Here is a 144,179-nt window from a genome sequence, read left to right as displayed (position 1 = left end):
TACTAAAGTTGAAGATTGGCATACCCTAAAACCCAGCCATTTCATTCATAGGTATGTACCTTAGACTAAAGGACCTAGAGAAATTCATGGACATATACATAATGTTCTTAGCAAGAGTATTAATAATAGCATCAAATTGTAAATAATCCAAACATCCATTAGCAGTAGAGTGAATACATAATTAGTGGTATGTTCACAAAATAGCATCCTATACTGTAATTGCATGAATATAAAGAAAAAGCAACACATAAAAATTATATACAGCATAACTTAATTTATATGAATTTCCAAAACAGGCAAAACTAAACTGTATCATTTAAATATGCATAAATAGCTGAGAAAACTAAAGAAAACCAAGGAGAGGATTGTTATGAAAGTAAATTTTATGATTACTTCTGAGTGAAGAGGATAGGTTATGACTGGGAAGGGGTACAAGGGAAGGCTTGTGAGGGTCCAGAAATGAACTTTCTTCAATTGAGTTTGGTTGAACAGTTGTTAAATTTACATCTGCTTGTTAAACTGTGCATGTTTTATATATTTATATGTATCTCAATAATCACACCCACCACATTCCACACTACACACACACACACACACACACACATGCAGCATATGTTGATCTTGCCATAAAAATTTTAGCTGTTATCTTTGAATAATAATTCCTTTCCCCCATTTTTACACTTTACAAAATTTCATTGAAAAGCAAGTATTACTTTTAATAATGGGAGTAAATATCTTCTCCCAATAACATAATGAACCTGCAGAAAAATTCTGGCATCTTATGTTTAGTGAATTTCTTTTGTGCAACACAGTATATTATACTCTTCACACACCCAACTCATTTAAGATTAAAAACAACCCTACAATGTAGTTATTAACAGTCTCTTTACAGAGGCAGGTGTCAATGTGCACATAATTATTAATGTGAGAGCTAATCTTCCCAAGTCTGACTGGAACTTTCCCCACCATTCTATACAAATTCCAATAACGGAGAAAGTTTGTTAACTATCCATCTATTAACCTTCCCCTTATGATATTTTGTAAAATTTTCATCTGATATTTAATTCATTCATTTATTCAACAAATATTTACTTAGTACCTATTACATTCCAGTACAAGATATATGAAGGGGCAGGGAGGGGGAAGGAGCAGGGAATTTTGTTTTTAAAAGATACACAAGGGCACCTGGGTGGCTCAGTCAGTGAAGCATCCGACTTAGGCTCAGGTCATGATCTTGTGGTCTGTGAGTGCAAGCCCCCTGTCGAGCTCTGTGATGACAGCTCAGAGCCTGGAGCTTGTTTCAGATTCTGTGTCTCCCTCTCTCTCTGCCCCTCCCCCGCTTGTGCTCTGTCTCTCTTGCTCTCAAAAATAAATAAAACATAAAAAAATGAATGAAAATAAAAAATTTAAAAAGATACACAAAAATGAAAAGAAATGGCAAAGTCTAAGCTTACGTTTTAGTGGGGGAGACAGACAAATAATTTCAGATACTAATCAGTTCCATGAAGAAAAAGAAACAATTGGACAGTGATTGGGGATAGTAGAAACATTTGGGCTGAGTTTTGAATGCTAAATAAGCCATGCAAACTAATGGAAGGGGTTCCAGACAGTGGCAGTTATAAACATCAAAGCCCTGAAAGGGGAATGAGCCTTCATACATTCAATGAATAGAAGTAGAAGTAGAAGGCTATTCTATCTGTAGTACAGTGAGCAAAGAGGACAGAAGGTATATCTTGCAGAGCCAGGTCAGTCCAAGAAAAGAATTTAGAGGGGCGCCTGGGTGGCGCAGTCGGTTAAGCGTCCGACTTTAGCCAGGTCACGATCTTGCGGTCCGTGAGTTCGAGCCCCGCGTCAGGCTCTGGGCTGATGGCTCAGAGCCTGGAGCCTGTTTCCGATTCTGTGTCTCCCTCTCTCTCTGCCCCTCCCCGTTCATGCTCTGTCTCTCTCTGTCCCAAAAATAAATTAAAACGTTGAAAAAAAATTAAAAAAAAAAAGGATTTAGAGTTCATTTTCGATACAATGGGAAGTTACTGGAGGTTTTTAAGCAAGGGAATGTCACAGTACAGTTTATCTTAAAAACAAACAAACAAACAAACAAAAAAAACCGTAGGACCTATGTCAAGAAACGACTTTGAGGGAGAGAGGGTTGAGTTGAGAAACAGCAAAAGTAGAGGTGGGAAGACATTAGTTTTTAGTAAGAAATCTAGGGAGGAGATGAAGAAGCTTAAACTAGAGTGGTAGCAATCAAAATGGAGAGAAGGGTTCAGCTTCCTGGTATTTTCTGCGGATGGATAAGATCAACTGGGTGTATATTTCTTCATTAAACAACTCTTCATTGCATGCTGTAATACATCAGGCCCCATTCTAAGTGCTGGGGACATAGAACTGAACAGGATAGGTAGGATCCCTGAACTCAAGGAGCTTATTTATTACACATGGCAATGGGGGAAACAGACTTTACTAGGTAAATAAAAAATATCTTATAATGTCAGCTAATAAGTGTTATGAAAAATAAAGGCAAGAGTGATAGAAGTGGGGTAACATTTTAGATAAATCAAGGAAAGACTTTACATAGCATGTGACACTTAAGCAAAGACTTCAAGTGAAGCACAAGTCACACAAATTTTGGGAGTAAAGGACTCTAGGGGATGGAACAGAAAAAAAAAAAAGAACTTGAGGTGGGAATGTCAAAGAGGATTCTTGGGGTTTTGGCTCAAGGAACTGGAGAACTGAATGTAAAATTTACTGGGATGGAAGAAACTAGGGAGGAACAGGTTGGAAGACAGGGACCAAAAGTTAGTTTTTGAGAATTTATTGACTCAATTCTTAGGAGCCTGTATTGGTACAAATTTATTTCTCCTATGGGTATACTGCAGTAATACAATTTACCAGTATACACTAAGTGATAAACTCTAACCATAAAATTTCATATGTTCTTAGCTTCAGACCAAGATGATTAATTTTATAAATTACAAAGACAAAGGAATACAGGCCTCAACCTAATACATTAAAAAAATAAATTTTATCAGAAGAACAAAGTCTTAGTAAATCTGATAGCAAACGAACTAGGAATCAGATCCTTTTCTATCATGGTTTCTTACTTCTCCCTCTTTTATTCCCTACCACCTAGAAGCTTGGTCACCAGTAAGTCCACAGAGTTAGCTATTCATTTTTGAAATAGAATTTATTTGTGTAATAAAGAATTAAAATATGGCTGTGAACGTAGAAAATAATATAGAATAAAATTTAAAATGTGCAATAGTAATTTTAGAGTAAAGGTAGTTAAGCACAGTTAAGCACTAGAGTTTTATGCTCAACTTCTACTTAAAAGATCAATCGGTATTTTATATATTATTAACTATAATGGAAAAAAATGTACTTACTTGCAATTTTAATTAGCAGTTATAATTCAAAACAGTTTTATTTATATACTGTGTCAGGCCCTTGCAAAAACAAGTACAAATCTTAAAGATACATTTTTTGAAGTTGGCTTCACATAATAGACTGATATATCTACTTTCAAAAAGTCATAAAAATTGCTTTTCTTACTAATCTACCCATATAATTAAATCAACATGGAGGAAACATGTATTTTCTGTATGAAACCAAAATGATGGTTGATATTTTTTTCATTACATTTTTCATTACATCGGTATAAAAGCTGGTAAGCTCATGTATTCCCCAGAGCTTGGTTTCTATCACATGGGTCTTCAGATACCATACACAAAATGAAGAAACATCTAATGAATTCTATCCATCCCTCTCCAAAAGCTTTACTTACAATGAAGATATAGGTATTGTTTATTTATATGAAGAACATACAAAAAGAATTGGAAAATGTTTGGCTAGAAGGAAGACAACTCTTCAGAGACTACTGTTTGCAGTTTGCAGAACAAGATAATTTTCTCTAGGAAGAATAATGTCAATACAGCAGCACTATATTCACCAGAAATCCAATGGATCTCTCATGTGGCAGGAAACCTGGCCTTCTGGCTGCTCACAACATCATTCAGCTTCCCTTTACTCTTCAGGAAGTGTCTCTTAAATGCTAATCCATCACCCTTAGAAAGCTGAAAGTCAACCAAGAACTTCTCAACCATTTGTACCAAATTCACTTTGAAAATCAGTTTATTGTTTCTCCTATCAGTTGATACAGTAACCTGACTCATACAACTCTTTTTCTACTGATAGTCTAACTTCTCACAAATTTCTTTCAGGTATTGATAAGGTTTGGCTACATCCAGTTTGGTAAAAAATCATGTCATTCTTTTAACCAAGTGATTCCAAGGGGTCTGGGGGGATCCTGGGGTGCCAAGTAACTATTTAGAAGCATACGATCAGAACATGTGGATGGGGAAAAACTGATCTCTTGTACCAGTTTATCAATATTATGAAGGGCCAGTGTCCCATAAGAAAAGACCTGTCCATGATTCTTGCTGGGAGCTAGAGTACTTCATATTTTCTTCACTAGAAGCACTGCTTACCACAGAGAAGCCCAAACTGGATTGAATGTGTTTAGAAAATCCACTAGGAGACTTATGTACACCATCTGAAATGACTCAGGGCCTTTTTACCCATTTCTTGAGTGGTTTGTTGTACCATCTACCTTTTTTGATGTCTGGGGTAGTAATTCTTACTGATGGATTCTCAACTAGGACTTTATGCAGCCAAGCTGGATAAACAGAATCAATTTTTTCCAAGAGTTGAGGTATGTATTTTTCTTTCTTTCCAATCAGACTATTCCTGACAACCATCACTGGGCTGGTCCCATGGCAACATTGCCATAAGTACTATTCCATAGGACGAAACATCAATGAGTTCTGCATGAAATCCTTTTCTCTTTAGAAGTTCTGGAGCAATGTAAGGTAAACACATCTTGTTCAATAAACACTCATGATCATTGTGCCAAAACACTGTTGCCGAGCCAAAGTCAGAGATTTTGAGGTAATCCCTTTCATCCAAAAGGATATTTTCTGGCTTAATATCCCTGTGAGTTATCCCAATACCATGCAAATAAACCACCCTGCCATGATTTCATGGAAGAACCTCTGAGCATCTTCTTTAGGCATGCCGATGTCTGGCTCTATGCTGTCAAAAACTTATCCACCACTACAGTACTCCAATAATAGATACTGAATGTTGCCTTCTCTCCTGTGACAGTAGAATTTCACTACACTCTCATAATTTAACACGCTATTGATACAGATCGTTTTCTTAACATTTTCTAGACAGTCTATGACATGCTTCATGTCTACAATCCTGACTGCAACTACTCCTTTAATTCTTCTCCTCATAGCAAGTTGAACTTCTCCATAGACACCTTCTCCCAAGTCTGCACCAAGCCCCAGTATTCCACAAAGGGCACTTCCATTACTTCATGGTGGACCATACAGGCCATTCTTTGCCCGCCACCACAAGAATTCCAAATCTGGAACGTATATTCTAAGGTCAACAGAAAGGTAAAGTTAAGCTAAACTCCTCCACATTTTCAAAAGTTTCTACTAGAGATATTAATGGATTATACCCATAATATGCATCAATTTTTATAGGATTTGTTTAATATCTCCAAAAGTTAATAATCGGTAATGAGATCTCTTCGCCCTAGAGTTCAATCAGCACTATGGGGAAAAGCAGTCATGCTAGCAGCAATTTAAGGACTTGCTAGAAAAATAGAGGATATTTGCATAAGGAAAACCAAGAAAACCTGCCCAAGAAAAGCAGGAAGATGTAAAGGTTTGTAAACACACATGAAAACTGGATTTTGTTAAGAAGACATTTCAGATTGACCTATAAGTGGGGTGATATATGCCATCAGGATTTTTAATTTTGGGAGAAAATATCCTCAGGGCTTGATCTCATTACATGAAGGAAAACAGGAGAGACAAAAAGCCCTTGTGATTTAGCTCAATGCAACATACACCGCAAGTTGTCCTTACAGAAAGATGCCAATACAGAACAGCATATTTCATCTTTTGGTCTTCAATACCTAAGAGTTACAACTAATATCTATTACTACTCTGAACAATCAGAACCCATTTATCACTTTAATGACTGACGTTTATCAGTTATTTTATTGATCCAGGCAGCCTTTCACAGTAGGAGTTATTCCTGTTACACAGATGACTCATGCAAGAATTGACACTTTCATGTAATTTTCCAAATGAATGCATACCAACAAATTCAGGTCGCATAATTATAAAAAATTTCCAAAAATAAATCCTGCACTGGTGAAGTGGTTTTGACAGAGAAGGTCATGTTTCATTATGGAGGGAAGTTTAGAAAGTAAATTTGGGAATGGGACAAAGAAATACTGTGTGAGAATGAAGGAACAAAAGTGACAGGCATCCCCTGTGAGTCTCCTACACACTTTGGCTAGACTTTTCCCCTGTAAAAACAACTATTAACTTTGTCTCTAAAAATACAAACTCCTTGCTACGCACTGTTAACATCTTCCACAAATAAAACATGGAAAATTCAAGTGTTTCAAAGTGTAGGTTGGGGCGCCTGGGTGGCGCAGTCGGTTAAGCGTCCGACTTCAGCCAGGTCACGATCTCGCGGTCCATGAGTTCGAGCCCCGCGTCGGGCTCTGGGCTGATGGCTTGGAGCCTGGATCCTGTTTCCGATTCTGTGTCTCCCTCTCTCTCTGCCCCTCCCCCGTTCATGCTCTGTCTCTCTCTGTCCCAAAATAAATAAAAAACGTTGAAAAAAAAATTAAAAAAAAAAACCAAAAAAAAAAAACAAAGTGTAGGTTAATGAAGCATGATAATCTTGGAATGGATATCAATGGCTCGCTAAACCTCATCTAAGATGGACTGTTTTATAAGTCACTAAAAAGAAAACAAAACAAAAAGAAAACAACCATGAAATGCTATCAATGCCAGAACCATACTGGTTTAGAAATAGTTAAATGCTAAAAAAATAAAATGTGTCCAAATATTAAATACAATGAACTCTGTACTTTCTGACTCAAAGTTTCCATTTATTTATAGCAGCTATTTATATTTATAATATTTTATTTTCCTTAAAAGCAAATCAACCTAAGACAATGATAGTTCAGTCTTCACCCTGCACTGCTTCCGTCTCTTTCAACCACTCCAGAAATAGGAGTCAAGCTTTCTGTTCCATACTTTTCCAGTGCAATTTTTCTTTGAGTTCCAGTTGTAAATTCATTAGGCCTAAGTAAATAGACTGGATCCGCTTCTTGCTTCTGAAACTTACATTTAAAGAGCACCAACTATATATCTTTCTCATAAAAAGACAAACAACTATATTCAACTATGCAAGTCTTCCATATTTGCCCTTGGGATTTAAGTGTAGTTCTAGAAAATTACATAGCTGCACATACAAGTACTACTGTAAATTCTAAAATGTATTCCAAGCAATTTCAACTTAATTTTTTTTTTGACAATACTCTTTTTATGGTCTTGTTCTTCACCATGCAAATATAAATATTTAATGACTTCAGGAGAATTACTAGTAACCAAAATAAACAACATTAAGAAGTTGTTTTGTTTTTTGAATTTTGTAATTTTTCAAATAAACAATAAAATTGAAGAATTTCACAGAAAATGCCTGTATACACACCACCTAGATTTTATCATTGATATTTTACTACATGTTTTGTCATGTATCCATCCACTTAGCCATCCTTGTACCCATGCATTACTCCAAGTTACTTTTGATGAATTTCAAAGTATTTTGCAGATTTTTGAGGATTTTTACAAACATATATGTGTAACTCGAACAATTATTAACATATAGAAATGTATTATCATTCCAGAAATTTCCTCATGTCTCCACTAAGTCCCCCTACTTCTACCCCAGAAGTAGTCACTCTTCTAATTTTTTGTTCATTATAATTTTTCTCTTTTATTTCATATAAATGAAATCATGCAATATGCACTCATTTACAGAAGAATTCTTTTAACACCACAATGCTTTTTGAGTTAAAGTCGTATTATTGTATTAACGGAGTTTATAAATATTATTTCTCTAAGTAGCATTCCAACTTATGACTATACCTGGAATATTTCACATTTTTTGGCTACTATGAACAAAGCTGCTATGAACATTTCCATACACCCCTTTTTGTCATCATATATTTTCAGTTATCTTGGATAAATATCTAAAATTATAACTGATGGGTCACAGGATTGATGTAGGATTTTTATAAATATCTGCAGATCTTCTTTCAAAATGGTTGTATTCCACTAAGAATGTGAGAATCAGTTTCTCCACAATCTCACCAATGTTTGATGCTAATAATTTTTTTGATTTTACCATTATTGTATGTAATAGTTTCTTATTGTGGTTTTAATTTTCATTTTCTTGATGGTTATTGAAATTAAGCACTTTCTCATGTCCTGACCAGATACATATATTACACACACACATACACGCACGCGCGCGCACACACACACACACACACACACACACACATCTTATTTGGGAAATGTCTGTTCAAATTTTTGCCTGTTTTTAAAGTTGGGATGTTTGTCTTTTATTTTTAAATTTTAAATGTATTTTATGTATCTTGGATAACACTGTCATTAGATTCATGTTTTATGAGTGTGTTTCTCCCAGTGTATGCTTGCCTATTCATTTTCTTGATGGTGAGTTTGATTTAGAATGTTTCTATTTTTTCCAAATTTTTTATGGCAAAATACATATAATGTAAAATTTACCATCTGAATAATTTTTAAGTGTACAGTTCAAATGATATTAAAATACATCCATCATTGTTGTATGCCCTCCACCACCATCCATCTCCAGAACTCTTTTGTCTTGTAAAACTGAAACTCTGTACTCAGTAAACAATAACTCTCCATGCCTCCCTTCTTTCAGTCTTTGGCAACCACCATTCTACCCTCTGTCTTTCTGATTCTGACTACACTAAGCACCTCATATGAGTGAAACTATAAAATATTTGTCTTTTTATGACTCACTTTTTCACTTGGCAGAAAGTCCTCAAGTTTCATCCATGTTGTAGCTTGTGCAAGAATTTCCTTCCTTTTTATTCCATTATATGTATATAACACATTTTATTAATCCACTTATCTGTCAATGGACATTTAGGTTGCTTCTATATTTTATTTTTTTTAAATTTTTTTTAACGTTTATTCATTTTTGAGACAGAGAGAGACAGACCATGAACAGGGGAGGGGCAGAGAGAAAGGGAGACACAGAATCAGAAGCAGACTCCAGGCTCCTAGCCATCAGCCCAGAGCCCAGACGCAGGGCTTGAACTCACGGACCACAAGATCGTGACCTGAGTCGAAGTCAGATGCTTAACCGACTGAGCCACCCAGGCACCCCTATATTTTAGCTATTGTGAATAATGCTACTATGAAAATAGATGTACAAATATCTCTTTGAGATGCCACTTTCAATTATCTTGGATAAGTACCCAGAAGAGGAATTACTAGATCATATAGTAATTATATGTTTAATTTTTAGAGGAACCATCATACTATTTTCCACAGCAGGTGTGTCTTTTATATTCCCACCAACAGTGTGTAAAACTTCCACTGACTCTACATTGTTGCCAACACTTCTCCTTCCCAGCCTCTCTCTCTCTTTCTTTCCTCCCTCTGTCCCTTCCTTTCTCCCTCCATCCCCTTCTCTTCTTTTCTTCCTTCCTTCCTTCCTTCCTTCCTTCCTTCCTTCCTTCCTCCTTCCCTCTCTTTTTCTTTCTTTCTTTCTTTCTTTCTTTCTTTCTTTCTTTCTCTTTCTTTCCTTTCTTTTCTCTTTTCTTTTTTTTTTCTTTTCTCCATGAGGAGTAGCCCTCTTCATGGGCTCAGGTGCTATCTCACTTTAGTTTTGACTTAATTTTCCTAATGATTAATGATATTGAGCACCTTTTTAGGTGCTTATTAACAAAGTGGCTATTTAAGTCATTTGACTATTTTTATAAAGTTGTTTTTCTGTTGTTGAGTTTTAGGAGTTCTATGTATATTCTGGATACTTACCTCTTATTGGATACACAATTTGCGAATACTGTCTATTTTGTGGGTTGCCTCTTTACTATGTTACTGTGTGATGGTGTTTTTTGATGCAAAACTCCTTTAATTTTCATGAAGTCTACTTTATTTTTTTTCTTTTGTTGCCTATGACTTCAGTGTCCTATCCAAGGAATTATTGCCAATGTAATATCATGATGCTTTGCCCTATTTTTTTCCTGTTTTATGGTTTAAAATTTTACATTTAAATCTTTGACTCATTTTGAGGTATTTTTTGTATATGGTATTAGATAAGTGTATAACTTGATTCTCCTACAGGTGAATATTCAATTTTCCCAGTACCATTTGTTGAAAAGACTGTATTTTCCACATTTAATGGTCTTGATACTCTTGTTAAAAATGATTTGACCATATATGTGAGGATTTATTTCTGGGCTCTTTATTCTAGTCCATTGGCCAGTCTTTATTCTAGTCCATTGGCCAGTATGTGTGTTTTTATGCCAATTCCACAGTGTTTAGGCAACTATAGCTTTGTAGTAAATTTGAAAGGAAGTCCAATTCCTGAAGCATCATTCTTTTCCAAAATTGTTCTGGTTGTCTGGGGTCTCTTTCAATCCCATATGAATTTAAGGATAGTTTTTTCCTATTTTTACAAAAATATCATTGAGAACGTGATAGGGATTGCTTTGAATAAAATGTAGATAACTTTGGGTAGCATTGACATTTTAATGATACTAAGATTTGTAATCTAAGAACATATGATATGTTTCCATTTACATTATTTATGTTTCTTAAAATTTTTTTAATGTTTATTCTTTTTTGAGAGAGAGAGAGAGAGAGAGTTAGCAGGGGAGGGACAGAGAGAGAGAGGGAGACACAGAATCCGAAGCAGGCTCCAGGCTCCGAGCTGTCAGCACAGAGCCCAATGCGGGGCTCAAACCCATGAACCGTGAGATCATGACCTGAGCCGAAGTCAGACGCCCAACTGACTAAGCCACCCAGATGCCCCTATTTATGTCTTTTTAAATTTCTTTCAGTGATGTTTTTTAAAGGTTTATCTATTTTTGAGAGAGAGAGAGAGAGCATGAAAGTGGGGAAGGGCAGAGAGAGAGGGGGACAGAAGATCTGAAGTGGGCTCTGTGCTGACAGCAGCAAGTCTGATTCAGGACTTGAACTCAAGAACCACGAGATCATGACCTGAGCCAAAGTCAGACGCTCAACTGACTGAGCCACCTAGGTGCCCCTGATAGTTTTTATTGTACAAGTCTTTTACCTTCTTGGTTAATTCTCAAGTATTTCATTCTTGCTATTATAAATGCAGTTGTTTTGCAATTTCTTTTTCAGATTGTTTATTATTAATGTATGAAAGTGCAACAGATTTTTAAGTGTTGACTGTATCCTGCTACTTTTTCTGAATTCCTTTGTTCGTTCTAATAGATTTTTGGGTGGAGTAGTGTTTTCTACATACAAAATGACACCATCTGGGGGCACCTGGGTGGCTCAGTCAGTTGAGCATCTGGCTTTGACTCAGATCATGATCTCATGGCTCATGAGTTCAAGCCCCACGTCAGGCTCTGTGCTGACACCTCAGAGCCTGGAACCTGCTTCAGATTCTGTGTCTCCCTCTCTCTCTCTGCCTTCCCCCAACTCCCCCCCCCAAATACGAACATTTAAAAAAATCTGTAAACAGCGAGCATTATTCTTTGTCCTTTCCTATTTAGATAACTTTTATTTCTTTTTATTGCCTAAATTCTCTAGCTGGAACTTCCAGTGCTATAATAATCTTTGCCTTATTACTGATAATAGAGAGATGTTCCTGAGAAAAGAGAAAATATTCCTGATAATAGAGAGATGTTCTTGATAATAGAGAGATGTTCCTGATAATAGAGAAAAAGCAATCAGTCGTTCATTATGGAGTATGATGTTTGCCATGGATGTTTCACATATTGCTTTTATTATGTCAGGTAGTTCTCCTTCTATTCCTAGTTTGTTGACTGTTTTTATCATGAAAAGGTGATGTATTTTGTCAAATGTTTTTTCTGCATCAACTGAGATGATGTGTTTTCTTTTCCTTGATTCTGCTAATGTGGTGTATTACATTGATTAATATTCATATATTGAACCATTCTTGCATTCCAGGAATAAATCCCACTTGGCCATGCTGTGTAGTTCTTTTAATATGCTGCTTAATTCTGTTTGCTAGTAGTTGGTTGAGGAGTCTTGCTTCAATGTTCATAAGAGATGTTGATCATCAGGGGTTTTTTTGTTGTTTTTTTCTTAAGTTGCCTATGTCTGGTTTTGATATCAGAGTAATTCTGACACCACAGAATGAGCTAGGATGTTCTTCCTCCTCTTCATTTTTCTTAAAAACTTAAAGAATAATTGGTGTTTAGTTGCTTGTAAATGTTTGATAGAATTCATCTGTGAAGCCATCAGGTCTAGGGCTTTTCTTTGTAAAGAAATTTTTGATTATTGATTCTAGCAACTTACTAGTTATAAATCTATTCAGATCTTTTATTTCTTCATAATTCTGTCTTGGCAGTATATGTGTTTCTAGGAATTTGTCCATTTAACATAGCATATCTGATTTGTTGATAGGAAATTATTTATAGTACTTCCTTATAATCATTGTTCTTTCTGTAAAATCAATAGTAATGTCTACTCTCATTTCTGATTTTAGTAATTTGGATTTTTTTTCTTAGTCCATTTTTTTTAAGTTTATTCATTTATTTTGGGGGGAAAGGGAAGAGAAAGAGGGAGAGAGAGAATCCCAAGCAGGCTGCACACTGTCAGCACAATGCCTGACATAGGGCTTGAGCCCATGAACTGTGAGATCATGACCTGAGCTGAAATCAAGTCAGACACTTAACTGACTAGCCACCCAAATGCTCCCCCAGTTTTTATCAATTTTTTTTATTATTTTTCTATTCTCAACTTCATTTACCTCTGTCCTAATCTCTATTATTTCTTTTCTTCTGCAACATATGAGTTTGTTTTTTTTCTAGTTTCTTAAGTTGTAATCTTAGGTTGTTAATTTGAAATCTTATTATTTAACTTAAGCATTATAGCAAGAAAGTTCCACTTTAGAATTGCATTTTTTGTGTGTTCCATACATTTAATTATATTGTTTTTATTTTCATTCTTCTCTAAGCAATTTCTAATTTCTCTGTGATTTCTTCTTTTTTTAATTGGTTGTTCAAAAGTGTGTTAATGTCCACAAATTTATGAGTTTCCCAGTTTTTCTTTTGTTATTGATTTCTAACTTCATCTAGTTATGACCACAGAAGAACTTTATATATACTTTTTAAATCTATTCAGACTTAATTTGTGGCTTAATATGTGGTCTATCCTGGAAAATGTCCTACTGCACTTGAGAAGAATGTGTACATTCTTGTTGAGTAGGATGTTCTATGTATGTCTTTTAGATATAATTGGTTTATTGGATTGTTTTCTCTTTCCTTACTTATCTTCTATCTGGTTGTTCTATTCATTATTGAGAATGGGTTATTGAAATCTCTAGCTGTTGCTGGGGAACTGTCTATGTCTCCCTTTAATGATACCAGTTTTAGCTTCCTATATTTTGATGGTCTGTTCAATGTGCAATTGCTGATAATTTTTAGATCTTCTTGCTGTATTAAGCCTTTTTAAAAAGTTTTTTAATTTATTTTTACAGAGAAAGAGAGGGCACATGTATTCACATGCATGTGAATGGGAGAGGGGCAAAGAGAGAGAGTGAGAATCCCAAGCAGGCTCTGTGCTGTCAGCTTGGAGCCCAATGAACGCAGGGCTTGAACTCATGAACCATGAGATCATGACCTGAGCCAAAACTAAGAGTTGGAGCTTAACTGACTGAGCCACCCAGGTGCCCCTGTATTAAGCCCCTTTTATTAATATATATTGTCTTTGTTGTTTTAATCCTTTTGCATTTAAAGTCATTTTTCCCCTAATTTTAGTATAGCTACTCCTGTTCTTTTTTGGTTACTATTTGCACGGAATATCTTTTTCCATCCTTCCACTTTTGATCAATTTTGCCTTTGGATCTAAGCTGAGTCTTTTGTAGACTGCATACAGTTGGATCATATTTAAAATTTTTTAATGTTTATCCATTTTTGAAAGAGGACAGACAAAAGTATGAGCAATGCGGGACACAGAGAGAGGGAGACGCAGAAACCAAAGTAGGCTCCAGGTTCCAAGCTGTCAGCACAGGGACCGAAGTGGGGCTCAAACTCATAAACTGCAGGATCATGATCTGAGCCAAAGTCGGTCAGTCACTTAATCAACTACCCAGGTGCCCTTGGATCATATTTTTAAATTCATTCTGCCAATCTCTGTCTTTTAATTAGAGAGTTAAACCCATTTCAAGTTAAGTAAGTACTGATAAGGAGGGACTACTTCTGTCATTTGGCTGTTTTCTATATGCCTTATAACTTGTTTGCCCCTTATTTCCTGCATTACTGATTGTTTTTTTTTTCTTTTGTCTTTATTTAACTTTTGTAGTGAAATTTGGTTTTCATTTACTTTTGTGTATATTCTATAACTATTTTTGTTGGTAGTTAGCAACTGAAGTTATAACAGTCTAATTTAAAATTTATACCAGCGTAACATCAATAACATACAAAAACATTGCCATTTTATAGCTCTGTCTCTACTACTTTCAGTTATCACAAAACATAAACTATTAACTTTTTAAAGTGCACTAGTATCTTATATGATATAGAAAACAAAGTGTATAGAGTTATAAACCATAGTTACAGTAACAGTAGCTATGAGTTTAGTTATGGAACTTAATATAAGGCATTTGTCTTGGATTATCCATGCAAGCCCAACTTAATCAATGAGTTCTAGCCCACTGAATTTTTTTCTGGCTAAAAGTAGAAGAGACATGCAACATAAGTGAAAATCAGAGATTCCAAGAGTAAGAAAGAGAAACAAATTTATCAATGGAAGATTACATTTGTGTATGGTTCTTTTTGTCTTCAGCTTTATCAGTTAGAAACCTTTCTTCCAAAGTTACTTAAATGATCTTTTTTATCCCCAACATTTTTAATGGTATTTGTCATATATTGTAATAGTTTGGCTTATTTGTCAGTCTGCATTCCAACCTGAGATTTCTCAACATCCTGGTCCATTTTATTTTATTTACATTCACTAAAGTTCAGTCTCTATAATATATAATTCTATGGATTTTGACTTGTACTCAATACTGTAGTACTATATAGAAAAGTTTTATCATACTAAAAATCTCAACTAATAATAGTTGACCTCCTCCATCTTCCTTTAAGGACTGACAATTACTGATATGCTTTCTATCCCTTTGTTTCATCTTTTTTCAAATGTCATGTGAGTGGAATTTTACGAGGTCTACATACTTTTATGTCTGGCTTCTTTAGTTAGTAAAATACATTCAACTTGTATTCAGGATTTTGTGTAAGTAAATAGCATATTCCTTTTATTTGAGAATATTACATTGCATGGATATATCTACAGTTTTATAAATGTCACCAATTGAAAAGCACTCAGTTTTTAGCAATTATGAATGAAGTTGATCTAAACATTTGCATACACAAATTTGAAACAGTATAGGTTTTCTGTGTACTTGAACAAATACCTAGGAGAAGAATTGATGGCTTATGTAAGTATATGTTTATAAGAAACTGCCAAATTGTTTTCCAAAACAATGCTGTAGCATAACTCATTCTTCTTGGCAATAAATGAGTTTCTATTGCTATGCATCTTTGACAGCATGTATTATTGTCATAGTTTGGAATTTTAGCCATTGTAAGAGTATAATTTCATCATTGTAGCATATACCTAGGAGTGTAATTGCTGGGTTTTATGGTAACTCCATGTTTAACATTTTGAGGAAGTGTCAGACCTTTTTCCTAAAGTGGCTGCAGCATTTTGTATTCTTACCAGCAATATGTGAGGATTCCAATATCTCCAAATCCCTGTCAACACTTGTTATTGTCTGCCTTGTTTTAAATTATAGCCATCCTACTGGATTATGCCTCAAACATATTTTTGTCAATAATATATGCTACATTCAACTTATGGAAACTGCCATATCAACTAATTACAAAGCCAGTTTTTATTATTAAGCCAATCAGCCATATATTCTTTCCCCCCAAATTAAATCTCTTACTCATTTTCAATTCATATGGACATTTTCATCCTCATGAAAATCATTCCTCTTTTCAGCTCAATTTCTGATTCATACAGGTAATGAATCAAAGAGCCAAAAAAAAGAGGCCTTATCATAACTTTGTCGTCTGCAAGAAAAGTCACTATCAACTGCAGTGTTTAACTGTTACCTTCTTTGTCTCATGGGATTATCCTAAAGAAGCCACCAAGCATTCTCTCACAGTTGTTTGAGAACAGAATAAGCAAAGTAATAAAAACAAATCATTCCCGCTTACCCTAGAATATACCTAAAGCCAATGGCTAACAACAAGCTAGACTGTTAACGGAAATATGTATCAAGGAAAAACAGAAGCATAATATGTTGTCTTATAGACCCATCATTTCAACCCATCTCTTTATTTGGTACTGCAGTTTTTATATCTCAATATAATTAAGATTTGACATGGTCGAGGGTTTTTCGTTGTTGTTTTGTTTTGTTTTTAAAAGTAAGAGCAAGAGTCAAAAAAGAGATATGGAAAAAGAACCTGCAAGAGCCTTAGCAGGACTATTCTTATTCTAAGGTTTCTTCACTTCCCCAGCTCTCACTGCAAGCCGGCTACCAGTCACTGCTCGGGGTTGGTGTTCAGCACTGGCACCTTACCACAACACATTCCAAATCAAGATTGACAGGACCGTTAACCAATTGCAGAGCCAAGTTTCCCTTTCCCTAGTTCAATCACGCCTGCCCTGTGGGGCTTAGTGATGAAAAGGAAGGGGCGGGCCAAGAGGAAAGCCGTTGGAAAGCATCACCCATCCAGCCTCCTGAGAGCAGTGCAGTGGTTTTTCAGCATTGGGATCCAGGTGTCAGCTTCTGTCTTTGTATTATCAAGATGTCTCTTTCTAAGAAGTTAACTTTGGACAAACTGGATGTTAAAGGGAAGCGAGTCATCATGAGAGTAGACTTCAATGTTCCCATGAAGAAGAACCAGATTACAAACAACCAGAGAATCAAAGCTTCCATCCCAAGCATCAAGTACTGCCTAGATAATGGAGCCAGGTCAGTAGTTCTTATGAGTCATTTAGGTCGACCTGATGGTGTTCCCATGCCTGATAAATACTCCTTAGAGCCAGTTGCTGCTGAGCTCAAATCCTTGCTGGGCAAGGATGTTCTGTTTCTAAAGGACTGTGTGGGCCCAGAAGTGGAGAAAGCCTGTGCCAACCCGGCTGCTGGTTCAGTCATCCTACTAGAGAACCTGCGCTTTCATGTGGAGGAAGAAGGAAAAGGCCAAGATCCTTCTGGAAATAAGCTTATAGCTGAACCAGGTAAAATAGAAGCCTTTCGAGCATCACTCTCCAAACTGGGGGATGTATATGTCAATGATGCTTTTGGCACTGCTCACCGGGCCCACAGTTCGATGGTGGGAGTGAATCTTCCCCAGAAGGCATCTGGATTCCTGATGAAAAAGGAGCTAGAGTACTTTGCCAGAGCCTTAGAAAACCCAGAGAGACCCTTTCTGGCTATACTTGGTGGAGCCAAAGTGGCAGACAAAATCCAACTGATCAAAAATATGCTGGACAAGGTCAATGAGATGATAATAGGTGGTGGAATGGCTTATACCTTCCTTAAGGTACTCAACAACATGGAGATTGGTGCGTCCCTCTTTGATGAAGAGGGGGCCAAGATTGTCAAAGATATCATGGCTAAAGCTAGTAAGAATGGTGTGAACATTACCTTTCCTACTGACTTTGTCACTGCTGACAAGTTTGAGGAGAATGCTAAGGTTGGCCAAGCCACTGTAAAATCAGGCATACCTGTTGGCTGGATGGGTTTGGACTGTGGTCCTGAGACCAACAAGAAGTATGCTCAAGTTGTGGCCCACGCTAAGGTAATTGTGTGGAATGGACCTGTAGGGGTATTTGAATGGGATGCCTTTGCTAATGGAACAAAAGCCCTCATGGATGAAATTGTGAAGGCCACTTCCAGGGGCTGTATCACCATTATAGGAGGTGGAGACACTGCTACTTGCTGTGCCAAATGGAACACTGAAGATAAAATGAGCCACGTGAGCACTGGAGGAGGTGCTAGTCTGGAACTTCTGGAAGGTAAAATCCTTCCTGGCGTGGAAGCCCTCAGCAACCTATAGTTGACGATATTCCTGTCTACTATTTCCTGTCCATAGGCTTTAATTCAACTTAGTGCTTTACATTTCAACTTGACTTTTGTTGGCTAGCCCCAGATCAAGACCTATGCAATGACTAAGAGATTGGCTATCAGGAACTCTTAACATTAGTACAGCAATGCAACCCAGTTTGGCCATGCATTTGCCTGCTCTCTTCAAGATCTCATTTGAACTTTACCATTGTGATACACAGGAAGGACATAATCTTGCATTGCATATTAAAGTGAGTTGAATAAACTTAATCTCTCTCTCTCTCTCTTTTTTAATTTTACTACATCTTTGTTACTGTGTCACTACTTGAAACATGGAAAACAAGAGAAAACCCAAACTGTTGAAGGTTGGGGTAGAAGCTAACAAACTTTTAAACAATAAAAGAAAAATAAATCAAGAAAAATAATTGTGTTTAAGAATTCATGGGTAACAAAGCTCAGCTAAAAGGAAGTTTCTTAATAAATAAGAAAGAAGAGAAATAAAAGATATTTATTGAATTCAAGAAGTTAAAAAAGGGAAAGAAATTAAACCCAAGAAAGGAATTATGTCTGTATGTGTGGATGCACTATAGTACATATATATGTCTGTGTACTCTCATATGGGATCTACAAATTCAATCCACATTTTAAATAATTGCTTAATATGTAAAGCAGAATTGTTTTAATAAATATGTAATATATATAATTGCTAAATCTTAAAACTAGATTTTTGAGATAAATATATTTATAGTCATGAGAAAAATAAGAATATAAAAAGTCTTCCCTGTTAGAAAATAGAATAAGAAAATACTCAGAAATGTAGAAGAAATTAAAATACTTACTGGAAAATATTTTGCCTAACTCTATATACAAAGAGCTGTCACAAGGCAATACTGTTAAGTTTAGAGTAAAAATGCAGAGTAACTTATCCCAGTTGTAATAGCCTACGGCCCATAGCACCAGGTCAATTCTATAAATTAACTTAATTAAAATAAGCTAAAATTAATTAAATAATTAAACTTTTAATGTTAATATGCCCAAAACTTCAGCATATTCCTGAGGACAATATTCATAATGCCATGATAATCCCAGAGAAAATATAGGAGTTAAGATACAGATTTAAAAACAAGTAAAACAAAAACCCAAAATTATAGCAGTTGAAATAAGGTTATACCATATTATTTTCTTTCAAAAAAGTCCAGGGCAAAAAGGTGGACTCTTCTCCATGAGGTCATCTAGGGAACCAATCTAGTGAAACAAATCTCTTACTCTCAATAAGTAAGTTACATTTCTGTGTGTGAGGTGTCAGTCTGCATTTTTACTGCTTGATCTCCAGTCCAAAGGAGAAGTTAGTGAAAGGCAATGTGTTTCTTTTACACACGTGTCCCCCAAAATTCAGGAATTTTTCTTTTATTGGCCATTTTGTGTTCTGCTGGGGTCTATTTTGCAAGAGAGGCCTGGGAATATATTCTCTGTAGCTGGATACCTTGTACTCAACTAAAGATCAACAGATTCTATTACTAAAAGGAAGTGGAGAGGCAATAAATACCAAGGGAAAAGTAAAGGCTCCTGACGGACTTTCACTCTGGCCACCCCAGTATCCATGTATGAGTATCCATGTATCCTTCTTCCTACATAAAGAAAATATCCTTTCTCCAAGAAATATAATAAAATGTCCAGTTACTGCATCCCACTCAAAACTGAGTATCTCTGGGTGATACACAATCTTTTCGATATCCTGTGGGGAGCCCAACAGTCTGATGAACAGAAAAGTGCAGTCATTTATTTCTCTCTCACCTCCAGCACTCATACACACTCAATATACAATGGTGGCGAAGAAATAAGAAAGTGCAATTAAAAACCCTCACCTAAAAAACTCATTGGTTCATTACGATTGGGAAATAAATAGTGCTGGCTCAGAATTTCAAAAGCTCCCATGGCCTGGCAGTAAAAGAACTTCTGTGGTCAGACTGGTTTTCTTCTCTGGGAGGAAGTTTCTTATCCATTGTCCCTTTTTTGGCCCCAAGTTTGATCACCTGGGAAATTTTCCTTGTTTCCTAATCTTCCATGCCATCTTCTAAAGCTGATGTTGGAGAGTTGGGCCACATTAGGCCACCACATGGTTCTCATAGCTTCCTCTTTGATGCTGTGGTTTTAAGAAATCAAGGATTTCTTCATATCACACAGTTGAAAACCTTTGAAGGCCAGGTTAGTGACTTTTCAACTTAAGAATCAAGATCTCTGTGTGAAAGAAGCTCACCCAAAAATATCTTCTAGTTATGTTTCTTATTCTCCTGACTCTTGCTTTTAATTAATTGGTTGCTTTGCTGGGCTCACTTCCTTTTTCTTCATTTTAAGATTAGTTAACTTGTGGCCCTCCAAAAAAGTAGGCAGTGGGAAGGCAACACCTATCACCTGATATTTGCCTGTGGCCTTCTCATTATTTTTGGCTGAAAACTCCAAATGGGAGACCTTTGAGTAAAACTGACAGTCTTTCTTGTGTTGTTTGTGGGAGTGAGACTGTTAGCTTTTCCAACTCTGAGAGAACTTACTTTCCTGGTGTATTAGCCAATTTGGGTTGCAGGCAACAAAGAAATTGTCCAATATTTCCTGGATATGCTCATTTTGGGGGTTGCAGTATTTTGCTTAAGACAGCATGTAATAACCAAATGTACTGATATTCTGCCTCTTTCTAAACACTTTCTCTGTAGCTTTAAGCTCTACAGGAACATGTTGTGCCTACTACAGTTTTACCAAATGCCACAGCAGAAACATGATCAGCACCTCCCAGCCTTCCATGCCATTTTACTCTCTTCCTTCCCCCTGACCTCTACGTGAATACTATGTTATATGAGTTTTTTTTTAAGGCAGCACCCCACCTACAGGTAACAATTTCTACATTAGTCTCTGCACTAGTGATTCTCACCCAGAGACAATTTTTCCTTGTAGAGGATATTAGCCAAAGAGTGGAAACATTTTTGTTAGTCACAACTGGGATAAGAAGAGGAACTATAGGCATCTTGTTGCTGTGGCCGAGGATGCTACTAAACAACCTACAATACAAACACAGCCTTCACAAAAAAGAACAATCTAGCCCAAAATGTCAACACAGAGATTTCTTTCTTTCTCATGTGACATTCCCCAGGGTGATTATGGGTAAGTAGGCACTTCTTGAGCTGATCCAAAGATTCAGGCTAGGAAAATGACTCTGTTAACACCTGCACCTGGCTTTCATCTCTAGGAGCAGAAAGATCAATTCAATTGTTGACATTTTCCAGCCAACAGGATAGAGAAAGAGGAATCCAGAGTAAGCACCATGTCTTTGAGAAAGAGAACAAGAAGTTCTTTTGGCCTGAACTTAGCAATGTGATCATATCTAGCTCACAGGGAATAAGGGCAGTGCATTCTTTGACTGAGTGATCATGGGCTCAGTTGAAACTATTACTAAAAAAAAGAATTAAAGGTGAATTTAAAACAACATCAAATGGAAAGACATTAAAACTTTAGAAGACACTGAAAGATCTTAAAGATCATGTTTCTGTACATTTAGAGAATAAGCATACTTCATGGAAAAAAATTATGAGGGAAGTAAAATGAGTTAATACTATGAGACTGAAAATAAGCTGGCAAAAGGTAAAGGAGGTGACAAATTTAAGTATTGCTAATAGAAAATATTAAATGGTGTTAGAACCATTACATAAAAGAATTAAAACTGCAAGGGAAAGAATCAGTGTCGTGAATTAGAAGATCGGGGGGAAAAAACAGAATTCAAGCAGACCTAGAAAGTAAGAAATATGTGTGTGTGTGTGTGAATATATATACACATACTTACATACCACATACATACATGTATGACATGTATATTTATGAATAATATATAGTATATAGTTGTAATTGAAATTTTATTTATTTTATTTTATTTTTATCTTTTTTTATTTTTTTAAGCTTTTATTCAAATTCCAGATAGTTAACATACAGCGTAATATTAGTTTCAGGTGTACAATATAGTGATTCAACATTTCTGTACATCACTGTTGCTTATCACAAAAAGTGCACTCCTTAATCCCCATCACTTCTTTAACTCAATTTTATACTTATATTTAATAATTATATACATTAAAAATAGTTTTTTACTTTTTAAAACCAATTTTTAAAAATTATTTTTAATGTTTATTTATTTTTTAGAGACACAGTGTGAGTCAGGAGAGGCAGAGAGAGAGAGGGAGACACAGAATCTGAAACAGGCTCCAGGCTCTGAGCTGTCAGCACAGATCCCAATGCAGGGCTCAAACTCAGGAACCAGGAGATCATGACCTGAGCTGAAGCCAGATGCTCAACCGACTGAGCCACCCAGGTGCCCAAAACCAATTTTAAAAAGAAACTGAAAATTAAGGTATTAACCACAGGATGGTGGGACTGCCCTGGGTTTTGGGTTCAAACCAAAAGTGTGGGACTTACTTGTTTCCTCCAAGGTTGCAATTTGAATTATTTAACACATGCACTTGGAGGTTACCATTTACTTATTTTCTGTGCATTTTTTTTGACAGAAAAAAGTGCAAGCAGAAAAGAGAAAGGGGAAGAGAGAGAGAGACAGAGAGAGAGGCAGAGAGAGAGAGAAAAAAAAATCTTAAGCAGGCTCCACACTCAGTCAGGAGCCCAATGCAGGGCTTGATCCCACGACTGTGACATCACGACCTGAGCCAAAATCAAGAGTCAGACACTCAACTGACTGAGCCACCCACGTGCCGCATTTTCTGTGCATTTTTTATTTAAAAATACTGTATTTAAATAGCTTATTTCAAGCAATGTTAGTTAATAAAGCTGTGAAGAAACTTTGTTTTAAAAATTAGGTGCTATATTTCATAGCTTTATGCTTCCATTAACTTTGTTTTTAAGTGTTTCATATTTTAGTTAGTTATTAGACATTCCTAGTGATCGTAGCAAAGCTTGGGTTTCCTAATTCAATGCATGTTAATAATAAACCAAGAAAGGTGGGGATGTCTGATAAAAATTAAGAGGGAAATATTTGGAAAATGACAAATTAGAAAAGCATTTGAGTTTATATATAAAAGAAAATATTTTAATTGGTTTATCCTTCCCTTAGAGACTCCAAGATTCCTTTCCTTGCTTCGTGGCCTGACAGTAAACAGTGCAACTGTGGGCTTACCTTCTTTGTTTCTTCTCCCTTGAGTGTTGTTTCATAGATTTTGCCTGTTTTTCACTCGTTCAGATGAGATGGTGTATCTACTCCCTGCTATTCCACCTTAATCAGAAGTGAAAGCTGAATCATTTATTTTCAGAGTTTTACACTAATAATCTTTTAAAGATCCAGCTTTTAAATTTGTCATTCTTTCTTTTCTAACTTTGGTAAGATTTTTTTTTCTTGGTCAGAGTCACTTGCTTTCTTGGGAGGGCAAATTTTTTAGAGCAGTTTTAGGTTCATAGCAAATTGGAACAGGAAGTACAGAGTGCCCATGTTCCCCTGTCTCCATACACATATACAACACCCATTATCAATGTTTAGCAACTGCCGGGTACATTTGTTGCAATCAATGAGCCTATATTGGCACATTATCATTTCCAAACTTTATATTTTACATTAGGGTTCATTCTGGTGTTGTACATTCCAAGGTTTTTGAAAAATGTGTTTGATATGTATCCATCATTATAGTATATCATACTGAATAGTTTCACTGCCCTAAAAATTCTCTGTGCTCTGACTATTCATCCTTCTGTGACCTTAACTTCTGGAACAGTTGACCTTTTTACTATCTCCGTAGGGTTTTTTTTTTTAATTTTTAATTTTTTTTAATTTGAGAGAGAGCATGGGCACGAGCAGGGGAGAGGGGGAGAGGGAGAAAGAGAGAGAATCCCAAGAAGTCTCCACACTCAGTGTGGAGCCCAACACAGAGTTCAATCCCACGACCTGGGGATCATGACCTGAGCTGAAATCAAGAGTCCAATACTCAACCTAATGAACCACCCAGATGCCCCCTCTATCTCCATAGTTTTGCCTTTTCCAGAAGGTCATACAGGTAGAATCATGATGTGTTGGCTTCTTTCACTTATGGTATGCATTTAAGTTTCCTCCATATCTTTTCATGGCTTGATAGCTCCTTTCTCTTTAGGATGCATCACAGTTTATTTCTCCATTACCTGCTGAAGCACATCCTAATTGCATCTCAGTTTTGGTAATTATGAACAAAACTTTTATAAGCATCTATGTGCAGATTTTTGTGTGGAAAGACAGACAGGATGTACTGCGTAAAAAGAACTGTGGTAAATAGACCTTCAGTAATACACTGGTAAGGTGTGGGCATAGAGGAATTATTTTATAGTCCTATGATTCAGTGTCAGTCTTTTAGCAACTGTTGTTTTGTTTTCACCCCCTTTGGTGGTACAGGGAAGCTAGAGGGGGCTGGAGTTGGTATGCAACTTACCCTATGTGGAAGGCTAGAACAAGATAAGTTGGGTATTTTCCTTTCCCCAAGTCCGCTAGGCTCTGAAAAATCCCCAGCAAATTACACTCTGGTAAAACAGTTTCTCTTGAAGGCAGGTTTTGTTAAGTAGATCAGAATGCTCTGTCTTATTTTGAAATGGCTAGTTTCTTCCCACCTCAGAAGCCTGAGGGGATTTTTCTCTGATCTTTACTGTGAGGACTTGACAGACTTTCTGCAGTTAAAACACAAAAGTGGGTGTGGGGGACCAAGTAGCTAGGGGCTGAGATGAAGTCTTCATCTCTCAGGCTTATCTACACTGAGCTTCTGTCAACTCCTCAGTTACAGTCCTAATTTACCTATCATGGTGCTGGTTTCTGTGGAGTTCTTTGCTAGTGGATTTCCTCTCTGGTAAATTGTGATTATCTGTATCTATGTGTCTGTCTTCTCTGCAGTTTTGGAGGCAGCAGTTGGTCCTGTGGCTTAACAGCTTTGACAGATCTAAGAAGAGCTTATTTTTCAGATCATTCAGCTTTACTTATATTAGTACACACTGATGACTTTGTAAGGTTCTTCCATGTTGGACAGCAAACTGAAGATTTGGTTTTGTTTTTATTTTTGTTTCAGACTCAAACATGTTCTTGATTTCTTAACATATTTTATAGATATTATGTTATGGAATCCATTATAATTAGGGCAATGAAATAATAGGTTTTAAGTTGGCTGAAATGATCCATTCTTCAAGCAAAACTCATCCACTAAAAATTTCTTGTATGGGATTGTTTTAGTCAGCAGATAGCTATCCCTCTGTCCAACATATAACTTAGCTTTGGAACCTTTTTTATTTCTACAATGCAAGGCTGGCTTTGCATGTTAAATTTGATATATCACAGGTATTTTCCTTAATGGCAAGGGCTATATGAGTTTTCTCATGTGGAAATAAATCACTATATGTCCAAATGTTCATACTGAATATTTAATTAAAACCATAGGCCATTTTTTTTTTAGTAGGAATCTAAACCACTCAGCTTGTTTTCATTTTCATTTTGCTTCTTGGTTGCTGTTGTTCTTGGTTTGTTTGTTTTGTTTGTTTTTAGTTTTGATAAACTAATTCATTATTTTGTCTTAGAATAACAAAAGTATGCTTAAATAAAACTGAAAAAGAGACCAAAAGGAAAGTATGTAAAAAGTATGGGTACAACAGGGTTACCAGAGTATTGGCAAACAACTGTGATAGACTTTCACCAATTTTTCTCAAGCAGTTTGAATTTATGACAATAGTTTTCAAGTGTTCTTCTGGGTTTTTACAAAAGCAGATTGGGGCACAGCGTGAGAAACAGTGGATTTGGCCACTGCTTACAAAATCAATTACATAAAAGCCTAGCGTCACAGTTATGTTTGCAAAGCTAAATAGAACAGCAATCTAAACCCTTTCTTTGGCCTCTTATATTATAGTCAATAAGATTTCCCAAAGGCTATAGTGTAATTTTAAATCACTACATGGAGGGGTACCTGAGTGGCTCAGTCAGTTAAATGTCCAACTTTGGCTCAGGTCATGATCTCGTGCTTCATGAGATCGAAGCCCCCACACACACATGCTCCCCTCCCTGCTCCTCCTCCCCCCCCCCCAGGTCTGGCTCAGTGCTGACAGCTCAGAGCCTGCAGCCTGCTTCAGATCCTGTGTCTCCCTCTTTCTCTGCCCCTCCCCCACTCATGCTCTGTCCCTGTCTCTCAAATGTAAATAAACATTTAAAAAATTTAAATCACTACATGGACGCACTTTTTTTAATGTTTATTTTTGAGAGACAGAGAGAGCCTGAGTGGAGAAGGAGCAGAGAGAGAGGCAGATACAGAATCCAAAGCAGGCTCCAGGCACAGAGCCTGACGTGGGGCTTGAACCCAGGAACCCTGAGATCATGACTTGAGCTAAAGTCCGACACTCTACTGACTGAGCCACCCAGGCACCCCTACATGGATACACTTGGGAAAAAAATTTTTTTAATTTTAATTTCCACTGTTTCCTTCAAGGGTCATACATGAAGTTCTGATGAGTTGTGTGGGGCCATGGTCAGCTTCAGGAGTGCTTAGATAATCGCATATGTGACTCAGATGGAATGAGAGGCTGAGCCACATTATGGAAGCCGTCTGTCATGCCAGAGGAAATCAAGCCTGAATTCAAGGGACAAAAACAAACACATTGTCTATTAGGAGTAGATGTCACTGGTCTCATTATTTATATGAATACATTACATGTGGAATAACAAATTAAAAGAAAGACAGTTTTTCTCCTAAAGATTGAAACTGTGCACATTAAATGTGTCCTATAAATAATAATCTTTTTCTGAAGGTAGGTTAATTTACTCACACATTCAAGTATTCAGTACCAGTTCTTAATGTTATAATAAGATAGTCAATTCCTCTAATATTTCACAGACCTATGAATGAAAGAAAAAAATAAGCAAATGCTTTTATTTCATTATGATAAGTACTACGTAACATAGATGAAGTGTATTGTTTGAGTTGACAAATAATGTGCTGATGACTTGTGACCCTATTCTTTATCGGATAATGTGGGCAATAGGTTTCCAAAAGACCTTATTCAATTTTAATAGAATCACACTTTGCTACTTCATTGTTCTCCATGTGAATTTTCTAATAAAGAAAAACTTCTATCACTGAGGTACTTCTCATACCTTTCATACTATATACACCATACACATTTAACATATTTGGTTTGCCAAAAGTTATAGGTGCATGCTCCACACAAACCCTTTACTCTTGCGGTTTCTGCTCTGAATCTCCAGATTTTTTTCAATGCAGATAAACTGAGCTTTCAACCCAGAAGGAAACCTGAAGCCGGGCTCAATGTCACAGATGTATGACCTGTGCAGTCAGCCACACAGGGCTCCAGTCTCAGAAGAACTCCATTTTTGCTTTAATGTTCTACCATTTTGTAATTTTTTTAAACCTTATTTACTTATGTTGAGAGAGAGAGAGAGAGAGAGAGAGAGAGAATCCCATCAGGCTCTGCACTGGCAGCACAGAGAATGACTTCGGGCTCAAAGTCACAAACCTGAGCCAAAATCAAGCACTGGAAACTTAACCTACTGAGCCACCAGGGACCCTGACCATCTGTAATTCCTAATACTTTTGGACATGGAGCCTAACATTTTCATTTTGTACTGAACCCACTGTCCCTCAAAAATCAGGTAGCCAAGCATGCTGAAGACGGCTCTGAGCCCAGAGTTAAGGAGTTTAAGAAGCTGAGTCTTCAATGTCTCTCTCTGGATGCTTTCAGGTTTCTCTAATTCTTCAGAATCATACAGAGGCCTTCCTGAAGATGGATTGTAGATTCAAACCTCACAGAATGCTTCAGAAGACACAATCTCCCACCCCGCCAAAACAGATCTTATTTCAAAACAAATCTCTACCCAAATATGACCTCTGAATATGTGTGTGTTTAAATGATGAAGAAAAAAAAAAGATCAGTTTTGGCTTCCATATTGGCTCCACCCCTGCTCTAAAATGTGCTCATGTTGTTCTTAGTTATCTTTACCAATAAAAGAAGAAAAAAGCAATTAAAAAGAACATGATGCCCTTCAACGTTCCCACGATGGGTTACTATAAAATCTCATGACAATTCTTTATTTTTCATGTATTTTACAGATCTGTCCAGAGGTCAGCAGAACAGGTGGTTGATTTAGAATATTTCTGACAGGGGAGGAGCCAAGGTGGAGGAACAGCATGGAAGTTTTTTGTGTGTCTTGTGTCCATGAAATACAGCCAGACCAATACTGAACCATCCTGCCTAGAAAACTGATCTGAGGATTAACACAACAATCTGAACAACCTGAACCACAGAACTCAGCAGGTACGCAGCATGGAGAGGTGAACGGCGGGAGAGAGAAACCGTGGGGGGGGGGGGGCAGGAAGCCACTTTTGCATGCGGAGAGAGGACAGAGATGGGGTGGAGGGGAGAGTATGGGAAAAACACCCCCCAAAGCAGCTGGAGAGAAAGTGGAAAAGTGGAAAAAGCCTCAGGGACTGAACTAAAAAGGGAGAAAGGAGAAAGGAGAGGGTTTATATTCCATTAAGACTGTAAACAGGGGGACTACAGAGTCTGAAACTATGCAGCACAATTCCTGGCGGTGCTCTGGTGGGAAGGGCGAATCCCAGCAGCAGAGTGCAGTCTGGGGTTCTTCAGGCTAAATGGGGAGAGGCGGTTCCCCTGCTGGGAGGACACCTGGTAGAGGCCGTGTGGGTCCCCTAAAGGCAAGGCCCCAGTGGACCCAGGAGAACAACCACATTCACTGGTGCTGGAACAAGGTTGTTAAGGGTGAAACCTGGTGCCAGACGTCTAGTGATTTTCCATAATCTCTGAAACACTGCTGCTACACTATCTCGAGAACTTTTTCTGGAGTGGGCTGGCACCCGGCTGCAGTATCTGGGCACCGGTAGCAGCACGGTCCTGCAAACATTCCTGAGTGTGGCCGGCACCCAGCCATTGTTCCGTGAGACCCTCCTGCAGAGGGGCAGAATGGGTCAAAGCCACAGTCCCTCAGAAGTAAGGGGTCAGGAAAAACAGCCGCATCTGAGACAAAACTCAGGAGGGAGGTGCTGCTTGGGGCTTGGTCACAGACTGTGTAAAAGCGGGAAGTGGACGGAAACTGAAGACACAGGACGGGTGCGCGATTGCAGATCAGGGAGAACAGAGTTCTGATACTAGAGACTGGGGAGCTGGGTAACGCCATTATCACCATTCCCGCGCATGTGCATACACACAAGTGCCACAACAATCCACTCCAGAAAGCTAAGCAGCGCCATCTAGTGGAGAACGGAGCCATTACACTAAGCCCCACCCAACTGGGCCAACCTCGCTCTTCAGGAACAGAAGTCTCTCTGCCTGCTTAGTTTATGAACTATAAAACACTTCATAGTTTGACCTATAGGGGAAAATGAAGTAATTTCAGTCATATTTCAGTCTGTTTGCCAGTACATCTATTCAATTTTCTTTCTTTCTTCTTTTTTTCTTTTTTCTCTTTTTCATTTCTGTTCTTTTTCTTGAATACAAAAAGAGAAAAAATTCATTTTTATTTTCAATTTTTATTAAAAATATTTTTATTTAATTTTTTCTACTGTATTTTTTTACTTTTGTGTAAATTTTTCAAAATCTATTTTACTTCCATCATTTCATTTTAGTCAACTTCAGTGTATTTATTTTTTTCAAATTTTCAAATGATTTCTTTTTTTTCTCCTTGCCCCTTTTTTATCTAATGTATCAAGCCCCTTTCAACACCCAGACCAAAACACATGTAGGATCCAGCATCATTTATTCGATTTTGTGTGTGTGTATGTGTTTGTTTTTAATTTTTTAATTTTAATATATTTTTAAGTTTAATTTTTTACCTCATTAATTCCTTTTCTCCTTTAAAAATGATGAAACTAAGTAATTCACCCCAAAAGAAAGAGCAGGAAGAAATGACAGCCAGGGACTTAAAAAAAACAGAGATACAAACAAGATGTCTGAACCAGAATTTAGAATGACAATAATGAGAATACTAGCTGGAGTCAAAAATAGATTAAAATCCCTTTCTGCAAAGATAAAAGAAATAAAAGCTAGTCAGGATGAAATAAAAAGTGCTGTAACTGAGCTGCAACTTTGAATGGCTGCCATAGCGGCAAGGATGAATGAGGCAAAATACAGAATCAACGATATATAGGACAAACTTCTGGAGAACAATGAAGCAGAAAAAAAGAGGGAGATGAAGGCAAAAGAGCACAATTTACGAATTAGAGAAATCAGTGACTCATTAAAAAGGAACATCAGAATCTTAGGGGTCCCAGAAGAGGAAGAGAGAGAAATAGGGGTAGAAGGGTTATGTGAGCAAATCACAGGGGAAAGCTTTCCTAACCTGGGGAAAGGCACAAACATCAAAATCCAGAAAGCACAAAGGACTCCCATTAGATTCAACAAAAACCAACCATCAACAAAGCATATCATAGTCAAATTCACAAAATACTCAGACAGGGAGAGAATCATGAAAGCAGCAAGGGAAAAACAGTCCCTAACCTACCAGGGAAGACAGATCAGGTTTGCAGCACACCTATCCACAGAAACTTGGCAGGCCAGAAAGGAGTGGCAGGATATATTCAGTGTGCTGAATCAGAAAAATATGCAGCCAAGAACTCTTTATCCAGCAAGGCTGTCACAGAAGGACAGATAAACAGTTTCCCAGACAAACAAAAACTAGAGGAGTTTGTGACCACTAAACCAGACCTGCAAAAAAAAAGTTCACAGACCAGGCTCCTTTAGGTTAACAATTTTTTTAACATGGCCTAACATAAGTGTGAGCAAGGAACCTGTGTGCAGGGTTTTTAATATATAATTACCTGAAACTAATGTAACATTGAGTATCAATTATACTTCAGAAAAGTGTATATATATATTTTTTACAATTTGATAGTATTAACACGTGAGTGTAAATATTCAAGAAATTATAAAACTTTATCTCCACATTGTTCTTTTAATCAAAGATATAAATATAGAACTTTCCACTTTCTCTGTGTTGAAATCATGTCAAACATCCAATCGAGGCACCAATGAATGAGAGCCCACAAAGCTCTTCCACCGAAAAGTGGTAAAAATGGACAAGGGACAAATTCATTGCAAATCAATAATTCACAGCAGGCTTTTTAAAATAAGTGTTCTGTATTTAATTCTAAGATTACTATGTAGATGAGTAGATAAAAGTAGGAGGCTTGCTGTATTGTTTTCACCTAGACTTCAATATTTTTTACCAAAATGTTCATCGTTCTTAGAGGACTCACCTGAAACAGCATTGGCAATAGCAAAGAGGATAGAAGAAGGATAGAAGTCACCAAAGGTGGTTTCAAAATTGCTATCTTTCCCATTGCCTCCATTCCACAATATCTCAGAATTCAGGACACTACAACTCAGCCTAAATATCTGCTTCTAACCCCATGGCACACTGTTAACTGAATATGCATATTGCAAGGACAGTTGTAAACAGTAACCCAGGGTTTTGATGCCTTAATTAAAGAAGGATTTCCCTGATACCTAGAATTCAGATTGCCCTTTTACTGAGTCCTTAGAGGTTCTACATCTTGAGGCAACTCACCATTCAAGATGCGCAAGGGATGCTTTGCTTTTGTAAGGGGAAGCACACAATGGTAAATAGAAAATCAGCACAAAGGTTCAGTCAGCACAAAATTAGCAAGAAACTATAGACACATTTCTCAGTAAAATTGTTTTTATGAAAGAGTCCACACATGGCTTTGAAGGATTCCCATAAAACCACCTGGACCTACATTTCTCTCTAAACTGTTCTTGTAGCCCTGTTACATTTACTGCAGTTGGGAAAACACCATTGTAAATGGTCCAAACTGATCTATGTCTATTTCTCACATGTGATTATATCCACATAGGTATCAATGAATGTTAACAAACCACTTGCTGAGCTTTAATGATTTAGATGCATAAATGATTATGGAACAGCAGAGAAAAAAACTATTTAGCAAACAGAGTAGTCTTAGACTTAGTGTTTAGTGAGGAGACTGACAATCCGTAGAATAGTTCCAAGTGGAACTAACTAAAGAGAACATTGTGCTCCTCAAATTATGCTTATAATAAAGCAAAGGATGGGAGAAAGTGCTGTGAGTAGAACTAGCCTAAAAGCCTAAATCAGAGAAAAAGCATAAGCCTTCTTAGAGGAAAAGGCAAAGGTCTCCTGACAAATTAGAATTATTCCCTAAAAACTGACATACACTGTTGCTTCTTAATTTTTTTGGAGTGCTAAAATACCCAAAGTAAATAACTAGCTGTTCCCTAGGAATGTGTCCTGTGGTTTTGAGAACTTTATGATGATTGAGATTTCCTAGAAATCTCACTAGGACTCACTAGAACACTAGAACTAATACAGGCTTAATTACAGGGTTAAGAGGACTAAGAATTTCAAAGCTGAAGGTGAGACTTAGCAGAAAATCTTGCCAACAAGACAGAAAAAAAAATGAAAGGATGTGATCTAGAGGTTTTATTTTGCAGAAGATATTACGAACAAAAATCCATGCTTACACATTATCCCACTCAGGGAGAGAGGTCAAACTGAGAAGGTGAATTGAACTTCATTAAATATAATGAGATACTACAGACAGAACAAAGATGTCAGTGGGAACAACATAACAAATACCTGGGAAACCTTAATGATATGACTAACAAGGAAAATAGAGCATTTACTTCTATTGTGTCAATATTTGAGTTGTGAACATCCTGGAGGCACCAGGTGGTGTTCCGAAGCTATTCTTGCAGTAGCTTATAATAATATAAGCAATTGCTTCTTAGTTTATATTCTAAACTCTTGATACATGCATATTCATTATACTACATTGACAGTATGTATAAAGTCAGTATTCATTATGCTATAATGACAGTATGTATAATGACATATGTTTAAAGTCATTAATGTTGGTTTTATTTCATTTCATCTCTTAGCTATAGAGATAGCCTGTTTTTCAGCAGCATGATCTTAGTGGAACTAACTGAAAAAACACTGTGTTCCTTTCTGCATCAACCACACTGTGTAAATACTGGTACAATGAATGATTCTTTTATAGCACCACAGTATTGCATCTGAAAACAAGGTTTATGTGAAACTGAAAATACCGTTTATACCTCCTTTCCTTCTTTCTGTATTATTTGCATTATATAACCAACGCTGCAATGCACTAGATAGTTTAATGTTAATTCCATAATTTGAACCAATATTTCTGTCTGTAGAAATGTAGCTTACTTAAAGTTATAGGTGTTTGTACCTTTCTTGTTTCTATCGAGACAGAAACAAGATAATCTAGAAAAGAAATGCCAGTAGTTACTTACAGGACATAGCAAACTTGGAAAGTCCTAAAATACCTGAAAAATTCATCCAGAGTCACTAAACACATGAGAAATGCCAGAAGAAGATATAAAAGTGTATTTTTTGCAAGAATATGACAAACTATCATATGTTGTCAATAATTAATGATTATGATTCAAAGACTCACAATGCTTCCAGGCTGAAGGACATTCTAAACAAAAAAAAAATGAGACTAGGAAATATTTTCCTTATATAGAGAATCAAATCAGGCAATTATTTGTCTAGATCTTTATAAAGAACCTTTTATTTCATTTATTTCCTCACAGAATTTTCAATAATTAGAAATTACACTTACCTAAAAGCAGAATAATTAATATCATGAAGGAAATCACATCCTGAAGGCAAAAATATCTTAATTTTTCTTTTGTGTTCTACCACTGATTCTTAAGATATTTTCATTTGGATAAAAGTAAATCATGCAAATAACACGTTTTTCTGATTTCAAAAATAATGTATATTTTTTAAATGTGTAATGAGTACTGTATACTAATGACATGCTACTAATTAAACAGTTTTTTTTAACTTTTTTTAATGTTTATTTATTTTTGAGAAAGAGAGAGACTGAGGGCGGGGAGGGGCAGAGAGAGGGAGACTTAGAATCCAAAGCAGGCTCTAGGCTCTGAGCTATCAGCGCAAATCTCGACACAAGGCTCGAACTCATGAGCCATGAGATCATGACCTGAGCTGAAGTCGGACATTTAACCGACTGAGCCACCCAGGTGCCCCATTAATTAAACAGTTTTAAGGAAAGCTCAGGGTTTACAAGCAAAATATGAAATGATTTAGTAGACTAACTGTGAATTAGGCATTCCTCGACTAAATGTCTGATTCTACTACCAACACAGGACCAAACTGAACAAGAAAACTGGGAGATATTTCTATCTTTGCCCCACACTACTTCTATTTTAAAATGATTAGCTCCTGTCAACTTTTTAATACAACACAGGCAGTCTTGCCAGAGTTAGAGGTCATACTCCATCTTATTTGGATACCATCTTGAGCAATGTGTCGCGCAAATTCTCTGTAGCCTCCTGAATTACTATTTTTTTAAAGTGTCCTGTAGTCCCCAACATCTCTTCAAGAATACGGTGTCCAAGATTATTTTTTAAAGTTTATTTATTTTATTTATTTATTTTGAGAGAAAGAGAGAGTGCATGAGTAGAGGAAGAAGAGAGAGAGGGAGAGAGTGTATCCCAAGTAGGCTCCACACTTAGTGCAGAGCTCAGGCAGGGCTCAATCTCAGGACCCTGAGATCACCACCTGAGCCAATATCAAGAGTTGGATACTTAACCAAATGAGCCACCCAAGCACCACATAAACACTAGAGACAGAGTGTGCCTGGGTATGTGCTGGGATTTCAAGATAAGAGAAAAAATTATTGTGATTCTTTATCAATTCCATTGGACTTGGGTTGGACTGCACCCCAAAGCAGAGAATGGGTACTGGGGCCCACACAGGTACTAGTCTGTCTTGAGTACTCTTCCTAAATGACACTGCAGACTGTATTCCATTCTAGACCCTGGAAGGAGCCTTAGAACTTTTGCTTCAAAGCCCAGTAGCCCCCTGACATTCATATCATAGCACAGAGTTATTTTAACAGCATATTAATAAATAATGCTGAATTCACTTATAAAAGAAATTCTTACTTTTTTAATTTCTTCAGTTTCCCAGCTTTTTGTCTTGCCATGTAATTCCAAATTCATCAAGGTTATTTACCTCTTTCTTTGATCAGTACAGATATATCTGGTTCCTAATTATCCTAACCCTATTTTTTCTGGTTTCCATCTATACATCTGTTCTTTCATTTCCTGTGCTTCTTGTACAGAATAGCTTATGACGTTCTTACTCTTTTAACTACAAATGTATTCATTAAAAGAGGCTGAGATCATCTGACAATTTCATGAACTCTTCTGGCATAGTCTGGCACCAAAATTTTTGTATTGAAATGTATGTAATTTATTATGAATGACTTTAATTTTATTTTCTTATTACATTATGCATGGGCATTATTAATAACAACCTTTCAAAAAATTGTGTGTAGACATAATTTATGTTTGATCCTATTGTTAGACATGGGCTGGCAGGGTTCCTGCCCCATGGTTGTGTCAAATTGGGCCTCAAAGGTGCTCATGTGCTTTGGAGTAACATCCTTGAAAATATCTAAGTATCCCAGAAGTATGGGCCCCATTCCCTGTTACTCCATGTAGACTGCTCCCCAACCCTAATCCCCATACATGGGATCTAGATGCCCCCAAAACAACACAATTGAACCTATAGGGTGCCTCAGGCTCCCTGGCAAGTCTTTAGTTCCAGGTGGGCTGTCTGGTAAGTAGATTGCTCTCTTTGGTTAGTGGAGTATTTTTTTTTACAGGATCAAATGGTATTGGGCCAATAGAATGGTATTTATATGCTAACTTTAGGTATGATAAATGGTTAATGAAGAAAAGGGTCCCACAAAAAGAATTTTCTCAGGGCTTCACATACACTAGAGGAAGCTCTGGATATATTATTCCCTAAGTTTTTTTAGAACAGTAAAATAGATGTTAAAAAACATTGTGATAAAAGGGAAGCTCTGGGAACACAGGGTATACATTTCTAGTTATAAATAAGTAATGGAGATGTAATGTACAACAAAGAAACAAACAAACAAAAAGAGAGCATTGAGTCCAATAGGGCTAAGAACCAATGTATCATACTATATGTTACTGAAATTTCCATAGGAAGGCTTTCCTTCTTATTTCTGCAACAGGGAAGGCCAGAGCATGAGGAAGAGGTTTCTGAGTGTAAAGTCTCTAAGGAGAATATAATCACTGCTTTTTGCTTCATACTGGGAATTCTAGCAATTACCTTGCAAATAGAGCCAAGTCATAGAAATGGGCCAAGAGTTCTCTCTACTGGGTACAGCACTGATGTCTTCCAGTACACTCTATTCTCCTGGTTGGGAACCTTTTTATTCCAAATGTAATTGCAAATTAGTGAAATCCATGAGGGAGATATACTTTGAAGCAATGTGAAGAGAGAAAACCAAACATAATTGTAGTAAAACAAATTAGGAAGAGTTACAAAACCCATACTGCATCAAATAGTTCCAAGTGCAGAAAACTTCTTGACTGTGTTCACTGTAAAAGGACAGGAAGAACTGTGTGTTTGTTCATGCTAAGGGGACTGGGTTATAACTCACACGATGGTTAATGTCCTTTCACTGAAATATTATGGTTTTACTTAAGTTCTGATATATTTCAGTAAGAACCTTATTCTTTTGTAACTTAGAGTTGCAAAACAAACCCAAAATCAGTTAGATAAATCCATTCCAGTAATTCCTGTTTAGGACTGACTGGAAACTCAGAAGAAAGGTGCCAAGGATAGAGGCACCTGGGGGGCTTGATCACTTAAGCGTCTGACTCTTGATTTTGGCTCAGGTCATGATCTCGCCTTTCATGAGTTCGAGCCCCACATTGGGCTCTGCACTAAAGATGTGGAGTCTGTGTGGGATTCTCTCTCTCCCTCTCTCTCTGCCCCTGCTCAGTCTCTCTCTCTCTCTCAAAATAAATAAATAAACTTAAAAAAAAAAGTGCCAAATATCAAGTCACATTCACCCAAAGGTCTAAAGATGAAAAATAATTGAATATTAAAAATAATTATGGGGTGCCTGGGTGGCTCAGTCGGTTGAGCGTCCGGCTTCAGCTCAGGTCATGATCTCACGGTCTGTGGGTTCGAGCCCCGCGTCGGGCTCTGTGCTGACAGCTCAGAGCCTGGAGCCTACTTCGGATTCTATGTCCCCCCTCTCTCTCTGCCCTCACCCACTCATAGTCTGTCTCTCTCTGTCTCAGAAATATATATATATATATATACATATATATATATATATATATACACACACATAATTAAAGAAGAACCCTCCTTTCATGCAATCAATGATGGAAGTCCTGAAAAATTAACTACAGATAAAATAGTCACATATTTTGTGCTTTTAGTGTTTTCTCCAGAGGAAAAAAAGTGTTTACTAAACATGTAAAATTATGCTAATAACAAAGATGACAGTAACCACATCGGCAGCTTTCATGCCTTAAGCAATGTTCTGAAAAAGCTTTACATATATAAACTAATTGAATTCTCACAACCATTCATGAAATGTATACATAATTAACCCCGGTTTCACAAAGAAAACTAAAGCATAGAGTTAGCACTTGGTGATTCAACCAAGTAGAGGCAATACCAGAGCTGCACAAAGGGCTGAACACAGGGTTTTCTGCTGTAGGAAAGGTATTTGAATATCTGTGGAAGTGTTCAACTTGTGATAATTGCCATTCACCTAATGTTGCTGATATTTCACCTACAAATCTCACAGTTTAAGTCAGGGGACTCCAACATGTCATGGAAGACAGATCATTAAATTTGGAGATGAGAATATAGTTTCATTTCCAGCTTTTCCTACTGATTACTCTATGATCTTGAGATTTTATTTAACTTTTCCAAGTACCATTCTTTCGAAATGGAGAGAACAACACTTCTCCATCACAGCTGTTCAGAAATTCAAATGATGTATGTGAGGTGCTTTGTGAGCTTCAAAGTGCTACACAAATGTGGAAAATCAATATCTATTTCTGGCCTTCTCATCTCATTCATACATTTCTGGTACTTTCAGCGTCTTTTCATTTTCTCAGATATGTCATTTATAATACCAGATTTGTCCAGTCACTTATCTAACTAATTTGTATTGAGCCTGTATGTGCAGAACACTCTAGGGGAATCAGGAAAGGCCTTTTTAAAAAACTAATATTTGGGCTAACATCTGAAAGATGAGAAAGCTAGTCATGAATCTATGAAGGTATAGGTTCAGGCTAGAGCCACCCAGGCAAAGATTCCAGAAGGCGTAAGGTTTCTAGAGTGGAAATGAGCTTTCATCCAGAAGTGTTGGCAGGGCCATGTGGCTGGAGCATCATCAGGGAGAGGGAATGTGATTTCCATGGGAAGCACAATGTATTAGTAGAAGAGAACCCTTCTGAGTTTGGGGTTAATGGAGGAAAAGTCTAAAAGCAAAACAAAGCAAAACAGATTAGGCAATGAAATGAAAAGGAGCACTGGGTGAATTAAAAGTTGGCTCAGAACTAATCTTGAGAACCATGCATATGAAAGTAGTGTCCTACTCAAATGTTTTCCTAGGCTGAGGGTGGAGATGGAGGCAGTTATCCCTGAAGCAGTAAAATCACATGGATAAAGAATCACGAAGTGATGGAAACCCAACTCAAGACAAAGGGAAATTTAGAAAACTGGAGAACAGCATGTGGTAATTATATCTAAAATCTTGTCCAGCAGGCAGAAGAGAATTTCCCCTACCCCTTGTAAGATGGAAATTTGCCTAGGACAGTATCACTTGAGTAAATAGTATAATCTGACACCACACAAAGGGAGTAGCACTAATTATTCATATGAATAAACCTGTAATTATAAATTGTTTCCTATTCCAAGACAGGGATCCCAAGGTCGTAAAAACTTTTGTTTGTGCTTAGGATTAAAATAAAATGAACCTAGGTCATTACAATCTTGTGTAACTTGATAGAAAAAATAAAATTTTAGCTAGAATTTAGCCTAATCAAGGCTGGATTGCTTTCATTCTGTGAGTATTCGGGAGATAACCAACAACCTGAAAAAGGTAGAAATAATAATACAGGCAGCTGCAATTAATCTATAAGCCTCATATTAAAGGCAGATGAGGCAGGGGCACCTGGGTGGCTCAGTCGGTAAAGTGTCTGACTCTGGTCATGATCTTACAGTTATGAGATGGAGCTCCTCCTCCCACCCCAGATAGGGCTCCACACTAGGGGTGGAGCCTGCTTGAGATTCTCTCTCTCCCTCTTCCTCTGTTCTTTCCCCCTTGCACTCGCTCTCTCTCAAAAAATAAAATAAAATAACATTTTAAAAAGTTAAAAAAAAGGCAGATAAGGTGTTTTCCTGAATGAGAGGCAAGAAATACGGTTTCACATGCAGTCATAAGAATTGGAGTCTATGGAGTCATAGATGATCTTTGAACACGATTGCATTATTGAAAGTAAAATAAAAAGGTCGCATGCCAAAGAGCAAGGAACTGGTGCCAGGTGTAGCAAACCCACATAAATCACTAAATGGATTTCTTTATTCCTTGGACCTTAATTTAGGGGGTGATTAACATTGGACAAAGAGCCACTTGCTTAGGGAACAATGAACCAGCAGGCCCAAGCAGCCACTAGTTGACCTTTGAGAGCATATAATGAGCTCAGGGAAAGTACATGCACAGAAAGATTAGTTAATGCCTAACACGGATTTGCATCCTTCTGGAACACAGATGATGACATTGTATGCAGTTGGAAACAAGCCCCAGAGAAGAACAAACTTCCAATTGTTACAAACGCAAGTCTATTGTGAGGAGAGAAAGCTTTAGATTTACTGGTTCCAGTAGTGTGGCTCTTAACTCCTCAAACTGTCTTTCAATGTGTTGGGAGAATTCTCTTCCTTCTCTAGTATTCATTTACTAACCAAGTGTTACCATTCTCCACTTACCTATGCCCTCATTTCTCTTCCTGTGCCTTTGCTTTTTTTTTTTTTTTTTTGCCTTATTGGGAATGTGAATCACCCTCATCTATCTCCAAGCCATCGTGTCCCTTACTCCTTCAAAGTTGAGCTCCAAATGTATCGCGTTCATGAACACCTGACTGACTAATCTTAACTTTAAAAAATGTATGTATCCCTTCAAATGAGCACTTTATCCTTATTCTTTATTTGTTACATGTCAATATATGTTGACATATACTCCATGCAGGAAAAGTGCTAAGAACTGGTGATAAATATATACAAAAATCCAAGGGTCAAGAATATTACTGTTTAGAAGGGAAATGAACATGTACATAAAAGGCCACATTTAAAAATTACTGAGTTATTGTACAAGAGGTATGTACAAAATAAAATATGAGCATAAGAAACATATTCAAATATACCTTCAGGACCTAAGGAAAACCATCATGAAAAAAATATGATGAATCATGGGAATCTACCCCCAAAACCAAGAACACACTGTTTACACTGTGTGTTAGTTAACTTGACAATAAATTATATTTAAATATATATGTGTATATATATATATATTAATCTTATTTTATTTATTATTTTTTTAGAAGGAGTACAGGAGTGAGTGACGGTCAGAAAGAAAGGGAGAGAGAGAATCCCATGAGGGACAAAGAGAGAGAGAGAGAGAGAAAGAATCCCAAACAGGGATCCATTAGCTCACCCAATGTGGGGCTCAAACTCATGAACCATGAGACCATGACCTGAGCCAAAGTCAGATGCATAACAGTCTGAGCCACCCAGGCACCCTAATAATATATATTAAGTTGAAATATAAACAATAAGTGAGATTTCAGGACGAAGGAAAGTAAGGAAAGCAGATGCACAAGTGTGAAGACATGGGAGGAGATGTGGTTTTTCAGATCAGTAAAGCAGGAGAGACCATGGAGCACATGGTATGGAGGAGCCAAATCATGAAGAACTGCACACCATGGAAAGGAAATTATTCTAAGTGGAACACACAAATGCTTACCTATTAGAGCTCTTTCAAGACATAGCAGGGGAGCTGGGTCCTGGAGGACACTGCCATGCTAGCCCTAGCCTTGTTTGTCACCAGATTGCGGGAATGTCCCTGTGGGCTATGAAGGCAGAGGCTGAGGTGGTTCTGCAGCAAGGCAAGAAGCACTTGAGAGGGTAAGAGCAGTGGCAGTTTGATACCTGGTGTTTTTTTTAATTTTTTAAATGTTTATTTATTTTGAGAGAGAAAGACCATGAGTGAGAAAGGAGCAGAGAGAGCGAGGGAGACACAATATCCGAAGCAGGCTCCAGGCTCTGAGCTCTCAGCACAGAGTCCAAAGTGGGGCTCGAACTGGGGATAGGTGAGATTACCACCTGAGCCAAAGTTGGATGCTCAACTGACTGAGCCACCCAGGTGCTACTGCTATCTGGTATTTTTAGGCACTGGTTTGCTCTGGCTAAATAACTATTCTTTTTACCACTGTGTATTTCCTTGTTCAAATCAATATTATTATGGTATGTATTTTATTGCTTATTCTGTTTATTATTATAGTTTAAATCATATAGAAACATTAACAAACTTCAAGCATGATAATACAATGATAATTTATGCATCATTACTCTGGCATCAGCTGGGGAGAAATAATGGAATAACAAAAACATGGAGAACAAGAGCAGTTAAAATCTAGACGATAAATGATGAGGGCTCCATCTAGAACAATGGTGCTGCAAATGTAACAGATGAGCTGGTAGAAGCAATAATTTGAACTGATACTCTGCTGTTCTAATTGGATATGAGTAGGGATAATATGGAGACGACAGTCTAGGATACATTTCAAGACTTTTAGTCTGTCCTGGATTTTATATTCAAAACATGTGCCTTAGTATTCAGCTCTTCCTAGAACAATAATACTTCTTGGTCTAGGAAGTCCCTGATATACATAGACTAGCCTTAACAATAATTTTAAATAGTGTCCTCTTTCAACTTCAGAGGATCATAAATTAGGTGGTCATTTTAGCCAGCTTTAGAAAACTTTTCAAGTGACCCCACACATGTATGGCTATTAGAAGAGTTTCCCAAATGTAAGAATCACCTAGGAAGCCTATCAAAATGCTGAAATCTGAGCTCCACTTTCAGTAATTCTGATTCTGTATGTTCAGGATGAAATAAAGCAAGACAAAACATAAAACAATACAGAAATCTATAAGCTTTCTTTTTAATCAAGTACCTTTGTTAATTTTGATTATATCATTAGGAATACTATATGAACATGTCCAAATGAATTGTCTACTATCTCTTCTCTTTCTCTCCACAGAAGACAGAACAAATTATACATACAATAGGTGCTCACTAAATCATATATTGCTTCTTTCTTAAAGTTTATTTATTTACTTTGAAAGAGAGAAAGAGAGAGCATGCACACGTGGGGTAGGGGTAGAAAGAGAGAGTGAGAGAGAGAGAATCCCAAGCAGGTTCCAGGCTGTCAGCCCGGAGCCAACATGGGGCTTGACCCCATGAACCAGAGCTCCACCTCACAAACTGTGAGATCATGACCTTGGCCCAATCAAGAGTTGGACACTTTCCCAACTAAGCCACCCAGGTGTCCCTCATATATTGCTTTTATTGCTCAAGTATATGTGTGTATATTGAGCAAAATAACCTAGAATTGAATAAATAGCCCTGAGTGTCCCTAGTGAAAACTACTATGACCTTACCAACCATATAATGCCACATAGAAAACCTCAAGAACATTGTAATCATTCTCTTCTTATAGCTTGAGAAGATAAATAAGGACAATAGAAAGAATGACAAGATGGGGTGGGGGAAGCTCTAAGAGATGAAGAGATTTAATGGAGAACTTGGGAACTGTAGGCAATTCTACATGCATTTTTTTTTGACTTGCAGAAATTGGCTAGAAAACAAAATTCTCCTTGGGGAAATATTTGAAGTTATTTTCATGTAATTGTTATAGAAATCCACATGGCTATGATTGTTCATTATTCTGGATGAATAAGCACTACCTGTGCTGACTAAATGGACTGGGACCAGTGGAAATAACACAAGGTGTCTGGTCACCTGAGAACATTCTGAATATGACCACTCTTCCCCAGGAGATGTAATGAAGTGATATGCATCAGAGTCAAAGGAGCCAGACAGGGAAAAAGCAGAACATAGACTGTCAGCGACAAATCACAGAAGAGCCTCTATTGGCACTGATGCAGTCTCAGAGTTTTAAATAAAGTTTGAGAGGCTCCTGAGAGCTATTACTTATTGCAGTCTAAAGCTCTCTATCCTAACTTAGCATTCCACTTAGAATGACTTGGATTTAACTGCATCTGATAAGGCTAAGTAGAGGATAAATGTGGAGCCTTTCAGGCAGAAGTAGCTGAAAGGCCAAACACTGTCATGTTAGGATTCCACCCATTTTAATATAAATAAAAAGACTCACCTGCAGACAAAAGATCACTCCCCCCCATAGGGTTTGCCATTCTACTTTTAGAGAAAAAATTAATTATCTGCAATTTTTATTCCTATGGAATCGTTTCTTACTAGGTAACACTGCTCAGTGGCACCTATCTTTTCTGATTTGAAATCATAATTTTATCAAATACCTACTTTCACACATCTTTTTTCTTAGTGTGATAACCTGTGAAATGAGGAATACTATTCATGGGGAAGTGACTTAACCAGTCAAAATCAAGAAATAAGCGTGGATTTAAATCCAAAAATTTGATTCAGTCATCCCTCAATACATCTTTGACATCCATGCTCCACTAGTCTGTCCCCAATAGGATGACGGACAGTTGTGCTCTTTCTTAAGGGAATTTCAAACAAAAGGAATGTCAAGCATCAATAAGTTAATATATTAGATACACAGAGGCCCATTTAGTTTTTCTGAGCACTTCTGAAATCTCACTATCCAAAAAGTTTACTATGAAATTAGGACAATCACAAAAGTCTTTATAAATTATTTGATTACTATGACCTATGAATATTTATTAAAAGAAGTATGCCTCAGCAATGGGAAGCTCATATATGCTAGTGAAGAGGGTAGAAGATGAACAAGCTGTTTTCCTTTCCTTCCTCACTCTCTTACTCATTCTGTACACCAGTAAGACCTTTTTTTGGTATTCAGTTTGTTTATTTGTCTTCCTCAACATCTTCTAAGACAAAGGAAAGAGTCACTATAGACGATTAGCTGCTATTTGCAACATGTCTTTATGAGATAATGTTAATTTTATTTTTTTAATTTTTTTTCAACGTTTTTTATTTATTTTTGGGACAGAGAGAGACAGAGCATGAACGGGGGAGGGGCAGAGAGAGAGGGAGACACAGAATCCGAAACAGGCTCCAGGCTCTGAGCAATCAGCCCAGAGCCCGACACGGGGCTCGAACTCACGCACCGCGAGATCATGACCTGGCTGAAGTCGGATGCTTAACCGACTGCGCCACCCAGGCGCCCCGTGATAATGTTAATTTTAAAATGCACCTAAGTCTATGACCCTCAATTTCTTGGCAAGGACACAGAGATGGTCATTCATTTTCCTAAGGTCACCCTGATATTCTTTAATAGAATTGGGCCTTTAACACTTGAACTTCTGTTTAAATTATACTGATCCTTTCCCATGACATCTAAAACAAGAAACTGATCTTATGAAAACCACTGCAATCAACCAAACAAAAATGCACTTATGGAAATATTTTATGCGTTCAACAAATAGCAGGCTTGGGAAAAGACAATAAAAAAGTTTATAGTATTTTGGGGATGCAAGCTGGTGCAGCCACTCTGGAAAACAGTATGGAGGTTACTCAAAAGACTAAAAATAGAATCACCCTACAACCCACAAATTGCACTACTAGGTATTTATCCAAGGGATACAGGTGTGCTGTTTTGAAGGGACACATGCACTCCCATGTTTATAGCAGCACTATCAACAATAGCCAAAGTATGGAAAGAACCCAAATTTCCATCAATGGATGAATGGATAAAGAAGATGTAGTATATATATATATACAATGGAGTATACTCGTCAATCAAAAAGAATGAAATCTTGCCATTTGCAACTACATGGATGGAACTGGAGGGTAAGATGCTAAGTGAAATTAGTCAGTCAGAAAGACAAAAATCATATGACTTCATTCATATGAAGAATTTGAGAGATAAAACAGATGAACATAAGGGAAGGGAAACAAAAATAATATAAAAACGGGGAGGGGGACAAAACAGAAGAGATTCATAAATATGGAGAACAAACTGAGGGTTATGGGAGGGGTTGTGGGAGGGGGGATGGACTAAATGGGTAAGGGGCATTAAGGAATATACGCTTGAAATCATTGTTTCACTATATGCCAACTAATTTGGATGTAAATTTTAAAAAATAAAAAATAAAATAAAATAAACTTTATTGTATTTGTTATCACATATCAGGTATCATCTTAAAAGTTTTATGTTTACTATACAATTTTTAGTCATCAAAGCAAACCTATTAGATGAAGATATACATTTTACAGAAGAGAAAAGCTGAGGCTTGGAGAGGATTTCCTAAACCTGACAGTTTGCAAAGATTATGCTTTCAGCCAGTAAGCTATAGGCAGTTGGTAACTGAGAAGTGAAAGTCATAGAAAGCTGGGCCATGAGAGATCTGCTTCAAGGCAGAGATCCTATTCATCTTTGCAGTAACTAGTTAGTTTTGAGTGATCAGCACAGAAATGACAACAGGCAGCAAGCATACAGTTGTTACTATGTCTAAAATAAGAGGAGAGCTGGTCAGGGAAGGAGGGACTTATTTGACATTGCTGTTTTATTTATTTTATGTTATAGCCAATCTGGTTAGAGTATACTAGGTAAACCCAAGAAGAGAACACTAATTTTAAGAATAAATGTGGGGTACCCGGTTACTCAGTGGGTTGAGCATCTGACTCCTGATTTTGGCTCAGGTGATAATCTCGTCTGTGAGATCAAGGCCCATGTCTGGTTCTGTACTATGTGGAACCTGCTTGGGATTCTCGCTCTCTCTCTCTGCCCCTCCCTTGTTTGGGCTCTCTTTCTCAAAATAAATACATAAATCTTAAAAATTTGTAATATAAAAGAGAAGAAATGCAGCATTCTCTAAACAAGATGCAGTTTTTAATAGCAATGGTCACTGAGATACTCAATTACAAGTTCCACTAAAAGTGTTGGAATGCACAAACCAAAAATATGGTGGTCCCAACCCCTGACCCTCTCCTTTTCTTGCCACATGAGTTATTTTATTTAAAAACTCAAAGAAAAAAAAACAGTTGGAATGGAGTTAAAATATAGACATAGGAGCAAATGACTTGCCCTTTTAACATAAAGTTTGGATATGCAAATGAGAAAAAGATGAAAGATACTCACTGATAAAGTTGGGAGGGATGCATCCTAAAGGGCCAACAATGACAATGGTGGATGTAAATACAGAAAAAGACAAACTAATCACGGCAGGTGAGGGAACAAGCATGGTTGGAAACAACAATTTTAGAAGATTACGGTCAATTTGTCAATCCAATATGTTTATGGTATTTTGTGACCCAAAGTCACAATATGTTTTTACATTTGTTTAACTTAATAATAGGGATGCTAATATTTGACAAGAAAAAACCTTATATATCATGGGGCATTTATGATTATGTAGTCATAACAATGAATATAAAGTTGGAGGACATCTATTAAGTGTTAATTATGAGTCAAAAATATTTTTCCTTTTTATGCCATTTTCTATACAATTACTATGGTAATTTCTCACATAACTACCTATACCTTGGTAAATCAAACCACCTTTCAAAAAATTCAAATACAATCCCACAGCTTAAAGTATTAGGGACAGTTTTCTCCAGACACAGAGGGAAAAAAAAAACACATAAAATGGGAGGAAACTAACACTTTAGAAATTCTTACACATGTAATCTCATTTTATCACAACCAAATAAAATAATAATACTATTCCCATTTTGCAATGGGAAAACTTACTGATAGTGAAAACTTACAGGCAGAAAAACAATGTCTCAATATACATTGGCATAGAAATGTAACCTCTGTCAATCAGATCATAAATCTCAAGCTCTTAACAATATTCTATACCATTAAGTAGAGAGGAGAATGGGCTCTGGGTGCTTCTGGATATAGTCTTGCCCATGAAACACATTCTCCTATAGAAAATGGTTGCACAGAGGACGATTCCAAGGTGACTTTGTCCAAGTGGCTGATTCAGCTTATTGAGAACTCTCACCTCACATACACATAAAGTAAAATACATTTAAGGGATTAACTGGACACACAGCAGCTGAGTGTTTAACAGGGGTTTTTTTTTTTAATTTACAGTACAATCTACCTTGATTTCTAAGCTCTTTTTTATAAAAAAAAAGTTTAGAGTAATATCTAATTATTTGACTTATTAATTAATTGCAATTAAATATTATATCTGTTGAGCAGGCACTATTCAGTTCTAGTATATGTTTACCACATAACTCATAAAGCCAGTACAGACATGAAAGTGAACAGAAAATACTGAATTACCACATTGTGCAATCTACATGCTAACATGAGCACCCAGAAATTCCTGCCAGTGCTATGTATGTGATTTATTAGTTTATACTCCCTCATTTATAAAAATTCAGCATTTGGAATCATTACATTTTGGAGGTAGAGAGAACCTGAAATTATTAGTCTAACTCTCTTCATTTTTGAGATATGGAAATAAGCCTGGGACAATTAAATAAAGCCTTCCACAGATGAACAGAATCAAATGATGATAATTTAGTATGTAATGTAGATCACTGTTATAATGAATTTTATACAACCAGAAAATAAAAGTTAATACCATAAGAACTTGGAACTTAAAAATACTAATGAGTTATGGGGTCTTTTGTCATTATGTTATATGCTATGTACTTCCATTTATAAATATCACTATTGAATATTTTAACTCTCTATAGTTCACAAAACTAAGCTTAGCTTTACTATTACATAAGTAATCTTGAAAAGCCTCAAGTTGCAAACAGAATAATTTGGTTAAGATTTATCCAAGTATTGGGCACCTGGGTGGCTCAGCCAGTTAAGCGTCTGACTCTTGTTTTGGCTCAGGTCATGATCTCTTGTTTCATGGGATGGATTGAGCCCCGTGTCAGACTCTGTGCTGACAGCAAGGATCCTGCCTGGGATTCTCTCTCTCCCTCTCTTGCTGCCCACTCTCTCTCTCAAAAATAAATAACCATTTAAAAAAATGAATTGTGAAAGTATTGACTGTCAAACATGTGGATAAATTATAACAGCAAAATAGCTCCAAAGAATAAATATACAAGCGCTAAATCTGAAATAGCAATTTTATTTTGATATCCACATGCACAATTTGAACAATCTTGAGAAGACATCTTGTACACAGGAAGTGTGTCTTTTCTGTCACCAGGAGGATTCCACGGGCAGGAGGCTACTCTGGGTTTAACAGTGGGAACAGATGTGCCGGCTGGGATGATTGACTCCCCATTTTTTGTGTGCCTTTCCCCTTCCCCCTCCAGGCTGGTCAGTCAGGTGTGAACCTGGGCCCTCTTACCTGGCCCAACTATGGCCAGGAGCAATGTGAGCAAAGAATTTTTCAATCCATCATCCAGGGAAATGAGAGAATGCCATCCTCTACAGGGCCCTCCTGTCAGCAGTCAGGATCCCAGTGGAGTCCATTAGTCACAGGGAGTTGCCCATTGAAACCACTGTGGGAAGGGGACCTAACAGAGAAGTGTAGACAGAACTCAGAGACAGGTGGCTGTTACAAAAGAAAGCCATCCCTGGGCCCACATGCCCTGCCATGTGACCTTGGATAAGTCCCATAACTCTGTGTGCCTTGTTTCTCATCTGCAAAATGGGGTAACAGGAGCGCTCACCTTATGTGGTTGTGAAGAGGGCTTAATGAGTCATTCCACACACAAATTTATGACTATCACCAAAATTCTAGCTACATTTTAAACATGAAGAGGACAGTTTCAAAAGTTTGGATTTTATTTATTTATTATTTTTTTTAAATTATTTTTTTTTTAACGTTTATTTATTTTTGGGACAGAGAGAGACAGAGCATGAACGGGGGAGGGGCAGAGAGAGAGGGAGACACAGAATCGGAAACAGGCTCCAGGCTCTGAGCCATCAGCCCAGAGCCCGACGCGGGGCTCAAACTCACGGACCGCGAGATCGTGACCTGGCTGAAGTCGGACGCTTAACCGACTGCGCCACCCAGGCGCCCCTAAAAGTTTGGATTTTAAATGTTTCTAGAGAAGAAAAGGGCAATCCTGTGAATTATATGAAAGTATAACCCTCCCCCAACTAACAGAGCCAAGTGGACAGATTCTCTACTTGAATCTTCCATTAAGAAAGGATCCACTTTTGGAGAAAGGGAGATTGTGAAAAGATTTAGATGATAGATTCCCAAGGCACAGGTCACAATGTACCAAGCCTGGAAGAGAAGGAAACATGGTCAATGACATGCTTTTACCATGTGTCACCCTGAACCAATCTCTTGTTTTAACATTCCAGTAACTCTTGACCTTGTTTTCCCTGAATTTAAAGGCCTACAACTTACTCTAGTATTGAGGATATAACAAGCAACAAAGTGTAGCAAACATCATAGCTGACAGTTTATCTCAAATTACTTTGTCAGTCTTGACAGTGAACAAGACTGGACCCAAATAGCAAACGTCTCCATTTGTCCAGTGAGCTGCACATAATACCTGAAACCACCACCTCCCCATCAGGAATGTAGCAGAAAAGGAGAATTTTCTCAAAACCATATGCCTGGATGGGGCTGCACCACTGGGCAGGTATGGCCTAGACACTGAGGAACACTGGTATACACACCTGGTCCCGAAGCCCTGCCTTAGCTTTGGCCATCTGAGCCAAAGTACAGGATCTGAGCCATTGCTTGAGATACATTGGCTGGGGTGTGTGGGTGGCTCAGTCAGCTAAGCATCTGACTCTTGGTTTTCAGCTCAGGTCATGATCTCACGATTTGTAAGTTCGAGCTCCACGTCGGGCTCAGTGCTGACAGCCTGGAGCCTGCTTGGGATTCTCCATCTCCCTATCCCCGGCTCGCTCAAAATAAATAAGCTTAAAAAAATTAAAATAAAAAAGATACACTGGCTGATATTCCTTCTGGGTGGGCCCCTCACATCACCACGTACTTTGTCAGGACTTCTAATATTATTTGCTAAGAAGAAATCCAGAACTGGAAAATCAGGAAATCGAGAACGAGGTTTAAAAAATGTTTTGGAGCCAAACCCTCCTCAGGACATGCAGAGAAATGGTGACACCCGCACAACATCTACATACAACACACAGTTACAACTAAACTCATTTTTTAAAAGCAGCAAGTTTATCCAATTAGAATTAGAATGCATTTCATTATCCATGTTAAAGGACTAAAACTTTTCAGACAAAGGAGATAAAATCTTTCTGCCTTAAAATTTTTCAAGTCAGAAAACTACAATGCATGTGACAAATTGGTTTAATGTTGACCTAGCTTCATGTTCCAGGGCCAGGCCTGACGGGCATAAATTCGCTTTAGAAGACAGTAAAATGAAGCTGTGTGAGGCACCCCCTCAATCCCTTCCTACATTCCCTAAATCAAGTTTTCTAGGTCATTCTTTCCATTAGAGAATAGACCAAGTTTTGATATATATCCAATAAACAAATTAAACACTCTAAAAATAATTACAGTAAATCCAATATTAACTTTAGATATCCTGTACAAATCAAGTCCTCCCAATAAACTAAAGAATGACCTCCTGGCCCTTCCACTGAACAATGTTAGGTTTACTTGCAGAAATGCATGCAAAAGAACATGTATCTACATTCAGTTTATGTAAGCATTTCCCACAGTACTGGACACATCACAGCTCCCAGTAAGCAAATGTGTCAGCTTATGGACTCATCCAGCATCCTGGGAAATATCTGGAAGAAAGGCATTTGCTTTTGCAAATGTTTTTGCATTTCCCAGCTCCATAGAAGAAAAAGCTGTGCATAAGCTCTTCAACCTGCCTACCTCTGGACATATGGAAACACTAAATAACCTCCACCCAAGGTCTACAGAGAATTCACTTCTAGGAACTAAACAGGCACTGAGAATAAATGCACACCAAAGGAGACATCTAAGGACATCACCTGAGCTGAAGAAAAGCCATTCAAAAAAAAAAAAAAAAAGCCATGTGGAGAATGACAAGATATTGCCAAAACTTCTGTTAAACAATCAGCAGTGAAATTTGAAACTATTGGTATGACAAATCCTGTTTCAGACCTGTTGACTTAGATTCACTTGCGCAACCATAATTGGCCCCAAACAGGAAATAAGTGTAATGTATATATACTGCTCTAACCTCTTTTTCTCCACCTTCCTTCTTCCTACAGATAAAGCAGATGTTTCAGCCAGCTCTGAGAATCAGCAGTAAGTAATGTATTTATTTTAAGGTGAACATTTTATGATGCAAATACATTGATGCTTTTTCAGTGGCAAATCATATATTGTAAAAGAATCTATGATTTTTCAAAACTTAATCACTTTTATTGAGAGTAATGGGCTTAATTTTTATACTCTTTCTTAAGCTGAGAAAACACTATGTAGCTCTATTATTCCAAAAGCACTTTTAGCGAATTTAATATTTAAATTAAATTTTACTTTTCATTCTAAAATAGGTAATATAATTTCCATGTTTATGACTTTTGGAAACAATTATACCAGAACTTCCTTTCAAGGAAAAATGAATAAAGAGATATGTGTCACATACTTCCATATTAATAATTTCACTCATATTCACATATATAGCTATGTCATTGATACAGACTATATTAAAGTAAGGATCAGAAGCTATTGCTCATAATTTTAAATCTATCAAAACAAAATTATAGCACTGACATAGAGATAAAAAAAAATCCTGAATGATTATCAGCATAACATACAATTTCCTTCATGAAATTCCCTCAAATCAAAAAGAAAACAAAAGACTTATAAGTTTTCTGATCAAAAGTTAATCTACATAAGCAAATATAGTATCTGCTGTGTATATTTTATGTAAGAAAGCAGTTTCAACAAAGAACTTTTTCTGGCAAATAAGAAATGGTACCTAATCACAACATTCAAGGAGTTATTTACCCTGCAGAGCTAAGATTTTATTTGCAAAAATATTTTATTAATGTTCTCCTCTATGGCTAAACTGCCATCCAGGGAGTTTAGGAAGGATTTATACTGTTTCCAGAGAAGATCCGGTGTTGCGTCTTTTGTCAATTAAAACCAAAATCTACACCTGCTTCTGTGTGACTCACCTTCTGGAGGAGCATCAAAGGAAATTAAACCGATGACAAGTTGCAAATGCAGGAACTACTCTATAATGATGCGTCGTGAGGTCATTTGGAACCCCTGAATAGAGCTCAGACTTGTAAGAGGAAGAGGCAAATTAGGAGGAAGGGTGTCAGACCTCTAAAGTAATGTCTAAATCAGATAGTGCTAATAATTCCAGTGATGCTGTTTAGTAAATTCAAGTAAGGGAAAGGAAAAAATGTGGAAAAGAAAAAAAAAAAAACTTGCTTTTGGGAACTGTCAAGGTGGCTACTGTTATTTAGGTATCTTTGCAGATTTCCTAGATGATGATGTCTAGAAGTTTGGCAAACTTTGTACAGTATCATAGGCTGCTTTCTGTAGTGCAGACAAGTGGCTGAGATAAAGAAAGTGACCAGAATGAAGATTAAATGTGACATCTAAAGTTCAAAAAGATTGCATCAAATACTTTCCTGTGCTGTGAATGGTATGCAGATGTGTCTGTACCCACAAAGCACACATTATACATATGTGTGTTGATGCTTTTAATGACATTTTTTTCTGGTCTAAATGTTTGAAACGTTTTCATCCCCTCCTTTCAGGAGCTAGGACTTTGAGGCCAAACTATCTGCACTTACCCTCCAGTTCTTTTGCATGCAAGCATATGGCATTTCATTATTAAATCTCTGATCCTGGGACTGAAGATCTGTAAACTAGGGTATTGAGTCATGTAATCTACTATCTAGAGTGTTAGGAGTTTTAACGGGCCCATAAAGAGTGACACAGTGCTTCACACAAAACACAGGTCACCATATAATGGCATGATCATATAGTTCACTTAAGGCAAAGGGATATGGTCTTGAAAACATGCATGTAAAACATTTCATCTATTTATAAATTTAATCCCTCTGTATTTACTTTCATAGGTAATGATTAATAAGGATCTGGTTTTTTTGCTTCTTTAAAATTTTCCCCATATAGCAAGGTAATTTCCCCAAAGTCACATGCTAGATAATCTGTTCTTCCTCTAATGCTTTTCTATGCTACTTTGTTTTGTCTGTCTCTTAAATTTTCTATTCACTTTCATTGGCCCATTTTTCTCTCCCTAATACAACATCCAAATTTTGTCAAAACAAGTTTGGAGCCTATTTTAATAACTAATATGAAAAGATTACCAAATTAATTCTTCTTATTAAAAAGTATATTCAGTTATTCATAGGCCAATTAGAATTTTTACTAGGATTACAAAGAATTTTCATATTAATTTAATTAGGATATTAACTTTATTATATTAACACATACCATAATAGAATGAAAATCTCTTAACTTATGCATATCTTCTTTTGTGTCCTTTACTAGAGTTTAAAAGTAGTCTCCAAACATTTTTTTTTCTAATTCTTGGTTATATGGTAAATAAGCTTTATATTTTTTGTACTTTTTTTTTAAGTTTATTTATTTATTTTGAGGTGAGAGAGAACACGAGCAGGGGAGGGGCAGATAGAGAGTGAGAGAGAGAATTCCAAGCCAGCTCCACACTGTCAGTGAAGAGCCCCATGTGGGACTCGATCTCATGAACTGTGAGACCATGACCTAAATCAAAGCTGGACACTTAACAGACTGAGCCACCCAGGAGCCCCTATTTTTTGTGCTATGAGTTGTATGTTTCTTTTTAATCTTATTTTCTAGTTGAGTGTTGCTAGTTTATGGCAATGGTATTTTTTATAGGTTGACTATTACATCTTACAAACTTTTCATTATGGTGCATTCTCCAGATAATTGGCCATATCATTTAAAAATAATACTAATATTACCTCTTCCTTTCAAGACTTACAAACATGTACTTTTTTTCTTATGACTTTGATAAGGACCTCTCTAATATGATGTTGAACAATACCAATGACATTAGTCATTCTTTTTTTGTTGTTGTTGTTCTCAATATTAAATGAATGCACCTAGAGTTTCTCCAATAACTACAATATTTGCTAGAGATATTTAGCAATATTTCCATTACCAAATTAATAATCTCTCGTCTTATTTGTTCTTATTTTTAACTATAACTAGGGGTTGAATTTAATAACATATTTTGCCACATGATTTTTATTTAGTCCATGAATGTGATGAATTTGACCAATATATTTTCTAATTTTGAATTATTCTTTTTATAATTTTGAATTTTTCTTACAGTCCTGATATAAAACTTACTTGATCATGGATTTCTTTGAAATTTGTTTTTATTTGAGTATAGTTGATACACAATGTTATATTAGTCTCAGATGTACAACTTAATGATTTGACAAGATTATATATTATGTTTACCTCAAGTATAAAGCTACCATGTGTCCCATTACATCACTCTTACAGTATCACTGACTATATTCCTTATGCTTTGCTTTTTATTCCCATGACTTACTCATTCTGTAACAAGAGACCTGTATTTCCCTCTTCCCTTCACCCATTTTGCCCCCTCTGCATCCCTTCCCTTTGGCAACCATCAGTTTGTTCTCTATATTTATAGTTCTGATTTTGCTGTTTGTTTCTTCTTCTTCATCTTCTTCTTTTAAATTCCATTTATGAGTAGACTGTCTCCCTCAGTCTGACTTATTTCTCTTAGTATAGTACTGTCTAGATGCATCCATGTTGTCTCAAATGGCACCAGATTTTCTCACTATATCGTTTCTTCCATCATTCCTCCAGAGTTCATGTCAGGGTGATAATACGAAGCCTGCTTATTTTTACAGCCTAACTAGAATAGAAGCCTAAATGCTTACTTTATTTATTCATTCATTCATTCATACATACATACATAATTTTATTTTATTTTTAAAAATTTTTTAATTGTCTTGAGAGAGAGAGAGAGTGCATGTGTGAATGGGGGAGGGACAGAGAAAGAAGGAGACAGAATCCCAATGCAGGGCTCCAACTCACAAACCGTGAGACTGTGACCTGAGTTGAAGTCAGACACTTAATCTACTGAGCCATCCAATTGACCCTATACATAATTTTAGGGAGAAATAGAATGCCAGTGGGGGAGAGGTGCATAGAAAGAGAGGGCTAGAGAGAGAGAGAGAGAGAGAGAGAGAATCCTAAGCAGGCTCCAGGCTCCATGCTCAGCAAGAAGCCTGATACAGGGCTCAATCCCACATGACCTGAGCCAAAATCAAGAGTCAGACGCTCAATCTACTGAGCCACGCAGGCACCCTGAAAAGCTTGCTTGTTAAATCAACCCTTTTATGAATTCTTTTCTTAGGAACTAAACAAATTCTCCCTAGTGTCTAATTTGAAAATCCTTATTTCCATAAAATGGACTTTTAAGGCAAGGTATGGCTATATAATTTTTGTAAGTTTATGTTTTTCATTAATTAGTAAGCAGTGATATCATGTCATTAGAGAAAACAACTTATTTTTTTCAAGTGAGTATTTCAAACTTAGGGGTGCTCCTAACACCAATGTAAAGAAGAAGCTATATGCTATAATTTAATTGTGTATATAAATTCATGCTTTAGAAAGACACAATTTGCTCCACTGCATATAGTTAGCAGTAAATCATCAACACTTGGATTTGTAAATCTTTGAATCCCTTTGACATTTCCCTAGTCACACTCTTGAAAAATTACTGATCTCTTGAAAAGGAAAATTATGAATGGCAGAGCAGAAAACTGTATAAGAAGAGAGACTTGGTGACTTGCATGTAGCAAAATAACTCTTTTGAGGGCAACGATTTAGAAAGAATCTAAAGTTTGTTCCCAAGGAAATAGTCGAGGAGATATATCATGACGCACATTTAAAAATTCTCTATATGCAAGTGAATAACAAGAAGACTCTATTACTTCCCTAAATTTTTTAAAAATCTTTGCTTACTTTTGAGAGAAAGAGAGAGACAGAGTGTGAGCAGGGGAGGGGCAGGGAGAGAGGGAGACACAGATTCTTGAAGCAGGTTCCAGGTTTTAAACTGATAGCATAGAGCCCAAAGCATGGCTGAAACTCACAGATAGTGAAATCATGACCTGAGCCAAAGTCAGAGGCTTAACTGACTGAGCCACCTAGGCAGCCCTCCTAATTCTTTCTAATGTTTTCTGTATGACTCTACCAAATGGAAATGCAAATAAAACGTATCCTATCTGCACGTGCTATTTAGGGAGGCCCCTGGAGGCAAGAGGTGAGGTGGAGCTAAATGCATTGGTCTTACAATATATCTGAATATCTGAATACAAAACATCTGAAATATTTATTTCCAGAACCTTGCTCTATGCTAGATTCTTCCCTTTCCTTCTCCAAAAGTCCCAAAATGGGTCTAGGCAAAAGACAATAAAACTTTACCTTTCACTTTTGCACACATGCGAAAGTCCAACCAGCTCACACTGCGGGCATTAGAATTATGGGCTCCCCTAACAACATGCTAAGACAGGGCTGGCAAGAATCCTGTCCTTTTTCCTTGACCATGCTCAACAATATCTAGCATGCTATCATGGATAGAATGTGGAATAACTGATTGCCATTGACTTGAAAAAAAAAGGGAGGGTCTATTTTCCTCTTTTGCTTTCAAATTTTCTAGGAGGCCCACCTGAGGCCATGACAAAGGGATGTGCATGGCCCAAGGACACTAGTGTAAGAGTGAATCCCCTGGAGACTTTGTAAGTTTCTGCAGCTCCCTCTCTGACCAAATACAGAGTGAACCATCTTTTGCCATAGCTACTCACAATGTAGATATGGGGGGGGAAGTCAAATGTAAAGAAATTGAGAGAAAATAGAATATTAATATAAATCAGAAAAACTGAATAAAATACAAATTGACTGGGTGGGCTTTAAATGTTCCCATCCAGAGACAAGATCGGTGTTTTTGGAGTTAGCCTGTGAGTTTCTTTGGAAAGAAGAACTTAGAAATGTTCACATTCTTGAAGGATATGGTTAAAATTCAGGTTAAGAATTAACATGACCAAAGACATAAAGGGCATATGATCAAAGGACAATGAGGTATAAACAAGGAACCCCTTATAAGGAGAGTTATGAGAAAAAGATTATCTAATGAATAATATACCTACCAGGTTGGATTCCCCAGGTAATGGTAACAAAATCTGAGACACAGGAGGTCAAAAAATACATTTGGGATCAATTCCCTATGAAGGGAGGGAAGGGAAGCAAGATTGCTCCAAGATAGAGGTCAAACTGTGGTGTAGTCTAATCGGAGGCTTCAGCCAATCAATTGAAGTGCCAACAAGCTGAGAGATTTCTGCTGGGTACACCTCCACCTGAGGGCACAGGCATCCTTTACTCTAACATTACTTATCTCCCTATTAACAAGAACCATATGAAGTGATCCTATGTCACTATAGTCCAACTTGAAAAAGATTTTCAATTTCATATAACTAGTTACAACAGGATTAATGACAATAAACCCCAGACTTCTTAACATCTATAGTGCACCCTTCCCATTATCACAATACCAGGTGCCAACTTTAGGTGTTCAGGTTTGTTCAATAGGGACCAGGTATCTCTGAGAAATGAACAATGTTTTTTTGGACACTAAGTTAATGTATTTGCTTTATACAGAATTTAAGTTAATTTTTCTTTCCATAATCTTTCTTTTCTGTCTTCAAATTTTCATTTTATTCTCCTACCTCTTCCTCTGTTCCACCTAATAATTACAGTATAAACAAAATCAACTTTTTCTTACTTCTGTAAGTGATATTTTAATGGGATAGAAGAGTTTACATTTCCAAAAATCTGTAGGAACACCTGCATAATTTGTACCCCTCATAGAACTCTCTTGCAGGAATATGCTGCTAATTTTGTGATTTTCATTCTAATTCTCTCCCTTCCTGTTCTAATTATTTAAAAAATATTATTAAATAAATACTTCATTAAATAAAAAAATACTTCATTAAAATGCCAACAAACTTCTCCACTATTTTAACAAAGTTACATATCTAAAGCTTATCATAATGAGGCATATTTTCAACATGAGATGCATATCTTAAGAAAATTGATAGATGCATATCCTAAGAAAATTACTTGAGCTCTTTAAGTTTTAGGAGTTTTATTTCATATTTGAGGGACAATAGTAGAGGATTAACTTGTTAATATTGTGTATTTTTTTTTCTAATCTTTTCAAATGTGTTTAGTAATCTACCAGCTATTTAACAGCCAGGAAAAGCTTTATAGTAATGTGCGAATATTTTTTGTCAAGGCAGAAGATTCATTAAATGCTTTCATTCTTATCAGGAACCCCAGGCCTCCAAAAAGTATAATACAGTTTAGTGGGAAATAGATATTGAGGCTAAAAGAAATCTTGGGTTCTGTCCCAGCTACACTCCAACTGGCAATGGTGCTGTTGGGAGGTCACTTACACTTCTGTGCCTCTGTTCTCTTACATGATTGTCATAATGCCTAAACTGTTAGCTACACCAGGTTGCAAAAGAAAAACAACTAATAGGCTTGACAAAGTCAGACACAGTTTCCAAAGAGCTAATAATCTTCTTCTTTTTCTAATTACAGTAATTACAGTAACACAGACTTATTATAGAAAATGCAAAAAAGAATGTCTCACCACGTGAAGATAAACTAATTCTCTTGTATTTCTGTTTGTCATTTGTTCTTTGATAATTATTTTGTGGGAGAAGGGGATGAGATCCTATTTCTGTTACTTCAGGAGAGTAATAATGTAAACATTCCCAAATCTCCCTAATATCAAGATTGTCAATATGACCATGCAATAAAATTTCTTCTCTTACCTTAAAACTACTCCAAAATACCTGTGACATGCTTTTTGTCATAGGTCCATGAGCAAAGCAAGGCTCATTGAGATATGGATGCTGGATGGGAGTCAGAGGTAACCAGATCTCTCAGTGTCTTGCTCACACATGGGCACCTGAATGCAAATCTGTAGCTCCAGAAGATTTCAAATTACCATATTTTATACACCTTCAAACTCACTCAGAAATAACCTAACCCTCAAATACCAAATATGGGAATGTGTGTGAGACTACTTGGGCTGCCATAACAAAATACCACAGACTGGGTGGCTTCAGAAATTTGTTTTCTCACAGTTATGGAGGTTCAAAGTCTGAGACCAAGGTGACAGTATAGTCAATTTCTGGTGAGACTTCTCTTCTTGACTTGCAGACAGCCACCTTCTCACTATGTTCTCACATAGAATCTTCTTGTATGTGTGAAGATGAGAGAGAGGAAGGGGGGGTGGGGAGAGGACTCTGGTATCTCTCCCTATATGTACGCTAACCTCATTGGATCAGGGTTCATTCTTATCACCTCATTTAATCTTAACTACTTTCTTAGAAACCCAAATACAAATATAGCCACAATGGCTTCCACATATGAATTTTGGGAGGGCACAAACATTCATCCATAACAGAAGCTAAGAATTTCCCATATACCATTTTTTAACTTTGAAGCATAAGCATTGTTTTTGTTATAACACCATCAGAGACATAACTGTTATGTCTAATATACTCCAACAAGAGAATGTATTCTAATTTATTTGGACATTTTATCTCCCTGCTATTGAGCATCTAGTAAATTGTAAGGTTTTTATCCTTATAAATATTAATGTAATAAAAATGTATGCCTAAAGTTTTTCCAATATACATTATTATTTCTTCAGGATTCCAAGAAGTTAAATTAGTGAGGCAAAGGATGTGAACCTATTAAGGGCATCAGTACAGATTGTAATTTAATCTTAAAAGTGAGAAATCTACCTTCTGTTTTTAGATACGGAAGGAGAATGTTGCCTTTTTTAGAATTTGAGTCATTGTAATAGTGAAAGGTTTGAATGGGAATGAGTGAGGACACTGGCTACATTGGTGTAGTTGAAAGTATTTAAAAAAAGCACTTCCTTCTCAGTGGATTTACCTAGGGTTCTAGTAATGTCAAATACATGAGCCAGATTCATGGCAGGAAAGAAATGGCACAGGATAATTAGTAATTTGAAGAGATCTTAATGAGGGTATATTTATGAAGGATTAAGAAGGATTTAAGGAAACCAGCAAGGACTATTCCAGTGGCATCCCAGTATTGCTAACAGTTGGGAGCTAATACTTCTCCTCAGTAGGCAATGTGAAAAAGCCATTCCTAGAATCCGAAGGGAAGAGCTACATAGACAAGACTGTGGAACTAGGGTAAAGAGGGTAGTATGTAGATGCACTTCACATTTATAGGTGTACTTCAAAGGCTTCAACCGAGTACCTCCTTTTGTTCTTTACATCCTATGAAGGGTTGCTTCTGGGTGAATCCATTATCATTCTATTGGCATCTTGTAACAAATCTTCTCTTGTTATATTATTAATGAACGTGGAATAACTGAGATCATTACATTGTTTTGTTTTGTTTTGTTTTGTTTTCCTATATTCCTCTGAAGTTCATGCACTAAACATTCTAATGCAGGTCTTTGTTCCCTTTGTGTTTTTGTTTTTTTTTTTTCTTTTTTTCCTCCCCCAGCCATGGCCTTATTCCTGGAGTTGCTGTTCCTGGCTCTTGTGTTGCTTCCATTCTTTCCTGCAAATGGACAGGTATGGTCAAGGTTAAAAATATTTTCAGAACGATTGAAGCAACTCTGAGGAATAGCAAGCAATTAGATCAGTTTGCAAAACTGAAAAGTACTACAGTGTCTGGTACATCACAAAGTACTCATCCGTTGCTCGAGTACTTAACACAGTTAATTTTAAGGCTGTGATGACGAGCTGTAGCCTCTAGCCACGTGAGGGTATTGAACACTAGAAATACAGGTGATCGGGACTGAGATCTGCATAAACACATGGAGAATTCAATACTTAGTAAAAAAAAAAGTCAAAGTATTTCATTAATAATTTTAAAATTGATTGCATGATGAAAGCATAATATTTTGAATCTGTTAAATAAATATGTTATTTGATCTGTTTATTTTTTTCCTTTTCAAAGTGGCCACCCAGAAATTAAAATTACGTTTGATACAGGGCACCTGGGTGGGTCAGTCAGTTAAGTGGTTGACTGCGTTTCAGCTCAGGTCATGATCTCATAGTCATGAAATCAAGCCCTGCATCGGGCTCCATCATGGGCGTTAAGCCACTTAAGACTTTCTCTCTTTCTCTCTCCCTCTGGCCCTCTCCCTCTCTCTTTCTCTCTCTCTCTTAAAAAATTTTTTTGGGTGTGCCTGGGTGGCTCAACCAGTTAAGCATCCAACTCTTGGTTTCAGCTCAGGTCATGATCTCACCACAGTTCATGAGTTCAAGCCCTGCGTTGGTCTCTGAGCTGACAGAGCAGAGCCTGCTTGGGATTTTTTTCTCTCCCTCTCTCTCTGCCCCTCCTCTGCTCACTCTCTCTCTCAACATAAACAAACAAAAAAAATTTTTTGTATAAGTTTGATACTGTAATTATATTTCTATTGACAGCAATGATCCACAGGTTTAAAAGCTCTCCAAATATCTTTTTTGATTTCCTTTTATTTAATTCATTACAATGTGATTTTCACAGAAAATTAACAATATATTTATATATTATATAATCTCAGATTAGCAAAACTTCTTCACATACTTCATCGCATTTATTTTCATAGTTACTGAATGATAATAATTATACCTATTTTTAAATTTAAAAAAAGAAACTTTACTAGTGATATTAAGTATTTGGCTTTTTTTTTCATGGTCTTACAATTAGTACGTAAAGAATAAGATGCTCTAATTATTCCTTTAAATTTTTTTTCATCTTCCTTTTTTTTAATATAATTTATTGTCAAATGCTTATTTATTTAAGAGAGAGAAAGACAGAGTATGAGCAGCCGAGAGGCAGAGAGAGGGAGACACAGAATCTGAAGAAGGCTCCAGGCTCTGAGCTGTCAGCACAGAGCCCAATGCAGGCTCGAGCCTACAAACCGCGAGATCATGACCTGAGCCAAAGTCAGATGTTCAACTGACTGAGCCACCCAGGCACCCCTAAGCTGCTCTAATTATTTCTAATACACTGCTGCCCTTTAAGAATCCTAAGAACAGGATGAATCATTCTCTTAAGTACTTAGCGCATAGGTGCTTATACAATGTGTCTATCTTCTGATCAGAAAAAGTCTGTCACTGCTGTCTGTTTGTGCATTCTTTGTTAACTCTGAGCATACGAGAACAGCTAGGGATCCTCAGATCAAAGAGTTCAGACACTAGGTCAAAACTCACATGGCATTCAGAAATACAGTCATTATATTACCACAATTAATTTTCAGTCTGAAGATAATTTGCTCATCACCTCGGTCTTCAGTCAAAAAGTTTGCTTTCTCCCCAGTCTCTTTCTTAAAGATTTTTTCATGGTCCTTACTGCTCCTCTGTTATCTCTCTGGTCCATCTCCTGGTCTTCATTTTTGAAATTATTTAAAGGAGAGATATTTTGCTCTTTTGTACCAGTAACCGTTAGCTAATCAGATTCTCTACATACTTTCTGCCCCTTCTCAAGAATGCTAGAAAACACTAATCATCCTTTATAACCCCAATCCAGACCATCTTTTACAAAGTTTTCCTAGCCTCAATCAAGAATTCACCCTTTGTTTTTTTGTATATCTAGTAGAATCCACCTATCATTTTAGTTACAATGTAACTGAAATATATGGAATTATTTTATTAGTTATGTCATATAGTCTATCAAAATAAACTTTTTAAGGATCAATAGATAGATACCATGTTAGATCTATTTTATGTTCAACACTCTTCATATTTCCTGTTACCTAATAAAAGCTCTCTTGAAACTCATTTAAAAACAACAACGACAAAGATACGTCTTCAGTAGGATTTATATCTATACAAAGCAATATAGGATATGAAGGAGGAAATAATGACTTCTTTCGCAGGGGCCAAATTTTTATGTATTTTGAAATGAAATTCTCTTAAGCAGGTTTTTGAGGGTCAATAGAAAATATCCAAGGATGTTATTTTATGCTTTAGTGTAAAGCAGAGGTTGGTCACTGTTAATATTTCACATGTGCATCCTTTCTAGCTTAGGAGTTAGTAGCTGCGAATGTGCCACATCTGTGGGTACAATGGCATTCACTATTGGTTCCTGCCTTAGGAACATACAAGCAAGCAGGGGAAATGGATGCATAAATAAATAGTGGCGATAAACATGGCTAAACCTAAACTTACATTATTTGGAGGGCTTTGAGGGAACTCATTATTGGGGTAGGAGAGAATAACTTACCCCAGTGTGTCAGGTAAAATCAACAAAGGGCCCTGTCTGTTTAGACTTTGACTTCAAACTCTTGCTCATATTCATACAACAAAACACTCATGTATTAATTTAAGTCATCAATTATCTTAACCTGTGGGAACAACTCACCTACCCTAGGCTAGACACAACCCCACACACACATACACACGTACAATGATAAAATATACCAAAAATTTCAGCAGCTGATATAATACTTTATTCTGTTACTAAAAAGGAACAGAATCAGCAATGGCCCATTAAGTAGATGACTTTGCTCCCTTTAAATGGCCTTGGAAATTTTTTGATGTTGCAAAATTATCTTTTGGGTGGCCCCATGAAATCAGATCATAATAAAGTAGATCATAATACATATCATAACAGGAAGAATGATTTTACTAGAGTATTTTTAAGTACTTCAAATTTTTTTTAACTTTAAAATTTTAAACTTTAAAAAATTTTTAAGTTCATTTATTTTGAGAGAGAGAGAGAGAGACCAGGTGCAAGAGCTTAAGCAGGGGAGGGGTGGAAAGGGAGAGAGAAAGAAAATCTTAAGAAGGCTCTGCGTTGTCATTGCTGAGCCCAAAGATGTAGGGCTTGAAACCACAAACTATGAGATCATGAGCTGAGCTGAAATCAACAGTTGGTGGCTTAACCAACTGAGCCACCTAGTCGCCCCTTACTAGAATATTGAATAAACTTTGAATCTGAACATTCTTTCTCCAAATACATTCTAAATACATTATTTCTCTAAATACAGGACATGTCAGGTCAAAATTTCCTTAAAGTCTAGGATGAATCTTGAGCTCCACTCTCATCCCACCTGCTGCAGCCTGATCAAATGTGAATCAAGGTGTCTTAATGTTTCCATTGTGTACCTTTATGGTTATAAAATATTATCACTCATATGGATAGAAGCAGCACATGAAGAGTTCCCTTGAAACTAGAAATTGACATCTGTGGCCTCAGAGAATATTCTAATTTGTCATGCTCCGAACTCCATTACTATTCTCAAGGCTTTAAACTGCTTTTTCTTATTTGTCACAGTTTTGGCTCAGGTTCATTGGCAATGCTTAGTAACTACTGTTGGCTTGAACTGAATGCTTCTAAAGTGATCATTGTTCCCTGGAATTAATATTTACTCTTAAATGCAATTTTTTAAAAGTAAAATACAGCAAAATGTTTAACAAGCAAATTCATCTTAGGAAATATGAAATCGCCACATACAGGAAAGGGAGGAGGCCACTGGGCTGGGGCGCCGGTCAGGGAGACTAAGGACAGAATCAACTACATAAGAAATGGAGGAGGGTAGGCACCGAGGAGAGAACCAGAGGCCAAGAGAATGGGGGCTGTGGACCTAGTTAGGGAGAAGGCAGGGCACTGGGGGTTGGACAAAAAAAATCAAAATAGTTTGGCTATGTGGGGTGCCTAGAGTGTCCAACTTTGGTTTAAGTCATGATCTCACAGTTGGTGGGTTCAAGCCCAGTGTAGGGTTCTGTGCTGACAGCTTGGAGCCTGGATCCTGCTTCAGATTCTGTGTCTCCCTCTCTCTCTGCCCCTCCCTGCTCATGCTCTCTCTCTCTCTCTCTCTCAAAAATAAATAAACATTAAAAAAAAGTTTATCAAAATAGTTTGGCCATAAATCATAAACACACTCTGTTTCTACAGTGGGGAAAGGGAGAAAGAGAGTAAAAGGGAGGAGAGGCTGTTATGAGGAGGGGCTATGGGGGTCCTACCGCCCTGCTGTGAACCCCCTCCCCATCCTAACCCCTTCCCTCTATGTCTGTGAATGCATGTGTCTGTGTGGGCCTGTGTGCAGACTTCCCTATTCCCCTCCCCACCCACACCTCACCCCCACCCTAATTGCTGCCACTTAAGTTGCTGCTAGCTGTCATTCAGCTTCACTCCTCTGCCCACCTTCTTCAGAGGGGGAAAGAGGAGGAGTGGGGGGGGAGCAGCCCCCAGACAGCCCTGCCGCCACCCTCCCCCTCCACTTCTACCAGAAGTCCTGGGGAGGGGGGGAGGTGGTAGGAGTCGGGGTCACAGTATTTTGTGACAACCACTCTGTTGGCAAACTTGCGACCCTTCAGGCCCTGCATGGCTTTCTGGCAGTCAAACAGGGAGGTGAACTCGAGGAAAATCCTTCCGCAGCTGGGCACCTCAAAGCTGTCCAAAGGCTGAGGGACCAAATTTAACAAATGTTAAAATGGTAACCATAATTTTATTTCTCTTTAGGATCCATCCTTTGCTGCTTTGTCAACTACTCGAACACAAGTCCAAAAAGAGATTGTAGATAAACACAATGAACTAAGGAGATCAGTCTCTCCACCTGCCAGCAACATGCTAAAGATGGTAAGAGGCAGTGATAAAGGCTAGTGATGTGAAAAGTCACGACAAGAGCAGGGAGCTGGTAACTGACATCTCTTAAGTACCTTGTGCTTACATAATTTTGCTTCTATTTTGCTATTTCATTTGAGCTGTGTTATGGACAGGACAGAAATTAATTTTCCTTTATATGGTTAAATAATTTGCAAGGGCTATTAGGTTGGGAAGGCAAAATTAGAAGCCAAATCTTCAGACATCAAATGTGAAGCCATTACACTTTTTTGTTCACTGTCTTCCCTAGTCTAAAATAAAGGAGTCCCCTTTCCTTCAAAATCAGTGCCATTAAGAGTAAATAACAGTCCACTTTCCAAGGCATAATCCATAAAAGTTAGATCTCTCCCATTTGAATGCAATGGGCTGTAAGTGGAATTGGGAAAAATCTAGGCCAGTTATTACTATTGAAGTATAATTTAAATACTTCAATATATTTGATGAGTATTTAGAGTAGCACTATTACTAAAAATCCTAAGTGTGTTTCCTCTCCTATCATAAATTGTCAGTGTTATTGTATCAGGTATTTCTCTCACTAGACACATCATTTATGAACTTCTTTTCACATGGAAATTGGCACTGGGGCCCATAAACACACACACACACACACACACACACACACACACACAACTAACAAAAAGATCCTTCATACCAAAGACAATTACATAATATATCTATAGAAGCTTTTAAAATAGTGCAAATCAGTCTACCAATCAGACTATAAAGCATATGCTCTATTGGAGTTGAATCTTTAAGTGCATTTTTTTTCTTGTGACATTTAGGAATGGAGCAGAGAAGCAGCAGCAAATGCCCAAAAATGGGCAAACAAGTGCACTTTAGAACACAGCAATGCAGAAGACCGAAAAACCAGTACGTAAATGAGCAAATATCTGTTAAATAAGTGAACAAATAAAACAATATTAGAAAAATCAAATACAATGGGACATTCAGGGATGCTGAAAAAAGACTTAGTGAATAAATGTTGCTCTTTTTAAAATCAAAGTATCTGTATAGGGAGGGATCATTATAGATACCATTTTGGGCTTGTTGATTGCATTATGCCAAGAATTTCTGAAGCAATACTTCATTTATCACTCTGAACCAGCTCATGAATAAACAGGTCATGAATCATCATTTCTCCAATTTTAGAAATTATAAGATAAGGACAGGGGAGGAATGACTTCCCCAAGACACAATCTGAAGTGTCCTTACTGGAGAGTTTCATGCTTTGGGCAGGCTTATTGATCTCTGATCCACTGCCCTTTTTTGTGATATTGTGTAGCTGTTTGGTGTTTTGATATCTCCTCATTTTGTATTCATAAAATATACTGGATTATGTTGAATTTTTCCTGAATTTTGCTGTAAACATACCTAAACTTTTTAAATCATGATTAATATTTTGTGTATGTTGATTCAGTTTTTAGTTTTTGATAGTCAAGTACTTTATATAGACTGTGTACCTGTAATGCATAGAATAATGTCATATGCAAAAATATATATAACTTTCAAGAATTAGAAAAACTATTGGAGAAAACTTCAGTGCATAAACTGTTCATAAAATATTCATTTACATTATTAAGCATGACAGGCAAACCCAGTTGGAAAGTACTGAATAATTACTTGTAACTTCAGTAGAACTACTGTTATTTATATTGCTGATGCCAAAATTATAATGAAATTAGGTAACTACATTCAGTAGAAGCTTAAAACAAATGGTCGTAACATCAAGTTCTGTTAGATTCTTAGTTTCTTTCCTTCCATATTAAAGAAAATTCCCAAGAATATTTTATACTCTCTTTAAGCAGCATGTAAACATTATATTTTAATCCACCAAAATGTAAATATTAAGTGAGGCCTGAAATGATAGGAAAATGTTTCTGGGCTTCAAGGCATTTCATTCTTTTTCTAAATTAATTTTATTACAGCAACAGTGCTTAAGAACACTTAAGCACATGAGACCTACATTCTTGACAAATTTTTAAGTGTACTATACAATGCTGTTGACTTCAGGTACAATGTTGTACAGCAGATAGCTAGAATTTATTCACTTTGCTTACCTGAAATTTATTGATTAGTAAGTTCCCATTTCTCTTTTCCCTCATCCCCAGCCACTACCATTGCACTCTTTGATTCTATGAATTTGACTCTTTTAGATACTTCATATAAATGTATTCATGCTTGTAGTTGTCTATCTATGACTGCATATTTCACTTAGCATAATGTCCTCAAGGTTCACCCATGTTATCACATGTTGCAAAACGTCTTCCTTTTTTAAAGATGAATGATATTCCATTGTATGTATATATCTCATCTTGTCATCCATTCCTTTGTCCACGGACATTTAGATTGTTTCCAAATATTGGCTATTGTAAATAGTGTTGCAATGAACATGAGTGTGCTAATATCTCTTCAAGATCCTGATTTCAATTCTTTAATACTCAAGAAGTGGTGTTGCTGGATCATTTTGTAGTTCTACATTCAATTTTTTGAGGAACCTTCATATTGTTTTCCACAGCAACCACACTATTTTTCATTCTCACCAGCAGTGTTCATGATTCCACTTTCTCTACATCCCTACCATTACTTGCTGTCTTTTGTTTTTTTGATAATAGACATCCTGACAGAGATGTAAGGTGATATCTCATGATTTTGATTTACATTTTTGTGATGATTAGTAATGTTGAACACCTTTTCACATACATGTTAGTCATCTGTATGCCTTCTTTGGAGAAAAGTCTGTTCATGTCTTGTGCTCAAAAAAATGGGCAGAAAACATGAAGAGACACTTTTCCAAAGAAGACATACAGATGGCCAACAGACACATGAAAAGATGCTCAACATCACTCATCATCAGAGAAATGCAAGACATCACTTCACACCCATCAGAATAGCTAAAATAAAAAACACAAGAAACAACAAGTGTTGGAGAGGATGTGGGGAAAAAGTAAACCCTGTGCACTGTTGGGAATGCAAAGTAGTGCAGCCACTGTGGAAAACAGTATGAAAGTTCCTTGAAAGTTAAAAATAAAACTACTTTGTAATCCAGTAATTGCACTATTGGCTGTTTACCTAAAAACTACAAAACCGCTAATTCAAAGGGATACATACATCCCTATGTTTATAGCAGCATTATTTACAATAGTCAAATTATGAAAGCATCCCAAGTGTCCATTGATAGATGAATGTGCAAAGAAAAAAAAAAATATATATATATATAATTCACCATAAAAAAGGTTTGCCATTTGCAACAACATGGATGGGGCTAAAGAGTATAATGCTAAGCAAAATCAGTCCCAAAGAGACAAATACTATATGATTTCACTCATATGTGGAATTTAAGAAACAAAACAAACAAGTAAAAAGAGAAAAGGAAAAAAGAGAGAGAGAGACAAACTAAGAAAACGATTCTTAACTATAGAGAAAAAACTAATGGTTACCGTGGGGTGGAGATGGGGAATGGGTGAAACAGGGGATAGGGATTAAGGAGGGCACTTGTCTTGATGAGCACAGGGTTATGTATGGACTTGTTGAATCAGTATATTGTGTGCCTGAAACTAATATAACACTATATGTTAACTATATTGGAAAAATAAATTAATTAATTAAAATAAAATAAAATAAATAAAATGCTAAATGAAAAATGATAAAAAATATACAGAAAACAAAACAAAACAAAAACAAATCTTCTGCCCATTTTTAAATTGGGTTAATTTTTGCTATTGGGTTATATGAGTTCTTTATATACTTTGAAAGTTAACTCCTTATCAGTTATATGCTATGCAAATGTTTTCACTGTTTCCACAGGTTGCTTTTTCACTTTGTTGATTGTTTATTTTATTTTGCAGAGCTTTTTCGTTTTGTGCAGTTCTACTTATTTATTTTAGCTTTTGTTGCTTATATTTTTAGTGTCACATTCAGGAATTCATTGCTAAGATCAATGTCAAAGAGCTTTTTCCCTATATTTTCTTCTAGGAGTTTTACTATTTCAGGTCATATGTTTAAGTCTTTAATCCACTTTGAGGTCATTTTTGTGTGTGGTGTAATTTAGGTGTCCAAAGTTACTCTTCTCCATGTGGCTGTCCAATTTTCTCATCATCACTTCTTGAAGAGAGTGGGTTTTTTTGCCCATTGAGAAGAATTAATATTGTTAAAATATCTATGTTACCCAAAGTCATTTATATACCTGTTGGCTGGTTGTACATATTCCTTGGAGAAATGTCTGCTCAAGTTGACTGTGTTCACAAAAGATCTTTAGTCAGTTCCTCAGGCAGCCCCCATAAAAGATGGAGATTTAGTCATCCCATCCAATTCTTGCTTTCTCATGGAAAAGCTAGGAGCTAGGGTTTTTTATCTGCTCACTCTGTGCTGAACCAAGAGAGTCTATGGCTACTGCCAGCCCAAACCTCTATCTGTTCTCATTTGCCCCAAGGAACTAGATTATGCTAGGTCTAGTTCGCATTCTCAGAGACACAAGTCAGAAGCCAGGCTTTGGGGCAGCCTCTGGAAAGTTTGTGGCATTGGATACCCAGACCAACTCTTCCCCCACCCCTACCCCCCAAGGAGAACCAGGTAGCTGTGGTATTTGTTCGCTTGCTCTTTTCTGAGCTGAAGAGAGGAGCCATGGCATCTACCAATACAAAACACCATCTGTGTTCTCCCTCCAGGGGGGCAACACTGTGCCAAAGCCATCAGAGCTCCAAGACTGGCAAGAGAGATGTTAGCTTTTGGGGAAGCCCTGGGGAAATAGCATTGGACACACCAATCAACTCTTTGCTTCCTCAGGAAAAAGAAGCTGAGAACTAAGATTTTTCATTTGCTTGCTCTGTGCTAAGCCATGGGGAGGAGATGTGATATCTACCAGTCCCAACCACCATCTCCATTTTCCCCCAGATGGCTAGCCTGTGTCTGACAATCAGAGCTCCAAGACTAGCAAGACAGAAGCCAACCATCTGGGAGTTTTCCTTAAGGAAAGGTTGGGGGGCTGGACAAATGAACCAACTCTTTCCTTCCCCTGGGAGAAGCTGGGAGATACGGGATCTCTTCCTGATCATATGGCAGAAACTGTGCTGAGGATAGGCATTCTAGCAAGAAGGTGTCCTAATTTCCCTACAGGCTTCAGTTTGTCTGGGTTCATATTCTCCCAGGGTATAGAAGCCTTGCAATTAATTTTGGATTTCTCACAAGGGGAATTTGTTTGGGAATTGTTGCTGAATCAGTGTGTTTGTCGGGGGAAGGAGAATCCAGGGCTTCCTACTCCACCATCTTGCTGATGTGACCCTCTGCAAGGCTCTTCTTACCTACTTCTCTGAGGAAGATTTGGTCTGATGACATTCTGATTTATTGATTAAGGGAGGATCCAAAAACTTTGAAAACTGCCATCTCCCCTGATGTCAGTTGCTTCTTAATTGGGACTCTTAAAGACTGCCTGTAGAACATTTTTTCCAAGTTCACACAAAAATCATACCATAAACATTTACTCAGGGTCCAATATATGAAAAATATCTGGCGAAAGTAGGCATGAAGAAGAAAAAAAAGAATAAAAGTTGGTCACTACCCTTTGCATGCTTACAATACAAAGCTGAGACTACAGGAAACATTACACATGTGAAGAATTTTGCATGGAAAAGAATGCATCTCTGACACCCCAAAAGGAGAAGGGTTTTTAAAGCATAAGATCTTCTCAACCTATTCAAAATTTTGCATGTTCGGGTCAGCCTCAATGTGGTAGACAGATTTGTCTTCCATTCAGCTTAATAGTTGGTAAGGACAGAAGCTGTTTTATTACATGTTAAGAGTTGGCAAGCATAGGCACTGTTTGAAAGGCAACATCTTTGTGTTCGTTTAGTTAATTTCTTTTGCCATGGCATGCTTTATTGCTTCATTGTGATCTGGTTCTCCTTAGGTACAAGCTGTGGTGAGAATCTCTATATGTCATCTCACCCTAAGTCATGGTCAGCCCCAATCCAAAACTGGTATGATGAGAAGGACAATTTTATCTATGGTAAGGGAGCAAAGACTGCTGGTGCAGTTGTTGGACATTATACCCAGGTAAGGAAAACAAATTAAAATACTTCTGCCACAAATGTTCTAATATAGAAAGCTTCTCCAAATTATGACCAACCCGTGTTCAATTTGTGTGAGAATGTGAGTAGACCTAGTAGCCTTGGTGTTGGCCAGTACTTCATCTAAAGCTGTCATTTATTCCTTGGCTGGCAGAACTCTTCATAGGGAAGTACACCCTGTATTTTCCCAACATTATAGATGCATAAAGTGAGGAATGTATATGAAAATTCAGTATTTTAAAATGTGTGATTTGCTTCAATAATTGAACTAATTATTTCCACAAGGCAATACCATAATGGTAACTTTTTTTTTTTCAGTTTTACAATTGGTACTATTTGTTTTTCAATATTTTCCCTCTTTCATGTACTCTCCTATGTTCCCTTCCGGATTTGTAGGTTGTCTGGTACTCCTCTTACCACGTTGGATGTGGAGTTGCCTATTGTCCCAATCAAGATATTCTGAAATATTACTATGTTTGCCAATATTGTCCTGCGTAAGTATACGCTTTAGAGCTGAATGCCAATAATCCCATCTGCAATTTAATATTTTGAAATTTTTGTATATTGAACAAACTACAATACAAAGAATATTTCAATAAAAAGAAGGAATTGTGTCTTTGGAAATGCCTTTTAAGTTGAGATACATTCAATTTATCAGAGAAGACACCAGGTTTTCAGTTCCAAGTGTAAAATCTGAAACTCTATTTCCCCCAATTACAGACTGACATCTTTTCTCTCAGTGACCTTTCCCTTGGGCTCACAGCTAATCAATGAGCATGGGTAGTGTGCATTTCTGTGGATTTGATGTCATCGGTTCTCACTAACTTCATACTCTAGGAAGGTGGCAGCTTGATGGTTAAGCAAGGGATGGACTGGGAAACTGGGAATGGCTGATTGTGATTTCAGCTCTTTCTGCTAAAATGTTCCCACCCCTGCTTATCTAAAATGCTATCTATGCTATTACCATCACAGATGATTCATTCATTGGCTCTCAAAGGTTTTTCCAAGAGATCTTTAATGTATTTCAGAGTCCAGGAGAGAAGAACATCCTTAACCCTTGTTTTTCAGAAGTTTGCACAAAATCTCCATAATGAACCATCCTTTAGGTCCTGACTTGCAGCAGGAAATGTGTTCTTTCATCAAAGATTATGTTTGAACTTACCCAGAATAAATTCTGTGGATATACTGAAGATCTAATCTCAACATATCTGTTAACCTTAATTTCTTTAAATGTTTGAAATTCCTTGCCATCGGGGACAGGGGGACCCCTAAAACCAAGCTATCTTCAGGCTTTATTTTGAGACTGTCGATAACCCAAGTATATGGATCTCCTGTTTGAGAAGTATGACTCCCAATGTCATTTTCCTGCAAGGACCTATGAGGGTTTAGTAGAAAGAATTGAAAAGTTCCTAGGAGAATGCATCTAAAGTCACTGTCTGGCTCTAAGAAAGGAGGATCTGACGCCAGGTATCTGAAATGAGAGTTGGAGTGAATAATGAGGGAAAGCAGGGGTGAGAGAACTTCCAGAACATATTTGTGTCTATTTAACATTTTTCCAGGGGCTCACACACACTAGGGTATATTCTTTGCAGGGGCTGAGATTTAGATGCATGGCCTTGTGTTGTTGGCCTACTTAGAGCAATCGAGATTTTGACTGTCTTGTATTTTCAGATAATAACGGCCAATCGAATAATATTCACCAACGAGGGGTAGACTAGTCACTGTAAGACCAATATACCTTAGCGATTAGTGTTAATAAAACCATTTTTCTAACATTCCCTCTTTTTTAAGTATTAAAATCTTACACACAAAACCTCTAGACATTCAAAAATCTTCCTGTCACCCCTACTCCCAAATACAACACACCAAAAACCACTTGAAAATCATCACCCCCATCTAGAGGCCAAAAGCATCCTGGGCTTTACCTTCTCTAGTTCATATTTAAAAATTATCATATTTTCTTTTTTAAATGTAAAATTACATGTAACTTTAAGCATTTTCCCTATGGCAACCCTTTCTTTCCCAGGAACTTGCTGTCTCTCTAAGAAATATGTTTTATCACCAGCCAGCACCTTGGGGTACATTGCTTTAGCAATTGACCACATCTTCTGGGTGAGAAAGAATGTTGCCATGTTGAAATATACTCCAAAAATTTTAGACCCCATTTATCCCATTTCAGTGTCTCAGGCTGGGAGATTATGGTCAAGGAAGTAAGTGAATGTGTGAGTTATTTTCTTACTTTACATTGGTATCTGAGTACATTTTGGGAATTTTAGTTTTTCAGTTATTTGACATGATTAAAAACACTGAATAAATACTCAGGTATTTGTGGTGATAGGTGCCACCCTGGTAGCATAAACTAAACTGAAAAATGAAAAATGTTTGACACTTTGTATTTCAAATTTCAGTGGTAATCATCTTAACAAGATAAATACACCCTACCTAGAAGGAAAGCCTTGTGCCAGCTGCCCTTATGACTGTGACAATGGACTATGCAGTAAGTTCGAAGTCATTAACTTGCTAGTACATCTAATAAAATTGACTGACATTTTTTTTAATAATTAGAAAATTTCAGGCATCTGAATGGCTCTGTCAGTTAAGCATCTGACTCTTGATTTTGGCTCAGGTCATGATCCCAGGTCAAGCCCCATGCCAGGCTGACAGCGTGGATCCTGCTCAGGTTTCTCTCTCTCTCTCTCTTTCTCTTTCTCTCTCTGTCTCTCCATCAAAATAAATAAATAAACATGAAAAAAAGAATTAGAAAATCTTCTTATTGTAAACCAACTTAAGCAATTCCCTCATGCAAAAGACAAAAAATATTCAACAGAGGGTGTTTAATCAAAAAATGTACACAAGCCAGTATCTATATTTATTTGTAACTAAAACCCTGTAACCATATATAACCTAAAGAAATATCTACCATCAATGTATATTTGTGCTTATGTTGGACTCATTACCTATTGGCATATATAAAAATGTTTCTGTGAAAATATTCATTGTAATTGAATGTTTTTCCTGTCAAAATTAATGTAATTGTAGCAAAATTTCATTATTGCATTTTAAAAAGAGAAAATATGTACAAACATAAAGGTATGAGATCACAGATATGGTTCAGTCCAGACACCAAGCATTTCTTATACACCAATGAGTTCATTATACTAAATTCATTTTTCCCATAGTACAGTTAGAATAATCAAGTTTAATTTAATAACCATTTGCACTTGTGTTGTTAGTAATTTTTATATACTTTTAAAATGTCAATCAAATCCTTGTATAGCAATATTAACTCACAGAAGTCTAAAAAACATTTTAGCAAAAAGGACTACATTTAGTGTCATATATCTCATTTTCAGTGTTGTTATGAATATAAATACTAAGAGTTGGTATTTTTGTTTGGTTGGGATATGTCATTAAATTATTATGAATAGTATAATGGACCCATTATCTGAGATTTTTACCTTTCAGTTGCATTCACCAGACTAAACTGTAGCATTCTCAGTATACTAAACTGTATACATTCTCAATTGTATAGCTCCAATTCAGAATATTGATGATATCAAAGCTATACATCAATTAAATAAAATACTTACACGTCTGATGAATACTATTTGTTAATGGGTTTGGAATTTATCCTGTTAGTAATGAGCAACCAATTGAAAGATTTTTAAACAGAAGAGTGATGAAGTCAGAATTGTGTTTTATCAAGATCTGGCAGTAGTATGGGGAAACAAGTGGATTCAAGCCAGCTTGGAGACTGTTGAAAACATGGGTTCAAAAGCCAAATGGATGTTTTTACTGCATTAGGACAAAATGAATGAAGAGAAATGGACAGTAATGAATGACAGGAAAGAAGTAGAATGGCTACTGTTTGTTACTTGCATTTGTTGAGTGCTGATAAAAAGTAGAGAGCCATGAGTTCATATTGATTCCCAGTATCTGGTTTGAATTATTTAGTAGTTAAGTTTCATTTCTCTGATACTGGGGGTGTTGAGTTGGGAGTTGGGGAGGGACTCCAAAGGAATGCCAAGTTTGCAGGTAAAGTGATGAATTTAGTTTGAGAGTTAATTGAGTTTGTGGCCACTGAGGGACTTCAAAGTGGAAATGTCAGATAATTGTAGTAAAATTCCCTCCCATTTTTATATCCACATCTTCTCATAATGGTTTATTATTCTTGAAAGAAAAACTAGTGGCTCTAGCATCTAGATGGAGCAACAGTGTCTAATATAACCTTTTGCAATGATGGAAATGTTCAATCTTTGCACTGTCCTGTAAAGTAGCCACTAGTCAGATTGGTCATGGAGCACTGGGAATGTAACATGTGTCACTGATAACCTGAAAATGTATTTTCTTAATTTTATTTAATTTTAATTAATTTAAGTTTAAATTTAAACAACCTCATGGCTAAAGGCTACAATTTTGGACAGTGCAATTTTAGAGACTCATTTACATTTATTTTACTTTGTTTTCTGAGGAAGAAAAGTAGGTCAATTCATCTTAGAAACATTTCAAAAAGCTCAAATTTTAAAAGAAGTGGTGGATTAATGTGTCCCTTGACATCATAGTGTAACGATGCCAACTTGTTTTTTCAATTGTGTTCTCCCCACTTGCATTGAATGTATTGTTTGTGTTGCTGCTATAGAGGAAAATTATAATGAACTAATTTCTTTGTTTTTATTTCAGCCAATGTTTGCAAGTATGAAGATAAGTATCAAAACTGTAATGATTTGAAGAAAACACTAACCTGTGACCATAGTCTTCCCAAGGACAATTGCAAGGCTTCCTGCTATTGTAAAGATAAAATTTATTAAATACCCAATACAGACTGAGGGGGGCTGAGTGGAGAAGGGCCACACTATCTACTTAGATGTGACATTAGCAAAGATATTGTCAGCATGTTGGCTACAAACTTGATTCCAAGTAATAAGGAGTCTTTTTCTCTTGGATCTACCTTTTATTTTACAGAAATTTCTTTCATCAAAGGATTAAAAAGTTACATAATCTATGATTATATTATCTGTTGCTCATGTAAAAATTATGAGCGATAAGGAAATTCTGAGAAGCCATTACAGACAAGAGGAGACTAAGAAAACATGAAAACTAAATGGAACGTGGTCTCTCAGATCAGATTCTGGAACACAAAAAGATCATTAATGGAAAAAGTGGTGAAATCTGAATAGGGTCTGAATTGTTTTTGATAGTAATATCTCTTTCTTATTCTTGACAAATGTCCTAGGGTTATACAAGATGATAACATGAGGGGAAACTGAAACTGGGTGAAGAGTATATAGGAATTCTCTGCACTATCTTAGCAAAATGTCTATAAATCTAAAAATACTCCAAAATAAAAAGTGCATTAAAAAAAAACACTTTTCGTGGCTCCATAATGCTTGGAAAATTCTCCTCTTGATTATCTGGTTATTCTTTCTCAGATACCCCTCCCCCAGTGTCTCTACTCCATTGCTAAATGTTTGATTTTATTTTTTCATGGACCTTCCAGATAATACCAATGATTGGACTGTCAAATTAGACTCATATCCTTATCCAGTGTCAAGATTCACTATTTCAAGGACAGGAATAGTCATGGGGTAAAGGGAAATTAGGGAGAGGTTCAAGATCATCAATGCAGTTCCTGAATGTTATTTAAATTTTTTTAACACTTATTTTTTTTTATGAAATTTATTGACAAATTGGTTTCCATACAACACCCAGTGCTCATCCCAAAAGGTGCCCTCCTCAATACCCATCACCCACCCTACCCTCCCTCCCACCCCCCATCAACCCTCAGTTTGTTCTCAGTTTTTAACAGTCTCTTATGCTTTGGCTCTCTCCCATTCTAACCTCTTTTTTTTTTTTCCTTCCCCTCCCCCATGGGTTCCTGGTAAGTTTCTCAGGATCCACATAAGAGTGAAACCATATGGTATCTGTCTTTCTCTGTATGGCTTATTTCACTTAGCATCACACTCTCCAGTTCCATCCACGTTGCTACAAAAGGCCATATTTCATTTTTTCTCATTGCCACGTAATATTCCATTGTGTATATAAACCACAATTTCTTTATCCATTCATCAGTTGATGGACATTTAGGCTCTTTCCATAATTTGGCTATTGTTGAGAGTGCTGCTATGAACATTGGGGTACAAGTGGCCCTATGCATCAGTACTCCTGTATCCCTTGGATAAATTCCTAGCAGTGCTATTGCTGGGTCATAGGGTAGGTCTATTTTTAACTTTCTGAGGAACCTCCACACTGCTTTCCAGAGCGGCTGCACCAATTTGCATTCCCACCAACAGTGAGGGTTCCCGTTTCTCCACATCTTCTCCAGCATCTATAGTCTCCTGATTTGTTCATTTTGGCCACTCTGACTGGCGTGAGGTGATACCTGAGTGTGGTTTTGATTTGTATTTCCCTGATAAGGAGCGACGCTGAACACCTTTTCATGTGCCTGTTGGCCATCCGGATGTCTTCTTTAGAGAAGTGTCTATTCATGTTTTCTGCCCATTTCTTCACTGGGTTATTTGTTTTTCGGGTGTGGAGTTTGGTGAGCTCTTTATAGATTTTGGATACTAGCCCTTTGTCCGATATGTCATTTGCGAAGATCTTTTCCCATTCCGTTGGTTGCCTTTTAGTTTTGTTGGTTGTTTCCTTTGCTGTGCAGAAGCTTTTTATCTTCATAAGGTCCCAGTAATTCACTTTTGCTTTTAATTCCCTTGCCTTTGGGGATGTGTCGAGTAAGAGATTGCTACGGCTGAGGTCAGAGAGGTCTTTTCCTGCTTTCTCCTCTAAGGTTTTGATGGTTTCCTGTCTCACATTTAGGTCCTTTATCCATTTTGAGTTTATTTTTGTGAATGGTGTGAGAAAGTGGTCTAGTTTCAACCTTCTGCATGTTGCTGTCCAGTTCTCCCAGCACCATTTGTGAAAGAGGCTGTCTTTTTTCCATTGGATGTTCTTTCCTGCTTTGTCAAAGATGAGTTGGCCATACGTTTGTGGGTCTAGTTCTGGGGTTTCTATTCTATTCCATTGGTCTATGTGTCTGTTTTTGTGCCAATACCATGCTGTCTTGATGATGACAGCTTTGTAGTAGAGGCTAAAGTCTGGGATTGTGATGCCTCCTGCTTTGGTCTTCTTCTTCAAAATTCCTTTGGCTATTCGGGGCCTTTTGTGTTCCATATGAATTTTAGGATTGCTTGTTCTAGTTTCGAGAAGAATGCTGGTGCAATTTTGATTGGGATTGCATTGAATGTGTAGATAGCTTTGGGTAGTATTGACATTTTGACAATATTTGTTTTTCCAATCCATGAGCAGGGAATGTCTTTCCATTTCTTTAAATCTTCTTCAATTTCCCTCTTAAGCTTTCTATAGTTTTCAGCATACAGATCCTTTACATCTTTGGTTAGATTTATTCCTAGGTATTTTATGCTTCTTGGTGCAATTGTGAATGGTATCAGTTTCTTTGTTTGTCTTTCTGTTGCTTCATTGTTAGTGTATAAGAATGCAACTGATTTCTGTACATTGATTTGGTATCCTGCAACTTTGCTGAATTCCTGTATCAGTTCTAGCAGACTTTTGGTGGAGTCTGTCGTATTTTCCATGTATAATACCATGTCATCTGCAAAAAGCGAAAGCTTGACTTCATATTTGCCAATTTTGATGCCTTTGATTTCCTTTTGTTGTCTGATTGCTGATGCTAACACTTATTTATTTTTGAGAGAAATAGAGAATGAGCAGGAAAGAGGTAGGGAAGGAGGAAGACACAGAATCCAAAGCAGGCTGCAAGCTCTGAGCTGTTAGCACAAAGCCCAACTCAGGGATCGAACTCAAGAACCATGAGATCGTGACCTGAGCCAAAGTCTGATGCTCAACTGACTGAGCCACTCAGGCGCCCCTTGAATGCTATATTTGCAGCACATTCCTTAATATCTACAGTGAAAGTCTTCTTAGTCTACTTTCAAAATCTTTCCATTGACTTCTTAAGTACTTAGGATAACACTCTTAAACTGATCTGCAAGAAGTTGAATGTTTTTTTATACTTTCCCTTTTAACCTCACTTCATTCCTCTCTCCTTTATTTCTTATGCTCTGAGTACAATGATCTTATCAAATTCTTTCAAGCTCCGCAGGATTTTCCATACCTAAGGGCATTTTTATTTGCTATAATCTGCCTGAAAGAGTCATCCTTCTAGTATTTGCTAGAATAACTCTTTCACATTAAATGCCACCTTACCCAAGAGATTCCTTTGAGTATTTAATCTGAAGAACTCCTCCCATTTTCTCTCATAGCTCCTTGTATTTCTTTTACAATAATCATTGCAATGTATAATAATTCATTCCTGTATTCAATAAATATTTATTGAAAAATGTCTCTGGTATTTACTTAGGTACTTTGAAATAGGGTGATTAACAAGAGAGACCAAGTTCCAAACTTCATGGAGTTCAGACTTTCATACAGGAAAGAGGAAGGAAATTATTTGCAAATAAATACTTAAGATATTGGAGGTGGTAAGTGCTATGAACTAAAATGGGCAACAGAATAGAGAATAAAGAGGACAGACTAGGAAAATGTTAATAGGAGAGTCAGGTACATCCTTTCTGAGGATGGATTAGAATCATAACAGAAGTGAGAGAACAATGGATAAGATAATTTTATTGAAACAAAAACAGAATAGTGAGTATAAAGTTGTTAAGGTAGGAATAAAGTTAGCATATTTGAGGAAAGGCAAGAAGACTAGAATGACTGAAGTGGAATGAGCAATATAAAAGATCATTTTGAAAGCAGGTCAGAGAATTGGGCAGAAACTTAGTCCCATGGTATGCCCTAGGGCACATAAAGAATTAGGATATTGTTGTAAGCGAGATAGCAAGCCATGAGAGTATACTGAAGAAGAGAGTGAGATGATGAGGTACAGACTGTAAGAGAATAAGAGTGGGAGCAAAAACCCAGTTAAGATACTATTGACTAGAAGAGAGATTAAGTTAAACTGCACTAGATTATAGATATACCATGTATACAGTGCATATTGTGCAATTTCAGGATTATTTTTGTTTATGTCATGACAGAAAACAGGAGAACTATTTCCCAACTCAGGCTAGCATTACCTTATGCCAAAGGCAGACAAAGATATCACAAAAGAATAGAAAACTACATACTATTATTTCTCATGAACATAGATACAACATTTAAAAAGGATTATACACCATGAGAAAGTGAAGTTATTGAAGGAATAAAGCGTTATTTAAACATTCATAAATCAATTAATGTCATATACCATTTTATTTATTATTATTTTTTTTTAATTTTTTTTTCTCAACGTTTATTTATTTTGGGGACAGAGAGAGACAGAGCATGAACAGGGGAGGGGCAGAGAGAGAGGGAGACACAGAATGGGAAACAGGCTCCAGGCTCCGAGCCATCAGCCCAGAGCCCGACGTGGGGCTCGAACTCACAGACCGCGAGATCGTGACCTGGCTGAAGTCGGACGCTTAACCGACTGCGCCACCCAGGCGCCCCTGTCATATACCATTTTAAAATAAAGGTATCATATATTTAGATATGCAAAAAAGCATAAAAAGATGCAAAAAAATACACTTGACAAAATTCAACACATTTAATGAAAACAATTTTCAGAAAACTGGGAATAGAAGGTATCTTCCTCATCTTAATAAGAAATATTTTAGGGGCGCCTGGGTGGCGCAGTAGGTTAAGCGTCCGACTTCAGCCAGGTCACGATCTCGCGGTCCGTGAGTTTGAGCCCCGCGTCGGGCTCTGGGCTGATGGCTCAGAGCCTGGAGCCTGTTTCCGATTCTGTGTCTCCCTCTCTCTCTGCCCCTCCCCCGTTCATGCTCTGTCTCTCTCTGTCCCAAAAATAAAATAAAAAAAAAAAAACGTTGAAAAAAGAAATATTTTACAAAATCCTCCAGCTAGCCTTATATGTAGTAGTGAACGACTGAATTATTTCTTTATATTATAGGTGAAAACAATATTAAAGTATTTTTTAATCTGGAATCCCCTAACAGTAATAAAGCAAAGCTATCAGTTTGCACCACTTTGTTCACATTGTAAGTGAACTGCCAATGCAGTAAAATAAAGATGAAGAAAATAAAAGCATACAGAGTGGAAAAGGGCACTGGGTAGGTGTCCAGAGACCTAGGTTCCAATCTTGCTCTCCCTGGACTACCTACATGTAACCTTGGGGGAAGATGGCAGAGTAGAAGGACCCTAAGCTCACCTTGTCCCACAGATACAACTAGGTAACATTCACATCAGTGTAAATAACACAGAAAATGATCCAGAGACTGCAGAACAAACCTCACAACTAAAAGCAGGGGGGATGCCACACCAAAACAAGTTAAGAAGGGTGAAGACACGGTTTGGGAGTGAAATGGACCATGGCCATCCACAGTGGGGAGAGAACCAGTGGCATGAAGAAAGGCAAAAAACAGACTTTCATACTGCGGAGCCCACAAACAGTTAAGACAAATTCCTGTAACATTTGCCTTTGAAAGGGGGCTGAATTTTGTGAATTCTTACAGCCAGGATCAAGACTTAAAGCATACAGTTTTAAAAATCAGTGGGCTCTGTCTCTAGGAGAGCCCAGAGGGCAAGAGGAAGGTGAATCCTTGCCCTGAAAGAGCACAACAAACAGCCCATTCAGATACAGCACAGAACCAGCAGTTTAAAAAACGCTGGTGGCAGATGGGAGGGAGACTGATTTGTTCATCTCAGAGTGCAGCCTGGAGAGAGATAAATCATGGGAAGACCCCTTTAGGAACAAAGGACCTGGCAAGTGCCATTTCCTTCTCCTGCCCCCCAGCATAAACAATGGCCACCTGTGGGAAATAAGCACCAACACTCTTACCTAACTTGCTTGCACCAAGCTTGCCCACCCCCTGTATCAGTGGATCCACCCTTCCCAGTCATGCTTGTCTCATTCCTAGCATTGTGTGCCCCCTTCCCCTCCCAGAAGACCACCACAAACTCTGTCAACACCACATCTCCCAACCCTTGTGTTTTGTTGGACCTCAGTTCCTGCAGCAGTGAGGGCAAGTATCATTTCCATGGATGCAGAAAAGGCATTTGACAAAGTACAACATCCATTCATTATAAAAAGCCTCTCCTAAGTAGGTCTAGAGGGAATATACCTCAACATAATAAAGGCCTTCGGGAAAAACTCAGAGCTTTTCCCCTTAGGTCAGGAACAAGACAAGGATGTCCATTCTCAATCCTTTTATTCAACATAGTAATGCAAGTCCTAGCCAAAGAAATTAGACAACATAAAGAAATGAAAGGCATCCAAATTGGTAAGGAAGAAGTAAAACTCTCACTATTTGCACATGACAGAATACAATATATTTAAAAAAAAAGACTCCACCAGAAAACTACTAGAACTGATAGGTCAATTCAAGAAATTCGCTGGATACAAAACCAATGCAAAAATCTGTTGCATTCCTATACACTAATAATGAAGCACCAGAAAATGAAATTAAGAAAACAACCTCATTTATAGTTGCACCAAAAACAATAAAATATTTAGGAATAACCTAAACTAAAAACATAAAAGATCTGTACTCTGAAAACCATAAAACACTGATGAAAGAAATTCAAGAAGACACCAATAAATGGAAAGACATTCCATGCTCATGGGTTCGAAGAACAAATATTATTAAAATGTCTATATTACCCAAAACAATCCACAGATTTCGTGCAAGCCCTATCAAAATACCAACAGCGTTTTTCACAGAGCTAGAACAATGCCCCTAAAATTTGTATGGAACCACAAAAGACCTCAAATAATGAAGCAATTTTGAAAAAGAAAAGCAAAACTGGAGGTATCACAATTTCAGACTTTAAGTTACATTACAAAACTGTAGTAATTAAAACAGTATGGTACTGGCATAAAAATAGACACATTGATCAGCAGACTAGAACAGAAAACCCACCAATAAACCCACAACGGATGGTCAATTAATCTTCAACAAAGGAGGAATGAATACACAATGGGAAAAAGACAGTCTCTTCAACAACAGTTATTGGGAAAACTGGACAGTCACATGAAAAAGTATGAAACTGGACCACTTTCTTTCACCATACACAAAATTATAAAGTCAGAACGGATTAAAGACCCAAATGTGACACCTGAAACCGTAAAAATACTACAAGAGAGCACAGGAGCTCTGACATCAGCTATAGGGACACTTTTCTAGATCTGTCTCCTGAGGCAAAGGAAGTAAAAGCAAAAATAAACTATTGGGACTACATCAAAACAAAAAGCTTCTGAACAATGAAGGAAACAGCAACTAAAAGGCAGCATACAGAATGGGAGAAGACATTTGCAAATGACACATCTGATAAAGGGCTAGTATCCAAAATGTATAAAGAATTGATTATAACTCAACACACCAAAAACAAATAATCCAATTAAAAATGGACAGAAGACATGAACAGACATTTCTCCAAAGAAGACATACCAATGGTCAACAGACACGTGAAAAGATGTTCAACATCACTCATCATCAAGGAAATGCAAATCAAAACTACAGTGAGATATCACTTCACAACTGTCAGAATGGCTAAAATAGAAAACAAAAGAAACAACAAGTGTTGAAGAGGTTTTTTGGGAAAAAAAAAAAAGGAACCCTTGTGCACTGTTTGTGGGAATGCAAACCCGTGCAGCCATTGTGGAAGACAGTATGGAGGTTTCCAAAAAATTAAAATTATAATTACCATATGACCCAGTAATTTCATTACTGGGTGTTTACCCATAGCATATGAAAACACTAATTAGAAAATATATACGCACCCCTATATTTTTGCACCATTATTTACAATAGCCAAACTATGGAAGCAGCCCAAGTTTCCACTAATAGATGAATGGATAAAGAAGTGATAAACACACACACACACACACACACACACACACACCAGAATATTATTCAGCCATAAATAGAATGAAATCTTGTCATTTGCAGCAACAGGGATAGAGCTAGAGAGCTTAATGCTAAGCAAAATAAGTCAGTCAGAGAGAGACAAATAACATACGGTTTCATTCATGTGTGGAATTTAATGAAACAAATGAGCAAAGGGGAAAAAAAGAGAGACAAACCAAGAAATAGACTCTTAAGTATGGAGAACAAACTGATGGTTAGCTGAGGAAAGGTGGGTGTGAAGAATGGGTGAAATAGGTGATGGGGATTAAAGAGTTCACTGACCAAGATGAAAAAATAAATTAAGTGAATAATAATTTTAAAAAAATGAAGAGAAAGGAAAGGTAGAAACTGTCCTTATTTGAAAATTAAAATTATTTTTGTAGAAAACCAAAGGAATCTATAAAATAGCTGTAAGAACTAATAAGCAAGTTTAGCAAGGTCACTTGTTTACAGGGTGGAGGGGGAGGAGAGTATATTACATGTAAAGGAATAAGGTAAGAATTACAGTGGATTTCTCTGCAAAGTTCATGCAAGATGCTACCCCCAGCTCTCAGGCACTTTCAAAACTGCTCCTTTGAGCTCAGCACACTGTTAACTTTTGATTTTACTTGAATATTTAGAAGCACTTGTACTATTCCTTTCAATAGTGGAGTTGTACTTTCAAGTGCCTCAAAACCTACAAGGTTTCTTCTGTTCTGAATTTGCCCTCCATACCAAATTCATCATCAACACTGCTCTTTTAATCTCTTCACATCCCAACCATTTGTTCTATTTCTACTGCTCTAAAATTAATATGGGAAAATGTCACCATCTTCTTATTTTTTCTGTCACCAATTTTTCCACTCTGTGAATCACCCCGCACAACGTTATTAGGTACCTTTTTAAAAAAGTTTTTATTTAAATTCCTAATTTACTAAATGTACTAAATTCCTAAATTCCTAAATTTATTTAGTTAACACACAGTGTAATATTAGCTTCATGTGTATAATATAATGATTCAACACTCCCATACATTCATTATACAGTGCTCATCACAAGAAGTGCACTCCTTCATCCCCATCACCTCTTTAACCCAGCCCCACCTACCTCCCCTTTGGTAACCATCAGTCTATTCCCTGTAGTTGAGAGTCCATTTCTTTGTTTGCCTCTCTTTTTTTTCCCCCTGTGCTCATTTGTGTTTTTTTTCTTAAATTCAATATATGAGTGAAATCATATAGTATTTTTTCCTCTGATTTATTTTGCTTAGCATAATACTCTCTAGCTCCATTCATGTCATTGCAAATGGCAACATTTCTTTCCTTTTTTGTGGTTGAGTAATATTCCATTCTGAAGCTTTTATAAAATAATATTTGATCATAAAATTTCCCAACACTCAATGAAAGTACATCCCACGTTATATAAAGAAGCAAATCTTGTTAGACTTCTACACAAAGTTATGCCAACATTTTCACCAGCCTATCATTCTGACTTATATACACCTTATGATACATTGATTTGTCTGTTTCTGCCCTTCCAAACAAGTGTTCTAAACTTTTTTTTCTAATCCAGCCATGCACATTTTTCAAAGAAGTTCAAGTGTCACTCCACCATCTAATTTTTATCCAGATTGTATCAGCTCAGAATTCCTAATTATTGTAGATATTTCCTATTCCAGCTACTTAGAATTAAACCGGACTACCTGGTAATGTTCATGTGTATGTATTTTTCCTACAGTACTATATGTCTTAGAGGAAAGTGTGCCTTTTTCTCTGAATTCCCTAGGAATCTAGGCCAAGTCAATATATTTATTTTCTCAACAAATATTTATAAATTATTACTCAGGTAACTGGTATCATGCTAGTCTTGACATATAGCAATAATCTATAGAGATACAGTCCATTTTTCAAATACATATTTACTCACAATATCTATCACTACCACACTCAAGTTGCTCTCATTTTGACATCATCAATGGGAACAGGTAATAATTATAGGTATGCTGTCTCCCAGAATGAAAAATAGGATATTCACAGTAAATTATAGACTGTTATAGGATAACAACGAATTGTGTTGTACTAATAAAAAAAACAAATGGACTAAGCAATTATATTTATAAATAAATGAGTAGCAACTATGTGGATATAAGTAATTGAAATGTTAAATTAATAATCTAAGCAAGACACAATGAAAACATGAATATAACAGTGAGAAAGATAGATCCGGGGCTGGATTTTGTAAACATTCAGAAGGGCAAACTGTCAGGAGTTAACTTTGATTGAACGTAACCACAAGAGTAAATCAGGCTAGGATGACTTCTAAATTCTGAAGTTTTTAGTTAGTGGTACTTGAACTAAAAGAACAGTACAAGAGAGTTAAAATAACGTCTGTGCATTGGGCACTTTTTTTCTATATATTGCAGGAATTTTAACACTGCCAGGGGAAAATGACACCCAGCACTATGAGACATGGCAGTTTGCTATAGTCTCAAAGGTTGGAATGAGAAATTTCAAGCCTCTTCGCAGGGGGTACAGAAAACTAACGTGTGATGCACATCGATCCTTGGTTTATCATCTTTTGACCAAATGTATTCTTGGTGTGATGAATTCATCCATTCCTTTAAATCTTGAAAACAACTAAGCATTGAAGAAAATGCATCTATTACTCATCTGCTATCTGTGAAGACAGACATAAATACATCTTCAACCACGGCCAGATATGCTTGCTGCACTTGAAGCCACCGGTCTTGGATCAGGAATTCTGGGCATTTTCCTAAGACCTGTTCCTGTTACTCTTGTTGAATTTCTTCACTACAAATCATTTTGGAAGGGAAGAAGGGAAGGAACACTAAGTTTGTTTAACTAAACTAAGTTTGAACACTAGGTTTGTTTATAAGCAAACCTGCAAAAGGTCCTCTTTATGTAACCCTGAATACACTATTGTACCAGACTGGTATTGCACTGAAAACTTAAGGTATCTATGGCCTTTACCAATCTGCTCTTTAAATGCTGACCTGTGTTAATTCAGGAACTCTTGTATGAAAAGGAGCGCCTCCTTTTTCAGTCACCCCTTGCATTTTGAATCTTGATATTATTTCCATCTTCTTCCTAGGGTTCAATTGTGGGAGCAGACATTTCCCTTCCTCAAGGGAAGGTGTGCAAGATTTTTTCCGCGCACCATTGGAGGGGAGGCGGTTGTAGGAATTCAGTAAGCTGACGACTGCGCTGAGGGCACAAAGCCCATGACGTAGCTCCTCGCTCACACCTGCTTGGATGAGTATCTTACTCTCGCTGTCCAAGCAGCGAGCAGCAGCCTCTCTCTGGCTCCGTCCACCCTGCAGGAAGATCTGGGCTCTGGAGCCAGGGTAAGACTTGCAGCAGTCTGGGAAAGGCAATGATCAGGGCCCGGGAGGTAGGGTGAAGACGAGAGAGAAAGATCTGTGGGGTGAGGAGTCTTCTGGTCCTCCGCGCCTCTTCTGGGACTCTGGTGGGCACATCGGCTGATCAGTGCAGATGCACGCAGTTTCGGTTTTGTTGCATATCTCTGATCCACCGAAGACTTTCAACATGCCTCTTGATGTTTATCCAGTTGGAACTCTTTACCTGTCTTAAAAGAGGAATCATTCCATTTACATGAAATGCTCTGATTCATAGCTGAAGCCTGAAGTCATTTGTCAATCAGGCCTTTCATGAGGTCAAATTAAGAACTTCAGTTTTTTATTTCTGTTTTGAATGCACTGTTATTAGGAACTATATATTGCAGGCAATTAGAATGATGGCTGTTGACTCTTCTGGACTACATGTCATCTACTGGCTTCCAGGAAAAGACATGAAGACATGTAGGTGTGACCCCAAATCCATGTAGTAAAAGGTTACTCTGCGGGTGACTACTTATAGAAATTATCTTCCAAAGAGTGTATAAGGATTTGGGAATCTGGAAAATATACCGAGATATTCCAAGGAAGTCAGTCAGTCAGTAGTTAATTGAACTTGTTTAAGAAGCCCACTTCTTTGCTACTGTTTGAAGGAAATACCAAGATATCAAAATATAATCTGATCTCAGAAGGATTCTTGATGGGTAAGATCAAATAAATTAAAATTACTAATATTAGTAATACTAAACACAGTTAAACTTTAGGTTTGTGACAGAGATGATTAATACTACTTATTTATGCTTTCCATCTTTATTTTAAATATTGTCTTTTTTCCCCTATTCTAGGATTATGAAACTGAACATCATGCTCTTCCTACAGACACCGTAGAACCATGGCATCCCAGTCTTAAAACACCTGCAAGAAAGGGGACAGTACTTTTCCATTAGTAAGTAGCAAGGGGGAAAATGGCAGCCAACTTTTCAGCTCTGTATGAATGTGGATTTTGCCATTGCTTTCATTGATGCAACAAAGATGATTATAGGTTGGGTAAGTGACGGGGAGGGAACAGGAGAGTGGTAGGGAGGAATATGTGGCATCATAGTCTGTTGAGTTATGGAATTGTGGATCATCTAATATAATCCCATTGAATGATTGAGCTATATAAAATTACCCAGCTAATGTGTATATCTATCAATGAGCTGATGAGGATGCAACAGTCCAGATGTTAGAACATTTTTTTTTAAAGTTACAAGATTCCTAGTAGACCTGGGCCTTGAACATTTGAATCTCCGATGAGATTATGCTGATTTTTTTTCCTATGATACCCAGATGTAAAAACAGATCTTATGACACTTCTAAAATTAGAAATTGAGTCAAACAACATGCATTTATGGAAAGATCTTACAATCTCAGCAAACTATCACACATTGTAAAGGATCATCATAAAAATATTAATAATTTCCATTTACTGAATATTATATTGCAGACACTATGTTAGGTGCTTTATGTATGTTGTGCCACACCCTTTGCAAAGCAAAGCTGTTGATGTGATAGCCCCCATTTTACAGCAGAGAACCTTGACGCTCAGGATTTCTGAGAACTGATGGTTTCTAAAGACTATGTTTAATAAGCCATAGAAAGTTGCTAATTGGGAATTAAAAGCTGAGCCACAGAAGTTCAACTGTAAGGAAGTACTGGTTATCTTCATAATGATTAACCAGTCATCAGTGGTTATTATAAAAATACTAGGTCAAAAAAGCAGCATCTAGAAGAGGGGGCGGGGCTGGTTAGGGAGGGAAGGCATGCTGTATTAACTTGTGTTAAAAGCTGTATGGAAACTAAATAATATCAAGAGCAATGCCAGACAACTAGCAATGAAATTTGAATATATGGGTGTGAAAAATTCTGTTTCAGAAATCTATTCATTTAGGTTTACTTGCACAACCAGAATTTGCTAAAATATAAATAGATGTAACATGTATTGTGCTCTAAGGTCCTCTCCACCTCCCTTCTTTCTACAGATAAAGCAAATACTTCATCCTGCTCTGAGAACCAACAGTAAGTGATAACTCATTTATTTTAATGTGAACATTTATGTGTCAGTCATCTTTGTTTTTCCAGTGGTAAAAATAATATATTTAATGCGTTTATCTATGATTTTCAAAATATTATGGATAAATTTTTATTAAGAGAATCAAGTTAATTTTACTCTTTACTCATTTTATCAAGTTGAAACTCAAATTAATTCTTTACACTTCAGCTTAAAATAGATAATAGAATTTTCGTGTTTGACTTCGAAACAATTATTCTGGAACCATCTTAACTAGAAGAAATGTAAATATGGCAAATTGCATATATTTTATACTTCCATATTGATAATTTTTGCTATGAACATGCATTGTTATGTATTAATACAGGTATTGTTAAAATAGGGATGAGTGCCTCCAGTGTGCTACAAAATGATTGCTTTTCTCAGGTGAAAACAATGTTCCTGTCAATGTGCATTGGCTTTGACCTTACTTGGTTGAAGGTTAATTTCTGAAGTTACTTAAGAACTTACCATTGGCATAGATAAATTAGCCTAATCTTCAATTTCTTCATCTGTAAAATATAGTCATACTCAACAAGGTATGATAGTGAAATTAGACATCAAGTTTTGCATTGCACTGTCAATAAATGTTCATTCCTCTCCTTTTTGTGAGCACATTATTGAGGATAAAGGGAATGCAGGGAACAGGTATCAGTTGTCTACTATTTACCCATCAATAAGTCCTGAGAAGTACCACAGATAAATTGTTCAGAGTTTTCTTTCTCTTCAAGAATTTGGGAGTACCAATCTCACATGAAGAACACCAATCAATGTAGCATTCCCTTAGTTTACAAAGTTAGTAATTTATATGACTAACTGCCAGAAGATGAGTGCTTATTTAAGCTTAGTGGGTTTGTTGCTTTGCCTAAAGGACCAAGAATTTTTTTTGACATACTGAGAAAGGACAACATGGGCCACCCAATGTTGAATGCCTTTTAAAAAGTTAGTGAATATATTAAACAACTTTTATACCAAATCATGAGTTCAGCAAATTTGGACAGGCTAGATTTTCAATATATTATTTGTATTTTATTTTTTTATACAGGGAAATTTGAGATATAGACAAGTATAAGGAATAAAATCAAAATAATTTCTAATCCCTCTGCTGGGGAAATAACCATTAATAAAGTGTACATTTATTTCTGTATAATAATAATCTTGGAATCTTGATTAAAGTCATATGTCAATAAAAGAACAAACCGTTCTGGTTTTTATAGAACACCAAGAGATGGTGCACATTGAAAATAAACTTTCCCCAAAGATTGGGATTATTAATCAATACAGTATCAATTAACTCTGAAGAAATCTGGTTTTCCATATTTTTAATGGATTTTAATGGAGCAATAGAGCTGAGCAGAAACATGGTGATATATTCCTAACCTTTATAGGTATACTTCAAGAGTGTCAGACAAGTGTTTCAATTTATTTTTTATTGTCCCTATCAGTGACAAAGTTGATTCCACTATGATTTTGCTTGCACCAGATGAAATCTTGTTACATTTCTTATGAATTTGGGAATCACAGTTCCATTAAAATAGCCAAGATCATTACATTGTTTTTTTCCTCATAGTCAGAGGTCTATGTACTACATATTTTAATGCAGAACTTTGCTCTCTTTGATTTACTTTCCAGCAATGGCTGTATTTCCGATAGTGTTGTTTCTGGCTGCTGTGCTGCTTCCATCTTTACCCACAGAAGCAAAGGTAAAGTTAAATTGTAAAATCTTTTTAAAGCTATCCAGGTATCTCTCGGGATGGCTAGGTCCTTTGAGAGTAGAAGGGGCAAGAGTGGACATCACAAAGTACTGATTGGTAGCTCAGATCCCTTAACACAATTATCTAGATGACATTCTAAGGCTGAGCTCTCCAATACAGCAGCCACTAGTCATATGTGGCTAATGAACACAATGTGGCTTGTCTAAAACAAGATATACTGTAAGTATAAAATACACACTAGATTTTAAAGATGTAGTACTGAAAAAGAAGGAGGAGGAGGAGGAGGGGGAGAAAATATATTCAATAACTAACTTAGATATTCAATACTCGATGGAATTATATTTTAGATAATTAAATAATGTATTAGGTCTAAGGGCTGTTGTAAGAAATAAATGCAAGCTATGTGGCTTAGAACAACAGAAATTTATTCTGTCACAGTTCTGGAGACCAGAAGCTTAAAATTTAGATGTTGGCAGGGCCACACTCCCTCTGGAGGTTCGAGAAGGAAATCTGTTGTCTGTTTTTCTTTTAGCTTCAGGTGGCTTCCACCAGTCACTGGGATTACTAGGCTTGTGGCTATATCACTTACTCTCTACCTTCCCTTCTCCTTTCTGTGTCTCTTATAAGGGTACTTGTCATTCGATTTAGACCCTACTTGAATAATAATAATAATCTTGAATAATCCAGGATGATTTAATATTGAGATCCTAAACTTAATTATATCTACAAAGACTCTTATCTAGATAAGGTCACATGGACAGAATCTGGGGATTAGGACGTAGACATACAATTTTTGTAGACTTCTAGTCAACTCATTACAAATAAAATTTATTATTTAAAATAATGTGAATACATTAAAAAACCATACACCACAATAAAGTAGCATTTATTTCCAGGATGCAAGTGTGGTTCAATATTTGCAAAACAATCAATGTGAATCATCATGTGATTAAGAGAAAGGATAAAAAATATACAATAATTTCAATAATTCTAAAAAAAAAATTGACGAAGTACAGCATCCTTTCATGATAAAAAGCCTTTGGAAAGTAGGTCTGGAGAGAACACAAGATAATAAAGGCCTTATGTGAAAACTCACAGCAACATCATACTCAATGGTGAAAAGATGAGAGCTTTTCCCCTTAGGTCAAGAATAAGATAAGAATGCCCTCTATCACCACTTTTTATTCCACAGAGTAGTGCAAGTCCTCACCACAGAAATTAGACAACATAAAGAAATGAAAGCCATCCAAACTGGTAAGGAAGAAGTAAAACTCTCACTATTTGCACATGACAGAATACTATTTATAGAAAACCTGAAAGACTCCACCAAAAAACTGCTAGAACTGATAGGTCAATTCAGGAAAGTCACAAGATACAAAATCAATATACAGAAATCTGTTGCATTCCTATACATTAATAATGAAGCATCAGAACGTGAAATTGAAAAAACAATCTCATTTACAGTTGCACCAAAAACAATAAAATATTTAGGAATAAACTTAGCCAAAGACATGAAAGACCCATACTCTGAAAACTATAAAATGCTGATGAAAGAAATTCAAGAGGACACTAACAAATGGAAAGACATTCCATGCTCATGGGTTCGAAGAACAAATATTATTAAAATGTCTATATTACCCAAAGCAATCCATAGATTTCGTGCAAGCCCTATCAAAATACCAATAGCATTTTTCACAGAGCTAGAACAATGCCCCTGAAATTTGTATGGAACCACAAAAGACCTCAAATAATGAAGCAATCTTGAAAAAGAAAAGTAAAACTGGAGGTATCACAATTTCAGACTTTAAGTTACATTACAAAACTGTAGTAATTAAAACAGTATGGTACTGGCATAACAATAGACACATTGATCAACAGAATAGAACAGAAAACCCAGCAATAAACCCACAACTGATGGTCAATTAATTTTCAACAAAGGAGGAATGAATATACAATGGGAAAAAGACAGTCTCTTCAACAACTGTTGTTGGGAAAACTGGACAGTCACATGAAAAAGTATGAAACTGGACCACTTTCTTTCACAATACACAAAATTATAAACTCAAAATAGATTAAGGACCCAAATGTGACACCTGAAACCATAAAAATACTACAAGAGAGCACAGGAGGTAATGCTTCTGACATCAGCTGTAGGGACACTTTTCTAGATCTGTCTCCTGAGGCAAAGAAAGTAAAAGCAAAAATAAACTATTGGGACTACATCAAAACAAAAAGCTTCTGAACAGTGAAGGAATCAACACAACTAAAAGGCAGCCTAGAGAATGGGAGAAGACATTTGCAAATGACATATCTGATAAAGGGTTAGTATCCAAAATATATAAAGAACTGATACAACTCAACATGCCAAAAACAAATAATCCAGGGGCGCCTGGGTGACTCAGTTGGTTAAGCATCTGACTTCAGCTCAGGTCCTGATCTCACTGTCTTTGAGTTTGAGTCCCGTCTCCGGTTCTGTGCTGACAGCTCAGAGCCTGGAGTCTGCTTCAGATTCTGTGTCTCCCTCACTGCCCCTCCCCAACTCACACTCTGTGTCTCTCACACTCAAAAATGAATAAATGTTTAAAAAAAATTTTTTTAATAATAATCCAATGAAAATGGACAGAAGAGGAGTGCTTGGGTGGTGCAGTCAGTTAAGTGTCCAACTTCGGCTCAGGGCATGATCTCTCAGTTCCTGGGTTCAAGCCTTGCATCAGGCTCTGTGGTGACAGCTCAAAGCCTGGAGCCTGCTTCTGATCCGCATCTCCTTCTCTCTCTGCCCCTCCCTCATTCATACACAGTTTCTCTCTGTCTCAAAAAATAAATAAACATTAAAAAAAATTTTTTAAATGGACAGAAGACATGAACAGACATGTCTATAAAAAAGACATACCAATGGTCAACAGACACATGAGAAGATGTTCAACATCACTCATCATCAGAGAAATGCAAATCAAGGCTGCAATGAGATACCACCTGACACCAGTCAGAATGGCTAAAATAAAAAAACACAAGAAACAAGTGTTGGAGAGGTTTTTGAGAAAAAGGAACCCTTGTGTACTGTTGGTGTGAATGCAAACTGGTGCAGACACTGTGGAAAACAGTATGGAGGTTTCCAAAAAATTAGAATTACCATGTGACTCAGTAATTTCACTACTGGATATTTACCCATAGAATATGAAAACACTAATTAGAAAATATATATGCACCCCTGCATATATCATTATTTACAATAGTCAAACTATGAAAGCAGCCCAAGTGTCCACTGATAAATGAATGGATAAAGAAGATGTGGCATATATATATATATATATATATATATATATATATATATTCAGCCATAAAGAAAAGAATTAAATTTTACCATTTGCAGTAACAGGGATAGATCTAGGGAGTATAATGCTAAGTGAAATAAGTCAGTCAGAAAAAGACAAATACCATATGATTGCACTCACGTGGAATTTAAGAAACAAAACAAATGAACAAAGGAAAAAAGAGTGAGCAAGCAAGCAAGAGAGAGAGAGAGAGAAACCAGGAAACAGACTCTTAACCATACAGAACAGATGGTTACCAGAGGGGAGGTGGGTGAGGAAATGAGGAAAATAGGTGATGGGGATTAAAGAGTTCACTTATTGGGGCAGTTGGGTGGTTTAATCAGTTAAGCATCTGACGCTTGATTTCAGCTCAGGTCATGATCCCAGTTTGTGAGATAAAGCTCCCCTTTGGGCTCAATGCTGACAATGCAAAACTTGCTTCGAATTCTCTCTCTCCCTCTCTCTCTCTCCCCTCCCCCTGTTTGCATGTTCTAAATAAATAAATAAATAAATAAACAAACAAACAAACACTTAAAGAATACATTTATCATGGTGAATAAGATGTAAAAATATATATAAAAGAAATTAATATTACCTGCTTCTTATTTTACTTTTTTTAAATGTGACCACCAAAAAGTTAAAATTAAATATTATGCTTGAATTGTTTTTCTAATGGACCCATGGTCTATGATTTAAAAAGTAAATGATAGTCTTCTCCCCACAAGATCTTTTCTTATTTACTTTTTAAAATTCATATCAGTGTGATCTCAAAAAGAAATTAACAATACCATAACCCTAAATTAACACAACTTCATGTATCACCATGTTTAATTTTCATCATTACTTTATGGTAAAAATATACCAATTTTTTACATTAAAAAAATTTACAACCTCTTGGGGCACCTGGGTGGCTCAGTCGGTTGAGCGTCCAACTTCGGCTCAGGTCATGATCTCACGGTCTGTGAGTTCAAGCCCCACATTGGGCTCTGTGCTGGCAGTTCAGAGCCTGGAGTCTGCTTTGGATTCTGTGTCTCCCTCTTTCTCTGCCCCTCCCCACTCACGCTCTGTCTCTCTCTATCAAAAAATGAATAAACGTTAAAAAAAAAGTTTTAAAATGCACAACCTCTAAAGGTCTTAGTGTTTGTTTTGCTTTGTTATTCATGCTCATAGACTTGGTATGTGAGAGCCCTACTCTTGAACTCAACTCTTACAATTAGAATAAGCTACTTTGAAGATGTGGTGTATATATACAATGGAGTATTACTCAGCAATCAAAAAGAATGAAATCTTGCCATTTGCAACTACGTGGATAGAACTAGAGGGTATTATGCTAAACAAAATTAGTCATAGAAAGACAAATATCATATGACCTCACTCATATGAGGACTTTAAGACACAGAACAGATGAACACAAGGGAAGGGAAGCAAAAATAATATAAAAACAGGGAGGGAGACAAAACAAGAGACTTAAATATGGAGAACAAACAGAGGGTTACTGGAGGGGTTATGGGAGGGGGGATAGGCTAAATGGGTAAGGGGAATTAAGGAATCTACCCCTGAAATTATTGTTGCACTATATGCTAACTAACTTGGATGTAAATTAAAAAATAAGATATAATAAGCTACTTTGCTTAAATAATCCCAAGAACAAAATCCATCATCCTTTTCAATGATTAGAGGGTATGTGTCCATATAAAGTGTCTATCTCTTGATCAGAAAATCTCTGAATGTGAGAAGCTCGGTCATTGCTGTTTCCCCACCTTTCTTTAACCCTTCTCTTATAAGAGGACATCCAAGGACCACAGAATGCTAGGACTAGAACTCATCAGACCAGAGAATCCTGACACTGGGTCAAAACTCATTTGGCGTTCCGTAATACAGATTTTAAGATTCCTTTAAACTCCAAGATGAACCTTGAGCTCCACCCTTATCCTATCTGCTGCAGCCTGATCGAATATGAATGAATGTGTCTTAATGTTCCTATTGTGTGCCTTTGTGGTTATAAAATATTATCACTTATATGTCTATAAAAAGCATAGAGAAGGTGAAGAAAACCATATGGGGCAGAAGGTATGTAAAGAATCTTATTAGCAAACATTTAGTGATTCAAAAGAGCAAAATATATCTCTCTTTTAAATAATTTTGTAAATGAAGACCAGGAAATGACCAGAGATATAACAAAGGATTGGGAAGGACCATTAAAGGAGAAAAAGCACATCAAGAGTTCCTTGAAACTAGAAATTGGCGTCTGTGGCCTCAGAGGAGATTTTAAGTTATCATGCCATGAATTTTATTCTCATTCTTGAAGCTTCAAGTTACTTTTTTTCTATTTGTCATAGCTTTGGCTCAGGTCCATTGGCAATTCTTAACAACTACTATGAGCCTGAACTGAATGCTCTTTAAAGTGATCTTTGTTCCTTCAAATTAACTTAGCCCCCACCATATGCAATTTTAACAAATGTTAAAAAGATAACCTTAATTTTATTTCTCTTTAGGATCCATCCTTTACTGCATTGTTAACCACTCAAACTCAAATCCAAAAAGAGATTGTAAATAAACATAATGAATTAAGGAAATCCGTTTCTCCACCTGCCAGCAACATGCTGAAGATGGTAAGAAGCAGTGATAAAGCCTACTGGTATCAATCAGTGGTGGTAAGAGCAGGGAGCTGGTACTGGCATTTCTTAAGAACCTTGTGACATACAAAGTTTTATGTCTGTTTTGCCATTTAATTTGAACTGCACTATGAGCAAAATAGAAATTAATTTTCCTTTGTAATGGTTAAATGATTTGTCAACGTTATAGGGCTTATTAAGTTGGGAAGGGCAAAAATTAGAAGCCAAATCTTCAGACCTCAAATGTGAAGCCATTTTGTTCACTATCCACTTTAGTCTAAGATAATGGAGTCCCCTTTCCCTCATATATTTTATTTTTTGTAAGTAATCTCTATGCCCATGTGGGGCTCAAGCTCAGGACTCCAAGATCAAGAGTCATATGCTCTACCAACTGAGCCAGCCAGGCACCCCCTAGGAGTCCCCTTTCCTTCAAAATCAGTGCCATTTAGGGTAGATAACAACCGCTTTCCAGGGAATAGTCCAAAAAAACTAGATATCTCCCATTTGAATGTAATGGGCTATGACTGAAGTTGGGAACAATCTAGGCCTATTCATTACTAAGGAAATATAATTCAAGACTTCACATGTTGGGTATTTAGAGTAGCCCCATTACTAAAAATCCTATGTGTGGTTCCTGTACAATCATAAATTGCCAGATATTATTTTATTAGATATTTCTCTCAGTAGACACTTCATTTATGAACTTCTTTTCATGTAGAAATTGGCACTGGAGCAGATACACACACACACACACACACACACACACACACACACACACCCCTAACAAACAGATCTTCTGATACCACTGACAATTAGATAATATACCTAGAGAAGTTTAAAGTAGTGCAAATCAACCGACCAAGTATGTTATAAAGCATATGCTTCTTTGGAGTTGAATCTCTAAGTATATTTTTTTCTTGTGACATTTAGGAATGGAACAGAGAAACAGCAGCAAATGCCCAAAAATGGGCAAACAAGTGCACTTTAGAACACAGCAATGCAGAAGACCGAAAAACCAGTATGTAAATGAGCAAATATCTGTTAAATAAGTGAACAAATAAAATAATATTGCAAAATATTATGGAACATCAAATAGAATGGAACATTCTGGGACCTTGTAAGAAGATCTAGTAAATAAATGTTGCTTATACTGCTCTTCTTAAAATCAAAGTATCTGTATAGGGAGACATCCTTATAAGTACCATTTTGTGCTTTTGATTTTTTACATTATGCAAATAATTTCTGAAGGAACACTTCATTTGTTCCTCTCAACCAGCTCATGAGTCAACAGTCAACAGTCATCATTTCTCTAACTTTAAAGATTAGGGACATGGGAGAAATGACCTAAGAGCACATTCTGAAGTTGTATAGCCAGGCTTATTGATTTCTAATCCACTGCCCTTTTTGTGATATTGTGTGTTTGGCATTTTGATATCTCTTCTTTTATATTTATAAAATATACTAAATTGTTATTTTTTTCCCTGAATTTTACTCTGAAAATACTTAAAGCTTTTAAAATCATGATGAATACTTTGCATATATTGATTAAGTTGTCAAGTTTTGCTAACTACTTTGTATGGACTGTGGGCTTATTTGCATAGATAATATATTATACTCAAAAACTATACAATATCTTATCAAGGGTTATAAAAACTATGAAAGAAAAATACTTTTATGCATAAGTCTTACATAAAATAATTATTTACATTATCAAACATAATACATTTAGGCAACTCAGTTTGAAAGTAATGAATTTTTACCTGTATTTTCATTATAATTATCACTTATATTGTTGATGCTAATCTGTTAAAAATTATGAAGAGAATGATGGTTTTCAGTAGAAGATGAAAACAAATGGTCTTAATGATGCAAATCTACATGGTTAGAGTCTTAGTTTATTTTTTCCTTATTGTAGGTGATAACCAAGAATATCTTATACTCGCTTTAAGCAGTATGTCTACATACTTTCATACATGAAATATAAGGTCTACCTTATATTTCAAGCTACCAAAATGTAAATATTATTTGAGATCTTGAAAAGATAGAGAAGGGGCACCTGGGTGGCTCAGTCGGTTAAGCATCCGACTTCGGCTCAGGTCATGATCTCACAGTTAGTGAGTTCGACCCCCGCGTCGGGCTCTGTGATGACACCTCAGAGCCTGGAGCCTGCTTCGGATTCTGTGTCTCATTCTCTCTCTGCCCCTCCCCCACTTGTGCTCCGTCTCTCTCTGTCTCTCAAAAATAAGTAAAAATGTAAAAAAAAAATGTAAAAAAAAGAAAAGATAGAGAAAATTTCTGGGCAGCAAGACACTTCTTTCTCTCTTTTAATTTTATAATGGTAAGAATACTTAACATGAGACCTACACCTTTAACAAATAGTTAAATGTACTATACAATATTGTTGTCTAGGTAAAATGTTGCATAGAAGAATTTATTCATCTGAAATTATTCATCTTATCTGAAATTTATGCCCATTGATTGGTGACTTCTCATTTCTCCTTTCCCCCATCCCTGGCTACCACCATTCTACTCTTTGATTCTATGAATTTGACTATTTTAGGTACTTCTTGTAAATGGAATCATGTAGTAGTTGTCTGTCTATGACTGGCTCATTTCAGTTAACATTTTCAAGATTCATATATATTGTCTCACCCAAATGTAGAATTTCCTTCCTTTGTAAGGATGAGTGACATCCATTGTATGTATATGTGTCTTTTTGTTCATCCATTCATCTGTCCATGGATTTTAGGTTGTTTCCACATGGTGGCTATTGTGAATGGTGCTGCAATGAACATGAAAATGCTAATATCTCTTTAAGAACCTGATTCCAGTTATTTTGGATAAGTACTCAGAAGTGGTATTACTGGATCATTTGGTAATTCTAGTTTTAATTTTTTGAAGAACGCCTGTACTTTTTTCCATAGCACCTATACCATTTTTATTTCCACCAAAAGTGTACACCATTCCAATTTCTCCACATTCGTCACTCATTGCCCTTTCTCCACCCATCATAAACATCCTTACCGATATAAGGTGATATCTCATTATTTTGATTTGCATTTCCCTGATGATTAGCAACATTGAGCCCCTTTTCATATACCTATTGGTCATTTGTATATCTTTGGAGAATGTCTATTCAAATTGTGGTCAGAAAAGATCCATAGTCAATTCTTCAGGCAGGCCCCTGAAAACAAAGGATCTTTGGGCATTCCAGCCAACTCTTTCCCTATCCAGGAAGAGGCTAGAAGCTTGCTATTTTTATCTCCTCACTCTATGCTGAACAAGGAGGGAAGCTATGGCAAATATTTATTCTCATGAGCCCCACATCTTGTTATGTGAGGTCTGTTAACATTCTCAGAGAGGCAAGTCAGAAGTCAGTCCTTTGAGCAGCATCTGGAAAATTTGTGGCCCTGGATGCCCAGACCAACTCTTTCCCACCTTTGGGAGAAACAGGCTCTGTTTCTGAGAAAGGGAGAGGAGGGAGCCATGGCATCTACCAATCCAAACCACCATCTCTATTGTCCCCAGGGGGCAAGACTGTGACTGTGCCAAACCTGTCAGAGCTCCAAGAATACCAAGCCATATGTGAGTTCTTTGGGCAGCCTTGGAGAAATTCAGGCATTAGACACACCAGTCAAGACTTTGTTTCCCAAGGAGGAAACTGAGAACTATAATTTTTCATATGTTTGCTCTGTGCTGAGCCAGGGAGAGGAGATATGGTATCTACCAGCCCCAGACACTATCTCCATTCTCCTCCAGGTGGCTAGCCTGTGCCTGACTACCAGAGCTCCAAGACTAACAAGACAGAAGCCACCCATCTGGGAAGTTTTCTTTGGGAAAGGTTGGGTGGCTGGACACATAAACCAATTCTTTCCTTCCCCTGGGAGAAGCTGGGAGACATGGGATTTCTTCCTGATCATATGGCAGGCACTGTGCTGAGGGTAGGTATTCTAGCAAGAGGGTGCCCCAATTTCCCTTCAGGCTTCAGTGAGTCTGGGCTCATATTTTTCCAGAGTATAGAAGCCTTTCCGTTAGTTTTGGAATTCTCACAAGGGCAATTTGTTTGGGAATTGTTGCTGAATCAGTGTGTTTGTTAGGGGAAGGAGAATCCAGGCTTCCTATCCTGCCATCTTGCTGATGTCACCCTGCAAGGTTTTTCTTACCAAATCTTCTGAGGAAGATTTGGCCTTATGACATTCTGATTCATTGATTAAGGGAGGATCCAAAAACTTTCAAAATTTCCATTCCCCCCTGATGTCAGTTGCCTCTTAACTGGTGCTCTTAAAATCACTTCTAGATCTTTTTATCCAAGTTCACACAAAATCATAATCATAATCATAATCATTTACTCAGAGTCCAGTATATGAAAAATATCTGGTGAGGGTGAACAAGAAGAGGAAAAGAATAAAAGTTGGTCACTGCTTTTTGGAAATTTACAATACAAAGCTGAGAGCATAGAAGATATTACACATGTGAATTTAGCATGAAAAAGAATGCATTTCTGGCAATCCAGAGGATTTTTAAAGCATACGGTCTTCTCAACCTACTCAAAGTTGTACATGTTGAGGCCAGCCTTAGCATGCTAGACAGATCTGTCTTCTATTCAACTTTATAGCTGATAAGGACAGAAGTCCTTTTATTATGTATTAACAGTTAGCAAGTATAGGCACTATGTTTGAAAGGCAACATCCTTGTGTTCATATAGTTGGTTGCTTTTGCCATTGCATACTTTATTGCTTCCTCATGAATGATGTTTCTCTTTAGGTACAAAATGTGGTGAGAATCTCTATATGTCAAGTGACCCTGCTTCCTGGTCAAATGCAATCCAAAACTGGTATGAGGAACGCAATAATTTTGTCTATGGTGTAGGACCTAAGAGTTCCAGTTCAGTTGTTGGACATTACACCCAGGTAAGAGAAACAAATGAAAACACTTTTGCCACAAATGCTCTAATATAGAAAGCATCTTTAAATTATGACCAAGCCCTGGGGCTCCAGGTGGCTCAGTCAGTTAAGTGTCTGACTCTTGATTTCGGTTCAGGTTCATGAGATCGAGCCCCATGTAAGGCTCTGAGCTGACAGCGTGGAGACTGCTTGGGATTCTCTCTCTTCCCTCTGTCTACCCCTTCCCCACTTGTGTGTGTTCTCTCTCTCTCTCTCTCTCTCTCTCTCTCTCTCTCTCTCTCAAAATAATTAAATAAATTTTAAATTATGACCAAGTCCAATATTTAATTTGGGTAAGAGCCTGACAGATAGAATAGTCCTAGCATCAGCTGGCACTTCATCTAGAGCTGTCTTTCTTCCCCATAGTTTGCAAAACTCTTGGTAAGAAAGCATACTCCATGCTTTTTCTAAATTAGGATTGGATAAAATAGTGAATGCATGTTAAAATTTAATATTTTAAAATTTGTGACTTTGTTTAAATAATTGAACTAAATATTTCAATTTTAGTTCAATAATTGAACTAAATAGTTCAAAAAATTGAACTAAATATAAGGTACTTGGCTATAAACTATAATAGTACCATGTTTTCAGTTTTACATTTGTTATTATTATTTTTTCAATATTTTCTATCTTCTTTAATGTACTCTCCCATATTCCTTTTTGGATTTGTAGCTTGTCTGGTACTCCTCTTTCCACGTTGGATGTGGAATTGCCTATTGTCCCAATCAAGAAAGTTTAAAATACTACTATGTTTGCCAATATTGTCCTGCGTAAGTATATACTTTAGAGTTTAACACAACAATCCTATGTGCAGTTTAATATTTTGAAATTCTTACAGAATAAACAAACTGGGATATAAAACACATTTCAGTAAAGGGAAGGAATGAATTTTTTTTTCATTTTTTAAAATTCATGCATAGTTTATCCACAATGTCATATTAGTTTTAGGTATATAACATAGTGACAAGTCTATACCTTATGCCGTGCTCACAAGTGTAGCTACCATCAGTCACCATGCTATTACATGCTATTACAATACAATTGACTACAGTCCCTATGCTGTACCTTCTATCCCCATCACTTATTTATTCCATAACTGGAAGTTCATACCTCCCACTCCTCTTTACCCATTTTACCCATCCCCCACCCCCTTATACCTATGGTCTGTTTCTGCTTTTTGCTTATTTGCCTGATTTGTTTTTTAGAATCCACATACAAGTGAATCATGTGCTATCTGTCTTTCTCTGTCTAACTTATTTCACTTAGCATAATACCCTCTAGGCCTATCCAAAAGGGATAAATCTTTAGAAATGCCTTTTAAGTCGTGATACATTCAATTATCAGAGAAGAGACCACATTCTAAATTCCAAGTGTAAAATCTGAAACTCTCTTTCCTTAATGTGACATCTTTTCTCTCAGTGACCTTTCCCTTAGGCTCACAGCTATAATGAGGGAAAGCGTGGGTAGTGTGCATTTCTGTAGATTTGATGTCATTAGTTCTCCCTAACTTCATACTCTAGGAAGGTGGCAGCCTGATGGTTAAGCAATGGATGGTAGTGGACTGGGAAACTGGGAATGGCTGATTGTGATTTCAGCTCCTTCTGCTAAAATGTTCCCACCCCTGCTTATCTAAAATGCTGCCTATGTTATTACCATCACAGATGACTCATTCATTGGCTCTCAAAGTGTTTTCAAGATATCTTTAATGTATTTCAGAGTACAGGAGAGAAGAACATCCTTAATCTTTGTTTTTCAGAAGTTTGCACAAAATCTCCATAATGAACCATTCTTTAAGGTCCTGACTTGCAGCAGGAAATGTGTTCTTTCATCAAAGATTATGTTTGAACTTACCCAGAATAAATTCTGTGGATATACTGAAGATCTAATCTCAGCATATCTGTTAGCCTTAATTTCTTTAAATGTTTGAAATTCCTTGCCACCAGGGACAGGAGACCCCTAAAACCAAGCTTCCTTCAGGTTTTATTTTGAGACTGTCGATAACCCAAGTATATGGATCTCCCGTTTGAGAAGTATGACTTCCAATGCCATCTTCCTGCAAGCACCTATGAGGGTTTAGTAGAAAGAATTGAAAAGTTCTTAGGAGAATGCATCCAAATTCACTGTCTGGCTATAAGAGAGGAGGGTCTGACGCCAGGTATCTGAAGTGAGAGTTGGAGTGAATAATGAGGGAAAGCAGGGGTGAGAGCACTTTCAGAACACGTTTGTGTCTAGTTCACATTTTTCCAGGGGCTCACATACATTCAGATATATCCTGTGTAGGGCCTGAGATTCAAATGCATGGCCTTGTGTCTTTGTCCCACTTGACACTATTGATATTTGGACTCCCTTGTATTTCAAATGAATTAAATGGCCAATAGGTAATGATCACAAGCAAGTTATAAGTTAGTCACTACAATGTGATTACACTCTGGATATTCATGCTTCTCAAAACTTTTTTTTAATTAACGTTCCCTTCCTAGTAAACATAAAAATCTTTCACATACTGCCTCTAGAAATTCACAAACCTTCTTTTCCTTCCCTGTCTGACAAGCACACACACCACTAACTACTTAAATATTACTACTCTCATTCTAAAAGTAAAATGTATATATATGTGTGTCTGTGTGTGTGTGTGTGTGTGTGTGTGTGTGTATATATATATATATATATATATACATGAAATTTGGTATTTTATTATGTTTCAAATAAAAATGATATTGTAATATTAAATATTCTTTTCCAAACTATAATCCCTATGTCCCAGACGCTCTTTTGTCTCTCTTGGGGGGTATGCTCTATTCCCTAGCACTCACATTGGGTGTACTGTCTTAACAAATTTGACCATGTCTAGTGGGAGATGAAAAGTGTTGCCACATTGAAATATACTCTAAAAACTTTACACTCCCATTAATGTGATTTAGTTGCTCAGATTGAAAAATTATAGTCAAGGACATGGGTCAATATGTGAAGTATTTTCTTAATTTGAATGTTACCTGAATTACTCACTGGGAATTATATTTTTTCAGTTTTGTTAACATACCTAAAAGCATTTAATAGTCATGCATATTTGGTAATTTATACTGCTTTGGGGGAGTATAAACTGTAAAGTGAAGTTATTTGACATTATGTATTTTAAATTCCAGCGGTAACAATGTGAGTAAAAAGAATACCCCTTACCAGCAAGGAACACCTTGTGCCAGTTGCCCTGGTAACTGTGAGGATGGACTATGCAGTAAGTTTGAAGTGATTACCTTGCTATTATAAGAAACAGTTGATGTTTTATTTTATTTTTATGGGTTAAGAAATCTCCTAAAGGAACCAATTTAAATAGTATTCTTATGCAAAAGACAAATATGTTACTTAACAGACTGTGTTTATGTAAATATTTTACACAGTTTATTTAGTAACCTACACATTACTTGCAGTGAAAATATTACCACATGTAAGATAATGAAAGATCTACCATCAATGTGTTTTTGTGACTATGCAAAGCTCATTAATATTAACTATACATATTTCTGGTAAATAGTTCATTTCCTCAAAGTTAGTATCTTTATACCAAAAGTCTTATTTTGAAATGTAAATCTATGGGTGTAAGATCACATTATAGCTCAATCTAGACAGGCAAATGAAATATTATATTTTTGTGTGCTAATGAGTTCATCATGCTGATTTCCTCTTTTTTCTGTAGTATAATTGAAATCACAGTGTTTAACTTAATAATTACTCTCCCTGTGTTTTGATAGTAGTTCACTGCATATTTTTAATGGCAAAATCAAATCTGTATGTAGCACTGACTCATAGACCCACAAAAATATTGTTGCAACAGGAGAGAATTTAAAAATATATATATATTATTTCTAAAGTTGTAATGAAGTAAAAATATCTGTTAGTTCTTTATAGTTGGGATGCTTGGATTAAAATTATTATGAATAAGAGTTGAATAAATATCATTTGTTGAGATTTTTACCTTTCAAGTACATTCACCTTTAGTTAGCATTCTTACTGACTGAATTATATAGGTATAATTCATAATATTGATTGTATTAAAGCTATAAATCAACTAATGAAGAAAAAAGGGTTACATATTAACAACTCTTCTGAATGCTATTTGCTAAGAAGCATGGAATTTATCCTGTTATCAATAAGCACTCAACTGAAAGGTTTTAAACAGAAGAGTGACAGGGCCAGAACCATGTTTTATAAAGAGCTTCCTAACAATAGTATGTAGAAACAATTGGATGGAAGCCAGCTAGAAAATTGTTGAAAACTATGGGTTAAAAAAAAAAAAAGATGTCTTTACTGCATTACTGACAAGATGAATGAGATAATTGGACAGGGTTGGAAAACAAGGAATAGAATAGGCAGGGTTTGTTACCTGTCCTGGTTGAATGCTGGTCTGAAGTAGGAAAGATGAAGTTCTGACTGATCCAGTCTCGGCCTAAATTACTGAGTAGTCAGAGAGCCATTTCTCTGAGATTGTGGGAGGGGTACAAGGAGACCATACCCAAGAATTGTCAACCTTGTGAGCAGTATGATGAGTAGCTTGAAATTTGTTGAGTTTGGGGAGGATCCAAGAAATACCAGAAGGAAAGAGTGCATATTATCATTGTTTTGCATCTTTATCTTCCCATAGATATCTGTTTCTCCAGAAAGAAAGCTTTGGAGTCTGAAACAGTGCTATTGAAGAGTATGAAATGAAGGAAATATTCTCTATCAGCATATGTCTTACAAGTAGCCATTAGTCACATATGACCTTTGAACACTTGAAATGTGGCTAGTAAGATTAAGGGACTAAATTTTTTACTTTAGTTTAGAATAATTTAAATTTCAATAGCTACATGTGACTAGTGGCCCCTATATTAGACTGCAGGTGTAGAGAGATTTATTTATATTCATTTTACTCTTTTGGCTAAGGGAGAAAAATAGGCCAATTCATTTAGAAACATGACCAAATTCAAAATAAAAAAGTGTTAGATTGATCAGTGAGCTTGACTAAGGCACCTGATATGTCCCTTAAGAAAGGAAAAGCCCATCATTGTGTAAGTGATGTTGACTTGTTTTGTCCAGTCTCCTACCCATCTCATGCACTTTGAATGTGTGGATTGTTTTGCTGCTACTAAGGAATATGATAATGAAGTAAATAATTTGTTTTTGTCACAGCCAATAGTTGCGAGTATGAAGATCTCCTTAGTAACTGTGATTCCTTGAAGACAACAGCCGGCTGTGGACATGAATTGCTTCAGGAAAAATGCAAGGCTACTTGCCTGTGTGAAAACAAAATTTACTGAGATGCCCAGTGTGCATTGCAAGACTAAGTGAAGAGGGCTGCATCATTTAGTTAATACATATCGCAGGGGATTTTAGGCATGTTAGTTACAAATATGGTTCCACACAGTAATGCATTTTTTTCTCCTGGATCTTTATAGAAATCTCTTTCATACAGTGATTTATAAAAGCAGCATAGTCTATGATGACAACTTCGGACTTTGATAGCAATTTGGTACTTTAAACTTAATGAATTGAATCAAGTTGAGAATTTTTGAAAGTTGTATAATCATAGACTTTTGGTCACTGAAAGGGATCAGAATGGAGAAGTACGTTTCTTGAAACATCATGCAAAAAAAAACAAAACTATAACATCACTGTCATTCCTACTACATGAATTTTTACTTGAATAAAGTTTAAATTCAAAGATTGACATGTACCTTTGTCTTATGGCCTCCTCTTTAAACAAAAGTAATCACGTTTTAGAATAAAAAAATGATTCTTGCACAATATTTTTGAGTATTCATAGTTCACCCCAGCTAGACTCAGCCCAGATAAATGATTATACAGTGCAAAATTTCCAAAATATTTGCCTATAAAATTTTAACAAAAGTGGAAATCAGCTCTGTTCTTACTTATTCTTTGATATTTTGATATTCCTACAGGTTTAGTTGATAAGTTAAAAGAAAACATTATCTGAGAACATATACAAAGATAGCTTTCCAAGAAAAAAAATATTTCAGAGAGATTTATCATTTATAAGTTTGCATACATTATCATTTAATATTGATGACAAAAACATGGTGAAGTAGACCCATTTTATAGGTGAGAAAATATACACAAGAAATCTAAAAACGGTTAAGGAGGCTGAGGTGCCTGGGTGGCTCAGTTGGTTAAAGCTCTGACTCTTGGTTTTGGCTCAGGTCATGATCTCAAAGTTTGTGGTTCAAGCCCCATATCAGGCTCTGCACTGCTAGAGTGGAGCTTCTTAGGATTCTCTCTCTCCCTCCTGCTCTCTTTCTCTCTCTCAAAATAAATAAGTAAACTTTAAAAGAAAGAGTAAGCATTTTATGAAACCTAGTATCCAATCCTGATGAAACTCTCAGGAAAACAAGAAGGGAAGTTTTTCAGCTTGATAAAGAAAAGCTATAAACAAATGTATAGCTAACACTGTATTTAATGGTGAAAGACTGAATTTTTCCCCCTAAGTTCAGAAAATAGGCAAAGATGTCACTCTCATCACTAAGCATTATACTAGTTCTGGACAGTGAATCAGATAAGACAAAAAAAAACATCTAATTAGAAATGAAGGAGTAAAACTGTCTTATGGATAGAAGCAATGACACACATAATCACCAACTGGGAAATATACCTACATATACAGTTGACCTTTGAAACACAGGGGTTGGGGGACTGATACTCTACACAGTCGAAAATCTGTGTATAACTCTTGACTCTCCAAAAACTTAACTACTAATAGCTTACTGTTGAACAGAAGTCTTACTGAGAACATAAATAGCTGATTAACACATTTTTGGTATGTTATATGTATTGTACACTGTGTTCTTACAATAGAGTAAGCTAGAAAAAATATTATTAAAATAATTTCTCTACAGTACTTTACTCTGCAGTACCCTAAATGTATTTATCCAAAAAAATCCATGTATAAATGGACTCATACAGTTCAAACCTATGTTGTTCAAGGGTCAGCTGTATGGGGACAGTAGATTTTTGGCAGTGGTAGAGAGGAAACTCAATGGAGAAAGAAGAGTCTTATCAATAAGTGGTGGTAGGAAAATAGACATCCATATGTTTAAAAAAATGAGTTTGATCCATACTTTGCACTGTATACAAAAATTTATCATAGACCCAAATAAAGAAATTAGAAAATGTTTAGAAGATGTAAGAGAAAATATTTGTGACTTCTGGTTAGGTAAATATTTCTTATATACAAAGTCATCTATAAAAGTAAAAACTGATAAATTGGGCTTCATCAAAATGAAAAAATTATTTTCTTCAAAAACACTCATAAGAGAATAAAAGGACCAGTCATAGGCCATGAGAAATTGTTTACAAATCATCCATCTGAGAAAGGACTTGTATCAGGAATATATGATGACTCTCAAAACTCAGTACTTATGAACACAGGCAACCCAATAAAAATGGGCCAAAGATGTGAACAAACACTTCATCAAAAAACATGTACAGATAGCAAATAAGAATATGAAAAGATGGTCAACATCACCACTCGTTAAAAAATGCAAATGGTTAAAAAAAACCACTATGAGAGACCACTACCCAAGTATCAGACCGAATAAAATGAAAAACACTCACTATACAAAGTGCTGGTGAAGTTGTAGGGGACCTGGATCCTTCAAATACTCCTCCTGGGGATATAAAATGGTGCAATTACTTTAGAAAATATGTATTCAGGTTCTTAAAAAGCTATATACCTACCATACGCTCTAGCCTTTCCATTTCTATGTGCCCATGAGAAAAGAAAACATAGATCTCTTCAAGACCTGTCCTTGAGCATCCATAGCAGGTTTACTTGTAATAGCAAAAAGTTAGAAACAATCCAAATGCCCACTAACATGTAAATGGATTAACCAACAACTCGGATGAGTCTCAAAGTAGTCTGAGTGAAAGAAGACATAGAAGTGTACATACTGTGTGATTCTATTTATATGAAACTAGAAAATGCAAACTATAGTGACAAAGCAGATCAGACTTAAAGTTCCTCTTTTATAAAATGACTATAATAATTCTATGTTTCTCATAAGGATATTTGGTAAAAATTTAATGATATAGGTAAGCATTTAAAATGTCATAGTGTTGGGGAGTGTGGGGGGCTCGGTTGGCTAAGTGTCTGACTTAGGTTCAGGTCATGAGCTCATGAGTTCAAGCCCTGATCAGGCTCTGTGGTGACAGCTCAGAGCCTGGAACTTGCTTTCAGATTCTGTCTCCCTCTCTGCCCCTCCCCCACTCATTCTCTCTTTTTCTCTCTCTCTCATAAATAAACATTAAAAAACATTTTTTAAATAAAATGTCATAGTGTTGGGGTGCCTGGGTGGCTCAGTCAGTTAAGCATCTGACTCTTGGTCTCGGCTCAGGTCATGATCTCATGAGTTTGTGAGATCAAGCCCCATGTTGGGCTCTGGGCTGAGAGCATGAAGCTTGCTTACGATTCTCTCTCTCTCTCTCTCTCTCTCTCTATGCTACTCCCCTGTTTCCCCCCCCCTCTCAAAATAAATAAAATTAATTAATTAATTAAAATTTTTAAAAAATGTCATAGAATTGGTTGCAGGGTGATGTCAGCAAATGGCAGCATAGGAATTTCTAGCACTTATCCCCCACTCAAAAACATCATTCACAAAAATACCTTCACAAGAGCCAGGGATTCTAGGTGAGGGATACAGCAATTGGGTGAAGCACAGAAACAAGAAAAGATTCACACTCACCTGATCCTTCACCTACCCCAGACCTAAGCAACCCAGTGTGGACTATGGGGAAGTAGAGTGCAGTGAGCACCTGACTTCACCACAGACCTCAGAGCTGGCCTACCTCAGCACCAGAAAACTTCCTGCAGCCCTCAGAGGCTCCCTGCAGACTTGCAAATCCAGCCCCCAGCTCACCCCAGTGCTACTGGCTCTAGAGGCCCCAGGTAGATCTCTAATGCTTCAGGCAGCTTACTTGGGTCCAAGATCCCAGTGGGCCCTCATGAACCTCGTCTGCTCATCTACCCTGGATTATGTTGGCTTCCACAGCTCCAGGCAGCTCCTGTGGCCCCAGAATCCTGACAGGCTCCTTCAACCTTAAGCAGCTCCCATGTCACCAAACTTCCAGGGTGATCCCATGAATTTAGCCTCCCAGCTTATCCAAGCAGCAGCTTCTCCTGAGGTTGGAGCACCACCCTTGGTACCAGGTTCCCTGTCAGCCTGGCCAACCCAGGCTCCAGGCCTTGTCTTCAGGAAGTTCACATTCTAGTGGGACCTTGCCTCTCTTGTTTTTTTCACAGCTGTATTTCCAGCACTCACCAGAGTGTTTCACACATAGGCCCTCAACAACTGTTTGTACCATAAATAAATTATATCAGTGAATAGGCCAACAAGTCAATCATATATTGTACACTACAAGTGTCATAAAGAATACAAGCAGGAGCATGTAACAAAAAGAGAGAGAGAGAGAAGAGGAGACCTATTTAAATATCATTCTGGGGAGCCTGGGTGGCTCAGCTGGTTAAGCGTCCGACTCGACTTCAGCTCAAGTCATGATCTCATGATTTGGTTCATGTGTTTAAGCCTTGTGTGGGATTCTCTCTCTTGGGATTCTCTTGGGATTCTCTCTCTGTATCTCTCTCTCCATCTCTCCCCTGCTGTCTCTCTCCTTCTCTCTCTCTCTCTCAAAATAAATAAACTTAAAAATAAATAAATAGATAAATAAATAAATAATAAAAATTATCATTTTGTCTTTGGATGCTTAAGAAGCAGTACTAGGCTTCATAACTTCCTATGCAGGATGCGTATACTCCATGCAGACTCTAGCTACCTATATTGTCATCCTACCAGATACTAAAACTGAGATAATTGAGAATGAGGGTGAAAGATGAGTGTTAAATTTTAAGTTTACTTATGAATTTTGTGGAAATTAATGGACTATGTAGGCATATAATGAGAATATTGGAAGTACGAAAATGGATTAAATATGCAAAATATACAAATATATGAAATATTTAATCTGATTTAGTACAGTTATTTAAATGAAAAATTTCCCAAAGGCATAAAACTGAACTCACTGAGTATAATTAAAAAACAAAACAAAAATATTACACTGATGGTTTGGGGATGGGGCTGGGGGTCTGGGTGAAATAGGTGATGGTGATTAAGGAGTGCACTTGTGATTAGCACTAGGTGTTACATGGTAGTGTTGAATCATGCTACTGCATACCTGAAACTAATATAACACTCTATGTTAACTAACTAGAATTAACATAAAATTTTTAAAAATAATAAAAAAAATTAAACTGTTTTAAGGAACCAATGGCTTTAAATGACACTGGACTGGATGGACTTAACAGATATATTCAGAAAATTTCATTCTAAAGCAGAATACACATTCTCCTCAAGTGCACCTGGAACATTATCCAGAATAGATCACATATGGGGACACAAATCAGCTCTCAACACGGAGAAAAATATCAAGATCATACCGTGCATATTTTCAGAGCATGACACTATGAAACTCGAAATCAACCACAAGAAAAAATTTGGAAAGACATTAAATATTTGGAGAATAAAGAACATCCTACTAAAATAACGAATGGGTTAACCAAGAAGTTAAAGAGGAAATTAAAAAGTACATGGAAGCCAATGAAAGTGATAACACCACAACCCAAAGCCTCTGGGATACAGCAAAGGTGGTCATAAGAGGAAAGTATATAGCAATCCAGGCCTTCCTAAAGAAGGAAGAAAGGTCTCAGATACACAACCTAATGTTACACCTAAGAGAGCTGGAAAAAGAACAGCAAATAAAACCCCAAAACAGAAGAAGGCAGGAAATAATAAATATTAAAGCAGAAATCAATGCTATAAAAAAAAAAGCAACATTTGAACAGATCAATGAAACCAGGAACTGGTTCTTTGAAAGATTAACAAAATTGATAACCCCCTAGCCAGTCCGATCAAAAAGAAAAAGAAAAGGACCCAAATAAATAAAATCAAGAATGAAAGAGGAGAGATCACAACCAACACTGCAGAAATACAAGCAATAATAAGACATTATGAGCAATTAGAGGGAAAAAAAAGGACAATCTGGAAAAAATGGACATATTTTTAGAAACATATAAACTACCAAAACCAAAACAGGAAGAAATAGAAAATTTGAACAGACCCATACCGGTAAAGAAATTGAACTAGTAATCAAAAACCTCCCAAAAATATAAGAGTCTAGGGCCAGATGGTTTTCCAGGGGAATTCTACCAAACATTAAAGAGGAGTTAATACCTCTTCTTTTGAAGCTGTTCCAAAAAAATAGAAATGGAAGGAAAACTTCCAAACTCATTCTATGAGACCGACATTACTTTGATTCCAAAACTCTACAAAGACCCCACTAAAAAGGAGAACTACAGACCAATTTCCCTGATGAACATGGATACAAAAATTCTCAACAAGATAATACCCAACCGGATCCAGCAATACGTTAAAAGAATTATTCACCACGATCAAATGGGATTTATACCCGGGATGCAAGGCTGGTTTAATATCTGTAAATCAATCAATGTGATACATCACATTAATAAAAGGACCAGAACCACATGATCCTCGCAACAGATGCAGAGAAAGCATTTGACAAAATACTTTTTTTTTTCTTGGTGAAAAAAAAAACTCAAGAAAGTAGGGATATAAAAATCATAAGATCATAAAAGATCATAAAAGCCATATATGAAAGACCCACTGGTAATATCATCCTCAACGGGGAAAAACTGAGAGCTTTCCCCCTAAGGTCAGGAACATGACAGGGATGTCCACTCTCTCCAAGTTATTCAACATAATATTGGAAGTCCTAGCCTCGGCAATCAGACAACACAAAGGAATAAAAGACATCCAAATTGGGAAGGAGGAAGTCAAACTTTCACTCCTCACATACAACATGATACTCTATATGGAAAACCCAAAATATTCCACCAAAAAAAAAAAACTGCTAGAACTGACCCAGGAATTCAGCAACTTAGCAGGATATAATATCAATGCACAGAAATTGATTGCATTTCTATACACCAACAGTGAAGCAACAGAAAGAAAAATCCAGGAATCGATCCCAGTTACAATTGCACCAAAAACCATAAAATACCTAGGAATAAACCTAACAGAATTGAGAAATCTATACACTGAAAACTATAGACTGCTTATGAAAGAAATTGAAGAAGACACAAAAAAATGGAAAAAGATTCCATGTTTATGGATTGGAAGAAGACATATTGTTAAAATGTTGATACTAATCAAAGCAATGCACATATTTAATACAATCCCTATAGAGATAACACCAGCATTCTTCACAGAGTTAGAACAAAGAATCCTAAAATTTGTATGGAACTAGAAAGACCCCAAATAGCCAAAGCAAACCTGAAAAAGAAAACCAAAGCTGGAGGCATCACAATCTCAGACTTCAAGATGTATTATAAAGCTGTAATCATCAAGAATAGAAAACCCTGAAATGGACCCACAAATGTATGGCCAAGTAATCTTTGACAAAGCAGGAAAGAATATCCAATGGAATAAAGACTGTCTCTTTAACAAATGGTGTTGGGAAAACTGGACAGCGATGTACAGAAGAATGAACCTGGAGCACTTTCTTACACCATACACAAAAATAAACTCAAAATGTATGAAAGACCTAAATGTAAGACAGGAAGCCATTAAAATCCTCGAGGAGAAAGCAGGCCTCTGATCTTGGCTGCGGCAACTTCTTACTCAACACGTCTCTGGAGGCAAGGGAACAAAAGCAAAAAATGAACTACTGGGACATCATTAAAAAAAAAAAAAGTTTATGCACAGCAAAGGAAACAATCAGCAAAACTAAAAGGCAACTGACAGAATGGGAGAAGATATTTGCAAACGACATATGAGATAAAGGGTTAATATCCAAAATCTATAAAGAACTTACCAAACTCAACACCCAAAAAACAAATAATCCAGTGAAGAAATGGGCAAAAGACATGAATAGACACTTCTCCAAAGAAGACATCCAGATGTCCAGCCAACACATGAAAAGATGCTCAATGTCACTCATCATCAGGGAAACACAAATCAAAACTACAATGAGATACCACCTCACACCTGTCAGAATGGCTAACATTAACAACTCAGGCAACAACAGATGTTGGTGAGGATGTGAAGAAAGGGAAACTCTTATGCACTGTTGGTGGGAATGAAAAATGGTGCAGCCAGTCTGGAAAACAGTATGGAGGTTCCTCAAAAAATTAAAAATAGAACTACCTATGACCCAGTAATTGCACTACTAGGTATTTACCCAAATGATGCAGGTGTGTTGTTTCAAAAGGACACATGCACCCCAATGTTTATAGCAGCACTGTCGACGATAACCAAAGTATGGAAAGAACCCAAATGTCCATCAACTGATGAATGGATAAAGAAGATATGGTATATATATACAATGGAGTATCACTAGGCAATCAAAAAGAAGGAAATCTTGCCATTTGCAACTACGTGGATGGAACTAGAGAGTATTATGCTAAGCAAAATTAGAGAAAGACAAATATCATATGACTTCACTCTATGTGGAATTTAAGATACAAAACAGATGAACATTAGAGAAGGGAAGCAAAATTAATATAAAGACAAGAATAGGACAACATATAAGAGACTCTTAAATATAGAGAACAAACTAAGGATTGCTGGAAGGGTTGTGGGCGGGAGGATGGGCAAAATGGGCAAGGGGCATTGAAGAAGATACTTGTTGGGATGAGCACTGGGTGTTATACATAGGGGATGAATCACTGAAATCATTATTGCACTATATGCTAACTAACTTGGATGTAAATAAAACACACACACACACACACGTAAAACATACTGGTGATGGGGGCATACTGGTGATACAGGTGGCTCAGTCGGTTAAGTACCTGGCTCTTGATTTCGGGTCAGATCATAATCTCACGGTTCATGGGACTGAGCCCTGTGTTAGGCTGTGTGCTGTCAGCTTGAGATTCTCTCTCTCCCTCTCTCTCTCTGCCCCTCCCCCACTAGTTTTCTCTCTCTCTCTCTCTCTCTCTCTCTCAAAAATAAACATTTATTTTTTTTATTTAAAAAAAAATTTTTTAATGTTTATTTATTTTTGAGACAGAGACAGAGCATGAACAGGGGAGGGGCAGAGAGAGAGGGAGACACAGAATCTGAAATGGGCTCCAGGCTCTGAGCTGTCAGCACAGAGCCCGACGCTGGGCTCAAACTCACGGACCGTGAGATCATGACCTGAGCCGAAGTCGGACGCTTAACTGACTGAGCCACCCAGGCGACCCAAAAATAAACATTTAAAAAAAGAGAGAGAGAGATAGCAGTAATGCTTAATAAGTTCTATATTTCTTTTGTTTCCCCTTAGAGTACCAAAGTTAATTAGAAAATATACTACATTCCAAGTGCTATGCTGAATTTTTATATGCATTTTTTGCATTTTATCCTCACAAAAGTCCTTTGTCTACATTTCACAGAAAAGTAAACAGGGATAGGATGGTTAAGTACCTTTTCCAGATATAAACAGCCAGCCAAGGTCAGACCGTGAACTCCACCTGAATATAATAGCCTGATGAAAGCCTAATGCTTTTAAGTATTGCACAATGCTGTTTCCTGATCTACTAAAATTAATTTACACTGGGTGTTAAAATGTATTTACTTGAAAAGAAAATTTTTCTTTATATAAAGTTCTTAGACTGCTTGTTCTATACGCATAAACGTTTTTTTTTTGACAATGTGACATTTAAGACTTGTAGTTACATAATATTCAGGCATAGAATACCTTCTATAACTTCATAAAATTACATAGTGACTCAATCCTACTGACTTGCATTTCTATTCATTTAAGTACCTGTTCTGTAATTATGAAAAAGGTGACAAGAGATAGACTAGACCTGGAAGCATACTGATAGATGAGGGCATGAGGGAGTACCCTGGAGTGCTGCTTACATAGCTAAATACACATGAAAAAGTTAAATTGGTTATATATCCTTAATATTCTGTGCACCATATTGTATATAAGTTGTGCCTTAATTTAAACAGACACAGATGGGGTGCCTGAGTGGCTTAGTCAGTTAAGCGCCAGACTTTGGCTTAGGTCCTGATCTCACCATTTGTGAGTTTGAGCCCCGCATCAGGCTCTGCTGTCAACACAGAGCCTGCTTAGGATCTTCTGTCCCCCTCTCTCTCTGCCCCTCCCCAGTTCACATGTGCTTGTGTCCACTCTCTCTCTCTCTTTCAAAAATAAATAAATATTTAAAAAATTTAAAAAATAAACAGTTTCAGAAAAGAAGGAGAGGGGAGGGGAGGGGAGGGGAAGGGAGGAGAGGAGAAGAAAGGAAAGGAAAGGAAAGGAAAGGAAAGGAAAGGAAAGGAAAGGAAAGGAAAGGAGAAATTGTTGTGATATGACAAGGAGGCACAGGAGGGGAGGTTTGGGTAGAAAATCAGGTGTTGAGTTTGAGGCAAATTACAGGTGGAGGTATCAAGTGACAATCGATTACATGAATCTGGGATTCAGTCTAGAATGGAAATAAAAATTTGGGAATCATCACAGAACAGATGATACTTAAAGTCATGACGCAAAGTCCATCAACTGATGAATGGATAAAGAAAATGTATTATACACACACATACACACACACACACACACAATGGAATACCATTCAGCAGTCAAAAGAATGAAATATTGCTGTTTGCAGCACCATGGATGGAACTAGAGGGTATTATATAAAGCAAAATAAGTCAGAAAAGACAGATACCCTATGATTTCACTTCATATGTGGAATTTGAGAAACTCAACAGATGAACATAGGGGGAGGGAAGGAAAAATAAAATAAAAACAGAGACGGAGGCAAACCATAACAGACTCTTAAATACAGAGAACAAACAGGTTTGACAGATGGAGCTGGGTGGGGGGATGGGCTCAATGGGTGATGGGCATTAAGGAGGACACTTGTTGGAATGAGCACTGGGTGTTGCATGAAGAGATGAATCACTGAGTTCTACTCCTGAAGCCAAGACAACACCACTTTAAGTAAGTTGAATTTAAATTAAAAAAAGAAAATATGTGTTTCAAAAACTAGAAAATATTTATATTTCAAATTAAAACTAATAGAATTAAAAAAATAAAGTCATGATGCAACATTAGATTCCTAGGAAGTGAGTGAAGTAATATGCGAAATCCCAGAATATGCTGAAGCTTGTGAAAATAAGATGTAAAGGTCCACGAAAAGTGTCAAAAACAGAATAATTAGAAAGGATTAAAGAACATAATACAGAGTATAGTGTAAATGAATGCCACAAAGACAGATTACTAATTCCTATTTTATTTTTATTTCTTTTATCAAGGGATGAATCTTTAAACTCTATAGCTCAGTATGCAATTATCTGAAGGAAAGAAAAGAACAATTTAATCTGTGAGGAGAGAGTAACAAATCATCTAATGCTTGGGGGATATTGAAAAGTTTTTCCAAGTAATCATAGTACCACTATAAGTTAGCCTTGAAAAACGCTGAAGAAGAACAATATAAGGTGACTGACATGACAAGTGCAAGGGACAGACAAAAAAAAACTTGAAAGCTTGAGACTAACCTGCTGGAAATTCTTATTATTTAAATTTTTTTTCTTTTATATTTTAGCATCTTGAACCATGGTTTCACATATAAAGAAGAGTAATAAACAAACTTGCCTCTAAAAAATGTTTTACAAAACTCAATGTTTCTCTTTTTGATAGTTTATGCATATAAATCAAGATTGATCTCATTTTATAAAACTATGTGTGTGTGCTTACTGTTCATCTAAATGTTCAGTAGAATTTCATTAAATTCTTATTAAAGCATGGGGACTCTTTGCAAATACTATTATGGATATTTGGAAATGGTTGAAAATGCTAATTAGAGGGAAAATATCAAAGTCTAGTTCTCTCTACTTGTTTAGCACAAGATTCTGACCTTGACTGGGTGCTACTAATCAATGTTTCCAGTAACTTCTGTGCAATCAGGCAATTAGGCTGTGCATTGGGTCAGAAATAACCAATCTCTGAGAAATTTATGAATATAATTTTATTTCTTAGTTAAACCAAGTGAACTTAGTTAAACCAAAATAAAACAATTTCAGTTGAAATGTTTGGGAAGTCCCAAAACTCCAGTGAGGGTAACCTAGATTTACTCTCTTAAGATAAGATTGGAATGTAATTATAATTTATTAAATTGCAACTTAATAAGGAAAGACTATATAATTAAACAGGGTAGGTCACTGTAAGGCAGTGGCCCTTAATTAGTCATTCCCGCAACCAGGAGCATCAACTTCACCCGGAAATTGTGAACTGTATTTTGTGAGACTGTCGCAGATATTTCAAGAAGGAGGTATTGCCAAAGAAATCCTTAATGCATTTCCTGTTCTATGCAAAAGAACACTACCTTTATCAAAAATAAAGGAAAGAGTAGTTGACATCTCCACCTCTTTGGTAAACATGGAACATCACTTCTATTTCTGTGAAGAGGAAGGAATAAGAGCCAACTTCCCTTTGAGACATAATAAATACAAGGAAGAAACTTATTTAAAGGAATCATGAAAGTTTAGTTGATTCTGAAGTTCTTCCACTCTCTTTAATACCATGTTTATTATTTAAAATTGTAAGTTGATATATTGGTTGTTTGGTGCATGTACAATTGGAGGAAAAAGTAAAAGTATCTAAATGTTTCGTGTAAAGAAACATACTACAGTATATTTGATGGAATAAGAACATTGAAAGTAAAAAGCAACCATAGGCATTGATATATATCAAGTTATAGTTATAATGTAGTACCTACTGGGTATCCAGCACCATTGTTATATGTCTGGCAAGCAAGTGCTAGTCTTTCATTCAAATATATATATATATATATATATATATATATATATATATAAATTATATTTATATTGAGGATTTACCATTTCACATGTGCTGATTAGTTGCATTGGGAAATCCTGACATCATGGAAAGTATAGATCTCCTTCATCGCCTTAAAATAATGCAGGTAGATTTTATATTATTTTCTAAATATAAAGATCTCCATTACTGTAGGTCATTTGATTCAACTTTTTTGTTGGCAACTTGGAGTTATGAGTCAAGGTGCTGACTTGCCAAATTCAGGTTGAACTACAGCTTGCAAGGATAAAGAATAAGCTGAAAGTCAAGAAGAAAGTGAGCAATGAGGTGAAGCCAACTCACTCTACAACAAAGAAAGAAAGAGGAAGGGAAGGGAATGGAGAAAAAAGAAAGAAAGGAAGGAAGGGAAAGGAAGGGGAAAAAAGAAGGAAGGAAGGGAAAGGAAAGAAGAAAATAACAGAAAGCAAAAAGACTTCGATTCTGGTATACTCTTGGGTCACTGAATCAGGGTAAGCAGGAGGTAGCTGAGAAACTAAATTAATTTAAATCTTCTTCGGTGGAATACTGAAGCTGTTAACCCATTCTTCCTACTATGAAGCCATGTGGAGAAATGAGAAGCTAAGAATCTCTAGAGAATCATGACCTGCACCTGTTCCCATTGTCTGAACTCACACATCATACAATTACTTAACTCTCTGAGCTGCAGTTTTTCTAAGTGTCAATAATTTTTTTGCCCAATTACCTCAGTCTTGTGATATCACAACATAACATTTCTGAACATTTCATGACAGTAAAAAAAAACGTTATACAAACATTGGGTATCATTATCATTCTGCTCAGACTACATGAGGAGCATTATTTTCTAATGCATAATTCTGAATACGAGCCTTCAGTAAAAGATGACTTAGAGTAAAAGTCCCTGAAAATGATGACTTATAAACTCTTGAAACAACAAGATAAAAAATTGAGGTTCTGAGGATATGATACTATCCTTAAATATCATTAAACCCCATTCCCTGGGCTATTAATTTTTAGTGTGCTAACTTATCAAATCCAATTCACCATATACACTGCTACCAAACCATACTTCCTAGAGCATACTTATGGTTTTAACTTCTGCTTAAAAATCTTCCAACAGATGCTCTTTCCTATAAATTAGAGCATTTGGTTGAAAGGTTATGACCTTCTAAATTGGCTATAAACTCTATTCCCAACCATGTTCATTTCCCATAGTAGGATAATGTAACTATTTGCAAGTCCCTAGAAGATTCCATGGTAATAATAAGTAGAGTTTCCTCTTGCTGTAGTATCCCAAGGCTATTCCCGCTCATCTATGATAGGAAGGATGTGATGTTTGATTTTCCTCTTTAAGGCACCAATATCACCAATATATGGAACATAACTTGCATTTACTGCATACCTGCTAAATCCAATATATGTACCTGATAGTCTATAAATTTCAATTCTTATTCATTAGAGTGTATGATTTCAAAATATTTACTTTTATGCATATCCCTAATTAACTGCATAGATGTATTAGTATTCTTTCATTGAAAAATAAGAAAACTCAATCCAAAATGACATAAACTGTACAGGGCATTTTCTCAATTGCATGACTAAAAATAAAAACCAAATGTGGGCACACTGCTGGAGCCAAAGTTTTCAATGTCCTTAAGTCACCAGATTCATTTCTCTGCAGTCCTCTCAATTCTGTTCCCCTCCCTGTTTTAGCTTTATCTGCAGGTTATGTTGCAATCCTATTAAAAATCAATCTGTAGTTTTAAACATGGAACTAAAAGCAAGATACTTGTCTCCTCAGTGAATGGCTTTTTACACAGCAACAGGGAATGAATAAAGAAGTGAGATTTAATTGTCACCTCCCAGTTTCCTTAAGCCAAATTTCAAGGAATAAGAATGTCTGTAACTCAAGGAGGGGTAATGAAATGCAGCTTCTTACCACTGCAGGCAGGGCACAGGACTGATGGCAGACAACCATGTAGGTTGGTGAGTGAGAAGCTGGGGCTTCTCTGTCTAGTCAAGGGACAAAAAGAAATTTCACTAGTGGAATGTAACAGCATGTGGCAGGCATGGGACTGGGTGTTCTCTCTGCTACCTCAAACTTCCCAGGAATGATAGTCACGAGGCCATGGGGACCAAGGAGCAATGGGGCAATATCAACTAATTACTAATTACATATAGTCACAGCTCTTATAAAGAATGGCTTGGCATTTGCAAAGTAGGCTGTCCATGAACATATGGCCCATCCATTCTTCTAAATTATTTTTAAGAATCACATCACATTTTAAACAACATCTGATTATCAGTTACAATTGCCAAATTATAATGACTATGTCAGCCTCTATTCCATTTAAAACCTAGAAATTTCAAATAATGGGGGACAGGGGGAGATGCATTGGTTGATCAAAGGAAAGGTGTTTCCTACTGAAGCTATACATAATAAGCAAACCAAGAGTCATAAGAAATTTTCTGTTTTTTTTATTTACTTTGCTTTGGACTCCTCATCATTTCATTCACTCAACAAATACTTATTTAGTATTTACTATATGCCAGGCAATGTTACCTGTGCTCAAAATTTATAAAAACATACAAAACTCCTTACCCTTATGTTCTAGAAGAGGGAGACAGGTAATTATGAGTATAAATTAGAAAAATATATATTAGGATTCATAGTAATAGGCTCGGAGTTGAGGGAGCAAGGTGGAAACTGCTGGAAAATGGGATCAGAGGAGTAAATAGTGGGAAGCAAATCATGTAGGGCCTCCTGGCTTATTGGTAAGCCTCCTTGCTTATTTTCAGAGTGAGATGGGAGATGCTGGAAGAGAGATTCTGGAGAAGCTGCCAAAGGGTTTCAACAGAAGAATGGCATAGTTCAATCAATGTTTTAACAAAATTTTTCTACTGCCGTGAGGTTGGACTAGATGTGGACAGTTAGGAAGCTGTAGTAAATATTAAGGACAAGAGATGAAGATGGATTCTGGGCAATGAGGAGGAAGTGTATGATTCTGGATATACTTTGAATGGAAGGTTATCAAAATTTGCTGATGGATCTGATGTGGGAGTAAGAGAGAGAGAGAAAAATCAAGAGTATGAGGTTTGGAACTGAACAATAAGAACTAGGGAATTGTTATTTCACGGGAGGGAGAAGATTCAGGATGATCATATTTCAGTGGAAAGATCAGGAGTCCAATTTTGGATAAGTTGTGCATGCCTTTAGGTAACCAAGTAGAGATGTTGAGTAGGTAGTTGGGAATTTGAATAAGGAGTTCAGGGAAGAGCTCCAGAGTGGGGTATAAAAGTGGGAATCCTCAGCATATAAAAATATATACTTAAAGACATTAGATTTGATGAGATCATGGAGGGAGTGTAAATAGGAAAGAGAAAATGTCTGAAGATAGCCCTAGGATACTAAAACATTAACAGTTCTGAAAGAAAAAGAAATGAAGAGTGGCCTCTGAGGTATGAATTAATTGCACCTCACTAGAAGCCACATGAAAAATAGAATGGTTGAAGGATGAGAGATAAACTGCCAATACATCAAACAAGAGAAGAGGACCAACAATTGAGTCATTGATGCCCTTTAGAAAGGCAGTTTTCATGGAGTCCTAGGGGAAAAATTTTGATTAGAGGCAGCTCAACAAAGAACTGAAGAGTGTGATTATAACAGTGGCAACCATAATCATAGATATTCCAACTACATATCCAGATAACACATCCAAATGAGGGAAAAGTAAGTAATATCTTTACACTGGCATGTAAACATTTATCCTGAGGTTCATATGAATTGAGCTAGCTTAGGTCATATGCTTTTTTCAATCACTGTGGAATAAAGTGGCTTGAGTAGTGTTCTGAATGAGTTTAGTTGAAGCTCTATGTAGCCCCCTCCCTTGTCAGGAACCAGGTGTGGGGTCATATTTCTTGGAACCACAAGAGTCCGCCAGTACATATGAGTACTAATGGGAAGAAGGAAGGCAAACATGATGTTAGAAGTTCATCAAAAATCGTTCACCAAACTGATGTCCTTCATAAATCTTAGTCATAACAATACAAGTATAACACAAAACTGGATGGGGATACCTACACCAAAGTGTTTGCTGATGCTTGCATTAAGCACACATCAAAGAAAATGTGTTTTCTTGAGTTCAATCAAATAAAATATATGAACAGAATTAAATTTTTAGCATGAAATATTTTGGACATAAGTATATACAGATGGTTATCAAACTAAAATTGTTCAATTGTTTCTGAATATAAATATTACACCTGTAGAATAACTCTTATAACACTCATTTCTACTAAAAACTAAAGACTGCCCATTAAAAAATTCATAACCTGGAACATGAAAATATACTTTTATTTCATTACCCATATCTTATTAAATGTTCTATATGAATTATTTTTCTTTAAAATGCCTGATGAATAGATTGAGTTATAATCCTAGTAAGTAGGTAATTTGATTAAGTGTATTGATTTCACGTGGTAATGTGTCTCTAGAATATCAAGTCCTCTACCTTTTATATTTATTTAAATTTTAGTTAACATACAGAGCGATATTGGTTTCAGGAGTAGAATTCAGTGATTCATCATTTACATACAACACCCAGTGCTCATCACAAGTGCCCTCCTCAATTCCCATCACCCATCTAGCTCATCTCCCACCCACCTTCCTCCATCAGCCCTCAGTTTGTTCTCTTTCATTAATTTTTAAATTAAAAAAGTCATGAATACAAACTACTTTCTGAACTTATTTTCTTCTGTCTCTTTACTGCATAAACACAAAATTTTCCCAAGTCACTAAGAAAACATGAATATTGCTGTTAGTTTATTTTGCAGAACAAATGAAATCTGTTTGCTTAATCTTTCCTATGCATGTCATCCAGGACATTCTGGACTATGAATGAAAAGGAAGAAGACAAAAAGATAGAAGCAGAGGAGGCAAAGAAAAGAGGAGGAAAAAGAAGAGGAAGCAGAGGACAAGAAGCAGCAGCCCAGATTAATTTGTATAATCATTATATAAGTAGATGCCTTTCCCATGTTGTCACCGCAAATCCTACCACAGCAATACCTATTTTTATTAAACTTAGCTAAAAAACACAAACAGTGGGCATTTATTACCTTTTTTACCTGAATAAATAAGGCAGTGCATAATAGTCACTAAATGCTTGACCAGACTTCTCAAAAGGGGAGCAAAACCACTGGAAAACTACTCTGTATTGGACACTTTCTTATGTATTTTCTTATTTTAGCCTCACAATCATATTGGGAAGCAAGCATCTTTTGGTAATCAGAAAAGTAGAAATTAGACATTTTTAGTACCATGCCTGACTTTGTGTACCTTTTAAGTTGGAACTGGAATTTGATTCCAGTGTCTTTGTTTCAACTCCTTTAATTATTTTTTTTTCCATTAGACGCTTCTCAAATGAGAAGGAAACCATTAGGGCAGGCAATATTTTTCTCTACTCCATGTCTGATTATGACAAGACGTAGCTAGAATAAACAATGCAAAATGCCTGATTTGTGTTTATTTTTAAAAGCAAAAGTTTTCTTCTTATTACAAATTTCTTTTGTACACTGATGCAATCTGATCTAATTTGGTTTCCTAATCCTTACACTGTTTTGCCCAAAGAGGCAACTGAGATAACTCTAAAGCAGCTTGTATTAACTTTCTTAGCTGATAAATTCATATGTATAGTGATATTAATAAATCAGATACTCACTGCATAAATTGCTTACATCTGAATTTCATGGTCTCAAAGGGAATTTTTTTTGTCAAATTTCTCTTTCTCTCTCTCTTTTAAATTTTAGAATGAGTTCTAACAGTCAATGAGACTATAGCTTTTTAAAAAATCCATCAAATGGGTAATGTTAACCTAGAGGGAGAAAACAAGTATCGTGGGTCAGGTTTCCTAGAAGGGAAGCCAAAGGGAGGAATTCTGATTCAGGTGATTTGTTGGGGAATGCTCTCAGGAAGAGAGTAAGGAAAACAGGATAGGGGAGAGATAAGCAAGAAATAGGCTTTTACTGGAGACTAACTTCATTCTGACCATACTACAAGCACACTCTAGGCATACATTGCATGTCAAAATTAATCCCATCTTGAAACAAGGGAACTGGCCTTTTTATAGAGGTATCTGGCCCTTAAGTTCCCCTAAATGTTAGAAAGTGCATAACATCCTAGGGCAAGGGCAAGGGCTGTGTTGAAAAGAGGGCTGCTGAGCCATTAACCATGCAGACATAAACCAACATTCAGGACAGCTGAGAGATGTGTGCACCAGTGTAGAATGACATGGGATTCTCAGTTCACAGGTGGAAGACCATCTTTGCCTGGGGGAAAGAGGAGGTAGGGAAACTTGCCACAAAAACATTCAGATTGGCACTGCTCATACTTCACAGCTGCAGAAAGCAAACTGGAATCTCACTTCCTCTTGTTCTGGGGTAGCAAATCCCTCAGAGGGAATTAATAATCAATAATTCAAAATAAAAATAAACCTATAGATTATCAAAAGCATTTCTCTAACTTGGTAAGAAAATAATAAATATTAGGATAAACTGCAATGATTTATCTTATAACTAAGGAAAATTATAAATGGCATTATTTGCAAGAGCATTTGTAAAAGACCAGGTAAATCCTCAAATTCACCTGAGCCATTTATGCAGGTTAACACATGATATTCCTGGAATTTCTTAGATGTATCTTCTTTTACATGCCTTGATAGAAATGCCCCAGGTTATTGAATAGAAACCGTAACTTGAAAGACAAGTAGAATATCTGACAATTGAAAGATCATTTCAATCTGATAATTAAGTCACCCCAATTCAGGAAGCTATTATTATTTCACCCTAGTCTGATCATACCTGAAGATCTGAGCCAACAAGAAATTAAGAGACACTGAGAGAAAAATACTTATAAAATTCCATCAACATGGAAAAAAGGAAGACAAGAAATGAAAGCAGAATGAAAAGTTAGCATGCTACTGAAGTAACATGAGTGAGTAATAAAGTGTGCACTTTATAAAAGGCCTTCAACAAATGCTGTGTTGGAAATATTTATGTGCTAACAAATCAGTTCATTAATTCCAGTGGGAAGATAATTTATGCAAGAGGTTTATAACACATTTATAACACATATGGACACATAAACACAAGATATAAACAAGACCTAGTCTTTGTTTCACTACAAAGATATTTGTACAAAGATATTAAAGACCAAATTTCCAAAATATTTCTTTTATTAAACAAAACTAATTGCAAGATAGCATTATAATTTAGGGATCCATTAGTTATTATCCATTTTCCAGTTAAAACGTGGTCAGTTTTGTCCAAAGATACCAAAAAAAAAACAGATGAAGCCCAGAGTGCCTACCTGTATTATTCTCAAAAGTTGGGGGCTCTACTGACTGAACCAAAAGGATTCCTACTTTCTGGTTGCTTAGCCTTAATAGCCAGCTTTCTTTAATTGTGTGTTCAAGAAAACTAATTCAGACATGTCAAAAGAACCCCATTTGGGCCATCTGAGATTCAAGTTACCCTTAGGTATATTTTCTCACTGAAGTAAGCCCTTACAAGAACGGGCTCCCTATGTTTTGTACAGGTAGCCTGCGGGAGTTTTCTGTGGGTGGTTGTTAGTTTTCCTGGAGCTGCTCAGCTTTCAAAGTAGGATTCCCTTTTTCTTTTAGTTTCAGCTTTGGAATAAGTTTGAATAAAATCTACCGATGGTAAGTGTAGTAGATCAAGAGGGTGCTGTTTGTGAAGGTCACTTCTAAAGGCCTGCGGAACATTCTCTTATGTGTCTGGGTTTGTCCCAGTGAGGTCTAAGACAGGGGGCTCAGAGCAGACGTCTCCTTAACGATAGTAAAGGCCCCTTGCCTTTAGCAGATGAAGTGTTATTTCTATGGTGTTGCTCTGATCTGAAAGGTTTGTGTGTTTGTCCTCTGTGAAAATGTGTTTGCTTCACTCTTGTTTCCTCTTGTTTCCCCAATCTAATCTTTTATGTCTACCCTGGTTCTTAGAATTCACCCAGGGGCTTTTAGAAACCTCTCTTTTGTTCCCAGAAGGGGGCGCTATAGCTCAAGTTGGTGGTTTGTCCTTTGTCCACCAACTATGGCCTGTTTTCTCTTTGGGCTCACTTTACTGGGCTCCTTCTCCCAAGCTCACTCAGGAGCAGGCACAAGGACTCAGCAACGAATGGGGACTAGATAATAGGTGTAGAACTCAGCGCATTGAGGGTGCACTTGGATCTGCTAGGGAGATCTCCAGGGTGTCACTCCAAGACATTCATGGTTCTGCTGAACACAATCTCTTTAACACCATTTGAAATTCTTATCTGTGTCTTGCTGACTGTCCTCCCTATGCCCTCCACCCCAACCCCACACCCCACACCCGACCCGGGCTGGAGCTCCCAACTCCCTACTCCAGGTGTTGGTGGGGAGAAATCGGTTTCTCCAGCCACATCCTGTTTATCTGGGGTAGTGGACTGTCGGGCACCACTTCGTTTTTCCCCTGCGGAAGAGATAGCCTTTGCTGGATAAATCGTTCCCCACACAGTGTTTCCTTGAGGGGCCAAATTCCTATTCCCCCCCTCTCCCTCCACCCTCCAGTCGTGTGCTGGAGTCTCCTAGAGGAGGAAGGCTGGACTTCTGTAGGTTCTCTCTTGGGCCTAAATGCCTGTCCCAGCATAAAAGCCCAGCAGCAGGACGGATCCAGGCAGTTTTGCTGGCTCCTCTGGTTCCACAGCCTTTCCGGAGGTTTGTCTGTGTTTTACCAGCAGCACTGGTAGGTGAAATTCCTCAGTGGACTCTTGGAGTCATTACTAGGTTCTAAAATACCACAAAGTTGCTTGTATTCAGGTATGGATGCCTTCTCCGTTTTTTTTATTTATTTATTTTTATTTTTATTTTTAAAAAAATTTTTAACGTTTATTTATTTTTGAGACAGAGAGAGACAGAGCATAAACGGGGAGGGTCAGAGAGAGAGGGAGACACAGAATCTGAAACAGGATCCAGGCTCTGAGCGGTCAGCACAGAGCCCGACTCAGGTCTAGTACTCACCGACCGCGAGATCATGACCTGAGCCAAAGTCGGATGCTTAACTGTCTGAGCCACCCAGGCGCTCCTTCTCCGTTTTTTTAAAAGGAAGGATAAAAAGGGGCGCCTGGGTGGCTCAGGTCATTATCGCAAGATTTGTGGGATGGAGATCGGCTTGTGCTAACAGCGTGGAGCCTGCTGTGGATTCTCTGTCTCCCTCTCCCTCAAAAATAAGTAAAAAATTTTAAAAATAATTAATTAAATTTTAAAAATTTAGAGAAATACAGGAGATAAAAAGAGACTGTCTTACACTGCCCTACTGCTATCACTCCCACATATTCTTCTCTATATTCTTCATAGTATCTTGCTTAGTCTAGTGTTGCTAACAAATTGTTTAAAAATTAGTGAAATGGAATAATAATCACTAGGTGCCTACAATATTGCAAGCACTGGATTTTTTTAATGAATGAACTTACTTAATGATAATGAACTTATTTAATAATAACCCCAACATCTCATGATTATTAATATTATTCCATTTTTCAGATGAGGAAATGGAGGCACACAAAGGATATATCACTTGCTCAAGTTTTCTCAGCTAGTGAATGGTAAAGGGGGTATGAACAAGGGTGACTGCCTCCAGAGACCACCCCCTAAAATGTGGCTGCCTTCCTAATCTAGATCAATACAATATTGGAGGCAAATTATTTTTTAATGAAAGCATGAGAAATTAACAGTTTTCAGAAAAAAATGTATTACATAAATTTTTACATAAAGCTCATCTTTTCCCTTTTGATTTATATGGGAGATCTTTTCTTTCACTAAGTTATGATAATACATTTCTAGAAAATTATTGGAACATTTTGTTTCAATATGGTGGCATTTTGGTAATAAAAATAAAGTAAAAATTAATTTTCTATGTTCATTAAATCTCATATTAGAAGGTATGATCAAATTAATAATGGAACATAATGTGGGATTTTATAACATGTATTATATAAATCTTAGACTATATAAAGTCAATTTACTAAAAGCTGAGTGATCAGTTTGTGGTTCCATGGAATGCTATTAAGAAAAAAAAATACATAAATCTCTCCTTTAGCTAAATAGTGTTACGCTATCGAGCAAGACCATTGCAGTAAAGCATAACCCTTCCTAACCCATTATTACGAACACTGTTAAACCTAGTTATAAGAAAACAGTAATTATTAACAAAGTTCCTCTTTAAAATTAAATAATGGTACTGTAGTACTGAAGCAGATGATAAGATCTTTTAGGATATTTGTTTGTTTGTTTGTTTGTTTCCAAATACATTACTACCACCTTGCACAACTCAGAGTAACCAAACAGGAAAAAGAAGCACTTGGTGTTTTCTCTCTCTCTCTCTATATATATATATATATGTATGTATGTATGTATGTATGTATGTATATATATGTATATATATGTATATATGTGTATGTATATATATATATATATATATATATATATATATACACATATGTATACACACACACACACACACACACACACACACACACATATATACTGCTGTGCCAAAGATCAAAATATGTTCATTCCCTTTTGGACATAAAACATATTATTTTTCCCATCTGCTTATCTCAGGTAAAACATTTGCTGAATTTTTTAATAAAAAGAGCTATTCCTTTTACTAAAAGGAAAACCTTTAGTAACCTTTAATTTTATTCTCAACTTTACTACTAGTAGATGGGAGTATAAATTATTAGGATTTTTAAAATTTTCTCAGCATTGCTTTAGTCCAATATGTCTGCCAAATAACTCAAAAGATAGATCATGCATGGAATAGTGTGTTTAGGGGCACCTGGGTAGCTCAGTCAGTTGGTTGAAACCCACTCTTGGTTTCAGCTCAGGTCATGATCTCATGGTTCATGAGTTCAAGACCCATGTTGGGCTCCACACTGCTGGTGCAGAAGAAGTCTGCTTGAGAGTCTCTGTTTCCCTCTCTCTCTGTTCCTCCCCTTCCCTCTCTCTCTCTCAAAATAAATGAATAAAAAGTTTTTTAAAAAAAGAATAGTTGTTTATATTGGCATAACACTTTTTAATAGGAGTTATAGATAAATTGGAATGCATTCAGAACAAAGCTACTAGGGTAATAAGAATATTCAAAACTACAAAACTACATTGTATGTAAATTGATTGAAGGTGGTTGGCTATCCAACTTTTCAGACAGGAACCCTAACAGGATAATGATAGCCAACTTTAATTGTTAATGGTCACGAAAAATAATTAAAAAAAAATTTAATGGGGGAGAAAAAAAGGTGTTCAAGAGAACAAACTGAGGGTGGATGGGGGAATGAGGGAGAGGGGAAAATGAGTGATGGACACTGAGAAGGGCACTTGTTGGGATGAGCACCGGGTGTTGTCTGTAAGCAATGAACCATGGGAATCTACCCCCAAAAACCAAGAGCACACTTTATGTTAGCCAATTTGACAGTAAATTATATTTTTAAAAAAAGAACTGGTTTTTAAAATAAAACAGAGATTATTATAAAAGTGCCACTTGGCAACTCTTTAGTAACATAATAATAACAGGAGAGAATTATCTGAAATAAAAGTGTAATGAAATGATAATCCATCACTCTGTAGAAGTATTCACTGTTACTACCTTGATGAATAGACTTGCAGACCCATGACTTGCTTTTTTCAGTGGCACATTAAAGATTATTATGACCAAAAGAAGTTTTTAAAAACAAGTGATTGTTTTTAATCCATGTAGAATAAAATTTTATAATTTCTTTTGATTTGAATGTTGTTGATATCCAGGGTCGCATTATTTGCAGGTGTACAACATGGTGAGTCTACTTCTCTGTACATTATGCTGTGCTCACCACAAACAGCATCTGTCACTGTTCAAGGCTATTATAATATCATTGACTATACTCCCTATGTCGTGCCCTTTATTTCCATGACTTACTCATTCCATAAGTGGAAGCTTGTATCTCCCACGCCTCTTCCCTCAGTTTTCGCATCCCTCCCACCCCCCTCCCCCACCACATTTCCCTCTGGCAACCATCAGTTTGTTCCCTGTATTTATAGGTCTGGTTCTGCTTTTTGCGAAAAACGTTTTAAGTTTTTTACTGTTTATTTATTTTTGAGAGACAGAGACAGAGAACGAGCAGGGGAGGGGCAGACAAAGAGGAAGACACAGAATCTGAAGCAGGCTCCAGGCTCCAAGCTGTCAGCACAGAGCTGACACGGGGTTTGAGCCCAAGAACTGCGATATCGTGACCTGAGCCAAAATCTGATGCTTAACCAACTGAGCTACCCAGGCACCCTGAAAAACAATGTTTTAAACTAGCTTCTTTACAGTTAGAGTTGCTCATCAGTGATATGAATTATTACACGTTAAAGTTTTACTTTTCCTATGGAGAATGGGCTCAGTGGTCCATGAGGTACAAGTGCAAACATTGGCTCTGTTACTAAGTAGTTTTGTGGCCTTCAGTTCACCAATGACTTAACCCAGAGCTCCTTTTTCCTTATCTATAAAGAGGCAGTAGCAATACATTTCTTGCAGGGATTTTCTAAAGAGTAAATATGATAGGCTATGTTAAGTACCTAGCCTACTTCATAGGACATAATAGATTCTCAATGAAAGCAAATTTATTCAATAAAAATTAAGAAATACTCTGTGAGATGCCAGTCCCCAAAATTCTTAGGAACCTTACTACAAACCTGTCTTCTGCTTGCATACCTTTGGTGAACTGTAAAGACAGTGGAACACCATCTCCTTTTTCTATGTATGTTTAAATCCTACCAATCTACCTTGAAATTGTCTTTGTGGTTCCAATCTTCAGAAATCTCTCTCTCCTTTTTCTGAGCTTCTGTGACTCTTGTTGTGTATTCCATTCACATGGCATAACCTGTATTCCTTAGTGTTGTCACTGGTTCTGTCCCTTGAATATTCCATTGCCAGTGGAAATATTGGGAAAGTCATGAAGACTCCACATAAAAGAGGCAAGCCATGTGAAGACTTCCCCCATCATTGTGATAATGGGCTTTGCAATAATTAATATCCATCCTGCATCTTTATGTGGTTATGTCTACCTCACAGAGGATGACAGCCTCAGAATCTGCCCTTATATATGTATTTCCCCCTTCTGCTTCTGAGTCCTTTTTCCTACTTCAGGCATTTTGACCTTGGCAGTGATAACAGAACTAAAAATGAAATGGTAAGTTCAGCTGTCATTTGAGACTGGTGGTGACTAAAATAAGGTAGGCATTGAGGTAGTCGGGCGGAGCAAAGTTAAGCCAAAGTAGAGATGAAGTTTTCCTTTAAGTACTTCTTTTCTATTAGCTCCTTTTTCTCAGGGAGAGGAAAGGCAAATGTATAGAAACGGACTATACAGTCTCAGATAGGGTCAGGCTTCAGAAAAGCCAAGGAATGTATGAAAGAGAAACTGGGTGGTGTTCCCCACCAATGTGGCCACCTCTCCCATCACACACACACATACACACACACACACACACACACACTCACTCACAAACACACTCTACCAACTACATCACTTGATTCTTGCCTCATAGCTGCATTTCATGGGAAGCAGGCACCTGAAAAGAACTTTGAAAAGAAACTTTGGGCTATTTTAAGCACCTATGTTGTAAGTTCCAGCTCCCTTCTATTAAGCCTTAGACACTACATTCACACATAAATATACACACCAGAGTGTCTGCTAGCATAAGATACTATTCCTTTGTATGGTTTGTTGAATGGAGTGTGAGCTAGATTTGGGTACCCTGTTTGCTATGTTTGCCCCTGTGTACAATCCCCTCTGAACACACACTCACACACACATATACATACTGGGCTAAATAAGTAGCACCTGACATATATTGGGAACCAAGCTTAGTTCTGTTACTGTGAACCTTACTGGAACAGCATAGGGGGATTTATTTTATTTCATAAAGATGTGTGGGTTGTGTGAACTCTGTATCTGCTCTGTCAGTATGCCTATTAAGTGGTTTAGGACTATCACCTTGGGGCTCCTGGGTGGCTTAGTTGATTAAGTGTCTCACTTAGTTTCAGCTCAGGTCATGATGTCATGGTTCATGGGAATGAGCCCTATGTTGGGCTCTGTGCTGTATGGAGCCTGTTTGGGATTCTGTCTCTCTCTCTCTGCCTTTTGTCTCTGCTTGCACGTGCACTCTCACTCAAAAGAAATAAAACATTTAAAAAATTCTAAAACAAAAAAGGCTATTACTTCTTACGTAGGTAGTGAGCTTTGAATAACAGAATATGTAAAAAAATAAATGGGCTTTTCCTAAGGCAACATAGTTTTGGATAACTAATATTTTAATTCAAGGAGCAGCATTTTATTTGCCTTTTATTTCATTTTAGCCAATCCCTGCATGCATGCGGGTAAGTATGCAAATTGTGCCCATTTCATCAGAAAACATGGACGTGGTACAGAAGATATGGAGAAAGCTGCATGGCTTCCTGCAAATGCCCTTCAGAAATAAAATAAAACAGCCTTTAATGGTAATGTTTCACCTTTAAAAGTGGTATAAATGACTCCACTGAAAAACAAAGTGACTGTAAAAATTTCGTTGTCTTCTTTTAGATGATCTCACAAGTTTTGAAAAACTCTTCAATTGAGTACACATTCTTTCATCAACTGACTTTGATAAATCTGAATAAAGGAAATCAGGCAATAAAAATAGTAAATTCAGTAACTGTGGATAATTGATTCCCTAACACTATGTATTCACTTTGTTATTTGTGGCTCTTAGATTGTCTCCAATTTTTCACAATTTCAAGCATAGCTATAGTAAATATTTTCACACATGTCCTTGTAAACATGCACCAGCATTCTCTGGGACTATAATTGCTGGGTGAAAGATAATTTGCATTTTCAACTTTACTGGAAATTGCCTAATTACTCTTCCAACTAGCAGAACCAGTTTACCACATTCCCAGCAACAGAGAATAGGATTTCCAGTTTCTCTATATCCTTAAAACACTGGGTTTAATTGCATTTTTAAAAATTTACAAATGATACTCTGTTATGGTTTAAATTTTTATTCCTTTAATTATTAGTAAGGTTGCAAATATTTCCATATGTTCCTTGGCCATTTGGCAATTTCTCCTTAGTATACTGCCTACTGTAATTGTCTATTTATGGTAATGGGGGGAGGGCATGATTTTTCTTATTATAGGAGTTCCTTATATATTCTCTATAGTAAGTTATGTGCTTTGAAAATACCTTCTCCTTGTTTGTGGCTTACTTTTTCAATGTTTAAATGATGTATTTTGATACAAATATTTTAAATTTTGATACATTCCAATGTGTTGATTTTTTTTTTTGCTTTTTTCCTTTTGTGTTACATAAATGCTTTTTCCACTGATTTTATAAGATACCTATTTTCTTTCAAAAATGTTAAAAGTTTAACTTTTCATAAAAGTAGTTATTAGTAGTTTTTTTTCACATTTCATGATGATGGCACTGGTGTATTTTTTTTGTTTTTTTTGTTTTGTTTTGTTTTGTTTTGTTTTGTTTTCAATCACTGAGCAGCCATTCGATGGAGTTTCTTAATCTTAAATTCAACCCTTTAATTCTGGGAAGTTTTAAAAATTAATTTTTTGAAAATTTTCTCTCAATTTTCTGTTCTTTGCTTTTAAAAATATTCAGACATTGGGCCCCTTGATTGTTTATCTTATTTGCTTTACTTTTTCTTTTATTTGCATTTTCTTTGTTGCCAATGTTGTTTCACTTCCTGCTTTCTTCAACTTTATCTTCTAAAGCGCCTATTGAGTGTTTGAAGATTCTACACTTTTATTTTTTTTTAATTTCTAAAATCTTTTTTGTTCTCTCAATATTCTTCTTAATATCTTGTTTTTCCCACCAACCTTACTAAGGTAAAATTGAGACATGAAAATTATATATATAAAGGGTGTACAAATTGGGTTAAGCATCTGACTTCAGCTCAGGTCATGATCTCATGGTTCATGGGTTCTAGTCCGTGTTGGGATCTGTGCTGACAGGCCAGAGCCTGGAGGCTCCTTGAGATTTTGTGTGTGTGCCTCTGTCTCTGCCCCTCAACCCCCCCCCCCCGCCAACTCTCAAAAATACATAACATTAAAAAAATAAAAGGTGTACAAATTGATGTTTTGATATTCTATACACTGTAAAATAATTGCAATAATCATGCTAATTAACATATTCATCTCACATAGTTACTATTTGTATGTGGTGGGGGGGGCGGTGAGAACACTTAAGATCTACTCTCTTAGAGGTGCCTGGGTAACTCAGTTCCTTAAGCATCTGATGTTGTTTCTGCTTAGGTTTCATGAGTTCAAGCCCCCACATCAGACTCCCCACTGACAGTGCAGAGCCTGCTTGGGATTATCTCTCTCACCCTCTTTCTCTACTCCTCCCTTGCTTATGTTGTCTTTATCTCTCTCAAAATAAAGAAATAAACTTAAAAAAATAAAAGAGCTACTCTCTTAGTAAATTTCAGGTATACAATATAGTATTGTTAACTGTATTCACAATGCTGTATATTAGATATATTATGCTATTCATCTTGCATAACTGAAACTTTGTACCCCTTGGCCAACATCTACTCATTTTCCCTTCCCTTCGGCCTCTCACAACCACCATTCTACTGTGCTTCTGTGAGTTTGACTATTTTACAAGTCACATATCAGGGAGATCATGCGATATTTATCTTTCTGTATCTGGCTTATTTCACTGTGAGTAATACCCTTGAAGTTTGCCCATGTTGTCAGAATTTCCTTTTTTAAGACTGAATAATATTCCATTGAGTGTGTGTGTGTGTGTGTGTGTGTGTGTGTTTTAATGTTTATTTATTTTTGAGAGAGAGACAGACAGACAGACAGAGAGACCATGAGTGGGGGAAGGGCAGTGAGAGAGGGAGACAAAGAATCTAAAGCAGACTCTAGGCTCTGAGCTGTCAGCACAGAGCCCGACACAGGGCTTAAACTCACAAACTATGGGATCATGACCTGAGCTGAAGTCGGGTGCTTAGCCGACTGAACCAACCAGGCACCCCTGTGTGTGTGTGTGTGTGTGTGTGTGTGTGTGTGTTTATCCATTCATCTGTGGATGGAGATTTAGTAGCCTGTTCTTGTTTCATTATATCTTCTCTCATCTCTCAAAGGATAATAATAAGTTTTATTTTTTTTCTGATCTTTATATTGCCCTTATTACCTCTGAGTTTCTTTTCCATACAAATTTTTAAATTTAAATTTTATTTTAATTCCAATTAATTAGCATACAGTGTTATATTAATTTCAGGTGTACAATATAGTCATTCAACACTTCCATACCTCACTCTGTGATTATGATAAGTATACTCCTTAATCCCCATCACATATTTAACCCATCCCCCATCCCCTCCCCTCTAGCAACCATCAGATTGTTCTCTATAATTAAGAGCCTGTTTCTTGCTTTGTCTCTCTCCCTTATTTTATCCCTTTGCTTGTTTGTTTTGTTTCTTAAATCCCACATATGAATAAAATCATGTTATTTGTCTTTGGCTGACTTACTATTGTTTTAAAAAAAAAAGTTTATTTATTTTGAGATAGAAAGAGAGAGAAAGAGCACAGGGGAGGAGCAGAGAGAGGGAGAGAGAATCCCAAGTAGCTTCTGCACTGTCAGTTTGACCTTATGAACTATGAGATCTTGTCTTGAGCTGATAGCAAGAGTCAGATGCGCAACTGACTAAGCCCCCCAGGCGCCCCTCCACCTCATTTATTTCACTTAACATTATACTCTCTAGTGCCATACATATTGCAAATGGCAAGATTTCATTTATTTTACAGCTGAATAGTAGTCTATTGTACATACATATCACATCTCCTTTATCCATTCATCAACCAATGTACACTTTGACCTCAAATGGTATTAGAAGATTTCATCCAATCCCCGGTGACTCTGTGAATTCACATGTAAAAATAGGACACTAAAATATGGACCAGAAGTTTTGTATAGGCAGGACTTCTTGACAGGAGAGCATCATATTGGGGTAATTTTGCAAGAAGTCAGCTATGTAATTAGAACACTGTTATCCGTTAATTTATATTGATATATTCTTTTTTGCTGCTCAATTTATGGAGAAAGAAATCTTTCAGATCTCTGAGCGTGAAGCACAAGCCACACTCCAGAATTTCAGAGCCTGACTAGAGGAAGGTAGACAAACATTTGGGCATCCATTTAGTCCTTGTGTGTTTTGTACGGCATTTCTCCTTCAGCTATGCTTGGTCTCCCTGAAGCATGAATATTTCTTGGTTTAACCAGTCTGAAAAGTAAAGCTTTGATCTTCTATTAGAGGGAGGAAAAGGTAGTTACCTGGGTGATTAGAAAGGAAGGGGGGATTCCTCTAAATAGAAGACTTTCAACCAATTCTCATTTTTCTATTCCTATCTATACTTGCAATTTCAGAAGTACTTGATGTTACCATTTCCTGAGACTTTCTGGAGCTCTACATCATGAATCAGCTCTTTGGAGTTTCTCCACTATTAGTGGTCAATTTTTTTCTGTTCTGCTAAATCATTTGCCTCTTACCCAATGAATGTCCAGATTCCAAAATTTTGATGCTCTCTCCCTTTTATATTGTTACCCAAATATTTGTGGGTTTTGGGAATGGAGTGGAAATAAAAACCTGTATTCAATCCACCACACTAACTCTTCACTCCTTCTTACCAGTAACAATAATCATAGTCCAAATAAATATTGTGTGTATTATTTCTGTATCTACTTTGGAAACATTTGAACCATAATACATTTATGTCTTCAGTTGCAGATATTAGAAAATTATAATCAAAATATTCAAAATCTAATAATACATTCTGTTATGTTAACCAAATATCCCCAATAAAATATAGTAAAAGAAAAAACTAAAGCAACATTATTAGTAGTTTATCATTAGGAATAAGGATGGTGATAATAGACAACTGTAAATAACTCAAGACATTTTTGCTAATATACCTATAACTATCTCTCCCTAATATTATAGGAATTACTAATTAAAATGTGGGCATGTGCACTGTAGGAATTTGGCAATATTTACAAGCATTTCATGGCAGCCAATCTTTATAACAGAATATTGAAAGTTCTTTCAGCTTAATTTTAGCTTATGATGTAAATTTTATTAACTCTTAAAAACTTGCTTTACATTGTAGTACCAAGGGAACTTTCACCATACCAAAAAAAAAAAAAAAAAAAAAAGCTTTGTGTAATTATTTGCCATTTATCTTTTATAAATTAAGGAGTGAATCAGACCAAAAGATGGACCTTTGAAATATAACATGGGCAATTTATTCTAATTTGATAATTATTGTCCTGGATATAGCTCCTCAACTAGGAATAGAAAATATGGTATTTAGGTCTTGTTCATCCAACTTCTTTGACACCAACCAATTTTACCATTACAGACATTATAGACACATCATCATTCAGAGGCCCTGACTAGTTGAATCTTTATTGGATCTTTCTAATATGGTAAAGCCTAGGTCAAAAATAAAATTCATTTTGAAATTTAACTAGGAATAGCTTTCTCTAGAGAGCCGAAAGTACAAATACATGGGCTGAATGAGAGTAGCCAAGAGCAATTGCAAGCATCATCTGAATATTGTAATCCCCTGGCTGCTTATAACCTAGGACAATGATATGAGTGAGTTATCCAGACTAACTAGATGGCTGCTGGTTTGAATCAAAAAGTTATTTTGTTCTTCAATCTTGGCTGCACATTGAAATCACCTGGGACTTTTTGAAACTACTGATAATTGACCTCATCTCAGGACAATTAGATTAGAATTTCCAAGGATGGAATTAGGGAGAACAATAATAAGTATAATAAGAGTAACAAAAGTTATAGTAATAGTAATTATTAACACTTATTAAGCACTTATTATGTGGAGGCACTATGGCAAAGTCTTTTTACAAATTATTAATTTAAACAAAAAAACAACCCTATAAGCAGGTATTGCTATGAACCCATTTTATTTTTATTTATTTATTTTTTTGAATTTGTTTTTACATTTATTTATTTTTGAGAAACAGAGTGAAACAAAGCGTGAGCAGGGGAGGGGCAGAGAGAGAGGGAGACACAGAATTGGAAGCAGGCTCCAGGCTCTGAGCCGTCAGCACAGAGCCCAACGCAGGGCTCGAACCCACGAACTGTGAGATCATGACCCAAGCCGAAAGACGCTCAACCGACTGAGCCACCCAGGCGCCCCACTATGAACCCATTTTAAACATGAGGAAACAGGCCAGTAATTTTCACAAGCTAGGTTTAACTAACTCCAGAGCCCATGATCTTAAATACTACAAAAACCTGCCTCTATTAGCAAGATTAGCAATATTAGTATTGTGAAGATCTCAGAAGCTGGCATATCAACAAGTAAGCTTGGCAATATCACTTGTATATAGAGGGAAGAAAGATTTAAATCAAGAGTGTTGGAGAGGAAAATTTTTTCTTTACCCTTCAAGATTCTTTTAGCTGGTCTAAGAATTAAATTAATGTGAAAGACACATTAACAGGAGAAAAAAAATTTAATTACACCCACACAGAGGCCTGATAAAATTGAGCCCTACAGAAATGACCAAGTCATGCAGCTGTTATACATTTTAGACAAAGAAACATACATCTGTGAAGAATTAACAGAAAAGAAGAAAACTTATGTCTGAGAGCTTCCATTGGTAAGAAATTCTAAACAGAATCTGGGCTGGAGTAGTAAGTTAGCAAAAGTAATGAGGTTTGTGTATGCAGCACTATTGGTCCTGAATTCCCTATGTCTGGAGATGTCTCTTTATCTCCTGGTACAAAGAAGGTACCCTTCACATAAGAGATGTATTTTCTGTCTTTCGGGAAGATAATGAGGAATTTGAGGGCTTCTTGCACTGGCCGTTTCTTAAGTAACTTTAATTAAAAATAATCAATATGCCATTGTGGCATATTTTAGGGCAGCCTACCCAGGCCCCCACAAGGGTCACATAGAAATGAAGAAAAGATAATACTCCTCATTGAACTTCTAACTGCATCCAATTAAGGAGTAACTCCCTCTTTTTCTAGTAGTTTTATGGCAGGAAAGAAATGTATCTTTTTTTTCTTCAATATAAACTTTTGAAAATTATTATATAGTAAAATCCTTTTCCCTCAGCCTTTTTTCTTTTAATCAGAATCTTTATACAAACATATATATATGCACATGCATGCATATATACATGTCATGATTATTCAGTCAATGCAAATACTGACTACTCATTTGAAAAGAAAATATATATAAATTCCTACCTCATCCCACCCCAGTGTAATCAAATTCCAGATGGTCAAAAGAATTAAACTAAATTGAAATCATAAATTTATTGAAAGAAAACATGAAAGAATATTTTAATAATATTGATACAGAGAAAATCCTCCAATTATGTAATAAAACCCAGAAATACAAAGGAATGGAATGATACATTCAATAACACAAACATTAATCACATAACTCAGTAATGAAAAACTGATGTGAAAAAAAGACAAGGGATGCCTAATAAAATTATGTGACCACCAAAGGGATAATTTCTACAATATGCCTAGACTTGATGCAGAACAACATAATCAAGAAAATCCAAAAAGAAATTGCCTTCATCGGGTAATAACAAAATAAATATAATCACTAATATGTAAAAAGGCCCAGCTTTACACTTACTTGCAGATATAGAGAATGAAAAGTTATCATTTTTCATGTGTTATATTCATGAGGATTTAAAGTTTAATAGCATCCAAAGTCAATGAAAAAAAATCCCTCTTAATAGAACATAAATTAATGCAAATTTGAGGAGAGTAGTTTGGTGATTTTTTAAATGCACAAAGTTGCATAAATACAACTTCACTTTGGAGAAATTTTTCAATAGATATATTCATTTATGTGTGTGAAATGTTTGTACAAAATGGTATAATTGCAGTATTGTGTAAAATGGCTTAAAATTTTTTTGAAAACAACCTACATGCTTAAATCTATGTAGAATGAACTGGTTAGGGCACCTGGGTGGCTCAGTGGGTTAAGCTTCCAACTTCAGCTCAAGTCATGATCTCACAGCCCATGGGTTCGAGCCCCACATTGGGCTCTATCCAGATGGCTCAGAGCCTGCTTCGGATTCTGTGTCTCCCTCTCTCTCTGCCCCTCCTCCTCTCACACTCTGTCTCTGTCTCTGTCTGTCTCTCTCTCTGAATAAACATTAAAAATTTTAAATAATAAAAAAAAGAATAAACTGGTTAAAGACCATTATGGTCCATCTACAGCAGGAGCTGAAAAACTTTTTGTAAAGGTCAAGATAGTAAGTATTTTAGGCTTGTGGACCACATTCAACCTCTGTCACATATTTTTTTCTTTAATACAGTATTTGCATAAACTTCGAATCTAGAGAATGGAATATTAGAGCCAGTAAAAATTATTCATGTGTGAAAACAGAAAATTCATGTGAAATATTGTTTGGTGAAACCAAAAAGAACAAAACATCTTTTCTTTATCTAATGGCCTTCTTTCTTATTATACTGAAAAATATTGGACCCAGCTTTGTGTCAGCCTTCACTACAATAGTGAAAATGATTGTGGTTGGATGCCATAAAACTGAAAGATATTCAAGCTTTACAAATAAAGGGCCTGCAATGGCAAAGAAAACCATAGCAAACTTTCATTCTTCAGCTTTGACATTCCTTCTTGAGATGTCTAAATTTGAATGAGATCTATACATAATCCTTGTGTTTCTAGGTCACAGATTGAAGTAAGACTAAAGTGACTGATGGCCCGTATGAAACCTTTGTGCAAGTAAGAAAGCGGTGCCATTTTTCAAGACACTTTACTTCCATCATAAGATGCAGATTTTTTTTTTTTTTAATCTGTGGCAGCCTTCAGTAAGTCAAATTTAGAATGACAGGGCTGCATGTAGCATTTGACTTTAAGTCATCAGGAAGAATCACAAGAAAGGTAACCTCTTTCCTTTCCTGTGGGGGTGATTTTTGTGCGTTTCTTGGAAGTCACTAAAGGACTTCAATCTCAATCTCCTTTCCATCCCAGATTTGACCATGACACTCCCACTCATTTGCTTATAGCCAGTGAAGGTAGCTCTTGGTTCCTAGAAAGCCAAAATATGCTTGATCTTACATCTATTATCCAGCAAAGGGAAATTTTTGTAATAGAACGAATGTGAGGATCAAAAAAGAATCCACAGGAAATGTGGCATTTTATCATTAAAGGTT

The 144,179-nt window shown here is 36.6% G+C and overlaps 3 protein-coding genes and 1 pseudogene across 5 annotated transcripts; 3 read left to right on the top strand and 1 right to left on the bottom strand.

Annotated features, from left to right (window-relative positions):
- Window positions 1-3,783: 3,783 nt before the first annotated feature.
- LOC122490621 lies at window positions 3,784-5,371 on the bottom strand (annotated as a pseudogene).
- An 11,489-nt stretch (window positions 5,372-16,860) lies between these two features.
- Window positions 16,861-18,501, top strand: PGK2 (phosphoglycerate kinase 2). The gene has a single exon (XM_043593247.1). The coding sequence runs from the start codon at window positions 16,970-16,972 to the stop codon at window positions 18,221-18,223; it is 1,254 nt and encodes a 417-aa protein (XP_043449182.1). The 5' UTR covers window positions 16,861-16,969; the 3' UTR covers window positions 18,224-18,501.
- Window positions 18,502-51,530: 33,029 nt separating this feature from the next.
- LOC122489611 (cysteine-rich secretory protein 2-like) lies at window positions 51,531-77,424 on the top strand. The gene is made up of 8 exons (XM_043591632.1): window positions 51,531-51,589; window positions 60,905-60,975; window positions 65,858-65,974; window positions 66,781-66,868; window positions 71,901-72,046; window positions 72,457-72,554; window positions 74,469-74,557; window positions 76,741-77,424. The coding sequence occupies exons 1-8, from the start codon at window positions 51,562-51,564 to the stop codon at window positions 76,866-76,868; spliced, it is 765 nt and encodes a 254-aa protein (XP_043447567.1). The 5' UTR covers window positions 51,531-51,561; the 3' UTR covers window positions 76,869-77,424.
- A 10,784-nt stretch (window positions 77,425-88,208) lies between these two features.
- CRISP2 (cysteine rich secretory protein 2) lies at window positions 88,209-108,703 on the top strand. Of its 3 annotated transcripts, none has more exons than XM_043591633.1 (10): window positions 88,209-88,320; window positions 89,175-89,275; window positions 90,351-90,387; window positions 92,051-92,121; window positions 97,940-98,056; window positions 98,990-99,077; window positions 102,824-102,969; window positions 103,675-103,772; window positions 106,146-106,234; window positions 108,166-108,703. In XM_043591633.1, exons 4-10 carry the CDS (start codon window positions 92,053-92,055, stop codon window positions 108,291-108,293), a joined length of 735 nt encoding a protein of 244 aa, XP_043447568.1. In that variant the 5' UTR covers window positions 88,209-88,320; window positions 89,175-89,275; window positions 90,351-90,387; window positions 92,051-92,052; the 3' UTR covers window positions 108,294-108,703. The 3 variants fall into 3 exon arrangements, with proteins under 3 accessions (XP_043447568.1, XP_043447570.1, XP_043447569.1); XM_043591635.1 differs by lacking the exon at window positions 88,209-88,320 and adding an exon at window positions 88,352-88,794; XM_043591634.1 differs by lacking the exon at window positions 88,209-88,320 and adding an exon at window positions 88,814-89,033.
- The last annotated feature ends 35,476 nt before the right edge of the window (window positions 108,704-144,179 follow it).

Source organism: Prionailurus bengalensis, chromosome B2 (genome assembly GCF_016509475.1).
Source record: "Prionailurus bengalensis isolate Pbe53 chromosome B2, Fcat_Pben_1.1_paternal_pri, whole genome shotgun sequence".
NCBI classification, from domain to species: Eukaryota; Metazoa; Chordata; class Mammalia; order Carnivora; family Felidae; genus Prionailurus; species Prionailurus bengalensis.
Note: the sequence above shows the minus strand (reverse complement) of the source record. Positions and strands in the feature narration are given on the sequence as shown.

Excerpts from the sequence above, each read along its gene's own strand:
- CRISP2 (XM_043591633.1), top strand. The coding sequence starts at position 92,053 with ATGGCTGTATTTCCGATAGTGTTGTTTCTGGCTGCTGTGCTGCTTCCA. Across the intron at positions 99,078-102,823 it reads TGCAGAAGACCGAAAAACCA|GTACAAAATGTGGTGAGAAT; the intron begins GTATGTAAATGA and ends GTTTCTCTTTAG. Across the intron at positions 102,970-103,674 it reads TTGTTGGACATTACACCCAG|CTTGTCTGGTACTCCTCTTT; the intron begins GTAAGAGAAACA and ends TTGGATTTGTAG.
- PGK2 (XM_043593247.1), top strand. The coding sequence starts at position 16,970 with ATGTCTCTTTCTAAGAAGTTAACTTTGGACAAACTGGATGTTAAAGGG.
- LOC122489611 (XM_043591632.1), top strand. The coding sequence starts at position 51,562 with ATGTTTCAGCCAGCTCTGAGAATCAGCA. Across the intron at positions 66,869-71,900 it reads TGCAGAAGACCGAAAAACCA|GTACAAGCTGTGGTGAGAAT; the intron begins GTACGTAAATGA and ends GGTTCTCCTTAG. Across the intron at positions 74,558-76,740 it reads CTGTGACAATGGACTATGCA|CCAATGTTTGCAAGTATGAA; the intron begins GTAAGTTCGAAG and ends TTTTTATTTCAG.